Genomic DNA, 127,246 nt, shown 5'->3' on the forward strand with positions numbered 1-127,246 from the left:
CAATAGGAGTGTATAATGTGGAATAAAACAATTGGTGCTTTGGGTTATATATTGGAATTTTTTTCTCGTGTATAAGGGCTCATGGGTGTATGTAAGGGAAAAGTACAGATTTTGTAAGGGCATGGGGAACTAAAGGTTGACATGTATGATTATAAGAAACAACGTAAACACTTGCATGTTAGCTTGCTAGCTGGAGCATTCATACAGCAGAGTGAAAATGACGCCACCTACTGGCTACAGTGAATGATCCACTCCAGCTTGCCAGGGACTGAGTCTGGATGCCGTGTGCGTAAGAGCTGAGATAGTGGCTCCTGCCCGCCAGTTTCTGAATTTCCACAGCTCCTCCAGATGTAGTTATAATCCCACTGCAACATTCAGAGGGTCGTTTTCAAGATACAACAGTTAACCTGCTTTTACGATAACCTTAAGCTGTTAATTGAGTGTTTCAGAATCACACAATATATCGAGGATATTACATGGTTATGCAAGGATACAAAGTTTATTTTCGAGTGGTGAACATATTTACAAGTCAGCAAAGCGAATAAGTGAAAATATTTTTCTTTTCTTTATCTTCTCTTTATTGAAGCTTTTTCATCATGGTACAAAAATGCGCACACAAAAACAAAAGAACAAACAAACATCAAAGGACATCATATACATCACTGTACCAAACTAAATAATCATATATCTGTATTGAAATAATTTATGAAGGACTGCCAAGTTGAGTAAAAAACATTTAGATTTCCCCTTCAATGAATATTTAATTTTCCCCAATTTTAAATGTCCCAAAATATCTTTCATTAAGGCCAAGTTGGGGGGGGGGGGGGGGGGGGGTGTTCTGCTTCCAACATCATAAAATCAGTCTCCGTGCCATTAAAGTCACAAAACGGATCATTCTATCCTGCACATCCAACAGTTGTGCAGCAACCGGCCTCACACCAAATAGAGCCGAAACTGGGTCTGCCTTGATCTGTTTTTTTTTTTTTTTAATTTTGGAAAGGGTTTGAAAAATAGCGTTCCAATATGTTATAATGTACGGACAGTTCCAAAACACATGTGCTAGTGAGGCCGGTCCCAGTGTGCACCTGTCACAGGAAGGATCAACAGAGGGAAACATCTTTGACATGTGAAAATATTTTTCAACATGAGAAGATAAACTTCATATCTCTGAGCCACTGCATAATGTTTTTTATATAATATGGACACATCCACCAAAAAAAAAAAACACCACGCAAGTTAATCAAAAGAATTTTAATTTTGAGTCGGGGTTCACAATGGGGTGAACTGCTTTAATATGTTTAAATAAATTGGTAGTGTTACCACAGTAGCGGGCGGCACAGTGGTGCAGTGGTTAGCGCTGTCGCCTCACAGCAAGAAGGTCTGGGTTCGAGCCCCGTGGCCGGCGAGGGCCTTTCTGTGCGGAGTTTGCATGTTCTCCCCGTGTCCGCGTGGGTTTCCTCCGGGTGCTCCGGTTTCCCCCACAGTCCAAAGACATGCAGGTTAGGTTAACTGGTGACTCTAAATTGACCGTAGGTGTGAATGCGAGTGTGAATGGTTGTCTGTGTCTATGTGTCAGCCCTGTGATGACCTGGCGACTTGTCCAGGGTGTACCCCGCCTTTCGCCCGTAGTCAGCTGGGATAGGATCCAGCTTGCCTGCGACCCTGTAGAACAGGATAAAGCGGCTAGAGATGATGAGATGAGATCTCACTCAGATCTGCAATGTATTTTGTATGAAAAATGCAAGTTTTTCAACACGAGAAGATAAACTTCACATCTTCAAGCCAACGTGTGATTTTCTTTTTATTATACAGACACATTCACAAACAAAAAGTACCAAATTTATCAAAACAATTCATCAATTTCCTCATGAGTGACATATAGAGAATTCTGCCACGGTTTTGGTTCTCCATGTCCCGGATGTAGCACGTATGAAAAATACAAGTGATGTATTTCCCAATAAAACACTCGTGTCCATATTTTTTTTATATAATCTTGTATGCACAAGATTTTAAATAAATAAATAAATAAATAAATAAATACCACCTTTCAAGATTGAAGTTGAAAGGCTCCGTAGCACGCATTTATCCTAATAAAGCAGTTCCCACCAGTCCTCCGTAAGTGTTATCATGTGCACCACATGCAGCATTAAATACGTGTCTATATAAAATAAGGGAATAAAAGATTTTTATGTGTACATATTGTTATACGTTCATATTGTTAACATTACTGACAGGCTTAATGGACATGAATAAAATTGGTGATGTGTATGTGGATGATATTCAGCAGCGCCTGCAGGATTAAATTTCATATGAGACACAAGAACCAACCGGCAGCTTGTAGGCTCCCTTTAATGTCTCGGTTCCATGAGAGGGTTTTTTTTTTCCACGTTACTGACAACACCACCATAAAACACTGATTAATTTAGCGCATGTATTTCAAAGACCAACCAACAAGCAGCCAGCTAAATAATAAGCTACACTATACTGTATTATAATTTACTGTATTGAATATAAGCCCAGAGAAACAAAAATCGGCAAAGCAAACAACCATGGATCTCCCTCCCCTCCATCTTTAATCAAGAGTGTGGTCTTTCAATATGACAGCAGTATAGTATTTATTAATTTCACATTCAGACTTTGGAATGTTTTCCCTCAAAACCTGCCCCCTCTCTCTAAAATAGCCCCTGCTCACACTCAGACTGCTTTTGTGCACTCATGAATCTTCTGCTCATGGATTTCTGCGCTCCCTCGGATTTTGGTGAGACGATCCTGTCGAAATTCACCAACCAGTAGAATGCAAGGTATGACATTGACCAGTGAAATCGTCAATGCCTCCTTGGGTGCATTTGTTTTTACTTACAGGTGGGTTACTGTTTCATGCAAAGACATAATCTGCTGTTGTCACAATTTTATTTTCAAGATAGACTGTTAAAAAAATGAACAAAATCTTTAAAAAAATAAATAAATGCACGAATAGAATCGAACTTCAGTAATTAAGTGTGTTGCTTTAGTGAGGTGTGGTATAAATATGTGGCCATATTTGCCACATAGCCTTATGCAGGTATGTACTGGATGTGTGAGAAATGTATATAAACCAACAGAAATGGAAACCAAACCAATACCTACAGTGGAGTTTCATATGTGGCCATTTATCAGATTTATAGGCCCATGTGATAGCTGTAGGTTGGAGTGTTGGCGTGAGGTATTTAGTGCAGGATCACCTCAGTGTCAGTTAGTGATGGCTCAGTATTTTCCAACCATTTCTAAAAAGGTTTCATTTTATTTATTTTAAATTAGCTACACTGATATCAGCGTACCTGTGCAGGGCTGCACCGCAGACACTGGAGATGGAGGCGTAAATCCCGGAGCCGAACACTGACAGTTTCCACACTGTGCAGTTTGCGGGACACAGCAGCAGCGCGCGTGCACCTGGGGTGTCCACCACGTCTGCCGCACGCGTGCCACACCCTATGGGCACCGCAACTAAAGCACAAAAACAAAACACGAATCCATTCAGATTATATTAAAAACACACAATTTATAATATACAGAATTAGGGCATGACAGTTTTTTGTAATATTTATATTACACCATTCTAGTACTTAAATATTAATGATTATCTTTGATAATAAGTAGTGATTATATCATTCATTCCAAACCAAAACTAAAAAGCATGTGTACATATATATAGAAGGAAATAGTAAAGACAGATCACCTAAATCAGCTCCAAAGCTGATGGGCATCAGAGACAGAATGCCTGTGTCAAATAAATACATATGTCATACACAAATAACATGAATTAAATGCTTAAAATAATAAATAGTACATGCAAACAATAATATTTTTAAATACAAAAATAAACAAAGCATAAATTAAAACAGAAAATTAAGTTACATTAATAGATTGACATTTAATAAAACTGGTACAAATAATAATAATAATAATAATAATAATAATAAATTAATACCTAGCCTACCTAAGACATGAAGAAATGCAAACCGAACTGACGTAGTTACTGAAGGCATCTGCAGAGACACAGCAGGAGATTTGTCACACTACAGTAATCACACAGCTCAGTGGATCAGATCAAATTAATTTAACAGGTCTTAAAGAAATATTCCACAAAGCTATTTATAGTTAGTCTGTAATATTTGTAATGACCCTGGGATTAGATATTACAGGAAAATCTTAATTCCCCAAACACATCCATCACTACTGGCTCATTTAGCAAATGATAGCAGTGCATCCTTCACTTAATCCGCCACTAGATACAGAGAAGGAATTAACACATACTGTGACATAAAATATTCAGTATTAAAATGGATGGAATAGACAAACCTTAGGTTAGAAGTAAAGCCAGTTCACAGGTGTTGTATAGGATGATGTTTCTTTGGGTTTCCAGTCTCAGAAGCTTTAGTAAGATTAAAAAAATTTAAATCCTTAGTAGATGATATTCCCGCAGTGTCTGAAATGCGAGGGTCTCTTAAGTCCCTTAAATAATCTCCCTGAAAGCTTTGGTGATTTTATGGTGATGTCACAAGAGGCGGACCATCCAGCTCCAGTGTAAAGTTCAACATACAATATCCTGGGCCTTTTTAGGTTTTGGACTTTCATACACGTGAATACAGCAGAGTTAAGACTGTGATCAGAGCAACCGTTGGAGTTTTCTAAAGAGAAATGAGGAAACAAAAAGGTGCTCATAGCATGAGAGTATTTCTTTTAAACAGTGTTTATTAAAGGATAAGTGTAGACACGTGTCCCTATTTGTCTTTCAATAAGTGCTTTATTTATTTGAATTAAAATTAAATTTTGGGAAAAAAGGTCTCTTGGGGTCTCAGGGGTTTTGTGTGTCTGGAAAGGAGCTGAATGTCTCTCTCTCTCTGTTTGAAATGTCCTGCTCAAAAATGCAATTCAACACCTCAAACCACGTCATAAAGTAATATCCAAATCAGCAGGCAATCTTTTACAAAGGGTTAACAGTGTTAATGACGTCCCCCTAAATTAAGGACCATGGAAGAGATTTTGAATGCAGAATTTGGAAGGAAGCCAGACCAGCTTTCAAGGCTGGTGGATCAAAGTTATACCTTGCCGACAGAGCAAAAACAAAGCTGATCGATCTCTAAAGCCAAATACAACTGTAAAATCTCTCTCTCATACATACACATGCACTTACAAAGCTGTGAAGAGATCCAATGTGTCAGACGTAGCTTTCTAATCTTTTTCCAACAATAAAAAGTTGTTTCTCTTAATTTTTTGGGGGGAAATTTTAAGCCTTTATTCATCACACGTACATTAGAGCACAGTGAAATTCTTTCCTTGTATTTAACCCATCTTGGGGTGCCTTGCTCAAGGGCACTTCAGTCATTCCTGCTGGTCCAGGGAATCAAACCAGCAACCTTTTGGTTCCAAAGCAGCTTCTCTAACCTTTAGGCCGTGGCTTCCCGCGTGGATTTTTTCATCTCAGTATTTTAGGTATAAATAAAGGACTAAATGAAAAGGATGTATAACAGATTTGCAGGTAAATATGAAAATAAACTTATTGTTGATACCTTTGTGCTATTCCTAAACTATTAGATAACAGGTAAAAATCTAGAAATCTATAAAGCCCTTTTGGGTTTGTCCCTCTGCAGGAACTCAAAGGTTTTATGTTGAACCTTACAGCAGAGTTTCCCTTTCAGAGAGGGTTTCTTTACGAAGTTCTCTTTGAGAATCCCTTTTTGTACAATAAATGATTAATTTTCTAAAATAAAAAAGGTTGTAGGCAACTCATGTAGTGTCAGACCGTTTTGTTCCTGGTTATTAAGTGGCAAAAATGCACTATTTGAAAAGGCAGTCCAGGCAATCTGATTAAATGATCTAGGCAGTCTGGGGAAATGATAGGCTGCTGTTTACCATGGCATCTCCAAACTCACTGGCATGTACTGATTAAATACAAAGGAAGTTTGTATAGGAACGTGGTGTGCGACACGGTGCTTATTCACAGAGATAGATGAAGACCTCTCAAAGAACGATACTTGATCCATTTGTTGTGGCATGAATAGAACAACTGCTTATTGTAATGACTGGGAACGCTCCCAATTTCCAAATTAATGAATATTTCATGGCACAGAAAGTCTGAGACTAAAAAGTGGCCCTCAACAACAAAATTATTGTGAAGGCTGGTCTACAGATTGCTCAGCCCTTCAGATTGTGTGTCATAGACTGTAATTATATTAGAATTCAGGTAAAATAATTCGTTACACATTTAAGCTTACCCGAAAGCCAGCAGTCTTACTGAGTGCTAACTGAACATGGGTTATATTCTTGCATGATGTGTAGTAGTCCTGGAAAGGAAATAGTTATATTTTGGAACTTTAAGTGTTTCAGTTGTCATTAATGGTCAGTCAGTAGCATTAGCTAAAAACAAGAAATCATCTAACTATATTTAAAATCACATTTTAATTTGGTTACATGCAATAACTATCAAAAGGTTAAGAAACAGCTAATGTCAAGCAGAGTGTAATTCCAGCCAATTTGTTTTTTAGCGCTCACTAAAGCGGGTGACATTATATGGAGAAACTCTCTTGAAGTTGAAGCCTGCGAGCAGATGAGAGTGAGTTTAAACCGATACACGACATATCTGTTCCTTCATGGGGAAAAGAAGAAACACACTGTCACGTGTTACACAATGTGAGTCTTTGTGGGAGAGCCACTGCGTTCTACAAAGGAATTCATGAACTACCACTTTATTCCATATAAATGCTATTAGCTGTCTAATACGTCAGTGGATGTCTAATTTAGGCAACCATCTTCACCTACGCAAATATTAGCTCTGGCTAATGTAATATACACTGGAGCCTAGGTTTGTCTGCAAGGATTTTCTCAAAATAAAATCATTTATTCCACAGTGCTACTGAATTCTCAAATCTGCACGGTCAGAAGGCATTGATGAATTTTCTATAATAGCACAAGTATGGACAGTAAGTCAGGCTGCAAGACAAATCAAAGGTTTATATTAAGGCACTTGTGGTAAAACGTTATTTCTATTGTGACAACTTGCACATGGAGTTGTGTGGTGGATGCTCCAGATAAACAAATTTAAAAATATGTACGGGGCTTCCACGTGGCACAACAGAAAAGCATTCACTGTTCTAAGATCACAAGATTGAACGGATGTCATTCATGGCTGGGAGCCAAGGGAGTAAAATTAGCCGTACACTCAGGGTAGGAGGTATGGTATGCTCTCTTCCGTCACTCACAGCGACTAACCAATCACAGGCATCTGTGAGTTCATGCATGCAGAATATGACAGATAGTGTTTTACACTGCCCTGTAATGCTGCATGAGCAGCAGTTTGAAAAGATACAAAGGTTGGCTTCACATGTGTCAGAGGAAGCATGTACTAGCTGATAGAGGCCACATGATAGAGTCGGCTAGCAGGTGGGAATGAGCAAGATCAAATTGGCTGGGGGGGGGGGGGGGGGGGTATGGATTGGGGTTTGGAACACAGCTTTGTTTCAGAATCCCTCGCAGAATAGTGGAGTATAACAGCAAGAGAGAAACAGCTCCATATCGATGCCCATGGTTTCAGAATGGAATGTTCAACAAGCACATATGGGTGAAATGGTCGTGTCCATAAACTTTTGGCCATACAGTATACGGTGTGTGTATATACTAAAAAAAAAAACCCCAGCTCTGGAAAAAAAAAAAAAAAAAAAGAGACCACTTCAAATTTTTCTTAAAATCAGCATCTCTATGTATGTCAGACATTTCATTCCAATGTCTCTGCTGGAATTCCAAAACAAGCACACCTCATTTTACTTAATGAGGCAAAAACAGTGCCAGTAGTACCTTAAATTGAATTGGAATAAAACAAATATTTATTTATCATGCCAAAAGAGTTGAAAGAAAAGTTTTGAGTGAGAAAACGCAGCGTTCAGTTCTGGGTTTACTGACAGAGGGATATAGTGAGCGTCAGGTTGCTTCCATCCTCAAAATTTCAAAAGATGGCACATCATAAGAACAAGGTCAAGCAGCAGACATTAGGAACAATAAAGGTACAGACTGGCAGAGGACAAAAATGACTCTCTACTGACCAGGATGATCGTTAACTCCTTCGAGTGTCACTCAACAACCGTAGGATGACATCAAGGTAACCTACAAAAAGAATGGCAAATGACAGCTGGGGTTAAGTACACGGCAAGGACAGGTTGGAAGCAGTATCCTCTGGGCAGGGTTGAAGTCATGCAAAACTAGGAAAAAGCCCTTCATCAATGAGAAGCAAAGAAGAGCCAGGCTGAGGTTTGCTAAAAGCCTTAAGGACTGGACTGTAGAGGACTGGAGTAAGGTCATCTTCTCTGATGAGTCCAATTTTCAGCTTTTTCCCCATCACCTGGTTGTCTAATGGTTAGATGGAGACCTGGAGAGGCTAACAAGCCACAGTGTCTTGCACCCAAGTTGGTGGAAGATCAGTGATGATCTGGGGATGCTTCAGCAAGGCTGGAATGGGGCAGACTTTTGTTTGTGAAGGACACATGAATCAAGCCATGTACAAGGTTATCCTGGAAGAAAACTTGCTTCCTTCTGCTTTGACAATGTTCCCTAACTTTGAGGACTGGGTTTTCCAGCAGAACAATGCTCCATGCCATACAGCCAGGTCAATCAAGGTGTAGATAGTAGAGCACAAGATCAAGACTCTGTCATGGCCAGCCCAATCTCCAGACCTGAACCTCATTGAAAACCTCTGCAATGTGATCAAGTGGTAGATGGATGGTCACAAGCCATCAAACAAAGCTGAACTAACTGAATTTTTGCACCAGGAGTGGCACAAGGTCACCCAAGAGCAACATGAAAGACTTCTGGAAAACATACCAAGACACATGAAAGCTGTGATTAAATGTCGGGTTATTCCACCAAATATTGATTTCTGAACTCATCCCAAGTTCAAACATTAGTACTGTGTTGTTTAAAATTGAATATGATCTTGATTTCTATGCATTATTCAAGGTCTGAAAACACTTCATCTTTTTTGTTATTTTGACCAGTTGTCATTTTCTGCAATTAAATACTCTGAGTGACAATATTTTTATGTGGAATTTGAGAGAAATGTTGTCAGTAGTTTATGGAATAAAACAAAAATGTTCATGTTCCTCAAACACATACCTATAAATAGTAAAACCAGAGACACTGATCATTTTGCAGTGGTCTTAATTTTTTCTAGAGATGTATGTACAGTGGTGTTTGAAAGTTTGTGGACCCTTTAGAATTTTCTATTTTTCTGCATAAATATGACCTAAAATATCATCAGATTTTCACACAAGTCCTAAAAGTAGGTAAAGAGAACCCAGTTAAACAAATGAGACAAAATTATTATACTTGGTCATTTATTTATTGAGGAAAATTATCCAATATTACATATCTGTGAGTAGCAAAAGTATGTGAACCTCTAGGATTAGCAGTTAATTTGAAGGTGAAATTAGTGTCAGGTGTTTTCAATCAATGGGATGACAATCAGGTGTGAGTGGGCACCCTGTTTTATTTAAAGAACAGGGATCTATCAAAGTCTGATCTTCACAACACATTTGTGGAAGTGTATCATGGCATGAACAAAAGAGATTCCTGAGGACCTCAGAAAAAGCGTTGTTGATTGTCATCAAGCTGTAAAAGGTTACAAAACCATCTCTAAAGAGTTTGGACTCCACCAATCCACAGTCAGACAGACTGTGTATAAATGGAGGAAATTCAAGACCATCGTTACCCTCCCCAGGAGTGGTCGACCAACAAAGATCACTCCAAGAGCAAGACCTGTAATAGTTGGCGAGGTCACAAAGGACCCCGGGGTAACTTCTAAGCAACTGAAGGCCTCTCTCATATTGGCTAATGTTAAATGTTCATGAGTCCACCATCAGGAGAACACTGAACAACAGTGGTGTGCATGGCAGGGTTGCAAGGAGAAAGCCACTGCTCCCCAAAAAGAACATTGCTGCTCATCTCCAGTTTGCTAAAGATCACATGGACAAGCCAGAAGGCTATTGGAAAAATGTTTTTTGGACAGATGAGACCAAAATAGAAATTTTTGGTTTAAATGAGAAGCGTTATGTTTGGAGAAAGGAAAACACTGGATTCCAGCATAAGAACCTTATCCCATCTGTGAAATATCGTGGTGGTAGTATCATGGTTTGGGGCTGTTTTGCTGCATCTGGGCCAGGACAGCTTGCCATCATTGATGGAACAATGAATTCTGAATTATACCAGCAAATTCTAAAGGAAAATGTCAGGACATCTGTCCATGAACTGAATCTCATGAGAAGGTGGGTCATGCAGCAAGACATCGACCCTAAGCACACAAGTCGTTCTACCAAAGAATGGTTAAAGAAGAATAATGTTTTGGAATGGCCAAGTCAAAGTCCTGACCTTAATCCAATCAAAATGTTGTGGAAGGACCTGAAGCGAGCAGTTCATGTGAGGAAACCCGCCAACATCCCAGAGTTGAAGCTGTTCTGTACAGAGGAATGGGCTAAAATTCCTCCAAGCCGGTGTGCAGGACTGATCAACAATTACCGGAAACGTTTAGTTGCAGTTATTGCTGCACAAGGGGGTCACACCAGATACTGAAAGCAAGTTCACATACTTTTGCCACTTACCGTTCATGTGTATTATTACAGTAATATCGGATCATTTTCCTCAATAAATACATGACCAAGTATTATATTTTTGTCTCATTTGTTGAACTGGGTTCTCTTTATCTACTTTTAGGACTTGTGTGAAAATCTGATTATGTTTTAGGTCATATTTATGCAGAAATATAAAAATTCTAAACATTCACAAACTTTCAAGCACCACTGTATATGGCCAAAAGTATGTGTATGTACAGTGCCAGTCAATAGTTAGGACACAATTCTATGGTTATTCTTTCTTTCTTTTTTATTAATTAAGACACACGTCGTGCCTTAAAGTAATCATGAATGTCATTTCTCTTTACTTGAGTAGTTCTTGACATAATATCGATTGTCACAGTGTCCTGGTCACCAGAAGCTACCACAGTGCAGACTGATACTGACCTTGCCCTCTTGTGCAGCAAAGTGTATCTACAGCCACACAAGCTTCACCACTCCAAGTCTAAGGGTCACCCTAGCATTACCACTGCACAGATGTCGCTTCCCCTCAAGGTCGATGAGTATGTGTCCACTCTGGACCAGGCACTCCAGGATCTGCCAAAACACAAATGCCACAGCCAAATGGAATGCCATGAAGGATGCCATCTACAGCACAGCTTTGTCCACATTTGGCAAAAAGGAATGGCCCAGCCAGGATGTGTTCAATGCTTACCTTCCAAGGAAGGAACCAGGCCAAATGGGAAGCCTTCTTGGCCTACGAGAGACACCCAAGCAAAAGCACTTTCACAGCACCACACTACGTCTTGCTAGACAGTGCACCAATGAATATAGGCAGCAACTGTGTGACGAAATACAGCGCATTGCTGATACTGGCAACATTCGTGACATGTGCAGTGGCATAAAGAAGACCCTGGGGCAAACCATGAAAGGAATCACTCCACTCAAATTTCTCATGGGGGAGGTGGTTACCAACCGTGAGAAACAGATGGCCAGATAGGTAGAGCACGACTCTGAACTGTACTCTCGGGAAACACTGGTCTCTGATGGTGCCCTCATCAACAACTATGGTGCCCGTAATAGAGGAACTGGACAAGTTACCATCTGTGGAAAAGCTCAGCAATGCCACTGATGCCCTCCCAACAGAAAGAAGCTCCAGGCAGTGACAACATACCACCTGAAGCCATCAAGCACAGAAAACCTGCCTTGCTTCAGCTGCTGCATGAGCTACTTTGCCTCTGCTGGGAGGAAAGTGGAGCCCCCCATGACATGCACAATGCCACCATCATGACACACTATAAGAACAAGGGAGATTGCAGTGACTAACAACTGTGGAAGGATCTCCCTCCTGAGCATTGTTGGCAAGGTGTTCACCTGCATCCTCCTCAACAGGCTGCAGCTGTGTGCAGACTGCATCTACCCAGAGTCCCAGTGCAGCTTCAGGGCAGGCAGGTCAATGACAGACATGATCTCCCACTGCCAGCTCTAGGAGAAGAGCAAGATGAACATCATGTAGAGCAAGGTCAGCTGCTCTACATGACGTTCATCGACATCACCAAGGCCTTCGATCTGGTCAGCAGGAAGGAACTATTCAAACTTCTCAGAAGGATCGGTTGTCCCCCAAAGCTTCACAGCATAGTGATCTCGTTCCATGCTGATATGAAGGGAACAGTCCTTTATGACAGATCCTCTTCCAGCTCCCTTTCCATCAACAGCGGAGTCAAGCAAAGCTGCGTCTTCGCGCTGACCCTCTTCGGAGTCTTTTTTCCCTCCTCCTGTCATATACCTTCGATTTGTCCACTGGCGGTGTCTATCTGCACACCAGATCTGATGGGAAGTTGCTCAACCTAGCACAACTATGTTCAAAGTCCAAGATCAGGATGGTGCTCATCAGAGAGATGCTTTTTGCCGATTATGCAGCCCTCATAGCCCACACCGAGGATGCCCTCCAACAACTAGGCGATCGCTTCACCATCGATTGCAAACAGTTTGGCCTCACTATAAGCCTGAAGATGATGAAGGTCAGTGCAAAAGATACTCCCCCCTTCATCACCATTAACAATGTCACCTGGGAAGGTGTGGACAACTTTACTTACCTGAGGTCAAGCATCAGCAACACCTTCATGCTCGAAGCTGAACTTGACCGGTGGCTCAGGAAGGCAAACACCATCATGGCCAGACTAACAGAGTATGAGGGAGAACAAAGCTCTGACAGAACATACCAAGATCTGAGTATATCAGTCCTGTGTTCTCAGCCCCTTACTCTATGGCAGTGAAGCCTGGACCACCTACATGAGGCAAGAATGTTGGCTCACTTCATTCCACACGTGTTGCCTTAATCACATCCTTGGAATCAGCTGGCAAGATCGCATCCCACACAGTGACATGCTGCAGCACGCCAAGATCCTCAGCATGTACTTCCTGCTGAGCCAATGCTGCTTATGATGGCTGGGACACGTTCGACGCATGGAGGATGGGAGGATGCCAAAAAATGTCCTGTATGGGCAGCTAGCCCAGGGTACCAGAAGAGTTGGCCACCCTTCACTCAGATTTAAGGACACCTGCAAGAGAGACATGAAGGCCTGCAACATCTTAGATAGCTGGGAAACACAGGCCATGAATCATTCTGCCTGGCATCAAACTGATGCAGACATGAGAAGAGGTCATCTCACAGTGGAGAAGAGAGACCAGAAGAAGCGTGGTGCAGCAACCCAGGCCTCTCATTTCATCTGCACTGACTGCAACAGGAACTGTCATTTACGCATTGGCCTGCAGAGCCACAGCAGAATATGCCACAACCCATCCAACAGATTACACCCATCAAGCATGGTCTCCTGAGACGGAGATGCCAATGAATGATAGATTACTACAGTTGTGGATTAGGGCTATTTACTGTATTTTTATTATTTACTCTTTATTGTTTGATCTCAAATGCATTAAGGCGGCAAGAAATTGCACTAATTAACTTTTGATAAGGCACACCTGTTAATTGAAAAGCATTCTAGGTGACTACCTCATGAAGCTGGTTAAGATACTGCCAATAGTGTACAAAGCGTCATCAAGGTAAATGGTGGCTACTTTGATGAATCTAAAATATGAAACATATAATTTTTTTTATACACTTTCTTGTTTATCACATAATTCCATATATGTTGTTTAATAGTTTTGATGTCTTCAGTATTGTTCTACAACATAGAAAATGGTCAAAATACAGAAAATCCTATGAATGAGTAGGCATGTCCAAACTTTTGACTGATACTGTATGACCATTACACCCATGTGTTTGTTGAACATCCCATTCCAGAGTTGCATCACCCCTTACTATGCTCTTGTGCCTCTGGAGATTTGTGCTCATTCAGCTACAAGAGTTAAGTTAGTGAAGTTGGGCACTGATGTCGGGCAAAGAGGTCTGGGGTGCAGCTCTTTTTCCAATTCATCCCAAAGGTGTTCAATAGATTTGAGGTTAGGGCTCTGTGCAGGGCACTCAAGTTCTTCCACACCAACTTTGGCAAACCTCTGCTTAGACCTCACTTTGTGCACAGGGGTTTTGTCATGCTGGAATAGATCTGGGGCCCTTTCGTTCCATTAAAGTAAAATGTTAATGCTAATTGATAAGTTAATACATCAGATGCACATCAAAAATGTCTTTAAGTTCGCAGTGATAATTGATATTTGGTAATCTTCTTGCTTCATGGCATCTGGAGCAGAATAGACAGCTGTCCTGGTTACACATACCTTCTAAGTGCTAACTGTCTGGCAGCCATCTGTTTAATAAGCTCAAATTATTCCACATTAATTATAAATGATCGTGTAGATAATGTAACTAGCACATTTCTTTTCAGATTATAGATAACCTGCGCCCACCTGCTATTCAGGGCTGTGAAAATCTGTGTACAATTTGGTTTCCTGGATCACTGAATAGACTCTCTATAATCTCTAAATTGTCATTTCTGTGATGAAAGTACAAAAGATAATATGATCACTTAATGTGAATATCATCTGGTCAACACCACACTGTGTAGGAGTTGATTTATATGCAGTTGTGTGGTCAGTTGGAAAAAAGTTCATAGTCTTCAAGAGTTGCCGTTTTTCTTCAGAACTGGCCATGAAAGGGGCACTCTCATGACTTGTTCTTCTTGTTCTCCTCTTGGGCTCAGTCATTGGCATCTTCATTATACCCTTTTCTGGTATCATCTCCATAAAGTAGTCCAGATGAAGCTGCACATCTTCAGGTAGCACTATGAGTGGCATTTGTGGGGAAGTGCTTGGAGCTGCACTGGGCTTCAAGCAGCAAAACAGAGCCTGGAGATCCTTCCGGAACTTGAAGCTTGTGCCAATATAAATGAAAGGATTGTGGAAACTTGTTGACTTAGCAAAGAGGCTAGCCAGAATACCATTGACTGGGTGTACTTGGTAGCCCCAGGCAGACCACAAGATGATGACTATATGGGGATGAGGCCAACAGGAAGGCTGTCACAAAAGGAGTGATACCTACAGGAGGACATTGGTGCCCATGAAAGAGTGCAAAATATGACAAATAATGGCATGAGATAATGAACTTATTTGAGAATCCAGTTCAGCCTGAAATAATCTTACCTGTGCTATGCTGCAGTCAATCATCCTCTGGGGGTCTTTTGGCTATGGTTGAATGTGACATACGCATGATCTCTGTGAACATTATCAGCACAAAGTAGTTAAAGAAGAAAATGCTGATGATGTAAAGTTTGAACGGCACAGAAATTGTGCTTTGGTTCCAGTTAGTTTCACATTTTCCACATCTGTGGACTGCATATGGACATATTAAGCTAATTGCAGGACTTCATTTGTCTATGACTATAAATTTGTATTTGTACATTTAAATATCTATTTTTTATGATGATAAATACAAGAAATTTGATAGTAGTTATTAGATGCTTAAGGTCAAACCATACCTTTCTAACTGCCCCAGTTCAGGAGAAGTACGCCAGCCCAGAACAAGGAGGAAAAAAAAAACAAAAAAACAAAAAACCCAGACTGCAGCTATGACAAAGCCAAGCTTATGCTTGCTGATGTGATGAGCTGAAAAACCAAACCCTTGTGTCAGCATTTTTCTTTGTAGTCTATGCTGATTTATCTGCCATTTGTACAGCCAAATAAGATATTATCTTCTAACATAAGAACAAAAAACATATCCACCAATTTATCATAGAGTTAGTGCATGCAATGATTTTCAAGTTGAGATCATCATTAATGGTTAGACTGTTAATTAAAGGAAAAGGGAAATTTTGTCATGTCTGTGATCTAAAATAGTAGGTTTAACCATGAAGATCAGGCAGGAATAAATAAGTGCTATCAGAAGCAGGGCAAGTTATGAAGGGAAAGAGAGTAGAACAGTGTGGTGCACCCATGCAATGGGTTTGGCAAACTAAAAAGACAAGGCTATAGCCTTATTGCCCTGAGCACCTGGACTAAAGGGTTGGAACTCTGGGCTTGGCAGAGCTGGGGCATACCATACTGAGGCTGACATACTTTGATGATACTGATGAGGCCAAATAACAGGATCAAGAATCCATCCACCTTGCACCACAAAGTTATAGACAGGCAGTAATTGCTCTAATTATAATTGTCTCATCGCCCTCATCCAAGTCTCCCGAGAAGCAAGCCAACAAGATTGCACGATAACTGTGGACATGCCCGTTTCTTGGAACAAGTTCAAAAGATACAGCTGCTCTCCACCCTCTTGCTTTGTAGTGCCACATTTCAGTAAGTGAAACACAAAATACTACAGAATTATGACATTCAAGTAAAAATACTGCTAGCTAACGGTACCTTTTTAAGCAGAGGTCATTCATCACAAATATAAGTTTCAATTTAGCTACAATTTGGTGATTTCTGCTTGTGATGACAATTGCTTTCTTTTTTTGTACAGCCTAATTAATAATCAAGCAAATGTTTGAAAGCCCTGCCTTTGAATTTGTAGGTCCTATAGCGTCTTCAATATTTGTAGTTTTCTAATTTCAGTGATTACTACAGTACAATATAGTATTCCACAAAATGTATGAAACTGTGGTTCTATGAACACCGAATAACGAGCATAGGCAGTGTTTTGATACCCACTTGTGCGCATGTGTACAACAATTCACAGGTGAATGTATGATATAGTATTTGATATATAACACCACCACTGACTGTCATCTGTCTTTGAAACCTTCCTGCCAAATTCCAATCAGTTCAGTGCTGTTTCTGGTGGTTATCTGTTGTTTATAGAACTACAGTTAGTTACAGTATATATGTACAAATTTTCACCCCTGATAACTGTCAGGGGGGGTAACCATACGAGATGCCTGGATAATCTGTGCTACAAAGTAATGACGAACCAACTCACCTTAGGATATGACTGTGTTTGAATAGGACCGCTACACTCAAGGCACTGAGATGAGAGAGATGTTTCACATTTACATATACATTTACAGCATTAATGGAGACCACCTATTTTAGGTGAACAAGTAATGAAACAGATAGTTACTTCAATTTACTTTTAAGACTAACACTCAAAATTTGGTTGCAAATCCCGTGCTTATCCCATGCATATCCCACAATTACTGTATCAAGCCTGAAACCCACTGACATCATCAAACTGGCATTCTTCTTTTGTGATGCTTTTCCTGCAACCTTCTTTCAGTTGCTATTTGTTTTTGGGGATTCTCTATTCAGTCTCCTTTTCTGGAGGTGAAACACATGCTCAATGGGGTTAACATCTGGTGATTGACTTGGCCAGTCTAAATCCTTCCACTTTTCCCCCCTGAAGAAGTCCTTTATTGTTACGCAGCGTGTTTTGTGTCGTTGTCTTGGTGCATGATGAAGTTCCTCCCAATTAGATGGGGTGCATTTCTCTGTAAATTGGCAGACAGAATGTTTATGTAGGTTTCTGAATTCATTCTGCTGCGACTATCATGAGTTACGTCATCAATAAAGATTAGTGAGCCTGTTTCAGAAGCAGCCATACAAGCCCAAGCCATGACACCTCCACTGTGCTTGACCAATGAGCTTGTATGTTTTGGATCATGTGCAGATTCTCTCTCTCTCTCTCTCCACATTTTAGCCTTTCCATTACTTTGGTAGAGGTTAATCTTGGTTCCAGAACCTTTGTGGCTCATCTCTATGTTTTTTCTGTACGAATTCCAGTTTGGCTTTCTGATTCTTACTGTTAAGTGCATCTTGTGGTATGGCCACTATATTTCTGTTATCAAAGTCTTCTTCGAAGTGTGCATTATATCTTCACCCCTGCCCTGTGGAGGATGTTGGTGATGTCACTGACTTGTTTTTGGGTCTTTCTTCACAGTTCTCACAATGTTTCTGTCATGAACTGCTGTCAGCCAGCGTGTTTGATATCTGCTTGTTAGTACACCAGTAGTTTCCTTCTTTTTCAGTTCATTCCAAGTTGTTATATGGATTATGCTCAATGCTTGTGCAATGGCTCTGATCGATTTTCCCTCTTTTCTCAGCTTCAAAATGGCTTGCTTTTCTCCCAAAGACAGCTCTCTGGTCTTCATTTTGGTTTATCTTTTTAAGATCAAGTGCAGCCCTTACAGGTGAAATCCATGGCTCCAACCAAGAGTAGACATTCAAAGCTGTTAATTGTTTAAATAATTAAGCTAACATGACACACCTGGTCAACAAGAAACACTTGTCAGTCACATGTTCCAATATTTACAAATCACTTGAAAAATGGGTGAGCTCAAACAAAGGGTGCCAAGTTCTAAATTGCTTAAGACATCTAGATGATCTCAGGAAATGAAAGCTGAAAGTCTGATCCATTCATCTTTTGGGCTCAAATCCAAATGTCTTCAGTATATAGAGGAACGCTCTCTGTTGAACCATTTGGCACTACTTGGCGGAGACCTGATCTAGTGTATCTAGGCTTATCTAGTGTAGATTTTAAAAGAAACATATGACTGCATACATATATGTACGTATATAATCAAGAAAATATGGTACACATGCACAAAATCCTGTATTATATTGAGGAACATTATATTATCCACTGTGCTCTATGAAAAATATAGTGGTACATCAAGTTATAGCAATTGTTACAAACAGACTCTTGTTTACAGAAAGGTCACAGCTGTCTTACACCGGGTGATCTCCTGCTTACCTTACATGTCTGCAGTGTTTGCATCAGATAGCCTTCATTCTTGAACATAATAAATTTAAAGAATTCCATGAGAGTACTCAAATACAATAAATGCAATTCTAGCATCAGATATGTTAAGTATTAAGAAATTCCGAGGTTCCAGAGACTTCCACTGTTTGATTCAAAGTAATATCACAATTCCAGTTCCAATCCAAGACAGTGAGCCTCTTAATGAGATGAAAAATAATCCACCAGTTTTCCTAAAACAGCTTCCCAAGAAAGTTTAGGTCTACTGCTATTTCGAGATTTTCAAAATCAATCTTCTAAATTGCTACATTTTTTCAGTGCATGGCTGTATACATTTGTACAAATAATGTGCCAGTAAGAATCTACATCATTAGTGGTCTGCATTAATACCAAACACCAGTCACTATCCCATCTCCACCTAAACAAGGTATACTCTAACATTTGAGAAATGATGAGAATCCATTATATTATATATATATATATATATATATATATATATATATATATATATATATACACACACACACATATAGCGGGGCAAAAAAGTATTTAGTCAGTCACCAATTGTGCAAGTTCTCCCACTTAAAATGATGAGAGAGACCTGTAATTTTCAGCATAGGTACACTTCAACTATGAGAGACAAAATGAGAAAAAAAAATTCAGAAAATCACAGTTCTTGTGATCATTTTGACCCCACGGGGTGAGATCTTGCGTGGAGCCCCAGATCGAGGGAGATTATCAGTGGTCTTGTATGTCTTCCATTTTCTAATAATTGCTCCCACAGTTGATTTCTTCACACCAAGCTGCTTACCTATTGCAGATTCAGTCCTCCCAGCCTGGTGCAGATCTACAATTTTGTTTCTGGTGTCCTTTGACAGCTCTTTGGTCTTGGCCATAGTGGAGTTTGGAGTGTGACTGTTTGAGGTTGTGGACAGGTGTCTTTTATACTGATAACGAGTTCAAACAGGTGCCATTAATACAGGTAACGAGTGGAGGACAGAGGAGCCTCTTAAAGAAGTTGTTACAGGTCTGTGAGAGCCAGAAATCTTGCTTGTTTGTAGGTGACCAAATACTTATTTTACCGAGGAATTTACCAATTAATTCATTAAAAATCCTACAATGTGATTTCCTGGATTCTTTCCCCCCATTCTGTCTCTCATAGTTGAAGTGTACCTATGATGAAAATTACAGGCCTCTCTCATCTTTTTAAGTGGGAGAACTTGCACAATTGGTGGCTGACTAAATACTTTTTTGCCCCACTGTGTGTGTGTATATATATATAAATAAATAAACAGTGGTGAGGGCAGAAACTGAAACTGCTAAATTGGACCCATCTCAGGTTTAAGTCTCTACAGTACCCACGTGAGTCACCACACCAGACAGATGGTCTTTAATTGATAAGTTACAGATGCCAGAGTCTGAGCATTCAGACTTCATCTGTCCTTATGCACTAATTTCCGACCCCTAACAAGGACCGTGTCTGGGATACTTCCAGTCACTGGCAGGAATTCATTTAAAGCATTTATCGCTGCTCACGGACTTCAGTCTTTCGACTGTTAGCTACTAAGAATGTTCCCATGACGCTAACAGGTCCGAAGCTAGCTAGCTGTATCGGTGCCATTAACCTCAAATCTGCTTCAGCTGTTGTATGTTTATCAGATTCAAAGCACATGAGATTCGCATGAAAGGCAATGTCAGGAAGTCTATTTTGTAAGAGATTCAAACTTTATTGACAGTTGTATTATTAATTTCATTAAATAACCATATGGTAAACATTATAAAGTATATGGAACATTAGCAATTGAGTTGTTAGAAGGACAATGGTGTATAAATGGAAAGGAATTGACAGCAGATCTGAAAGCAGGAAAAACAGGATTCCCAACGTTAGACCTACTTCTGCCCCAGTTGAGAGAGCTGTGGAGAAAAGGTGTATATAAGGTGTTGAAGTAAATAAATAAATACAGTAAACACATATGTGAAATGTGTAAGTGTGCAATAAGCTGTATATTGTTCTAAACATATTGCAGACACAAGGTAAGGAGTTATATCATCTGATAGCGCCAGGTATAAAGGACTACCTGTTCCACTCCTAGCTGCACCCTGGCTTGATCAGTCTGGAGCCCAAAGTGCTCCATAAAGGAAAAGAGACATAACATACGGTGCAATCCACAATTATTAGCACCCTTTATAAAGATTAGTAAAGAGGGTTAGAAAAAAAAATCCACTTTTTGGTGAAGTAGCTTCATCTCATACTGAAGAAAAAAAAATCCAACCTTTAATTGAAATTAATTTATACAGAGAAAAACAAAACAAAACAAAATGTGTCATTATTATTGGCACCTCTGGAAATTACAGTGATGCAACTGAAGCATATTTCCTATTTAAATTGTACATTTTTGAGTTGATTGGAGTGTGTAGGAACTTTTGAGCTATAATCCCTGAATTCCTGATTAACTGGGGTACAAATATGAGGTGACACAGAGGCCAAATTCTCTTAGACATCTATCAACATGGAAGAGATAAGAGAACACACAAACCAAATGAGGGAGAAGTGTATTAACCTTCATAAGGTCAGGAAACGGTTATTTAAATAAATAAATAAATAAATAAATAAATAAAAGCCGCTTGTCTGAAAATGTCCATTTCGACTGTTAGGGCAACAATAAAAAGTGGACACCAAGTGGAACTGTTATAAACTTGCCTGGAAGAGGACCCAAGCTTATTTTGCCTCCTGTATAATGAGGAGGATGGTAAGAGAGCACAAAATTATATATTTTTTTTATATTATACACACACACACTAATATATATAAATATATTTAAAAAAATCACCCCAAGTTGATGAATTACAATAAAAAGTAAAATCTTGTCACGAAGTCTTCAAAACCACCATCACACACCACCTCCATGCCAACAGATTATTTGGAAGGTATGACAGAAAAAAAAAGCCTTTTCTGTCAGTTAACCACAAACGCAAGCACCTGAAGTTTGCAAAACGCTACGACAACTTTGACTGGAACCGTGTTCTGTGGTCTGATGTAACAAAAATGGAGCTTTTTAGCAATAAACAATCAAGGTGGGTTTGGTGTAAAAAGAACGATGGCTATAATGAAAAGAGCCCGATCCCAACTGTAAAATATGGTAGAAGTTCTGTGATGTTTTGAGGGTGTTTTTCCTCCAAAAGTTGTTAGGATACATGGCATCATAGACCTCCATGAAATACCAGGACATTTTAAATCAAAATCTGGCTGCCTCTGCCAGGAAACTAAAACTGGGTCGTCATTGGATCTTCCAGTAGGACAATTATCAGAAGCATATGTCCAAATCAACACAAAAATGGTTCACTGACTACAGAATTAAACTTCTGCCATGACCATCTCAGTCCCCTGGCCTGCACCCCATTGAAAACCTGTGGGGTGAGCTGAAGAGGAGAGCGCACAAGAAAGGGCCAAGGACCCTGGATGATCTGGCGAGATTGTGTAAAGAGGATTGGTCTCCGATGCCCTGCTCTGCATCTCCAACTTTATAAAATGTTATAGGAGAGACTCCGTGCTCTTTCACTGGCAAAGGGAGGTTGTACAAAGTATTAAATGCAGGGGTGCCAATAACTGTCACGTTTGTGTGTGGATTTGTTTTTCAGTGTGAGACGAAGCTATTTCACCAAAATGTGGATTTTTTTCCTAACCCTTTTTACTAATCTTTACAGGGGGTGTCAATAATTGTGGAGGGTGCTGTAACGGTCTCTTAAACAAATGGTTAAACATAGTACCTCTGTTGCAGTGTGTCACTCTGGAGAGACCCTATAACGGAGTTGTTTTCTTTCACAAAAAAGTTTCCAAGAAGAATAATTTAAAAACCTTGAACTATTAACCATCCAAAAAGCTGTCAGAAGTGGGATTGAATTTACTTGTGGGAGAAATGGCATGTTTACCACGGGACCAAAATGAGCACAAACAGTTGAAAATATGTACTGAAGAAATAGCACGTGTTTGTTTGGGAATCAGAAAGCCTTACAGTGCACTTCATTATGCTAATTGTTACTTTTCATTCGCAGTTGTACTCAGATATACAGCAGTTATACACTTGACTACAACGGACGTCTGCATATTTTCTGTGTTCATGATTAATACGCTCACCGGCCACTTTAATAGGAACTTGTTCTTGATTCTAAGATTCCTGTTCTTGGCTGGCAGGAGTGGAACCCAAATATGGTCTTCTGCTGTTGCATGCTGAGATGCTTTTCTGCTCACCACGGTTGTAAAGAGTGATTATATAAGTTACTATATCCTCCCTGGCTGCTTGAACCAATTTGGCCATTTTTCTCTGACCTCTCTTATCAACAAGGTGTTTCCACCCGCAGAACTGTCACTCACTCAGTGTTTTTCGCACCATTCTGTGTAAACTCTAGAGACTGTTGTGTGTGAAAACCCCAGGAGATCAGGTGAAAGTCACACATCACAATGTTTCACATTCTGATGTTTGAAGTGAACATTAACTGAAGCTCTTGGTTTGTATCTGCATGATTTTATGCATTGTGCTGTTGTCAAAGGATCGGCTGATTCAGTGTTTCCCACACATTGACGAGACTATGGCGGCCCGCCATAGTCTAATTTGGGCCGCCATAGTCTCAGTCCGCGCCCGCCCGCACGCGCACACGGCGACACTGACGCACCCGGCCTGACATTGCGTGCGTTGCCTATCTGAGACAGTGTGAGGAGACAACTCTGATAAGCTACATCCTGTCTGCATCTACATGTTAAGGTAAGTTTATACAACTTTATGGAGCCTTTGACATGATTGAGAAGGTGACATTTAGGCTACGCTATTGTGCTTTATAGGCGTATGGAGCGCGCATTGATGGATGACGTTAAGTGTATTGTTTCAGTAAAATTACTTTGTCCATTTCGTACTGGCAAACCTACCTTTTCTGTAAGGCAACAGTAGGCTATTTTGAGGCAATATTAGTTAGCCCTACATAGTTATCTAATTCGTCAAATTAACTTTATCATCCTACCAGGATCAGGTCGTTTCCAAATTCACCGGCGAAGTGCTTCCCGCTTGACATTGTATGTGCGCAGTCTATCCAAGTGATGGAGACGTGAAGTGATAAACTAATCTAGGTCTGCATGTACATGTGAAAAGGGAAAAGTAGTCTATTCTAACAGAGAGCGAACTTCGATGCCACTTTTGAGAATTAGTGCTAGTAGCCTTAACGCGATTTGTTACTGGTGAGACAGAAGACGTTAAATTATTTTTAGGTTTTTACCTGAGAATGAGATCAATGTCATTCAGGAGTATCAGTCCTTCAGACAGCATATCCACAAAGGACAATTCAAGGTAGTAGAATTATACTGCACTGTGTTGTGACCTTCTGTATTGGTGTTATGTCTGATTTATTCTTCAAACACACACCTTATTTAATTTAAATACAGTTAACTGACCTCTCTCATTTCTTTACCTCTTAGGACAAGAGCCAGGCTGACATACTAAGGCCAAGTTTACATTAGACCGTATCGGTCTCGTTTTCTTCGCGGATGCACTGTCCGTTTACATTAAAACGCCGGGAAACGGGAATCCGCAAGGGTCCACGTATTCAATCCAGATCGTGTCTGGTCCGGTGCTGTGTAAACATTGAGAATACGTGGATACGCTGTGCTGAGCTCTAGCTGGCGTCGTCACTGGACAACGTCACTGTGACATCCACCTTCCTGATTCGCTGGCGTTGGTCATGTGACGCGACTGCTGAAAAACAGCGCGGACTTCCGCCTTGTATCACCTTTCATTAAAGAGTATAAAAGTATGAAAATACTGCAAATACTGATGCAAATACTGCCCATTGTGTAGTTATGATTGTCTTTAGGCTTGCCATCCTTCCACTTGCAAGTGGTAAGTGACACGCATGCCCGACATGCACTGGGATCACACACACACACAGCGGCTCAGTCCCGAATCACTGCTCGTGCGCTATACTCGCGCACTCTGTGAGCTGCGCAGGGCCGGAGTGCGCACCCTCCAGAGGGCACTCGCTGTTCAGGGCGGAGTGATTTGGAGCACAGGATGCCTGCGGAGCCGAACGTATCCGTGTATTGGTGTTGCTGTGTGCACGCGAATCGTGTATTGGCGTTGCTGTGTGCACACTAATCGTTTTAAAAACGTTAATCTGATGATCCGCTGATACGGTCTAATGTAAACCCCACCTAACACTCCTAGCAAGTGAGTGCGATGAATGGGGGCAGATATACCCATTACTCAGCCACTTAGCAGCGATTGCCCTTGTTGTGCCGGTGTCGAGCATGAATTGTGAAAGAGACTTTTCCACAATGAACAGGGTAAGGACATCTGCAGGCAAACCAGTGATGTGAATTTCAAGTTACATTTACCCATTGTTTTTATGCTCAAATCCCACCCAAGTTCAATCTCACTTTCACTTAATTAAATATTTCAGAGTGAGCTCTACAATCACATGACTCATTGTAGTAACAAGTTGTTTGCCATTTTAGGTCAAAACAGACCTTCGTAACAGACTGCAAGGAGAGCACCTGGCCGCCTGCTTGAGGATTTCCATTAACGGGCCACAACCAGAAGATATAAATTATGAAAGGGCACTCGAACTCTTTTTCTCAAAGCCAAGAAAAATCAAATGCACAAGTGCAGGGTGTTAGCCTGGGCCCGCCCATCCTAAGTGTGACACAACACAGGGGCCTGTTGCGAACTTAGTCTGGCAAGGCAAGCTATCTCCAACTCTTCCAAGCTCCCGAAAAATCGGGAGCCAATCAACTTTGAGCATCTCCAACAGCCCTGGGTAGAGGCGTGTTCAAGGCAGTGACGTAGTAGAACTGCGACTGGAAGCCATAGATTGTTTACAGAATCTATGCCGGAAGCGCTTCATTCACTAGAAACATTACGAACATGGGGCAGCGGCAAGCCTTTGACACAGCAGTAGATGCTGTATTGAAAGCATTCAACGGGAAGTTCTCATTGAAAACGGAGCAAAGAGCAGCCCTGGAGGTATTTATTCTCCTCCTTCTTCTTCCTGTTACTCAAGCAGTTTCCGTCGCGTCACATACGTCAGAGGAAAGAGTGATGTGATTGGTTTAAGCTTCGTCACAGCCTTTTCTGGCTTCGACCAGTAGCAAACTGAGGCGTTTCAGGGAGGCGGGTCAACCACGCGCTTTGGGAAACGGTTGGGCTCAATATCTTTGCCAGACCAATGCTCGCAGAGCTTTGAAGTTGCGTTAGCCAGACTAGCAGGGTGTGGTCTTTGTAAATAGGGCAGGCATTTGTCAGGGTCACTTTTGACATACAGCAGAGCTAGAAGTCCTTGTTTTGTAGGACTTTTTGTAGGAGTTCAGGGTGTGAAGTATTGTAGGATTTTTGCTTTGGTTTGGTTGCTATCTGTAATATGTTCTTCTTGTAGGACTGCCCTCTGTAGCAACATGCTAAAATAAAATACAAGGTGCATAACCAATACCAACGAATTTGTTCTTTGTTAGTCTTAGGCTACATCCACACGACAACGGCAACGAGATTTTTTTTTTAGAGGGTAAAAAAAATATCGCGTCCACATGGGCAACGGATCAGTAAAATATCAGGTCCATATGGCAACGCAACGCTTGCTGAAAACGATGGAATACACATGCCACACCTCTACGTGCGCTGTAAGACGGTCCCATCGAAGACACCAGAACAATAGAAGAAGTAGTAGGACGCATGCGCATGTAACGGGTTTATTTTTTTCCACTTGCCATTGTGTGTAGTGGTGGGGAAATTCTACGCTGGCCCTTTAAGAGCGCAGGTAGTTATGGGAACAAGGCGCTGGCCTCTTTCAGTTCGTTTTGGAAACGTAAGCGCCAATGCCACTGGACGTTTGCAGCCCGTCCTCAGCAGTGTATTTGTGTCTCATTTCTTCAGAATAAAAAGACTGGTGAACAACACAACGCAACGTCTGTTACACGCATAAACCCCTTCTACCCGGCGTGAAGCACTCACAGGAACAAACACACAACAACAAGAAGATGGCTGCGACTACGCGAGGAAATCGTGCCTTCTGTGTGTACAAATTAGTTTTATTAGTGTGCATAGTTTTATATAACTTAATTTTCTTATTGTGTGAACATTTTGAAAAGCATTTTTATATAATTTATATAACTTTTTATATTGTGTGTGAACATTTTGAAAAGCAGTCTTATCCAATAAAAAAAAAAGAAATTCAAGAAATGGTTCAGTTACTTGTTTATTTAAAAGAAAAGCTGTATACAAAAGTGAATGCAATGCAGTGGTTCATACAAAACAGTCTGTTGAAGGGTCTTCTGACCCTTTTCCCCTCTGCCTCCATTATAGTCAGGTAACTGTTGCTTTGTGTGGAAGGCTGTACTTTCTGTTCATCAAAGCAGGTGTAAATTGTCTGTCTGGCAGGTCAGTCAGGTTAAAGTGTAAACGATTTCAATTTCTGTTGTTACGAATGATGCGCGCGAGAGTGCTGCTTGTTCTAGTCATGTAGTTGTGACGTCATCGTAAACAAATCCGTTCTACTCATCCAGACGACTTCGCAACGGCTCCGTTGCCAGATTTTTTCATTCTGGAACCCGTTCTCAAAAGATTTTGTTTTGGGGCACCCAAAACGCCAGTGCCGTGTGGACGCCAGGCCGAAACGATAAAAATTTTTTATCAGATTCACCTGAATCCGTTGCCGTGTGGACAGGGCCTTAGTTTAGTAGTATTAGTAGGCTAAAACAACCCCCGCGCACCCCTGCAATTCAACTGGACACGCCCCCCCCATGGGCTGCCCCCATAGTCTCCAAAATTTCTGGTGGAAAACACTGCTGATTAGATAACGGCATAAAACAGCAGGTGGATGGGTGTTCCTAATAAAGTGGCTGGTGAGTGTATATTGTTATGAATGCAGTGCAGGGATCTTGTACTCGCAGAATGGATTAATACCTGTTTCAAGAACTGAGCTGCACTGAACAGCTCACTGCAGCCATACATCACCTTTTTCCCCTGCTTGGCCTGCAGAGAAAAAAAAACAAGCAAACAAACAAAAATCATCACTGTCCCATCAATACTACATAAGCCACGTTTCTCTTGAAGTTCATTTACAATTAAAATTACATACCCTTGTGTAGTCGACAAGATTTTGATATTCTATGAAGTTACCCCCACCAACGACAAAAACAATGGCCTGTAAAGAAAAGGCAAGCTGAAGATTTTAGATGAATGAAATGTTTAGTAATAAAAAAAAAAAAAGACATAATATTCCCTGTGTGACAAATTTCAAGAAGCATTAGTTTGTAACTCTGAGTGATCACAATTTTTCAGGCTTATTCACTGGTGACTGAGCACACAGGCCTAACTGGAACTCAAGACAGAAAGCAGAGAACTTATCTGTGCTGAGGCAGTACAGACAACACTCCATCACATTACAGAGGCTTGTGCCAAAATCACCCAGTGTCAACATCTTTAAAGATGGATTATACTCAATGTCCACTTTCACAGAAAAATCTCTACACATGCTCATTTAGGCGGATCTCTCGTCTGCCAATCATGTGGCAGCAGCACAATGCATAAAATCATGCAGATGCAGGTTAAGAGCTTTAGTTGATGTTCACATCAAACACCAGAATGGGCAAAATAGGTGATCTTTGTTACTTTAATCGTGGCATGGTTGTTGGTGCTAGATGGACTAGTTTGAGTATTTCAGACACTAGAAATTTCACATACAACAGTCTAGAGTTTACACCAGTCTGGTCTGAGCTGATAGGAAGTTTATAGTAACTTAAATAAGCATTTTTTACAACTGGTTGCAGAAAAGCATCTCCGAACACACAAATCAAACCTTGTGGTCCAAGCCTGTCAGCCAAGAACAAGAATGTGAAGCTATGATGGGCACAGACTCATTGAAACTGGACAGGTGAAGACTGGAAAAAGACCAGGTGATTTGTTTTCCAATCTTCAAATGTCCAGTTTGGGTGAGCCTGTGTCCATGATAACCTCAGATTCCTGTTCTTGGCTGACAGGAGTGGGGCCCAAGTCAAGTCAAGTCAAGTCTATTTGTATAGCGCTTTTAACAATAAACAGTGTCGCAAAGCAGCTTTACAGAATTTGAATGACTTAAAATATGAGCTAATTTTCCCCCTGAATCCATCCCCAATGAGCGAGCCTGTGGTGACGGTGGCAAGGAAAAACTCCCTCAGACGACATGAGGAAGAAACCTCGAGAGGAACCAGACTCAAAAAGGAACCCATCCCCATCCGGGCAACAACATGACTATAACATTAACACTCCTAACATAAAGTCTGTTATAACCCCCCCACTGATGGAAGCCCGAGCGCAAAACCGTTCACGACAACCGTAGTCCCAAAGTCAGCAAGTCAACTGCAGTCCTAAAATCAGCAAGTCAACTGCAGTCCCCAGCCACAAAGCACCACTATAAGAGTCCAGAGCGTCCTCCAGGCACGACCCCCAACTGTCCACATGGGGCCGCCCTCCACAGGAGCGATGCGATGAGACTCCAACCAGACACAGGGCACCAGGATGGATCAGGCAGATCCAAGGAGCAGAAGAGGTCAGCAGATGTGCCCACTGTGGTCTTCTGCTGTTGTAGCTCATTCATCTCAAGGTTCAATGTATTGTGCATGCTGAGATGCTTTTCTGCTCACCACAGTTGTAAAGAGTGATTATATAGTTACTATATACTTCCTGGCAGTTTGAACCAATCTGGCCATTTTCCTCTGACCTCTCTTATCAACAAGACATTTCCACCCACAGAACTGTCGCTCCCTCAGTGTTTTTTGTTTTCCACACCATTCTGTGTAAACTCTAGAGACTGTTGTGTGTGAAAACCCCAGTAGATCAGCAGCTTCTGAAATACTCAAACCAGTCCATCTGGCACCAACAACCATGCCATGGTCAAAGACACAGAAATCCCACTCCCCCCCCCCCCCCATTCTGATGTTTGATGTGAACATTTAATGGAGTTCGTGACCTGTGTTTGTATGATTTTATGTATTGTGTAGCTGCCACATGATAAATGCTAACTGCATAAATGAGCAGGTGATCCTATTAAAGTGGACGGTGAGTGTATGTAACATTTTGAACAATATGATTCTTGATATCCATTCTGAATAACTGTTCTCTGAAAATGGCCTTTCATAAATGTTTAAAATAAAAAAAAATATTACCTTATAGTAACAGTTATTGTAATTCTACACAGAATATTTATAAAGCACCAACAAAAGGTCAAATGTACCTCTTGAAATGGGTTCTTGTTTCTTGGAATGGAACTAGAAGGATTAAATAACAGGCAGAGTTGATGACTCAGCATGACACCATTTTAATTTGTTGAGATAATGAGCAATAAAATAAAAACGATATATTGTTGATTCTCCAAATGTATTGATGAAGTTACAGAACTAACAATACATGTGGATCCCTTGTCCCCCCCATGACCTGATTTGACATGTGTCTTATATGTGGATAACAAAGGCAAATTGTTGCCATGATTGAATAAATCTACAAGCATGAAGTTTATACAGATATTTCGTTACCAAGTCAGTTCAGAAAAGCACTCCCAGGACACAGGGAATTACCTTTCACTGCCACGCAGCATTTTGGGGTCAAAGTATCTGTAGTCATCAGTTTCCTACAAGATCACAACAAACACATTATGGACACATACATTAGTTTAAACCATCAGGCCAAATCAGTTTAAAAATCACTGCTTTAGGTTTTCCAGCAGCCATACGTCAATCATTAATGAATTTTAAAAAACTCTAAGTAAAAGTTAGACGTCACCGTCCCATTTTGTCTGCAAAATATGAGTGAACTGTCTCAGGAGATGGGACGATGATTTTGCTCCCCCTCACTCATCCTCCCTATCGGCTGAGGCCAAGCCTGTCTCCTCTCCCACAGGGCCTCAGTCAGCATGACCTAGCAGATTCCCCGCTCCCGCACATACTTCACCACAAAAAAGGAATACTTCGCCATCAACTCACTGAAAGAGGAGCACTATGGTTGCTTCCAAATGGATAAATGCTCCAGATTTTTGTGCTATCGGTTTACTCCTTTGTCAGTTGATGGTTAACTCTAATACAAAGTGGGGAACACTATCCATAGAGCATAGTGCTATTGTTTTTTTGAATGGTCTAGGTTGAGTACATGTGTCTCTGTGACGTTCATCTAAACAGTGGACAAAAGCATTAGGATTTGAACAGTTCACTCCCTTTGTTTTTTCCTGCAACAAAAGATGCATTGTACTGGGCTCTGTAACTCCAGTAGCTAAGAAAACAAGATTAACTGTGAGAGCCCCGCTCTCGCTTATATCAGAATGCAAGCAATCAAAGGAATAGGACACTTATTATGAATGTTGACTTCAACAAATAATTAACCCTGAAACCAGTAAAGGTGGGGTTTACATTAGACCGTATCAGCGGATCATCAGATTAACGTTTTTAAAAACGATTAGCGTGCACACAGCAACGCCAATACACGATTCGCGTGCACACAGCAACACCAATACACGGATACGCTAATCACATGACTAATTCGTCATGCAAGTTGAAATGTGTCAGTGCGGCTCATCGCTTCCTCCTCAGCGGCTGCGCTCCAAATCACTCCGCCCTGAACAGCGAGTGCCCTCTGGAGGGTGCGCACTCCAGCCCTGCGCAGCTCACAGAGCGCGCGAGTGTAGTGCACGAGCAGTGATTCGGGACTGAGCCGCTGTGCGCAAGTCACTTACCACTTGCAAGTGGAAGGATGGCAAGCCTAAAGACCATCATAACTACAAAATGGGCAGTATTTGCATCAGTATTTGCAGTATTTTCATACTTTTATACTCTTTAATGAAAGGTGATACAAGGCGGAAGTCCGCGCTGTTTTTCAGCAGTCACGTCACATGACCAACGCCAGTGAATCAGGAAGGTGGATGTCACAGTGACGTTGTCCAATGACGACGCCAGCTAGAGCTCAGCACAGCGTATCCGCGTATCTCAATGTTTACACAGCACCGGATCAGACACGATCTGGATTGAATACGCGGACCCTGGCGGATTCCCGTTTCCCGGCGTTTCCAGGCGTTTTAATGTAAACGGACAGTGCATCCGCGAAGAAAACGAGACAGATACGGTCTAATGTAAACTTGGCCAAAGAGCAGTGTTCTCCCCAGGGATTTCAAATAGCATCCTGGTAAACTGCCATTTTGAAATAGCATTTTGCTTCTTGAAATAGTGTCAAAATCCACCCTATATGTTTCGTAAATACATTCAGTCGGTAAACAGGAAATCGATGTACGACAGACCTGAAAACAGTACACACAGCATAGAACCCCAGGCTGAAGCTCGGTACCAAATATCAAGCAGTTGTGATTTGTAGTTGCTGAGAAAAATGTTACAAAAATTTTCTAAATCCACACTGTGTTTCGTAAATACATTAAGTCGGTAAACAGGAAGTCTATGTGTGACAGACCTGAAAATGGTATAGAACCCCAAGCTGAAGTTTAGTACCAAGTGGCTAGGATTTGTGGCTGCTGAGAAAAAGGGTGTTTCAGACAGACGGAGATACGGATGGACAGACAGAGGTAAACCAGTATTCCCCACCCCCTTCGGAGCGGGGGTATAATTATAATATTCTTATGTCTGATTCAAGTGTGTGGTCAGGATCTGAGAGTGGTACAGCATAAGCATTTCTACTCTGTAAATAGATCACAATCTGTCCATTGCAGCTTTCTGAAAGAGGACCAACAGAGGAAAGCTGAGGATTATTTAGACCAAAATAGATTTTTTTTGGGTCACCGAGAGAGCTAGACGCAAGTTAGTGGTATATTTTTATAGATGACAATCGTGATAAGTGAAAAGACACACAAGGGGATTTAGTCCTAGTATCAGAATTATAACATTACAAAGGTGCTACCATCAAAATTGTTCTGAAAGGGTCACTCTGGAAGCCGATTAACGTGGCTTATGACTAATATGACTTATCTGAATGGAGTTCCTAGAAGTCTTATTACTGGAAGGGTGTCGAACATTTGCCACATCATATCCTCTGTACACAATTCCACATTTATAAAAGATTAGCATTAATCACACCCCAGGCAGTTAGAGACACAACCTCAGCAGTTAGAGACATTTTCAAAGGCAGACTTTTCCTTTAAAACAGTCCAACAATAACTTAAAATGAAGCAATGTGCTAGATGGGAATTTCTCTACCAATAAAAAGCTCATGTGATCCAAATGCTTCTGATTTAAGGAATCATAGTAACAATATGAAAAAGCAAAGCCTTCTCACCCTACTGTTTGATCTGAATTACTTGTGGGTTGACAGTGTTCATTAGTTGGCTTTTAGTACTCAATGGTATTTACTAAATGACAAAAAATAGATATGGTGCTTTGGGGTGTGGTGGTGGCCTGGGAAAACCCTTCACTTTGTGTAATTTTGACATTTTGTAGCGTAAACTATAAAGCTCTGAAAACTCGCTACTGCACATTCACAATGACGGTGTGAATTTACAGCATTTTAAAATGCAATGCTAAACTTTTTCTTAAAATGTTTGATGCACAGGGACTGCAGAGAATCCAGAGTGGTCAAGTAGAGTGAAATAAACAGAGCATGCATAATGAAGCAGCTGTCACTGTTTGCATGTATTCTTCAGAGGATCTAATGGTACATTATAAAATTCTTGAGCTCTACAAATCTTAAACCTGTAAACCTTCCCCCGACCATCCCCCCCTTCCCTCTCTCTGCAGGTGATCCCTAATTGAGACAGTGCATTAACAGAACAGAACAGATCAGATTGCTTGGAATGGACTCTTTCTGTGCCCAAAGAGCCTCACCATAGCTTGTGCAGGGCAGATTTAGGCTACATCCATACGACAACGGCAACGAGATTTTTTTTTTTAGCGGGTAAAAAAAAATAAAAAAAATAAATAAATATCGCGTCCACATGGGCAACGGATCAGTAAAATATCAGGTCCATATGGCAACGCAACGCTTGCTGAAAACGATGCAATACACATGCCACACCTCTACGTGCGCTGTAAGACGGTCCCATCGGAGACACCAGAACAATAGAAGAAGTAGGACGCATGCGCATAAACCCCTTCTTCTACCCGGCGTGAATGAGTGAGTGCTGCTTGTTCTAGTCATGTGGTTGTGACGTCATCGTAAACAAATCCGTTCTACTCATCCAGACGACTTCGCAATGGTGCCATTGCCAGATTTTTCCACTCTGGAAACCGTTCTCAAAAAATATCGTTTTGGGGCACCCAAAACGCCGGTGCCGTGTGGACGCCAGGCTGAAATGATAAAATATTTTATCGGATTCACCTGAATCCGTTGCCGTGTGGACAGGGCCTTAATGTCTCCAAGTACAAGCTCTAATGCAAATTGGGCAATCAGCTTCACTAATCCTGAAATGCTGCATGTAGGCTTTTTTATTTTTTGGTAATTCTTAAAATGCCAAGATCTACTTAACTTTTATTGGATAAGGGATTCCCATTTATTTACAGTTGTGGTCACAAGTTTACATACACGGACACGAAGGTCATGGCATCATTGGACTTTCAATGATTTTTTGAAATATTCTTTTTCTGTGGCAGAATGATTGTATAACATTAATTTGGAAAAAAAAAGTAAATAAATTTGGCGCACAAGTTCATTTATTTTGGATTTTCTGAAATCAATACAGGGTCAAAAATATACATACGCCACACCCAACAGTTGATTAAAATGTTCCTTAGCAAGTTTCACCCTGACTAGACGCTTCTGGTAGCCATCAACAAGCTTCTGGCAGAATTCTAGTGAGATACAGTATTTGACCACTCTTCTTGGCAGAATTGGTACAGATCCAACATATTTCTGAGTTTCTTGGCACAGACCTGACTTTTAAGCCTAGTCCATGTATTTTCAATAAGGTTGGGGTCTGGACTTGTTTTAAGCTTACTGTTAGCTTGCTTTATCCATTCCAAAACCAGCTTTGATGTGTGTTTGGGTCATTGTCCTGTTGGAACACCCAATTGTGTCCATCTGGCTGATGGTTTGAGGTCATGCTGAAGAATTCTGAGGTTCTTCATTATTCCATCCACTTTGGGCAAAGCAACAGTTCTACTGGCAGCAAAACAGCACCAGAACATGATACCACCACCATGCTTCACAGTTGGTACAGTTATCCTCTGTACCTCTAGTCATTGTGTCCAAACAACTCAATCATTGTCTCATCTGACCATAAAACTTTCATCCAGAAGGCTTTTTATTCTTTGTCAATGTGGTCAGCTGCAAACTTTAGTCAAGCGTGAAGGTGCCGATTTTGGAGCAGGAACTTCTTTCTTGGACAACAGCCTCTCAGTCCATGGTGATGTAAAACTTACTTGACAGTAGACAGTGGTCCAGCAGCTTCCAGTTCATGGCAAGCCTGTGCCTTGATGGTTCCTAGGTTGTTCCTGACCATCCGAACCAATTTCCTCTCAGCTGAGGATGACAGTTTGGGTCTTCTTCTAGCAAAGTGGCTACACCTCCCAAACCTTGTACTTACACACAGTTATTTTAACTAATGATCTTGGAACCCACAGTTGTTTAGTAATGGCTCCAAGAGCCATTCTTGAGTTGTGTAAATCTATGGACCTCTTTCTGAGATCTGCACTGAGCTCCTTGGATTTTCCCCATTGTACTGTGTGTTGGTCAATCCAATGAGTGCTGTCAAACTAATCCTTTTATGTTGGCACAAAGAAACTACCAGCTGTAGTCAATCATGATCACCAACAAGAAGTTAAGAGGCCATGGCAAGTTAAGAAACTCTGGACCTTTCAGCACTACTGAATTACTCTCTGTAGATGTCTAAGTATTTAACCCTGTATGTAGAATTTTGACCCTGTGTTGAATTTAGAAAACCCCAAATAATTTAAAACACGTACACCAATTTCTTATTTTTTTCTGTTAAAGATGTATGCTGTACAAGCATTCTGCCACAGAAAAAGAACAGGTCAAAGAATCACTGAAAGCCCAATATTGCCATGACATTCATGTCCATGATGACATTCATGTTTGTGTATGTAAACGTCTGACCACAACTATATGTTTAAGATTTTTTTTTATGTAAAGTATGTGATTACATACATATTCACCCCTGTTGATATGAAATTCAATGTTTATGGAAGGCCCTAGAGTTTGTTAGAGAACATACAAAGAGCATCATGAACACAATAAAGCTTCATAATAATCCACATAGCCTGGATATACCACAAATCCGGGTTTTGAGATGCAAGAAGAAAGACATTACTTTTTGCTGTTCATGCAAAATCAGGGGTGGTGTAACACTCAGAGGAATGCACCATTCGCCTACCTCTGCATGTATGAGCTTACAGAAGTCCATGATTGATGGCAGTGTCTCTGTAATGGAAAGGGGCGAGAGTATGCCACCCCTCCCTGAAAACACAGCCCAATTTTGCTCTGTTGAACTCCCAGCTATGGCTGGCTGTGGCATCATCAGGATTCGAACTTGCAATTTTGGATAATAAGGCAAACGCCATTCTGTTGCGCCACTCAAGGAGACCATAAAGACATTACTAAGATGTAAACCAAGATTCTCTGAACTTTTTGCTTTCGGCATAAAGTGCTACCTTTGACAGAAATCTATCACTACTCATCACCCTTAGAACAACATCCCTACAGCGAAGCATGGTGGTAACAGCAGCCGTTTTTGGAAATGCTTTTCAACACCATGGAGTAGGAGCCTGGTCAGGGCAAGATGTATTGAGCAAAATGGATGCCAATCCTAGAAGAAAACCTGTTCCTGTCTGAAAAGACTTGAGAATGGGATAAAGGACAAAGGACTCTGAACATACTGCCAACCCTACACTGGAGTGGCTCAAAACCAAGAACCTAAATGTGCTAGAATGGCCCAGTTAAAGCCTAGACCTCAGTCTGAATGAGAATCTTTGGTAAAACTACCAAAAATTGCTGTTTACCAACAGTCCAATTTGACAAAGTCTGAGCAATGTCTGCCAAGAAAAAAAATGGCAAAATTATCAGGGTCAGGGTGTGCAAAGCAGAAAGTGACACAGCTCAGCTGTACCTGCAGGGTGGTGAAAATGTATGCATACTGTTCCTTCCCTTTTTTGTTTATTTTTTTTCCATAATTTTTTGGCACCTTAAATTGTTAGACATAGTGTACATCAAATGGTAGAAATCTCATTCATTTCAGCTCTAGGTTGTACCACATAACGTGGTAAAAGTTAGCCATTTTGCAGTTGCCGTCTGGACCGAGTTTGATCAGTTTCGTCCCAAGTAAAAATTTGGACCCATAAAGATGGGAAAAAACAGGGCCCAGGTTAAAATAAATAAATAAAAATCCAGAGGCTTCCCTTTAATGGGAGGCGTACTTATGCAAGGCCCTGCAAATTTATGTACAGCCATAAAGAGGCAGTCTGTCAGATGAAAAATTTATTAGCATAGTCAAATTAGGTACAAGTTGCAACACATTAAAAGCAATATCTCATATATGGATAGAAATAACTCACCGGATTTGACTTCATGTCCATCAGACTGTCCAAGATTCGAGTAACTGGCAAATTCTATATAAAAATATATAAACATGTAAAAAAAAGAAAGAAAAATATTAATATTCAACCATTAATTAAAGAATAGACTAATTTAAATCAAAGTTCAGCTGAAATAAATTAACTTTAAAATGTAAAAACGTTTAGAAGGGCTGTGCTGATATACCAGTATAGTGTGTTTTGGGAATCTGAATAATGGTATATTGTTACATTGGTCTTCAGTCTTCCATATCTTGTTGAATAACAGTCAATTTTACTACCTTCATGCCAAACATGTTCCATTTGTTTCTCAATTCGACGACAACCCCCCCCCCAAAAAAAAAAAAAAAAAAACAACAACAACAACCAAACAACCAAAAAAAACCCCCATCATGCATTGGAACAGTAGGTAGCGTTAACCCTTCATAGCTCAATGTCCCCAGTTTGACCCTGAGGTTACAGTATATGAATTGCTGCATTGGCCTGGCATACCATCCAGGGTGTATTTCTGCCTCATGCCCAGTGTTCCTCAAATATGCTCTGGATCCACCATGACCCTGACTATGATTAATTCACTGTCAGTAATGGATTTATCAGTGAAAAACTGATGAATAAACTCGAACCCCAAGTTCTATTGGCTTGGTTTAGCTCAATTCACATTTTGGATGGGATGCCAACTAAGTACCTGGGCAAATGGCCAGTGGAAAAAGTACAGTTCTCTTTCAAGCATTTGTTTTGATATCTCACTCTGGGTGTATGCCGCTTTGTGTAGTCCCCAGAAGCACTTATTTCAATATGTCAACTCTAGTTGGCTGACAGCCCATGTCTTTGGGGAGGAGACGGAGACCCATCTCCATACTTAATGACTGACACACCATCACCACGTCATTAAAGTATTCTTGCTTTAATCAGAACACTCTAACCTTGATACAACTGCAGTAGATATTTAGCTAAACAATCCACAGTTCAAGCTAACAAATTGACCTCTGGGCACTAACCTACCTTGTTTGTTTGTTTTTTTCCAGTTACAGTGGAATTTTTTTCACTATCACAGACATGAATCCATCCCACACCAAAGAGATGGAGATCCCTCCCCCTCGAGTGTACTCATGAAGAAACAAATTCTCAGGCATGGGCACTCATACTAGATGCTCTTCTGGTCTCTCTGTGTAGTCCTCAGAAAATTTTATTCCAATACACCAACTCTAGTTTGCCAATAGCCAATACACTGGGGAGGAGACCCTTCTCCCCCATACTTAAGGGCCAACGCATGTCATTCAAATTTTCTTGCTTTAATCAGAATGCTGTATCTTGATACGGCTGCCCTGGATATTTGGCTAAAACACTCCACAATTCGAACCAACAACTCAAACTCCAAGCATTAGCGTATCTCAGCTCCCCCCCTGCTATGGCAGATTTATTTTCCACTATGTCTATGTTCACATCACCAGGCTGAAGCATGGTCAGTGCCAGGGAGGGGCTTTGGGGGTGTTGCAGCTACCCCTAGGATAGCCAGAGCATTCCCTTAACACCCTCACATAAATGTATGTGGTTTATTTAGGATTGTTAATTTTTTAATCTGTAAATGCTATAATTTATAATTTGAATAATAAATAAATGCAACCAATTATTTTTCAACTAAAAATCAAAGCCAACACCAGTGATCTGATTCATCCAATGGACGAAGCACGCACTGAACTTTTGACTTTACTTTCACGTCCTGTTAGCCAGAGCACAATTTACATAACAGTAAAGCATTAGCGATGATATATTGGATCGTTTTTTTACTTCATAAATACCCACGTACAGAGACTCAATCAATAGACACATGGTTTTGTAATGAAGATGTCTAATGGTAAGTGCATGATTTTTCCCCTCTGTTGCCAATTATAAATTTAATGCATTTTGCAGTTCAGGCACAAATACTGACTATAGTCATCTGTGCGTGATGTTCATTTATAGATCATTAAGCCTACGGAACATACTGTTGATTAATTAATTGAGGTGTTGGAAACTGGCAGTATGAGTTTGTGATCTCAGAATCTGAGCCGGAAATGTGCACAAACCTGTATTCTGTTGCTTGAGTTCAAGCCCTGGCCGTGAGATAATCGTGTGAAATTTTACATCCAGAGGTGTGCCGATGTAGGTTGGCTTGTGAACCATAGATCTATAACCTGTGAGCTGAATATCTTGCCTTAACACAGAATGGCGTTGTACCAGTCACAAAGCAGGTACTGTGTATGTGCTGTGAATGTGTTGGTGTTGCTGCAATAGAAAATAGAAGGGCACTCAGAGAGTGCAGACCTCCGCCAAAGCCAGATGCTGCAACGTTAGCAAAGTGAAACTAAATTTGTTGACCTGCCCTGCGAGTCAGATCCACTCCAAAATTTACATGCTACACCCATGCTACACCTTCCCACCAAGTTTCATGAAAATTGGGCCAGTGAGTTTTGAAAAATCTTGCTGACAAACAAACAAACAAACAAACAAACAAACAAACAAACAAACAAACAAACAAACAAACAAACAAACAAACAAACAAACAAACAAACAAACAAACAAACAAACAAACAAACAAACAAACAAACAAACAAACAAACAAACAAACAAACAAACCATCCATCCATCCATCCATCCATCCATCCTTGGTGGAGGTAATTAAACTGTGGCAACTGGCACATTAATGGGAAACCCTAATTGTCAGAGCACCTTCACTGAAAAGTCAAGCAACCCCATAACACCAGCAAAAAATAAATAAATAAATAAATAAATAAATATCTGGCACTACCCTTGGGCTGAAATGACTAATCTGATTGTTTTGCCTTCATGTGACACAAATCTGATGTTTTCAGGGCTGGCATGAATGAGAATGGTCAGATCGGAATTCATGTGGCTTTTTGCCAATATACATGCATTAAGCACTGCCTTCATCAGCCAGTACCAGCAATGTGGCAAAACAACAAAGGAAGAGAGATACAATAACTGCGAAAAAGAGCAAAAGCTAGACATCTGGCTTTTTCTTGCCTTCTCAACCTGATAATGTACAGCTGACGAACTGTGTGCTGTTCAACGGAAAATGTGTTGGCATACTAGCTACAAGCGCATTGGTTTTGTCGATTTTAATAAAGTCATCTCACAAATATGACATTTTTTTGTTGTTGGTGATGCAGATGACTTGTGTGCATGCATGCTGTTTTGGAGGACACTTGCATTCACATTACAGTTAGATACAGGTCACTTGTAATTAGGAATGTGAACCGTTATGATGGGCAAATCGGATCTGAGCAAAAAAATTGGAATTAAACAATAAGGCTTGTAATGTGAATGTAGTCTGTGGCAGACATGAATCCCACACCAAAGAGACAGAGATGCCTCCCCTTTGAGCGTGCCCATACAGGAACAAGATCTCAGGCACAGACAGACACTCATAGCAGATGCTCTCGTGTCTCAGTCTGTGATATACCCAAGCTGCATTAGCCTCACCAGACTTTTACATGCTTTGTGCTTATTTCTCCCTGTACAACCTCCGATGCAGACTAGCATGCCAAATTAGCTTACCAGACTAAAACCCATTGCTGGGGCCAAGGCCGGTCATCCGGCGATTGCTGCAGAGGTTGTAGAGCCCAACCACTGCAAGCTGGGGAAGATGAGCTTCCAAGATGGAGCCAAGCATGGCTGCCATGCCACAAGCTCTCAAACAACCTAGCGGTATTTTGTCAATATTTGTATCATTTTTTAAAACCTTTTTATGAGCAATGTACTGTACTAAGCATCATCATGTATAACCAAGAAAGTTTATTTAAACAAATTACATTAAAAAAAAAAAGCGTGAGGTATCCCTACATGGAGATGCCACTGCAGGAGTGGAAGGAGAGCCAGCATTTTAGTTCGGCTAAGAAGCTGAGCTAGCTGCCCTCCACTCCCCAGCATTCATCTACCAAAAACGTACAGTCCCTAGACAACAAACACACTGAGCTGACAGTGCGGATTCTCTTCCAAAGAGAAACAAGATATTGCAATTTAACCTGTCTAACAGAAACCTCATAATGGAGGACATACCAGACAGAGCCATTGAGCTGGAAGGCTCTGTTAAGAGCAAAGAAAGGGAACTGCGCATAATGATCATCATGGCCTGGTATGATCACCAGAACACTCAAGATGATCTGGAACACGTCATGCTTAAAGGAGAACTGAAGGCAAATTTATCATCAAAATTCTATTTCTCTCATTTTATTAAATATAGGAACGCATTTTTGATAGCTGTTTTGTCACTGCTATAGCAAGTTATGGGTGTTTGAAATATGCTATGTAATATATCAGTGCATATGCCAAAGCAATGGCTGTAAACAAGATTCGTTGAGACCTGTGCGAGACATTGTAGGATGGAAGTAAAATGTACAGCGGAAATCAAAGCGACCGACATCTACCCTCTTTCGAATGCTGTTTGAGTTTTGTTTGTTTTGATAGCAATCAGGAAAGTTTTGAAAAAAGTAGGCAGTAATCGTCATTTAAACTTGTTTTTGTGCAATATTTCGTTTGGAAAACAGTTTTCAAAATGGCGGCACTGACACCTGGCTGACACTTCACGTTTCGAAGTCTCACACAAGTCTCGTGAAGATCGCGCGGTTAAGCGACGCCTGCCGTGGACCAAACGAACTAAATTCAACATGGCTAAAAACCGAATAGGCCGATAAGTATAATATTTAATTGCAATTCGTTGCCAATACGAGTCACGATATAAGGTTACTAAAACCAAAAACATAATTGAATAACACGTTCACTAAGAAATAAAGCAAGTATAAAAATGACTTCAGTTCCCCTTTAAGTGCTGGCCACTCTGGCTACTGAGGTAGTTTGGAGCAGCTATTATACTGACTGTTTACATCCCACCACAACCAGACACTGATGTGGTGCTTAAAAGATACTGTACAATGACATTGATGAACAGGAAACTGCAAACCCAAAGGCTGCCCTTATAGTTGTGGAGTACTTTAAAAGAGAAAATTTAGTCACAAATACTACCAACACATCTCAAACAACACACCAGGAGACTGGATGCTTGATCAATCCATCCAGTCTCCTTTCAGAATTCATACAAAGCCTTCCACTGACCCCCCTTTGGCAAATCAGATCACCAATCCATTTTGCTCTACCATACCTACAGGCAGAGGCTGAACCAGGATGCACCAGGCATGAAGAGTGTACTGAGCTTTCAGGCCAATCAGATTCCATACTCAAGACTGGTTCGATCACATGGACTGGGAAATTCTGCATCAGACATCAACGAGTACACGTTCTCCGTCACAGGATTTGTCAGGAAGTGTCTAAAGGACATTATTCCTACTTGGATAGTCTGGTTATACAGTACCAGTCAAAAGTTTGGACACACCCACTCATTCATAGGTCTTTCTGTACTTTGACTACTTTCTACATTGTAGAACAATATTGAAGACATCAAAACTATGAAATAACATATGGAACATATATGGAATTATGTGGTAAACAAAAAATGTTAAAAAATGTTTCATATTTTAGATTCTTCAAAGTAGCCACCGTTTACCTTGACGACACTTTGCACACTATTGGCATTATCTTAACCAGCTTCATGAGGCAGTCACCTGGAACGCTTTTCAATTAACAGGTGTGGCTTGTCAAAAATTAATTAATGCAAATTCTTTCCTTCTTAATGCATTTGAGATGAAACAGTAAATAGTAAATAAAACAGTAAATAGCCCTATTCCACAACTGTAGTCATCCATATTATATCAAGAACTACTCAACTAAGTAAAGAGGAATGACATCCATCATTACTTTCAGACAAAATGTCTTTTAATTAATAAAAATAAAGAACAAACATTGTATTAGGTGTCCACACTTATTTATATTTATATTTATATATATATATATATATATATATATATATATATATATATACACACACACACACACATTATATATATAAAAAACACACACACACACACACACAGGTAGTCGCCGACTTACGACCTATGCAACTTACAACCGATCGACTTTACGACCGTCTGGTTATGACTGGCAAGTGTTTCCCAGCTGAGCTCGCTGAGCGTATGACAGTTTCCGCCCCAGCTCCCGGCAGCGCCTCTCGCCGCATACAACAGTTTCCGCCCCAGCTCCAGACACACGAGCAGTCTCTCGCGCTCCCTCGCGCACTCCGTCATACAGTTTCCGCCCCAGCTCCTGGTTTATGAAACGAGCAAATGCTCCGGCCAGCCCGAGCGCTGCAACAGTTGATGATGACGTAGACGACCCACAGCCAAGCACCGGTGATGCCAGCGGTCACCAAGTTTTGTATTTTGCTATGTTTTACATTTGTATTTTGGTACGTTTCAAACTAAAATGTTTTCTATTTTTCACACCTGTATTTCGTATTTTTTGTTTTGCACATATTAAACGAATTGTACTGTACGCAGTGTAGTATGCAGTGTTTGACTTAAACCAAATAATGAGCCAAGGTAATGAAATAAGAAAATGTTGATAAAATAAGACTTTAAGATGATTACAATATCATTACACATCACAATATATTTACGTTCATTTAACATAGGCCGACTTACGACCAGATCAGTTTACGACCGGTCAGTCGTAACCAAACGCAGTCGTAAGTCAACGACTACCTGTATATGTATGTATGTATGTATGTATGTATGTATGTATGTATGTGTGTATACACACACACACACAGTGTTTTCCCCAGAAAAAAAATTAAAACCCTAAATTCTAGCATGATAATACACAGACAATTGAACTCCAATGGCGCGAAAGCGAGCACCCAAGGCGCGAAGCAAAACTAGGGGGGTCCGGGGGCATGCCCCTCTGGAAAATTTTTTGAAAACAGATGCTCTCAGGTGCATTTTCAGGGTCTCTGAGAGGTTTTAGATACATGAGTATAGGATAGATTTTACCAGTGTTTCAATGATTTCTGACCTACAACCCCAATTTCAAAAAAAGTTGGGACAAAGTAAAAACTGTAAATAAAAACGGAATGCAATGATGTGGAAGTTTCAAAATTCCATATTTTATTCAGAATAGAACATACATGTAGATGACATATCAAATGTTTAAACTGAGAAAATGTATCATTTAAAGAGAAAAATTAGGTGATTTTAAATTTCATGACAACACCACATCTCAAAAAAGTTGGGACAAGGCCATGTTTACCACTGTGAGACATCCCCTTTTCTCTTTACAACAGACTGTAAACGTCTGGGGACTGAGGAGACAAGTTGCCCAAGTTTAGGGATAGGAATGTTAACCCATTCTTGTCTAATGTCCTCCTCTTTAGTCCGAATGACACGGCGTCCCTGATTTCCATAAAGAACTTCAAATTTTGATTCATCTGACCACAGAACAGTTTTCCACTTTGCCACAGTCCATTTTAAATGAGCCTTGGCCCAGAGAAGACGTCTGCACTTCTGGATCATGTTTAGATACGGCTTCTTCTTTGAACTATAGACTTTTAGCTGGCAACGGCGGATGGCACGGTGAATTGTGTTCACAGATAATGTTCTCTGGAAATATTCCTGAGCCCATTTTGTGATTTCCAATACAGAAGCATGCCTGTATGTGATGCAGTGGTGTCTAAGGGCCTGAAGATCACGGGCACCCAGTATGGTTTTCCGGCCTTGACCCTTACGCACAGAGATTCTTCCAGATTCTCTGAATCTTTTGATGATATTATGCACTGTAGATGATATGTTCAAACTCTTTGCAATTTTACACTGTCGAACTCCTTTCTGATATTGCTCCACTATTTGTCGGCGCAGAATTAGGGGGATTGGTGATCCTCTTCCCATCTTTACTTCTGAGAGCCGCTGCCGCTCCAAGATGCTCTTTTTATACCCAGTCATGTTAATGACCTATTGCCAGTTGACCTAATGAGTTGTAATTTGGTCCTCCAGCTGTTCCTTTTTTGTACCTTTAACTTTTCCAGCCTCTTATTGCCCCTGTCCCAACTTTTTTGAGATGTGTTGCTGTCATGAAATTTCAAATGAGCCAATATTTGGCATGAAATTTCAAAATGTCTCACTTTCGACATCTGATATGTTGTCTATGTTCTATTGTGAATACAATGTCAGTTTTTGAGATTTGTAAATTATTGCATTCCGTTTTTATTTACAATTTGTACTTTGTCCCAACTTTTTTGGAATCGGAGTTGTAAATAGTATTAATGTATACACATTTGAAATTTCACCTTAAAGTTCAACATGCAAGTTAAACTGTTTTGTTATAGATTACTGAGGTACGTGATAGATTGAAAATCTACAGGGATCCCTTAATTATCTATGATCAAGTAGTGTTGTAACAAAAATGTGCATGAAAATATGAACAGCGGTTTGCTCCATCTTATGCAATCCAAATGAAGAGAATCGATCATCATGACCTCCTGTTGATCACAAAGGGATCTGAACCTACGAACTGCCACCTTAAAATAAGTTACTGTATTACTATAACTGTAATGATTTAGAATGTTTCTGATGCAATTACCATAATACATGTATAACTAAGATACACTGATGAGAAAAGTAAGGCAACTGCATATTATAAAGTTTAAATTTTGGCAGTTTATTAAATGGACTAGATTAAGATTAAAACATATTTAAAGGAAAAGAAAACTTAATTCATACATGCAAGTTTGCAGAAAGATTATGTACTTGTAAACACATTCATGAAGAGAATTTGCTAATAAGTGTCAAATGTAGCATAATTTCGAATAATAATAATGATAAGCATATTTGGCAGTGTGATGTCACTGTGAGTCTTTAACAAAATAATAACCCGGAGCCTTCTTTTGTTAAATGGATCCCAGTGACATCACACTGCCAAAAATGCTTATGATTATTATTTGAAATTTTGTTACATTTGACATATTCAGACAACTTCACTTCGTGAGCGAGTGTTTATAAGTACATAATCTTTCTGCAAACCCAAACTAATGAATTAAGTTTTCTATTCCTTTAAAGCAGATTCATTCTTCTTGGACACAGGAAGGACGTATCCTGTCAGTCAGCTCGACTACAGCACAGAGGAGAGAGATGGTGAGAAGGAAGATCATAGGCCTGATCAATTCTGGTGCTGAGAGAATGCTGGTGTAGACACTGTAGTGCCAGTTGTTTATCGTCGTGGCGGTGGACAGAGTAGTTGTGCTTTTTGAGCCAGTCGCTGTGATCAAAATTGACGACGTTTTCGTTGTCGTGACAGTTGTCTGGTTTTGTGCGCCATCACTCACGTGGGTTTGTTGATGTTTAGTCAACCAATCTTTGATCGAAGCTGAATGATAATAGACTCGGTCAAACTTTTGTGATTAAAATCAGTCGGCTTTGTCCATCTGGTGGGGGACAACATCGCCAGCCAATGAGATCGCTTATAATGAATCGGAAAATTCCGGGATGTCTGACGTTTTCTTTCGATAATTTTATTGGACAGTTTGAACACGTGATCTTGACATAGCCAACAGATTACATTTTGTTTACATCATACCACACGGACATATTACTTTGACAGAATCAACACACATTGGGAAAAAAGGCCGCTTGTTTAACACAAATATCAATCAATATGTAAATGGATCTGCTATTTGCTCTCCTATGTATCTAGTTACTTGTGAGTAGGAAATTTAACGTATCGGTATAACTCTAAGCGTATCGGATTTTAACTAAAGCGACTAAGCGTATCAGGCCCGATACGCTAAAACGCTTTGGGGAAAACATGGATGGATGGATGGATGGATGGATGGACGGACAGACAGACAGGAGTTCCCAAGCCAACAGACATGGTTAACTTGTCAGTTTCCATGCATGACATGCACAAGCTCTTTAGACAAGTCAACAATCTTAAAGCAACCAAGTCCGAGGACATCCCTGGCCGTGTGTTTTGAGCATGCTGATTAGTCAGTGTGTTCACAGCCAACTTCGATGTGGCTCTTACTCAAAGAACTTCAACAATTCCACCAGTGTGCCTCCTCCAAAACGTACAAGGCAACATGTCTTCATGACTGGTGACCTGTAGTACTCACCTCAATCATCAGCAAGTGCTTTGAGAAACCTGATGTGCACCATGCTGCCTACCACCTTAGACCCTCTGCAATTTGCCTACCATCATAACAGATCAACAGATGACACAATCGCCACTGCATTACACATAAAAAAAAAAAGAACACCTATATGAGAATGCTCACACCTCAGCATTCAATCCCATAATGTCCTCTAGATTGATGACAAATGGATCTTCAGTTTTCTGACAAGTTTTCTACATGGTGTGGATAGGTTCCAAACACTTCCTCACACTAACTCTCAATACAGGTGCCCCTCAAGAACGCGTGCTAAGCCGTCCCCTCTACTCACTGTACACCTGTATGACTGTAGGGCCATGAGGAACTAAAACATCATCGTCAAATCCACAGGCAACACAGTTATAGGCCTAACCTCCAACAGCAATGAGGAAGTCTACAGAAAAGAGGTCAGAAACCTTTTGTGAACCAGAAACCACTGTGGTGCCAGGAAAACAACCTCTCCCTGAACATGAATAAAGCATATTAACTCTCTTCTCTCTCTCTCCCACACACAAAAAAATATGGAGCTTCTGTAGAGAGGGTCAATAGCTAAAAAATTCCTCTGTGATCACATCACTGAGGACCTTACCTGGACAGAGCTCACTAGAGCTGTTGTCAAGAAAGATCCCATAAGCATCTGCTAAGTACAGACCTTTCACGTCATGATAAGAGCGATAAGAGTAGTAGCTCCCAAGGACAACCAATACAGTTCCTACTCTAGGTATTTTCTAATTCCAAAACAGGGAGTGGGCTTAAGGTTGATTCTAGATCTGCATGTTCTGAACAATGCCAATACAATACTGCAAGTGGTCCCATGTCAGTGTTAGGTCCTGGTGTTTTTGTCATTTCTACAGACCCTCCTTGAGGCATTTTCCACCATCAAGGTGTATTTGGGCACACTCTCTGCTTGCCATGTGGGTTTCGGTGATTAGATGATGGGCCAACACCTCCTAATATCCTACTTTATGAAGAGAGCACTTCATCTCCATTCTATATCCATACCGCTCGTTCCCTCATGGGAACGTTGGTTTTGGACACCCCGTCATGCTGTCCTTTTGAACCACTCTGGGAGGTGGATCTCAATATACTGTTATGAAAAATATTGCTGCAAATTGGGCCTTGTCACATACTTTTGTCAGACTATGTAACTGCGTCAACCACGTGTCACACTGTGTGATGTGCAGGTGTAGCCAAATGATGCAGCACGTAGGTCATGCTCTGGAACACAGATCAGGGGCTTGGGTGCTTCAAAATGTGGCAGTGGGGCTTCAGAATGAAAGCATCTCCAAGGGAGTTGTTGTGAAAAGATGGACCTCGTCCCATTCAGAAAGGCTATACTAAGCCTGTGAAACACTCAGACAAATGCTATCCATGGCGCTGTGGTGTGCTATGATAACTGCCATAGATACCTTTAGTCTACAGTATATTGGGCTACCTAGCAGTCCCTGAGGTTAGTATTTTGTGATCCAGCCTAGGAGTTGAGTATCATTTACAGAACATCTTCAACCAATGGGCATACAAGACCTGTGGGCTAGGGGCCCTTGCATTCCAGAGTATTTCCTAGACAACTCTGTTGCAGTACTCAACTGGCGATTCAGTCCGAGGAGTGAGACCCACAGGCACAAATGACCTGGCTGGGATCCTAAACTTATTGTGGCAGGAGACAACTAGGGGTTTTTGCACTACCAGCAAAACCACTAGTAACTAGCTAACTGTTAAGAGCCCACCACTGTAAATTCACACAGTCCATCAGTGATTTGATGTCCATTTGCTCTAATTTTCAGCGCACTTCAGTGACATATCCATAACATTTCATCAGTCAGCGTGTTCCAGACTCAGTTTATTGTTATCCATTTTTTTCTCCCCAAAACGTGTTTGATAGACTGAGCATACAGTGCCCAATCAAAGCAGAAATTACACAGAGACAGATGACACAGCCACAAGTTTAGCACAAACTTTGTTTACCAGATTTGCTTAGGTGGAGACATCCACCTTTTGGTGAAGTCGCTTCACCTCAGACTGAAAAAAATGAGACAAATCAAACCTTTAATTGAAAAAATGTATTCAGGGGAAAAACAAATCCCTCATCAAGAAAATTATTTCCAACAAAAACACGTGCCACTATCATTGGAACCCATGGAAATTACAGTGAAACAATATAACTGAAGCATGTTTCCCTTTTTATTGTAAATTTTTTAGCTGATTGGAGCGTGTAGGAACTTTCAAGCTGTAATCCATGACTTTTTGATTAACTGAAGTACAAATATGAGGTGAGACAAAGACCAAATTCCCTTAGACATCCATCAACATGAGAAAGATAAGAGAACACAAACCAAATGAGGGAAAAGTGTGTTATTTTGTACCGTTACCTTTTATTGTTCTTCAAAGAACAGATTAATCACGTGAGATCAAATAAAAGCTAAATTATTGCATAACTTAGGCATTAAGTCCCTTAATACAAACTGGTTCTACCTTCTTTTCATCCGGTCTTCCTCTGCAAAATGCATCTTGGCCCTGAGGAGACGTTGTCACCTTTAAAGTTCATTGATGCCGGCTGGGTACAGAATGTGTTTTTTTTTGTTTTGTTTTCCCCTCGTCAGTGTTGAGGTTTTGGAAGACTTATTTTTGATCTCCCCACGCTCTGTAAATTCATATGTATACAAGTCTCTTCACTAACAATCATAATATTAATGTCAAAAAACCATAATGTGTTTTTGTTGAAAATGACTATTTCTTGATGAGGGATTTGTTTTTCTCTGAAAAATATATTTTAATTAAAGGTTGGATGTGTCTCATTTTTCAGTGTGAGATGAAGCTACTTCAACAAAAGGTGGATTTTTTTTCTAACCCTTTTTAACTAATCTTTACAAGAGGTGCCAATAACTGTGGCATGCGCTGCATATTCATATAAAAATCTGTGATTTGTTAATTCACATGAACCTTTATTTAACTGACAAAAGTACAAAGAAAAGATTTTCAATAGTTTTACTGACCAACTTAATTGTATTTTCTAAATAGAAACAAAGTTAGAATTTGATGCCTGCAACACACTCAAAAAAAAGTTGGGAAAGAGGCAAAATAAGACAAAGGTTTATAGGATAGTCAAGTAGCACCATTTTGGAAGATTCCACAATGAACAGGTTAACTGGTAACATGATTGGGTATAAAAGGAGCAGCACCAAAGACTCAGACTTTACAAGCAAAGAATTTTGTGCCAAAATTCGTGAGAGAATTGTTCGTCAATTCAAAAAGAACATTTCACAATGCAAGATTTTAGGTCTTTCAAAATATACAGTACATAATATTGTGAAAAGATTCAAGGAATTCTGAGACATCTCAGTGCGTAAAGGGCAAGGTTGGAAACCACTGTTAAATATGCGTGACCTTCGAGCCCTCAGGCAGCACTGCCTGAGAAACCATCATACTAATGTGACAAATATAGCCATGAAGAAGCCATTCATCAACTCTATGCAGAAATACTGAAGAGTTCTTTGAGCCTGAACTCATCTCAGATGGAAACGTATGCCGTGGTCAGATGAGTCCACATTTCAGCTTGTTTTTGGGAAAACCAGACATCGAGTCCTCAGTGCCAAAGGTGAACACAACCATCCAGTTTGTTATCAAAGAAAGGTGCAAAAGCCAGCAACTGTGATGGTATGGGGGTGCATCAGTGCCCACAGCATGGACGAGTTGCATATGTGTGAAGGTACCATTGATGTGGAGGTGTACATTGGGATTTTAGAGAGACGTATTCATCAAGGCAACATCTCTTCCCTGGAAGTCCATGCTTATTTGAGCTGGACAATGCCAGGCCTCATTCTGCACGGGCTACAACAGTGTGGCTTCATAGACACAGAGTGTATGTGCTTGACTGGCCTGCTGCCAGTCCAGATTGGTCTCCTATTGAGAATGTATGGTGTATCATGAAGAGGAGAATCAGACAACAGCGACTACAGACTGTTGAGCAGCTGAAGTCTTGTATCAAGCAAGAATAGACAATTGCAAAACTGCAACAATCCCATACGATTAGAAAAAGCTACTAAAAGTAAAGGTGATGTCATACAATGGTAATAATGCCTCTGTCCCAACTTTTTTATTTTGAGTGTGTTGCAGGCATCAAATTCTGACTTTGTTTATATTTACAAAACACAATTAAATTGGTCAGTAAAACCACAGAAAATCTTTTCTTTGTACTTTTGTCAGTTAAGTAAAGGTTAACGTGAATTAACAAAAATCACAAATTTTAGTTTTTATTGCATTTTGGAAAATATCCCAATTTTTCTGGAAATGGGGTTAATATGTGTAATTATATCATAAAATAAAACAAGTGTTTTACTGGGAAATATACCATTCGTATTTTTCATACGTGGTACATCCAGGACACACAGATCCAAAACTGCGACATAAATCTCTGTATATAAATCACTCCCAAGGAAACTGATGAATGGTTTTGAGAAATTTGGGTAATTTTTGTTTGTGAATGTGTCTTTATCATAAAATGAACATCACACGTTGGCTTGAAGATATGAAGTTTATCTTCTCGTGTCGAAAAACTAATTTTTCATACGAAACACATTGTGGATCTGAGTGACATATATTTAAATAATATTGGCTGGCTTTGAGTGGTATATCAGATATACTCCATTCAGCTAGAATGATTTTGAACAAGTCGAAGATGAGAACTTGCCAATATTGAATGCTGATTCTGATCGAATGTAATTCAACGTTCTGTCAATCCAATGTACAAAGTCAACGTTCTAACAATAAAAATGGTACAAGTCCAAAAAACCTGAACAACCACCCAACTTATATACAGGGTGACTGTTCAAGTTCAAAGCTACTTTTGGTAGTAGTTAATTGTTACATTGCAGTTGTTCAAAACAAAAGAATTTGCTGAGTGAAGTCCTCTTGTAAAAGTCTTTGTCACTTTTCCTCACCTCCAAGTAGAACTTTATATTTCTGCTACTGCTCTCTTTTCCAGTTTTTTGATATCTGTTGGTATGTATTTCTCTTGTAAATATGCATGAAGAATATCCAGTGAAGTTTTGGTAGCCTTTCGGGTGTTCAGTGCATCTTTCTCTTTAAATCTTCTGCTTTTAATGAAGCAAACCTCGCGGCCATGTTTGTGTACAAATTGTCAGTCACTCGCTAGTGCGGAAGTTTTACATCTCTGACATGTCTCTTTTCCAGTTTTTCGATGTCTGTTGGCATGTTTTTCTCTTGTAAATATACGTGAAGAATATATAATGATGTTTTGGTAGCCTTTTGAATGTTCAGCGTGTCTTTAGTTTCAGTTTATTTATTTCGTGCTTAAACCGAGCACTGAATTAACGCCGTCTTCTCTCTTTCCCGGCTGACAAAGAAATGATTGTGTGCATGCGCAGCAGAAAAGTTTTGTCATTGGATCTTCGCATGAGAGCCAAAGTGTGACATCATGTTGTTTTGACAATGTGCAATATAATAACAATATTGCACACTCATTCTCCACTGGGGAGAGTGGCGTAATACACAGAGGATAAGCGATATGATAATATTGCATGCCATCAATAAACCCACTAGAAAGGAATAGTATACATGATTTTATTCCATGGAAAAAGTGGCCCGTATGTATAATAATTCCTGATATTTCACTTTGATGAGGTCACATCCAGTGTTTTCCGGCTGACTAGACGCATGTTGACAAAACGGTAGATTAGTTCAAAATTAAATTTCGTTTGATAAACTTGCTTTTTTTTTGGTGTGGATGTGTCTATAAAGAATATTACACAGTAGCGCAAAGATATGAAGTTTATCTTCTTGTATTGAAAATATTTTCACTCATTCGCGAATAAATTACACATGCACACCCTATTAATGTGGCTCCCCAGCTGCCTTAAAGTGTGCACGTGCATGACTTTGCCCTGATATTGCTATTACGCCATCAATGAGACATGATATAATACATTGCCAAGTGTATAGTATGCAAAAGAGAGGTTAAAACTCATAACTTCAAACCTTTGTCAGTATTATGACACATTATTCATCAGAATTAGATTAGGAGCCCTTAGTAGAAACAAAGCTACCCAATGCCAATTCACATCTGTCTAAGACTCGAAATCTATTTGAGAAAGTGCATATTTAAAAGATTGCCCCCTTGACAACAATCATAACAGTGTACTTATACTCACATGTTGTTTCAAGACCAGATTCTTCACACCTTCCATAACAAATTGTGAGCCAGTGTTCATGACTCTGGAAAAAAGGCTGAAAAATAGCAAACAGGTCACTTTAAATCTTGGCATCAACAAAATGACTTTTTTTTTTTTTTTAAATAATTTGATATCGCTTCATACCCCATTGGTTTCACACCACTGTTACCATAACTGGCTGGTGCAGCAGCCATCTTTGTGAAAGCTCTGGAAAATGGATGATACAAGTTGCAATACTACTATTCTTATATTATTCTTGTCGAATTTCCTGCAATTATTGTGAAATTGTGACATATATGTGTTTGCTGACACTGCCAAGAACTCACTTCCACTGCTTTATGTAGTTCAAGGGGGAGAGATCACAGCCAGCATCAGTCAAAGCCTTTTTATATTGTTCAATATCACCCTGCAAGGAACAAACTGTCTGAGACTCAAAGAATATTTTTTCAACATTTTTATTCAGGAAAAAAAAAATTCCACATCTGAAAGGCTATTGACAAAGTAATTATGGATTTTAAACCGATCCCTAGTCATTAGGGTCCTGTCAGCACCCTGCTGTATGAAGGATGAGGACAAACTCCCAACCCTCTTAGAAACACTTTAGTTTACACCACATCAACAAGGAAGTCATTTTGATTTCATCAACATCATTACTAACACAGGAGGCAAACAAAAAATGGCAGAGTTTGAGCAAAGTTGTAGCCAAAAACAATGAGCTTCAGAGAGACCCAGATGAAAGGAAGGATACCAGAAGATGTGGGACAAGATTTCCTGCTCAACTTCGGCTGTTTGTCCTATAAACACAACATCCCCTTTTGAAGAGGACATTCTAAAGTAGGCCGCATTGATCAACATGATAGTCAGAGACAGCAGGAGTCTCTGTCCATAGCCCTGGTCAGAATACTTCCTAAGCTCAAGGGGTAATCTGTGGTCACTGTTGTGGAGGCATAGACTGGACACTGTCCAGTTTGGGGTCATCCATATCCCAGCTCTGAGCTTCTTCCACTACCTCTGAATATTGGGGGGAACTCACACTATCATACTTCTGTCCTGTTAAGACCCTGCCATGAGTAGAACAATCCTACATTATTGGCTACAAGAGTAATAAAACTTGGCTAGGACATCAAAGGGTGTCAGTGTTCCTCAAACCTGCACCAAAGAACAACAAGGCTTTTGAGGAGGATCTGAAAATAGACTTTATGAACACACAAATGGTATTGCATGGAGCACACATACTGTGTTTGGCTTGGTTCTATGCTGCACATAGGCATCCATGCATCTACCGCTAATTACAATAAATCTTTTACCGAAAGTGCACACCAGGCGAGCCTACCACAAACCATCTGTATAAAACACTCGGTTGCAATGGGCCCACACAATCTAGGGAGACTGGAAGAGAAGTATGTAATTTTACCTCAGATGGAGGCTGCTGGGAGGTGATATAGTAGATCAGGAAAAGTCTCATCTTATCCTCTGGTGTTCCAGCTACCAACAAAAATTTAAAATCCATCATTAAAGGTTTCCTGTCCAGTAATAATTCACAAGATTAATTTGAAGAGCTGAATGGACTAAGAGACAAGCAAGTTTGTTCCCAAAACAGCCAATAAAAACTTTAAAAATGCAGAACAATGGAACTCTGTATAGTTTAAAAACTTGGCACACTTTGCGTAATTATTTTTATGGTTATGCCAATGAAGATACTTGTGTACATATCAGAAACCGATGAATTTACAAAACCTGGGGAGATCAAAAATAAGCCTTCAAAAAAAAAAAAGCCTCAAAAACCTCAACACTGGCGAGAGAAAAAACACATTCTGTACTCAGCTAGCATCAATGAACTTTAAAGCTGACCACTTCTCCTCAGGGACAAGATACATTTTCAGAGGAAGACCAGATGAAAAAGAGGGTAGGACCAGTTCCTGTTAAGGGACTTGATGCCCAAGTTACGCAATAATTCTTATTTGACCTCATGTGATTTATCTGTTCTTTGAAGAACAGTACAAAATCTATAGGCAGTTATATTTTACAAGGAAAACACAGCAGAAATGTGAAGATTAGTAAGTAGGAGAGGCCTATTGCTGAATGTCACAGAAGCTCACCATCAGGGTCACTGATGATGTCCAGCAGGGATTTATCCAGAGTGGACTTGCTCATCAGCTTCTCCTCATACTCAAAGTATACATCCAGCTTGCGAGACTACAAACAGAATGCAAAGTCAGGGGACAATAAACAATGATCCATGAATGCAACCATATACATACAGTGGTGCTTGAAAGTTTGTGAACCCTTTAGAATTTTCTATATTTCTGCATAAATATGACCTAAAACATCATCAGATTTTCACACAAGTCCTAAAAATAGATAAAGAGAACCCAGTTAAACAAATGAAACAAAAAATATTATACTTGGTCATTTATCTATTGAGGAAAATGATCCAATATTACATATCTGTGAGTGGCAAAAGTATGTGAACCTCCAGGATTAGCAGTTAATTTGAAGGTGAAATTAGAGTCAGGTGTTTTCAATCAGTTGGGATGACAATTGGGTGTGAGTGGGCACCCTGTTTTATTTAAAGAACAGGGATCGATCAAAGTCTGATCTTCACAACACATGTTTGTGGAAGTGTATCATGGCACGAAGAAAGGAGATTTCTGAGGACCTCAGAAAAAGCGTTGTTGATGCTCATCAGGCTGGAAAAGGTTACAAAACCATCTCTAAAGAGTTTGGACTTCACCAATCCACAGTCAGACAGATTGTGTACAAATGGAGGAAATTCAAGACCATTGTTACCCTCCCCAGGAGTGGTCAACCAACAACGATCACTCCAAGAGTAAGGCGTGTAATAGTTGGCGAGGTCACAAAGGACCCCAGGGTAACTTCTAAGCAACTGAAGGCCTTTCTCACATTGGCTAATGTTAATGTTCATGAGTCCACCATCAGGAGAACACTGAACAACAATGGTCTGCATGGCAGGGCTGCAAGGAGAAAGCCACTGCTCTCCAAAAAGAACATTGCTGCTCGTCTGCAGTTTGCTGAAGATCATGTGGACAAGCCAAAAGGCTACTGGAAAACTGTTCTGTGGATGGATGAGACCAAAATAGAATTTTGGTTTAAATAAGAAGCGTTTTGTTTGGAGAAAGGAAAACACTGCATTCCAGCATAAGAACCTTATCCCATCTGTGAAACATGGTGGTGGTATCATGGTTTGGGCCTGTTTTGCTGCATCTGGGCCAGGACGGCTTGCCATCATTGATGGAACAATGAATTCTGAATTATACCAGCGAGTTCTAAAGGAAAATGTCAGGACATCTGTCCATGAACTGAATCTCAAGAGAAGGTGGTTCATACAGCAAGACAATGACCCTAAGGACACAAGTCATTCTACCAAAGAATGGTTAAAGAAGAATAAAGTTAATGTTTTGGAATGGCCAAGTCAAAGTTCTGACCTTAATCCAATCAAAATGTTGTGGAAGGAAACTGAAGCGAGCAGTTTATGTGAGGAAACCCACCAACATCCCAGAGTTGAAGCTGTTTTGCACAGAGGAATGGGCTAAAATTCCTCCAAGCTGGTGTGCAGGACTGATCAACAGTTACAGGAAACATTTATTTGCAGTTATTGCTGCACAAGGGGGTCACACCAGATACTGAAAGCAAATGTTCACATACTTTTGCCACTCACATATATGTAATATTGGATCATTTTCATCACTAAATAAATGACCAAGTATAATATTTTTTTATCTCATTTGTTTAACTGGGTTCTCTTTATCTACTTTTAGGACTTGTGTGAAAATCTGATGATATTTTAGGTCATATTTACGCAGAAATATAGAAAATTCTAAAGGGTTCACAAACTTTCAAGCACCACTGTATACATCAGTACTGTGCAAAAGTCTTGTGCACATGTAAAGAAATGCTGTAGACCAAAAATGGCTTAAAAATAATGAAAGGAAATGTTTAAACATTTTAAAAAATATATACTATAAACAGCAGTAAGCCATAATAAATGAAACAAAGTCAATATTTGGTGCGAGATGATCCTTTGCTTTAAAAAAAGAAAAAAGTCTCCAGCTCGACACTGGATTCTCATAATGGAGAATGCTGGGCATTTACACAGTTGGTGACCTTTATTTGAATGGAACTTTTGCCTCTTTTGCTCAGTTGCAAGAGACATATAAACTGCCTAGGAGTAATTTTTTCAGGTTTCTTCAGATCAGAAACCATGTCTGTACCCACTTACCCTCCTCTGAAAGTGCCTTACCCTCAGCTTTAGACAGGTGTCTTCAGAACAGGTTCTGACAGAAAGGTGTCGCGTTTCTATGACTTATTACACTGAGTTACTCCCCTTTCCACGACAGTAAATCAAAACTGCATGGGAAAATGAACTGGGGACAGAGATCCCTAATGGGACCTGGGAAGAGAGTCTTAAAAAGGTTAATGCTTGCTCTATCAACTCGAGACAGTCACTACGTTTACATGCACATAGAGAGAATCAAATTTCTGCCGTTGCTCGACTGAAATCGAAGTTCAAAATGCCATGTATACACCTTAATTCGGCTGAAATTGAACCGAACTTGATTTCTCGGAATCGAGCTACACGACCTAGTTTATGCGATTTCTGCCGAGCTACTTTGTGCATGTATACCCTATCGAGCTAGTTGTCGAGCTACTTCCGGAAGTGACAAGTGATGAGACCACAAGCGGGAAACATAACAGCCTCGGTCGGCATGACAACAGTAGTAGCGAGCAGCAGAAGAGGTCAGGAGGAACAAACGAAGAAGAGAAAATGGCGATGTAGAGCTCTCTGAAGTGTGGGTGGAGCACAGAGGACGGCAGGACAAAGCTTCTGGTACTATGGTACTAATAGGCTTTTTATTGTCAGACTTTTCAGTTTAACAGCCTACTTTTATTCTTGAGAGAGACACACACACGCGCGCGCTGTGTTCTAGTCCCGGGATGAGCTGTCCCCTCTGCTCTCCCTCCTTAAATAGGGCGCGGTTACTGGGAAGACACACAAACACAGGTTAATTACCGTCAGGTGAAGTGATTCTGCCACTCACCTTCCCTGGCTCCGCCCTCCTGTCACAGACCAGCGCTTGACCACGCCCCCACTGCCACAGGCAAGCAGAAACGTGCACTTCTGGAGCAATGAGGAGACAGACTTCATGCTCATTCAGCTTAAGGAGTTGAATATATTAAAATTCATGGACGGGAGAAAAACGCGCAATGGAGAACACGGAACTGATAACTTTGTTTACACTCTTGAATAGCTCTTCTTCATGACGACAACCGGAAGTGTACCAACACGATGGGGCGTGTTGCGCCACCTGTGGCTCGGGTGCACAATGCACCTCACACAATAGCCCGATTTCATTGTGTGCATGTAGGATTGGATTTCTCTGGCACCCTGCTGGGACCTTCAGCTCGATTACCGACAGCAGCTCGATTTGGATGTGCATGTAAACGTAGTCACTGTCTCGTTCAGTTTCGTGTTATCCATAGACTTCACTACTCAAAATCAAAGCTCCACAAAATGTTCCCAGATATATCCTCACAATGTGATAAATGCAATAGAACAGGCAAACCTCCTCCACTGCTTTGCTCTCTGTCCTAGGATAGAGACATTCTGGACAAAAATTTTCAAAACACTCTCTGATGTTCTTACATTGAGCCTGACCCTGTCTTCATTGTCTTGGGAGCTTCAGACTCTACATCAGTATTGAGAAGAGCACAAAGGCAACTTCTTTCTTACGGCTTGATTACAGCCAAAAAACTGGATTTTGACATTCTGGAAGAAGAAGGAGTCTCCCAGTTTTAAGATGAGGCTCAAAGAAATGGTTGACACCCTCCACCTTGAAAAAAATAAGGTTTGCTATGAGGAACAGAGTTGCAATTTAACAAGATTTGGCTGCCATTCGTCTTAAAAATAAACCGTAGCTGACTTTCCTTGCACAAGTGATTGTCCGCCATCACTATTTTTTTTTTTTTTACCTTTTGTCCTTAGTTCTCCATCACAACATGTATCAACATATAATGTTCTGAGCAGAAGAGGGTGGGCAGGGAGGGAGGGTATATGCACTTTTGTTTATTTAGGTGGGATACATTTGTTGTATTCCTTTTTCTTTCTTCATAATGAAAATGTAGACTGTTTTTCCTGTCCTACATTATGTAATCTACCTCTAATAAAAGATACTTGACAAAAAACAAAAACAAAACCGTAGTCTCAGGTACAATGAGTGCAGTTCTATAAGGAAATGAGCTGTAGGTTTTACTGAGCATCTTACAGAACCAGCCGCAGTTCTTCTGGACGCTTTGACTGTCGCACTCGCTTCTTCATTTTGCACCAAAACCCAGCAGCCTTCATTATGTTTTCTTTTGTAATCTGAAAAGTGCTCTCTTATGGAATATGCTGCTCAGATACAAACTTTTTTTGTCCTGTAACATTTAGTTTTGTGTGGGAAAATGAACGTTTGGAACTCTAAAATATGTTTTTGTGTTGACACGATAATGAAGTAGTCATAAAATAGAAATCTATAACGAAGTTTGTATGAAAAAAAATAGGGTGCCTAAAACTTTTGCACAGTAACATGTAGAGAGAGAGAGAGAGAGAGAGAGAGAGAGAGAGAGAGAGAGAGAGAGAACCAAGGAGGGAATAATATTCTCTCTTGTACAATACTCACCTTAATGTGGTCCAAAACTGCTGTAGCAACATTGGTGTGGAGGTCAATCAGTCTCTTTTTTTCTAAAAGCTCAGGAAGAGAACTTTTTGGGGACAGAATTATTTTGTTACTCATGATGACATATTTGAGGCCACATAGTAGGACTGTCGGTCACATGTATTGTACAGGATATCTTACCCAACAGAACGAGGTAAAAGTTATACTCATTTGGCATGAACTTATACTTTTATTGAATAGAGTAAATCAAGTTTCTTCTGAGTGCCACACTTCACACTGTCTCACCTGACGGCTGAGGTAAGTTTGGCAGTGTTATCCGACAACATGCTAATGGCTCCCTCGTCTTCCCCTTCTAAGCCCTTTCGAGAAAACCAAAACGTCAGCAGTGTAACAGTCTATACGCAGAAACAATCCATGTAGAAACTGGAGTGACTGTGTAAGAAGCAAACTCTTTGTACCTACCATGATGCTCTTGAGACGCTTAACCTCATCCTCCTGGGCTCTGTATGTATCCAACTCCTCCTGCACTGATTCGGCAACCTCAGGGAATGGGCTGAAACAATGAACATGGCAAAAGATTCAGTTCAGCACATAAAGCCAAGCTTTGGCCTAGAATATTTAAGTAATACTTCGGGGGGGGGGGGAAGGGAACTTAATTAAACAACAGATTTTGAGTAAAAGCTTTAAAAACAAAACATTAAAATAATAATTTGGGACCTCTCTCTTTAAATTTTCCTTACAGCTCATATAGCAATGATTACTTATAGATCACTGCCTTCCCCATCTACAGAAGGCTTTCCTCTCTTCGTTTGGAGTACATGTAAGTCCACTGTTATCGCATATAATGGCAAGATCCAAGATTTGAGAGCATTAGTTCCTCACCTTCCTTTGTGCTTCTGCCAAAACTTGTCTGCAGCAGTGAGGTCGTAGCTCTTTTTGTTCTTTTTTTTGGGCCGTGCCCCTGCTGGGCTAACTTCTGATCCCACAGATTCCTCCAAACTGACCCTGTTCAGATGAAAGTCCTGATACACACAAACACACATGTTACACAGCGCTATATAATCGTGCATGTTATATATAAAAGATGCTGTCAAAGGGCATGTAGACACTAGAAGAAAAAAAATGCTGTTTTTTTTCTGGTCACACATCTTATGTAGTCATATCAATTAAAGGTCAGATAAACATTACCATGTGTTTGATATCTTTTTTTTTTTTTAAAGATTTTTTTTGGGGCTTTTTCACCTTTATTGGATAGGACAGTGTAGAGACAGGAAATGAGCAGGAGAGAGAGATGGGGAGGGATCGGGAAATGACCTCGGGTCGGAATCGAACCCGAGTCCCCGGATTTATGGTGTGGCACCTTATCCACCTGAGCCACGACACCCCCCCCGTGTTTGATATCTGATGGCATGTGCTTGACAGTCTTTTACATGATTCCCCCCCAAGATAATATATAAGGGCGTAACACCTACATCATAACTTTAACAACTCTGTCCAGACCTGGAGACATACCCCATTAAGACAGAATTGTTTTTCAAGGGATTCTGAAAAAATGAAGTATTTATGTTCTTTGGCACACACCAACAGTTTGGTGCTTATATTCCACACTCGAAGAAAGCTTTTTTTTTTGGTCATACAAATGATAACTGCAAATGGCATTAGCTTCATCTTTCCATGTGACTTGGAAGTAAATGAATTTTCCATTTTGGGGGAAAAGAAATAGATAGAGAACTTGGCAGCAGTGTCTGAACAAACCAATGGTATTAGCCTATTGACGGATACTGTTTCTTTGACATCTGCTTACCAAGACATCATGAATGAGAGCTTGGTAGGTCCATGTGTGATGGAGTGGAGTGGCAAGATCCAGGTTGCGGTCAGCAAGCACAAATAACGGCCTCTGGAAACTACAAGAAGTGAGGTGCAGACAGGGAAGAAGAGGAGCAGAAATAGAGTGGAAAAAAAAAAAGACAATGAAAAAAATAGCAAATGATTAATCTATCCTCTTCTGGGCTTTTCAGCCCAGCAGTGAAAGCAATCTCTTCTGGATCTTTCCCTGAGCTTCTTATGGTTGGGAGCTGGGTACTCGGAGGATTGCACTGTTATTTCTCTGTAATTTCACGGTATATTGAAAATCCAATGGAGTATTTGTGGGTTAAGAAAATAAGCTAGCTGGATTTCTGGAAAGTCTTTGGGGATTATCCCCTAGATATTAAATTCTTAAGTAATTGAATGAAATAATGTCGTCATATGCCTTTTGTGCAGGTGTGTGTGTGTGTGTGTGTGTGTGTGTGTGTGTGTGTGTGTCTCTCACCTAAACTGGCCTGTGCCCATGGTATCACCAGTAAACAGGCTGTTACGAGCGTCTCGCAAATTCTCTCTCAGTTTCTTGTCAAGTTTCTGCAAAAACAATACAGACAGTAGTGGTTAAATTAGTTTATAAATCTACAGCCACTGCATACAGACAGCATTTAATAGCCAAAATAAATTTAAGCTGAAAACTCAAAGTGAGCCTTGATTCAGGGGCAAAGAGAAGACAAAGATTCCTCAGACCGGCTTTCATGGCTTGAAAGGTGAGACAAGCAGCTTACCACAGCTACCATTTCAGCTGCGTTTCCTCTAGGACATCTGATTATTGGAACAGCACCTAGTGAAACAGGAAATCCCAATCACTTGCCAAAAGGAGGGCACATTAGACTTTGCGCACATTTTCCAAGGCACACAAGAATGTTCCAGGGGCTGATTTACTTTTGCATTTCAAATATAGAGATAGTGAAAATCACTTCAAAAGTAAACTAAACTGATTTCTGCTTTCCCTAATTTAACTAGGACACCATCTTTAACAAAAATTATTAGGTACAATAAAAGTTGACTTCATAATAATAAACATTTAGTTAGCACAATAAAACAATCAGAGAAATACGTTACAGACACTTTTCATACCTTTCACTAGAAAAAGACATTTTATTACTGAGTAGAAACGGTGCAAGCTAGTCGTTATTAATAACATTTTTACCTAATTTCCTCCCTGCTACTTTTTCAGTTAGACTCCCACCCACTGAGGACTGCGAATTTTTTTTTTTTGGACCCAAAAACAAAACTGCATAACTGTACTAGGTTATATAATAATAATAATAATAATAATAATAATAACAACAACAACAACAACAACAACAATAATAAACCCCATATTAATTTAAGGGTTAAATATTAGTGCTGTTAATATAGGACTATGTGCACAACTGTCATTGCAATCTATAAAGTACGACTTACCAAGAGTGACAAAGAAGCAGAAGAGACTGTCAACAATGGTGTCCATAATAGCCTCCATATCGGTGTCCATAATATCCGGTTTGTTGATTGCTGAAAGAAGAGCAGTAGTTCTGTCAGCCACTAGAACAACACTGCATCATTTGCTTAAAAGGTGAAAAGTGGAGGTTGAATTCTTCAATCTGAAAAGTATTCTTGAAAGATAATTAATGCTCTGCATTACACAGCTCTGAAAGTAGTGCCAGTTGCAAGGAATATTACAGGTTTATTTTAATATGCTCTTTCTAATACATATTATATCCACATTCACTGGATATGAGCAATTGTGTGTTCTGATCGGCAACTCTACTACTAGGATATCAACTCATACCACGAGTACAGAAAAACAAAATTGTGGAGCGTTTTGCTGAACCAGCTGAGGACGAAATAAAAACTCTACTTTAACCCCCCCCCCAAAAAAAAGCAACAAAATATGGAATTAAAGTATTTGATAGTAAGAACATATCTTTTTTTTTTTTCAATTTTTCAAGAATTATTATAGCATTTTTTTTTTGCACACCCTCCAAAGAATCTCCACCTTAACGTGGTGAAGGGGTTTGGGTGTCCCGGTGATCGTGAGAGCTGTGTTGTCAGGGGCATTAGCCCCTGGTAGGATCTCCCAAGGCAAACTTGTTCCGGGGAGGGGCCAGACTAAGAGTGATTCAAGACCCCGATGAAATGGCAAAGGAGGAGCTGCAGCACCTCGCCTGGGAGCGGGAATCCAGGGCCTCCTCCCAGAGCCAGACCTGGGAGGGGAGCTTGATGGTGAGCATCTGGTGGCTGGGCCTTGGCCCATGGGGCCTGGCTAGGCACAGCCCGAAGAAATTACATGGGGCTGCAGCCATGTGGGCTCGACAGGCACTGGGGTTGGGTGCATTGTGAGCCGGGTGGCAGGCAAACGCAGGATCCTTGGTGTGCTTATCCTTGGCAGCACAAACTAGTTTTTGGGACATGGAACATCACCTCTATGGCAGGGAAGGAATCAGAGCTGTTCCAGGAGGTGGAGTGGTACCAACTAGATTTAGTTGGGCTCGCCTCCATGCAGAGCACCAGTTCTGGAACCAAACTCCTGGAGAGGGGGTGGACCCTCTCCTTTTCCGGTGTTGCCCAGGGTGAGAGGCACTGGGCAGGTGTGGGGATACTCATGAGCCCCCGGCTGAGCGCCACTGTGTTTGAGTTCTCCCTGGAAAATGAGAGGGTCACCTCTATGCAACTGCAAGTTGCTGAGAGGAAAACTGTGACTGTTATATGTGCTTATGCACCAAGCAGCAGTGCAGAGTATTCGGCCTTCTTGGAATCGCTGAGTGGTATTCTGGAAGGGGTGCTGACTGGGGACTCCATAGTTCTCCTGGGGGACTTCAACGCTCATGTGGGCAATGATGGAGAAACCTGGAGGGGGGTGATTGGGAGGAATGGCCTGCCTGATCTAAACCCGAGCGGTGTTTTGTTGTTGGACTTCTGTGCTCATTGTGGACGGACCATAACAAAATACCATGTTCGAGTATAAGGTGGTTCATAAGTGTACCTGGCACCAGAACACCTTAGGTCAAAGATCGACTTTGGGGTCGTATCTTCAGATCTGCAGCCATATGTCTTGGACACTTGGGTGAAGAGAGGAGCAGAGCTGTCAACTGATCACCACCTGATGGTGAGCTGGATCAGATGGCAGGGGAAGCTGTCAGACAGACCTGGCAAACCCAAGCGTGTACTGAAGGTGAACTGGGAACGTCTGGCAGAGTCCTCTGTTCATGAGGTCTTTAATTTCCACCTCCGGAAGAGCTTTTTGTGCATCCCAGGGGAGGTTACGGACATGGAATCTGAATAGACCATGTTCAAAGGCTCCATTGTAGAGGCGGCTGTTAGGAGCTGTGGCCGAAAGGTCATCGGTGCCTGTCATGGAAGTAACCTAAGAACCCACTTGTGGACACTGGCAGTGAAGGAAGCGGTCAAGCTGAAGAAAAAGGCCTTTTGGGCTTGATTGGCCCAGGGGTTCCTTGAGGTAGCAGGCAGGTACCGGGAGGCCAGAAGGGCTGCAGCTTCGGCAGTTGCTGAAGCAAAAACCTGGGTGTGGGAGGAGTTTGGGGAGGTCATGGAGAAGGACTTTCAGTTGGCCTCAAGGAAGTTCTGACAAACTGTTCGGTGACTCAGGAAAGGTAAGCAGGGCTTGCCTCAGGTTGCGTGCAGCCAGGGAGGAGAACTGATGACCCGAACTGGGGATATTGTCAGGGGATGGAAGGAGCACTTTGAGGAACACCTGAACCCGTCCTACACATCCTCCATGGAGGAGGTGGAGTCTGAGGACTCGGGGGAAGCCTCACCCATCTCTTGGAGTACAGCCACTGCTCCTTCATGTCAAAAGGAGTCAGCTGAAGTGGTTCAGGCATCTGATTAGGATGCCTCCCGGCCACCTTCCTTTGGAGGTTTTCTGGACACGTCCAACTGGGAGGAGACCTCGGGGTAGACCCAGAACACACTGGAGAGATTATATATCTTCTCTGGTCTGGGAGTGTCTTGGGATCCCCCAGGAGGAACTGGAAAACGTTGCTGGGGAGAGGGAGGCCTAGAATACCCTGCTTAGCCTGCTGCCACTGCGACCCAACTTCGGATAAGCAGAAGAAAATGGATGGATGGATAGATGTCATTTTTCACAAATTGCTACTGTCATTTTGCCGGTTTGTTTACATTCATCATCTTTAAACATTAAAATTAGTTGAATTTTTTTTTGACTGGTTCAAAAGCTCAAAGAAGTGTGAAAATTACAAAACTGAAATATATTAATAGAATTAAATAAACGTCTGAAGCTATTCTATACCTCAGCACGACAGCAAGACGGTACTTTCTCCAAAACAAACAAACAAACAAACAAACAAACAAACAAACAAAAAAAAAAAAACACCCCACAACTCGTATCATGAAAGCAGCCATTCTACAAACTCTGGAATTTATAACCACATTTATTAAGAAGTGATTTAAAAAAGGTGTCAATAATTTCTCTTTAACAGTCCTCAAAGATTTACTGATGCAACTGCCGTAGTCAGATATGACTCGGACGAGTCTTTAATCCACTGACTTCTTGATTATGTTGAAAAAGCATCCCACAGCTTATCCTTTGAAGACAACTGAAATCTGACGGCATAGTCACTTTATCAGACAGCCATTTTTGATGCTCACTTTTATCACATATTCTTCTGTCTTTTTGTACTTGCCTTCAATGGAGGTCAAATATCTGGCTTTATACATTTTGCAAAGTGGGAGTATCCTGCACCTTGTTGATCTTAAAACATTGCTGGCACCAGTCTTGAAAATGATCCCTTTGCTATTGGCTAAAGGCCTTATCATCTGTATTCACTCAAGGGAGTGTTTATGAAACTACTTTCAAAATGAAAGTTCTCACCTTTTGCTAACCACATTTGAATCTCCTACATATTTTATAGTATGATGATTTCTGGCAATCATCAGCTGCAAGTGTTGACTGTAGGATTGCCGCCATCTCTTCTGCAGTTTAATATTTTTTCATCCCATAATAACAGCGTAAACAACGTTATACAACTTTCTTAATACCATAGCCGAGAACAATTGTGGAAAAAGTGCAAATATGGCAGCAGTATGTGTATGCTCAATAATCAATTAAATTCTCACACACCACAGATAACGGCTGCCAAAATTCCTTACAAAATAAGAGTCCTTAAATTGAATGTATCAGTAGGGTTCTCCAGAAAATCTGAAGTAGCCGGCTTAAAAAAAAAAAAAGCGGGTGGTTCCGGAATTTGCAGTGGTGAAGCCGCCATGGCACACCAGAAATGTGCTAATGTTAGGGGGTCTGGGGGCATGCTCCCCCAGAAAATTTTGAAATTTACATGCCTTCTGGTGCACTCTCAGCTAATAAAATACATGACAAATATGTATGAAATTTCCCTCCAGATGTATATGTGCTTGGCTTTTGCAGTTATCCTCTGTAGTATGCTGCTACATGTAACATAACTACATATGCTACGGCATGGTTGTGTGGTCTGGCTCAGCCAATCAGATCGCAAAAAATCGATCAAACATAGCGTCACTTCCAGTCATGCTAGACCCGAATCGAAGACAATTTTGTGGTGAAATAATTGGATTTGCAGCAAATTATGAGCAGCAGAGACGATATAAATTGCTTGAACATCGAAAGGCAATTTTTTTATTTTTTCTGGGATCGAGTAGCCAGCATAGACCGCCTGTGTAGGCGGAGAAAACCACCAGTCGCTGGCGCTTGTGGACATCTCTGATCAGGAAAGAAAACTAGATGGAGACTGTGACTAAAGTTACAGTAATTTGCGCAAGCTGTTACAAAGCAGGACATCTAGTCACTGTACCTGTCAGGGATAGGTGGAGACGTATGAACGTGCAGAAGATATTTATTAAGAAAAGTGCAAATCAGGCAAACAGGCCAAATCAGAAATGATAAATAAGCAGTAGGTCGGGCAAGGCACAAACAGAATATAGTAGGCACAGACAAAGGTGGAATCAAAGGACTAGGAACAGGAATGAGGAATTCGGAAATCAGGAAACAACGCATGGCTCAGTAATGTATCTAAACAATTCAATACTTCACAACCTGAGTTAATCTTTGGCATCTTCATATATGCGCGCTGATTGCGCCTTAATCCAGTACTGGTGTGTCTCATTAGCGGGCACGCACACGTGAATCAGTTCGCAGTGCGTGCCATCCAGAGTGCGCGCGAGATTCAGCGAACGTGCGCGGGTGTGACAGTACCCTATAGTAGGGGTTCTCAACCTTTTCTACTTTGAGGCCCACCTATTCATACTTGCAACGAGTCGAGGCCCATTAAAAAAGATCAATTATTTTGGCTCATCTATTCTATTAGAATCTAATAATATATTGTAAAGTGTATTAATGGGATGCAACATCACTCCCTGTTACAAACGGGAGCCCAAGAATTAAATAAATGCAATAAAACAAACTGTGTTTAATTGTAGGTATTGTATTTAAAACTGTATGGATGTGCCAGAAGCCAACATAAAACCATGCATGCAGGGCATTCTCAGTCAAAAGGGATTAATGATCCAAAAGTGGAGTCTGGTCCATTAACACAAGAACTTATTGCCATGTTTGTGTACAACAAACAAGAAAGTTATGAAAATCAAGAAGTACACTCAAAAGAAGTGGATATAGAAACCACTCACTGGGATAGATCCGTACAGGCTAACAAAGATTTTTCCTACGAGTTGGAAAATTATCCATCCGTTGCATTCCCTGACATCTCAAATTACCTGGTGGTGCAAATTATAAAACCTTCTTGCACAACAGTGCAACACACAGAGTAAAGATATTGCTTTAAACATGTCTGAATCAACCCACATCAGAACACAAGAAAGCCACAACCCCAACTGTTTAAACAGTGGTTTAATACGTCTAAATACTGGCTTTCTCTGTTCTCTTACTGCAGATCAGAAAGGGAAGAGAAAAACGGAAACCTAGAAAGCATTAGTCGGTCTATGATTTTGACTCAGTGACCAGCTGTATCTAGATGCTGTGCATCAACAACACATACCTACATGATATTATAGCTAAGCATTTAAACCTCGCACAGCAATAAGAATAACCCAGAGATGTCCACAAGCACCGGTGAGGTTTTTTCCACCTACACAGATGGTCTATGCTGGCTAATCGATCCCAGGGGGGGAGCCTTTCAATGTTCAAGCGATTTATTTAGTCTCCGCTGCCCATAATTTGCTACAAATCCACTTATTTCACCATAAAATTGTCTTCAATTCGGGTCTAGTATGACTGGAAGCGACACCATATTTGTTGATCGATTCTTGCGCTCTGATTGGCCGAGCCAGGCCATATGACCACGCCATAGCAGACGGTAAAGACAGAGTTGGTGCTTGTTGCAGACGACTTCACTTGGTTTTCACAAAATGCCACCAGAGAAGAAACTAAAACCTTCCATGGGAAAAATAAACAAAGTCCATGTTTTCTGCAGGTTTGTACATTTCATCTCATTATCTGTAGCCGCTTTATCCTGTTCTACAGGGTCGCAGGCAAGCTGGAGCCTATCCCAGCTGACTACGGGCGAAAGGCGGGGTACACCCTGGACAAGTCGCCAGGTCATCACAGGGCTGACACATAGACACAGACAACCATTCACACTCACATTCACACCTACGGTCAATTTAGAGTCACCAGTTAACCTAACCTGCATGTCTTTGGACTGTGGGGGAAACCGGAGCACCCAGAGGAAACCCACACGGACACGGGGAGAACATGCAAACTCCGCACAGAAAGGCCCTCGTCGGCCACGGGGCTCGAACCCGGACCTTCTTGCTGTGAGGCGACAGCGCTAACCACTACACCACCATGCCGCCCAGGCTTGTACATATAAATCATAATTCATTTGATTGTGAGAGATTGCCCCCAGACCCCCCTAGCATTAGCATGCAAATTCCAGAGCTGCCTACTACTTTTTTTTTTTTAAGCTGGCTACTTCAGATTTTCTGGAGAACCCTGATAACTGCTTAAAACTCCCCGATGACTAAATGAAGATTCATTTTGGAAAAGCACAAATATAGGTTACAAAATATAGAAAACTAAATAAACTAACAGTAATACTCTGAACATTTGAAAAATATTCCGTTATCCAGACTGAATAATTTAATACTTGCACTGCTAAGACCGAGTGATGTCATTTCGTGGTATCTACATTTGAAAATGGAAAATGCGACTGTAAATATTCGTGCATCATTCCGCATTAATCCAAGACCGTTTGAAGAGTGAAGGCGTCGTGTGGAATTTACTGTGAGCACTTGCAAAGTCTTCTACTAACCTTCTCCTTGAGGTCATGCCATACAAAGGCACATGTAATTTAAAAAATCTCCTGATTACGCAGGAACGGACAATGAGCACATATATTCCTTGCATACAGCTCACCATGATAGGAGATCTGTTCTTTATTTTGATTGCAGAGGACAAACATGTCATCTTCTAGTGTTATGAAGTTCAAATACTGATCAAACACCTACAGAAACAGATAAAACAATAGTACTGTTAGCGAGCTTCACGTACAGTGCTGTGCAAAAGTCTTAGGCACCCTACTGTTTTTCATACAAACTTTGTTACAGATTTCTATTTTATGATTTCTACATGATCGAGTCAGTACAAAAACAGTTTAGAGTCCAAATGCTTGTTTTCCAATACAAAATTAAATGTTACAGAAAAAAAAAAAAGTTTGGATCTGAGCAGCATATTACGTAAGAGAGCATTTTTAGATTAAAAAAAAGAAAGCATAATGAAGGCTGCTGGGTTTTGGTGCAAAATGAAGAAGCGAGTGTGGCAGTCCAGAAGAACTGCTCCTGGTTCTGTAAGATGCTCAGTAAACATCAAACTGCACTCATTGTACCGGAGACTACTGTTTTTGTTTTGTTTGTTTTTTTAAAGCAAAGGGTCATCTCACCAAATACTGACTTTGTTTCATTTATTATGGCATACTGCTGTTTACAGTATTTTTTTATGTTAACATTTCATTCCATTATTTTTAAGCCATTTTTTTTGTTGTTGTTGACAGCATTTCTTTACATCTGCCTAATGCCACACTCACAACCTGCCGCAAGTGTTTTGGACACGCACGGGTCGCAGGGTTTGGTAGCAGTAGTGCCAGCTGCAAGGTTTATATTTAAGCACTCATTGTAATGCTTCTATACTAACAGCTAATTCACAGGAATGACTCTACATAATCTAAGCCTTATAAACAAATTAACATGTTAAAGCAATAGTTCGGGATTTTTGACATGAATCTGTATAGCATCCCCGTCAACAGTGTCGTGCAAATACAGTCAGTGCGTTTACATGCACATAGAGAGAATCGAATTTCTGCCGTTGCTCGACTGAAATCGAAGTTCAAAATGCCATGTATGCACCTTAATTCGGCTGAAATTGAACCGAACTTGATTTCTCGGAATCGAGCTACACGACCTAGATTATGCGATTTCTGCCGAGCTACTTAGTGCATGTAAACCCTATCGAGCTACGTATTCGAGCTACTTACTTCAGCACTGCCCCTTCCGGAAGTGACGAGTGACGAGACCACAAGGGAAACACAACAGCCTCGGTCGGCATGACAACGAATCATGACAACGGCATGAATCTTTTCTTTTTGTGGCATTGTTTGCACTGTTAAAATTTAGCTCACTTACTGTATCACCAAATACATCTGTACAGCTGTTGCATAGCTGTGAATTGTGTACATAAACAAGTCACTGTATTTGTGTGTGTGTATATATGTCCAACATCTGAAGAATGTCAATAAAAGCAAAACAATTGAACTTTTTGTGTGTTTATTAAGACATAAGTTAAATTGTAAGCAAAAAAAAAAATATTTTTTTGTAAGCAAAAAATGGACTTTAGAAAAATATTATTGTGCAAAATAGGTTGTCTTACAAAACAGTGGTCTGCGCCGGACAGTTTGTAGCCATACAGTCTGTTAGAGCAAGCCTAACAGCTTGAACACGGAACTACCAGTGTTGCCAGATTGGGGGTTTTAAGTGCATTTTAGCGGATTTGAACATGTTTTGGGCTGGAATACGTCAGCAGTATCTGGCAACAATATAGCTCTTCTTCATGACGACAACCGGAAGTGTACCAACACGATGGGGCATGTAGCGCCACGTGTGGCTCGGGTGCACAATGCACCTTGCACAATAGCCCGATTTCACTTGTGCATGTAGGATTGGATTTCTCTGGCACCCCTGCTGGGACCCTTTGCTCGATTACCGACAGCAGCTCGATTTGGACGTGCATGTAAACGTACTGACTGACTTACCCCCGACAGCATCCTGCAAGTCCAGTTCTTGTCTAGTTTTGGTCCAGATGAAAGTAGTCCGGCAAGTTTGTTGGGGTCACGAAAGTAAAACGTTTTTCTTCTCAAAACAGTATGTGTTCAAAAGAGTGATATATTTGCATCACAAAACCGTTGCCAAATAAAAAGTCAGACCTCGCAATTATTTGGCGCTATATTTTGTCTCCCTCGGTATCACTGCGCGCTGTCATGTTGACATCTGTGCAGGAATCAACACCTTTCCCATTGTTTGGCAGTGATTAGGAGTTCAGATCAGCGGCGCTAACAAGCTGCGGCTCCAGCTTCACCTTCTTCCACTTCTCTGTCCACCCTTTCTCTCTCTGCCCGTTCTAACTCCATCTGGCGAATTTCTTCATCTGTATATTCGGGTTCATAAAGATATCCCTTTGGCTGTGAGATGAAGTCAATGTTTTCAACGTCGCTGTCGTAGTCAGACATGTTGTCGCTAACTTTGCTAGCAGTAAACAATGAATGAAACAGCCGTGGCTGTCACCTGGCGGCAGCGCGCAGTGATAAGAAGGGAGAGAAAATAGTGGCAAGCGATTTCGAGGTCTGACTTTTTATTTGGCAACGGTTTTGTGATGCAAATATATCACTCTTTTGAACACATACTGTTTTGAGATGAAAAATGTTTTACTTTCGTGACCCCAACAAACTTGCCGGACTACTTTCGTCTGGAACAAAACTGGACAAGAACTGGACTCACAGGATGCTGTCAGGGGTAAGTCAGTGTGTTTGCACGACACTATTGATGGGGATGCCATACAGATTCATGTCAAAAATCCCGAACTATCCCTTTAAAACTTGTTACTTTATAAATAAATAAAACCAGTTAATAATTGACATGGTGAAGCTCGGAGACATGTATAACATTTATGGACAGAGTCACTTGTGTCAGCGCTCTAAAACAGAGGTAAAGCTGTTTCTTTAAGTTTTCCACTCTTGGCTTCAGGACAGAGGACATTTCGTTTTGCAGTTTATTGTTAAAGTGTATGTAAACGCCTTAGTGTAATGCTTTAAAATGAATACATCTCATTAGTAACGACCAAAATGAATTAATAAAGCAGGAGGAAAAATAATATTACTTATTTTATCAAGCACAAAACTATTGTTAAATTGTGGCTTCCAGATCCCGGAAAAAGGCAGCCTTGCCCCAGGGCTAATCTCACAGGACGTCGCATGTGGAACCCCGGTTATCTGGGTCATTTCCGTTCATCTGACTCCGTGCTTGTTTACTCGCTGAAATTGGATATTGTTGTTGGAATTTTATAAAAATAATGATGGGAAAGCGCCAAGTTGTGTTTGGATGTTCAAATCCATATACAACAGTACATTCGCGAATTTCTGAGAAATGACACTAATCTAAAGCGACAGTGGGTGAGGTTTGTGCAAATGAAGCAGGCAGACTTCCTGTCACCTACTAATAATAAACCTGATTCATCACCACCAGAACAACCACATGGGAATTACTGGAGCAAAAAGAAACCCATTTATTTAATAAATGACATTTGATGTGACATTTGGACAGTTCGCCGATCCCCCATTATCTCTCTCTCTCACACAGACACACACACACACTGCATCAGATGCAGGATTATGCACAGCATCCGATCTTATACAGTATCTGATGCACTTTAACAGGAAGAAAAATGCGTGTGCGCAATCATCATCATTAATTATTAACTGAAACGTGTTAAACGTTCTCAGATTGCAATATTGCAAGACTCGATTTGTTTTTAGTTTTGTTCAGGAAAACATGATGAAAGGTAACCACCACGTTCTGTACATCTCCCTCTCTATCTCTCTCTCCATCTCGCGTGTGATACAGAGGAACACTGTCATGAACTGAGTGAACTGGCAGTTTCTCATCTTGAGGGCTCGAAAAGATAACCATTTACTCTGGAATATCCTTGATAATCATCTGCCCCTTCATCCGACATATAAGAATCCCAATCGCTATCAGAATTCTCTCCAAAACCTGATTCCATATCGAGACTGCTCTAACCACTGCTGCGCACATGAAGGAAATTGATACCTGGATTGTTACACATGTGACGTCACAAATCCCTTCGGGATCTTCCGGATCGGTCTCGACAGATTCCCTGAAAATCGGCTGATCTTATTGATTTTCCATCAATTTTTGGCCTTTTGGATCAGTTATGGTTCGAAAACACATTGGTCAATCAACATAATGATTGTTGCTTTGTACAAGGAAAAAAAGTGCGGTTTAGGGACATTACATTCACTTTAATATGACAAGACAGATGCTTGTCTGATTAACTTTAAGGGGGGGGAGGGGAAGGCTGGTGACGGAATGAATGTTTATAGCTGCTATAACATGGATTTATAACGCAGAGGCACCTCATATTGCTGTGGTTGTTACTATAAGTCAGGGGGGTCTTCGATCTCATCTAAAAAGGGCCAATGAGCCTGCAGGCTTTCATTCCAACCAGGCAGGGGCCACACCTGATTTCACTTGTTTAAATCAGTTCATCTTAGTCTCCAGTCAACTATAAAGTGTGCCTCCAACTTGGCTGTAATGAAAGCCTGCAGTCGCACCATGCTTTGTGGGTAAGATTGAAGACGCCTGGTCCAACCCCAATTCCAAAAAAGTTGGAACACTGTAAAACACAAGTAAAAACAGAATGTGATGAATTGCAAATCATGGAAACCCTATATTTAATTGAAAATGGTACAAAGACAACAAAGTTCTGAACTGAAAAAAAAAAAATATATATATATATATATATATATATATATATATATATACACACACACACATATATATATATATATATATATATATATATATATATATATATATATATATATACACACACACACACACACATATATATATATATATATATATACATATATATATATATATATATATATATATATATATATATATATATATATACACACACACATTATATATATATATATATATATATATATATATATATATATATATATATATATATATATACACACACACATATATATACCAGTGGTGGCTGGTAGTCTTTCAAACAGGGGAGGCTGGTCGGTTTCAATATTTCCAGATTTTAAAAGAAAAAACATCAATTTTGCCCATACTCTTGCCTCTGATCTGGCTGATTGTTGGCAGCGTCACAAACTGAAATAACAGGTTCTTTTGGCCCATTAGCCTACTGTCCAATATACATGATGGTGGTGTTGGGGGGGGGGGGAGGGGTATATTTTAATATTTTATATTTTAAAATTGTGGCATGTTGTTTAAAAATTGATCATTATTGAAAGCAGCTCTTTGTCAGGAACCTCAGCAGTAACAGCAGAGTGTTCTGGAATAGGCACAAGCACTGACCTTGGGGAGCCAAACATAGAGCTGGGTGCCACACATTTCATTCAATGACACTTTCCCTATATTTTACTTATTTTGACTGAGAAATGTTTTATTGACAATTTTGATAACCCTTCACTTTTAATCCAGGTCTGTAGTGTGAAATGTTCTCGGCTGTGTTTTTGTTTAAAAATGTTTTCCAAATTGTAGCTGTGTTTAATTCATATCCAGAAAAATATATATTCCGATATAATATACTCAGCATAAACATTTTAAATAGATTCTATATTTTTGGTCCATCCATGACATATTACTAAAGTAGCCTATTTACTGTTGTTGATGTGGGTCACTTGCTGTTAGCCAATTCACTTTCTCGTACCAGGAGAGCTGAAAGGAACGAGTATTATTCCCTACCTTTTTCACCAAGTCAATTTGAGGCGTTGGTCTACCCTGCTCTTTAATTTTAATTTTTTCCTTGAAAGGAAGACTGGCAAATGGCTTCACCAAAATTAAATCAGCAATGCTTGGCCTCTGTGCGCAGCTTTCTGGCTAGCTGACTAGCCCCCTCAAGTTCAAGTTCAGTCACTCAAATAAACGAAATTTCTGGAACTAAGATAGCAAACTTGACAACACTATATTTACACTTTATTTACAATGAAAATATATACAAACTAAAAAAGCTGGTAGAAACCGTATGTAATGAATGAAATCGAAATGTAAGCTGATCTCTTACAATACACCACACCACTAGCGAATCCGCATGGGACCGAACTGAAATTCACCGCTGCCTGTCTATTAGTTGAAACGAACTGTCAATCAAAGAAAATATCCGGCCACTTTCACCAATCACCAGTCTCCTCGCGGAAACTGCCATGTCCCTCCCATGTGAGGCTGGGAGTCCATAGGCGGGCATTTTCGCAGTATTTGTCCAATAACCGTCTTGCATTTTGAGATTGAAAAGCGCAGAGCTCCCAAATGCCATTGAAGTCCACTGAGGCTAGGAGTCCGTGAGACTCCATGGGCGAGCGTTTTCGCAGTATTTGTCCAATAATTGTCTTGCATTTTGAGATTGAAAAGCACATAGCTCCCAAATGCCACTGAAGTCCACTGAGGCTGGGCTGCATCGCGCTGTCACGAGGAGGAAAAACTCACGCACACATTAAAGTTATAAGGGAATGATTTCGCACTGTAGTTGGGTTGAGCACATATATTTCTATGATTCTGGATCTGAAATAGCAATGTTATAAGGTCGGCTATAACATAAGCCTAGCGCAATTCATCCTACACGATGTTCGTCATTTTTAGAGGAGGCTGAGCCTCCCTCGTTGTCTTAGAGCAATCGCCCGTGATATATATGTATATTATATATATATATATATATATATATATATTGTGGCAGCGGGGGCGTGGTCAAGCACCGGTCTGTGACAGGAGGGCGGAGTTGGGGAAGGTAAGTGGCAGAATCGCTTCACCTGAGTGTCATTAACCTGTGTTTTGTGTGTTCTCCCCAGTAAACCGCCCTATTTAAGGAGGGAGAGCGAGAGCAGAGGGAGAGCCGGACGAGACGCTGTCTGTGTGTGTGTGTGTGTGTCTCTCGCGCTATTGTGAAACAGTATTGTAACCCTGAAAAGTGTGGCAATAAAGCCGTTAGACAAACCTGATCTCTGTCCTGCCGTCCTCTGTGCTCCACCCACACGCGATTCTCGCTACAGTGGTGCCGAAACCCGGGATCGTGGAGCACCTGTCCTGCAGCCCCATGGAATCCTCCCCGTTCGCGGACTTGGTCCACGCCCTCGCCACGGCTCAGCAGAGCCAGCACCAGGCGCTCGTCACACTCCGGAAGGAGCAGGAGCGCCGCTTCGAAGCCCTGGTGCTGGCTCAACAGGAAGACCGTGAGGCGTTCCGGCGCCTCCTCGCGTCGGCGGGGTCCACCAGCGCCCCGGCCGCGGGCCCATCTCCCATCACCTTGACTAAGATGGGCCCGCAGGACGACCCCGAGGCGTTCATCGCGTTATTCGAACAGGTCGCCGAAGCCTCGGGGTGGCCGATGGAACAACGCGCGGCGCGCCTCCTCCCCCTCCTGACGGGAGAGGCGCAGTTAGCCGCACTACAGCTCCCCGCCGACCACCGGCTGGCCTACGCCGACCTTCGCCGGGCTGTCCTCCAGCGCGTGGGGCGCACGCCGGAGCAGCAGCGCCAGCGCTTCCGCGCGCTGCGAATGGAGGAAGTCGGCAGCCCGTTCGCGTTCGGCCAGCAGCTCCGGGACGCCTGCTGGCGGTGGCTGAGGGCCGAAGATCGCGACGCCGAGGGGATCATCGACCGGGTGGCGCTGGAGCAGTTCATCGCCCGCCTACCCGCCGGAACCGTGGAGTGGGTCCAGTGCCACCGCCCGGCGTCGCTGGATCAGGCCGTAGGACTGGCGGAGGATCATCTGGCGGCTGTCCCGGCGGCAGGACAACGGATGTCTTCTTCTCTCTCCTCCTCTCTCTCTCTTCCCCCTCCTCCCGTGTCCCGTCCTCGCCCCATTCCCCCACCACGGAGGCGGGGGCCGGCCCCACCCCAGCCGGCCCGCCGCACCCGTGGTGCCCTCCCGTTTCTCCCTTCTGTGTCTGTCTCTCCCCCCCCTCAGGTGAGTGACCCTCAATCCACAGCTGCAGAGGGGAGGCCCGGGCCGGTTTGCTGGCGCTGCGGGGAACCGGGCCACCTGCAGCAACAGTGTGCCGCGATGGAGGTGGGGGCGGTGGTGCGGATCCCCGACGCGCCAGAGGCTGCCCTCGATCAGGCCGGAGCATATCGCATACCGGTAAGTGTACAAGGGGCGACCTATCAGGCGTTGGTGGATTCGGGTTGCAACCAGACCTCGATCCGCCAAAGCCTGGTGCAAGACGAGGCATTGGGGGGAGCACAAGGGGTGAAGGTGTTGTGTGTGCACGGGGATGTTCACTGCTACCCGTTGGTGTCGGTCCACATACATTTCAGAGGGGACAAATCTATAGTGAAGGCGGCGGTTAATCCTCGCCTTACCCACTCTTTAATCTTGGGGACTGATTGGCCGGGATTCCGGGGGTTGATGGCACACCTAGTAAAGAGTGGGTCCTGCCGGTTAGCCGGGGGGGGTCCCGGTGTCGTTTGGCTGGAGCTGCGGTCGCAGGGCCGTCTACGTCATCTCCGCGACAGAGTGAGGGGCCCCCGGCTCCTCCTCTTTCTATTGGGGAATCCCTCGCGGATTTCCCACTGGAACAATCGCGAGACGAAACTCTGCGACACGCGTTTGACCAAGTGAGAGTAATCGATGGTCAAACGCTCCAGCCGAATGCCACCCCAACCTTCCCCTATTTTTCCATTTTAAAAGATAGGTTATACTGAGTGACGCAGGACACTCAGACGAAGGAGCGTGTCACCCAGTTGTTAATTCCAAAGAGCCGTCGGGAATTGGTATTCCAGGCGGCTCACTTTAATCCCATGGCGGGACACCTCGGGCAGGATAAAACACTCGCCCGGATAATGGCCCGATTCTATTGGCCGGGGATTCGAGGCGACGTCCGTAAGTGGTGTACGGCGTGCCGCGAATGCCAGTTAGTAAATCCCGCGGCCATTCCAAAAGCGCCCTTGCGCCCCCTACCATTAATCGAGACCCCGTTTGAACGAATTGGGATGGATCTCGTCGGGCCATTAGATCGGTCAACACGAGGGTACCGCTTTATATTGGTTCTGGTGGACTATGCAACGCGATACCCGGAAGCGGTGCCTCTTCGCAATATCTCCGCACGTAGTATTGCAGAGGCCCTCTTCCACGTCATCTCCCGGGTCGGAATCCCGAAAGAGATTCTGACTGATCAAGGCACCTCATTTATGTCACGAACACTGGCCGAACTGTATGGGCTACTGGGTATTAAGCCGATCCGCACCAGCGTGTATCACCCACAAACGGACGGTTTAGTCGAACGGTTCAACCGCACCCTCAAGAATATTATCAAAAAATTCGTAAGTGAGGACGCACGTAACTGGGATAAGTGGCTCGAACCCTTGTTGTTTGCAGTGCGAGAGGTCCCCCAAGCCTCCACGGGGTTCTCCCCATTTGAATTACTGTATGGGCGTAAGCCGCGCGGCATCTTAGATGTACTGCGGGAAAATTGGGAGGAGGGACCTTCGCAGAGCAAAAATGAAATTCAATACGTTATGGATCTGCGCGCAAAACTCCACACGCTCACCCACTTAACTCAGGAGAATTTGCGGCAGGCCCAGGAACGGCAAACCCGCCTGTACAACAAGGGCACGCGCCTTAGAGAATTCACTCCGGGAGATAAGGTACTCGTCCTGTTGCCCACGTCGAGCTCCAAATTAATCGCCAAGTGGCAAGGGCCCTTCGAGGTCACACAGCGAGTCGGGGACGTCGACTATGAGGTTAGGCGAACGGACAGGGAGGGGGCGCTACAGATCTACCACCTCAATCTGCTGAAGCTCTGGAATGAGGAGGTCCCCGTGGCGTTGGTGTCGGTAGTTCCGGAGAAGGCGGAGCTGGGGCCGGAGATCCAAAAAGGGTCATTGGCATCTCGCACCTCTCCGGTCCCCTGTGGAGACCACCTCTCCCCGACCCAACTCACGGAGGTCGCCCAGTTGCAGGCCGAGTTTTCGGATGTGTTCTCGCCCCGGCCCGGACGCACCAACCTCATAGAACACCACATAGAGACGCCCCCGGGGGTGGTAGTGCGTAGCCGTCCTTATAGATTACCCGAACACAAAAAAAAAGGTGGTTCGGGAAGAACTTCAGGCCATGCTCGAAATGGGCATCGTCGAGGAGTCCCACAGTGACTGGAGCAGCCCGGTGGTCTTGGTTCCCAAGGCCGACGGCTCGGTCCGGTTCTGTGTGGACTATAGAAAAGTCAATGCGGTGTCTAAATTCGACGCGTACCCAATGCCTTGTATTGATGAGCTGCTTGATCGACTAGGCACGGCTCGCTTTTACTCGACACTGGATTTGACGAAGGGATATTGGCAGATCCCCTTGACTCCATTATCCCGGGAAAAAACGGCCTTTTCCACACCGTTCGGCTTACACCAGTTCGTCACACTTCCGTTTGGGCTGTTTGGGGCGCCCGCTACGTTTCAGCGGCTGATGGACCGGATCCTCCGGCCCCACGCCACCTATGCGGCCGCTTACTTAGACGACATAATCATTTATAGTAATGACTGGCAGCGGCACCTGCAACACCTGAGGGCCGTCCTTAGGTCGCTGAGGCGGGCGGGGCTCACTGCCAACCCGAAGAAGTGTGCGATTGGGCGGGTGGAAGTACGGTATCTGGGCTTCCACTTGGGTAACGGGCAGGTGCGTCCCCAAATTAATAAGACAGCAGCGATTGCGGCCTGCCCGAGACCCAAGACCAAAAAGGGGGTGAGACAGTTCCTGGGGCTGGCTATTATCGTAGGTTCATACCTAATTATTCGGACGTCACCAGCCCGCTGACTGACCTCACTAAAAAGGGGGCGCCAGATCCGGTCCAGTGGACGGAGCAGTGCCAGCGGGCTTTCTCTGAGGTAAAGGCTGCACTGTGTGGGGGGCCACTTTTGCACTCCCCTGACTTCTCTCTCCCCTTTTTGTTGCAGACGGATGCGTCGGACAGAGGGCTGGGGGCCGTTTTGTCCCAGCAGGTGGGGGGAGAGGACCGCCCAGTGTTGTACATCAGCCGGAAGCTGTCAGTGCGTGAGGGGCGCTACAGCACTATCGAGAAGGAGTGCCTGGCCATCAAGTGGGCGGTCCTCGCCCTCCGTTACTACCTGCTGGGGCGCTCTTTCACCCTCTGTTCGGACCACGCGCCCCTCCAGTGGCTCCACCGCATGAAGGATGCCAACGCGCGGATCACCCGTTGGTATCTGGCACTCCAACCTTTCAACTTCAAGGTGGTCCACAGGCCGGGGGCGCAGATGGTCGTGGCGGACTTCCTCTCCCATCAAGGGGGGGGGGGGGGGGGGAGTCGGCTGCGGGCCGGACGGGCGCCCGGCCTGAGTCGGGCGGTGGGGGTATGTGGCAGCGGGGGCGTGGTCAAGCACCGGTCTGTGACAGGAGGGCGGAGTTGGGGAAGGTAAGTGGCAGAATCGCTTCACCTGAGTGTCATTAACCTGTGTTTTGTGTGTTCTCCCCAGTAAACCGCCCTATTTAAGGAGGGAGAGCGAGAGCAGAGGGAGAGCCGGACGAGACGCTGTCTGTGTGTGTGTGTGTCTCTCGCGCTATTGTGAAACAGTATTGTAACCCTGAAAAGTGTGGCAATAAAGCCGTTAGACAAACCTGATCTCTGTCCTGCCGTCCTCTGTGCTCCACCCACACGCGATTCTCGCTATATATATATATATATATATATATATATATAAATAATATACACACATACACACACATACATACACACATGCTCACTTTGAATTTAGTGGCTTTAACATGTTTCAAAATAGTCGGGACAGGGGCAACAAAAGACTGCGCAAGTTGTATAATGTCAAAAAAAAACTAATTTGGTTAATTGGCAACAGGTCAGTAACATGATTAGGTATAAAAAGAGCATCCTAGAGAGGCGGAGTCTCTCAGAAGTAAAGATGGGGAGGGGTTCACTGCTCTGTGAAAGACTGCGTGGGCAAACAGTGCAACAATTTAAGAATAACGTTCCTCAATGTAAAATTGCAAAGAATTTGGGGATCATGTTATCTACGGTACATAATATCATTAAAAGATTCAGAGAATCTGGAGAGATCTCTGTATGCAGAAGACAAGGCTGAAAACTGACATTGGATGCCTGTGATCTTCAGGCCCTCAGGAGACGCTGCACTAAAAGCAGACACGTGTCTGTAGTGGAAATCACTGTATGGGCTCAGGAACACTTCAGAAAACCATTGTCTGTGAAAACAGTTCATTACTGCATCCACAAATGCAAGTTACAACCATATGTTAACAATATCCAGAAACACCGCCACCTTCTCTGGGCCTGTGATCATCTATGATGGACTGAAGCAAAGTGGAAAATTGTCCTGGGTTATGATGAATCAAAATTAGAAATTCTTTTTGGATATTATCAGTGCACAGTTCAACAGCCAGCATCTGTGATGGTACGGAGGTGCATGAGTGCACATGACATGGGTAGCTTGTACATCTGGGAAGGCATCATTAATGCTGAATGATATATACACTCTTCAGAGCAATATGCTGCCATCCAGACAAAATCTTTTTCAGGGAAGGCCTTCCTTCTTTCAGCAACACAATACCAAACCGCATTCGGCACATATCAAAATGGCATGGCTCCGTACTAAAAGAGTCCAGGTGCTAAACTGGCCTGCCTGCAGTCCAGACCTGTCTCCCATTTAAAACATTTGCCGCTTTATGAAGGAGACCCTGAACTTTTGAGCAACTGAAATTGTATATCAGGCAAGAATGGGACAACATTTCTCTTTCAAAACTGGTCTCCTCGGCTCCCAAAATGTTTACAGTGTGTTGTTAAAAGCAGAGGTGATGCAACGCAGTAGTCAACATGCCCCTGTGCCAACTTTTTTGAAACATGTTGCTGGCATCAATTTCAAAATAAGCATATATTTAAAAAAAACAACAACAAAATCTCAATTTCAACATTTGATATGTTGTTTTTGTACCATTTTCAATGAAATGTAGGTTTTCCATGATTTGCAAATCATCGCATTCTGTTTTTATTTATGTTTTGCACAGCGTCCCAACTTTTCTGGAACTGAGGCTATATTAAGCTAAGTTAAGATTCTTTATTGCAAAATTCTTTTTGGCTACGTTCACACTGCAGGCTGAAGTGACTCAAATCCGATCTTTTCGCCCATATGTGACCTGTACCTGATCTTTTATTGACAATATGAACGACACAGATCCGATTTTTTCAAATCCGACCCAGGCCGTTTGGATATGTGGTCCTAATTCCGATTCCTATCCGCTCTTTTCATATGCGACTTCAGTCTGAACCGCCAGGTCGCATTCATCCGACTTACACGTCATCAACAAGCCACAAACGTCACTATTCTGCGCTGAAGTAGGCGGCGGGTCTCTCAAAAAAAGTTACAACAACATGGCGCATAATCACGGGCGCAGATAGAGGGTGGGACTCGTCCCACCCAGATTTAAATTCACCTCGTTCGGTCCCCCCCCCACTTATAGGGAGGAAAAAATGTCTATGCTGTCTTTCTTTGCATAAGGCAAACCTCACGGAAAAATCAAAAGACTAATTACCATTCGGTTTATTGAGGTGCACAGCAGTGTATACATAGTTGCAACAATTCACATAAAACAAAACAAAGACTGATATTCGGTTAGTTGATCTGCGCAGACTGCACAGGTTGCGAGCTCAAGCTTGGTTGCTATGGTAACCCACAACAAGTTTGACAGGCATATCGGGGTTGGGGTTGGTTTGCTGGCAGCTTTGTCCCCCCCAGTTTTTTGTCCCCCCCCCCCAAGTTCAAAAAACGTATCTGCGCCCCTGCGCATGACATCAATGCGAGGGACGCTTCGGGCTGTGAAGGTTCTGAATCTTCTCAATGGAAGGACGCAGAGGTTAGGGAGCTGATTTCCATTTGGGGGGATACAGCTATTCAAGCTAGATTGGATGGGTCATACCGCAACCGGGCGGTTTTACTTCCGTAAACACTGGCCATGCTCACTGTGTGTGACGTCGTCGTATCCTGCAATGCGCATGCGGAACACTTTTAAGTCGCTTTTCGTTCATACTGAGGATCACATACAAGTCGCATATATTTGTTAATGTGAACGACCTCACAAAAAAATCGGATTTCACAAAAAAATCGGAATTGAGCATTAAGCCTTGCAGTGTGAACGTAGCGTTAGATGCACCACTTTGTAACAGTCACCAAATTGAAACTTCCACAGTGGTGATTCAACTGGGTCATCAATTTACAATTACAGGAAATAAACAAAAATTGCCAAATCAGGTGTTGTAAAGTTAAAGTGGTAGAGTTAAAGTGAAGTAACGCTGTTAGCTGGCAGCAGTCATACAGCACTGTACAAGTCTTAGGCACATGCAAAGAAATGTTATAAAGCTTTTATAAACAAATATAATCATTTACACATTTTTTAAAAATACTGTAAAGAGCAGTAAACAAAGCAAACATCAATATTTGGTGCGATATCAGTTGTCTCAGGCACAGTTTGGGCAGCTTTAGAAGGAAAATGGCTGGTAAGTTTTACTGAGCATCTTGGAGAATCTGCTCCAGTTCTTCTAACTTTCGCACTTGCTTTTTTGCGAGCAAAACTCAGCAGCTTTCATTATGGTTTTTTTGGTCTGAAAAATGGTATGTAATATGTTATTAGGGGAGACCTGTCTGGTGAATTTTTTTTTTTTTTATTAGAGTTACACTTAATATCTTAAAGATAATATACACATGGCTCTAAAAAAAATTAAACAATTTGCATAGAAAAAATTAAAAATCATACAATAATAAAAATAATGAATTAAAGGACCTAAACTAATTTAATTGATGATAATGAGCACGCAAAGGACCTCAATGACTTGCTTTGTTTAACATGGGTGGGGAGAGAGTTCCATGCCCTAGAAGCACTAAAAACAAATGTCTTTTCCCCAAACCCACAGCGCACACGAGGAAGCATAAGATCAGTTTCAGAGTATCGAGTGTTTTTGCAGTGAATATTTCTAAAAGGAATAAGTTTCTCTTTGATATACAAGGGTGCAAATCCATTAAAGGTGGAGTACGAGATTTTTTTCAGGAGTATTTTTTACCATATTGCTTGAAAAGCTCCTCACACCCATGTTGCAAGCAGTACAATAGAAGGTTTGACCCAAAAACGAAATATTTTAATCCAGCCTACAGTGTAAAATAAAGGAAAAACGCCATCTAATCCTATCGAGGTACCACCTCAAAATGATTGGATACTGACACGTCAATCAGACTGAAGCCCGCGACCCCAAACCCCCCACCCCACCCCCCAACCCTCACCGCCCCATCCCTGCACGTATTGAGGTTTTTCACCTGACGTCACAGGGTCACGTGACGCCCTTTTGAAGGTCAAGCTAGCTAATGTCAACAACATAGTAGCTGGTATGTTACTGTAGCAATATTTATGTTCAGTCATTTGGATGACTGTTAAAACCTTTCAGTCTCAAGTTTTTCCTTTACTGGATTTACTAGTTTACTGTAATTATGATCCGGCAGCTATTTACACCGGATCCAGTGTAAATAGCTGCCGGAGCTCGCTCCGGCTTGCTCCCCCTCAAATTAAGCAGCGTGCTCCGGCTTGCTCCCGGAGTGCTCCGGCCGAGGTTCCGGAGTGTGCTCCGGCTTGCTCCCCCTCAAATTAAGCAGCGCGCTGCTTAATTTGAGGGGGAGCAAGCCGGAGCGCGCTCCGGCAGCTATCTACACTGGATCCGGTGTAAATAGCTGCCGGATCATAATTACAGTAAACTAGTAAATACAGTAAAGGAAAAACTTGAGACTGAAAGGTTTTAACAGTCATCCAAATGACTGAACGTAAACATTGCTACAGTAACATACCAGCTATGATGTTGTTGACATTAGCTCGTGCTAACAGCTAGCTGCTAGTACACTGCTACAACACAGACACCGACCCTAATAATACAGTTCTTGGTCATTGCCTGGTAACAGCAAATTTATAACGGGCCATGTCTCAACAGACTAAGAAGTTATTTCAATGACATTTAATAACATTTTGTTTATCCTGAGGACCGAAAGTAAATGAAAATGTGAACAAACCTTAGCTGTAATAAGGTGGCGACCACCGGCTCCAGGGACGACCCGCTGATGTAGGCATGTTACCCAGCCTGACACAAAATATTTGTAGGCATCCAAACTCTTATACGCTTTCAGATCAATACCTGTGTATGGCGATGGGTTTTTAACGACATAGGTATACAGATCATGTGGGCCGAAGTCAGGTAAAGACGAGGGCTTCGTGTACTTCCGTACGTCAGTGAACAATCCTGGTGGAAGCAGGTAAACGTCGTTCTCTAAGCCTGCTAACCTCAATTTTTGCAAATACCTCTCCCTCTGCTCGCCCTGTAAATGCCCTACGTCGCTGGATAGTGAAGGTGTTTTCTGCATCTCGCTCCTTTTTCTTTTATGTTTTTCGTTTGCCGCCTTCCTCGCATTCAAACTGATTCGAGCCGTGACGTCCAAAATGGCAGCATCACATGACTTGGTCACGTGGGTGAAAAACCTCAATAGTATGCGCAGGGACCACTCCAGCCATTTCAAAGCAACGGATACACAATGTAGGTTTTGCTAAGTTAGCATGATTTGCAAAGTTAGCTGACACGGATTGTTATACTAACGCGTATAGTCGTATTACGTCCTTGATGGTAGTTTTCCATGGTATTTATTTCATGCATACAAACGATTTGTTAGCTTAGCTGTATGTGGCACAAACGATAACTCTTATTGTTTTCTTAGTTATGAAGGCATGGCACAAGCCAGTTCGACACCAATGAAGCATGGGCTTTTGAAACCACCTCTTCCTCCCGTATCCACTATTCGTTCGGATTCACTCTCAGGCTCTGACCCGTAAGTACCATTATGTTCACATAAACATGGTTTTGGCAACATGCTTTGGAGGCGCGGGTAGGGAGGGGGGTGGAGATGCGGGGGGTGGGAGCATGGCGAGGGTTTCTTTTCAAAATATGGCTTGCGGGAAACGTTATTCCAAAATATCGTACTCCACCTTTAAGTGCTTTAAACACCATCATGCACTTTTGTCTCTTAACTTGAGTGGTGACGGTATCTATCTTAAGTGTATCAAACAAAGGTTGGGAATGCTCAAACTTTCCTATGTCCATAATAATTCTTGCTGCTCTTTTTGTATCCTAATCATGGTATCCGCATGCGTCTTAGACATCTCTCCCCAAACAATGGAACCAAAGTCCATGACTGGTTGAATTAATGCGTCGAAAAATGTCTTCCGCGCACTCATAAAAAGGAATTTCTTTGTTCGTATTAAAAGCCCGAGTCGTTTGTCCAGTTTCTTAGTTAGTAGGGCTGTAATGATATGCATATCGAAATTGAAATCGCGATACGCAGAGCCATGATCCGTATCGCGATACAAGAAGACAGAATCGCGGTACACCCTTTCAAACTTCTCCTCAGCCCAAAAACAGAGGCGCTTCCAAACTTCAATTTATGAATACTTTACTTTTTATTTAAATTACATTTTAAACTTACTTAAATTACTTTTATTTTTTTATATCTATTAGTAAGTCGTTTTTTCGCCGACCTGCGACAATCTTCTGCGAGTCACGCAACGTCCACACTCGCCACTGGCAGAGCATTCATTTCTTTTAAGCGGTCGCCATTCTGGTTGCGACGCGGGGAGCGAATCTGTAAACAAGCAGCTCATTGGCTGGCTAGGTGTGCCACAAGCCAATCACAATCACTTGACCGGAAAGGCATGCAGTGTTGCCAGATTGGGCAGCTTTAGGTGCTTTCTGGCTGGTTTTGAACATATTTTGGGGTGAAAAACGTTAGCAATATCTGGCAACACTGCTTGGGCGGAAGCCTTCTGCGGCAGTTACATTTTGACACGCGAGCAATGTTTCACCATAAAAATTCCGTAATTTCCATCTGTTTTCCGCGATCACAGAAAATCATTGGCCCTATGAGAGTGAGACAGTGAGAGAGCCACCCCCCCCCCCAAAAAAAAATCTTAACAGATCTACACGATTTGGAAAAATGACTTTTTCAGAACCAAAAAAAACAGAGCTTCCGGCTCAACAGTATTATTTTGAGAAATAAAACAATATTTGGATATACATTTGTTCATTTTTGCATACATATTACTCATTCTCTGCAGTGGTCTGAATTATTTGTTATTAAATAGTTAATGTAAGTAAGTAAGTAAATGTTAATAAGTCAAATTTACTACTTTAAAAAAAACATTTAAAAAAAATCGTGGGCGTATCGAATCGTGGGTCAAAAATCGCGATACGAATCGAATCGTGAGTTGGGTGTATCGTTACAGCCCTATTAGTTAGATAGTCAATATGACTGTTCCAGGATAGTGTTTCATCAATACAAAGACCCAGTAACTTAGCTGTTGATACATTTTCGATTCTTTCGCCAGCTAAATTGATTTCAAGTTTGATGCTATTCTTCATTAGTTCTTGCAATTTGGGGTTACTGCAGACAACCACTGATTTGGTTTTTCTACAATCCAGGTTATTTCTTTTCTAACATACAAACATTTCTCTCTTACATTTACTGTTTGTTGGAAGAGTAATGTTTGGAAATCTAGAATATTTTTGTACTGACTCAATAATGCAGAAGTCATAAAATAAACATTTACAACAACATTTGGACGAAAAAGCATGCCTTAGACCTTCACAACACACTGTAAGTACTGGACAGACACCAGAGTGTTAGCGCTATGTTATTATTATTCTACGCAACTTGTGTTTGACTTACTTTGGTCACTTGAGCCACAGCATTTGCTGCAAGAGCTGCACTTGCTATGTCTTCCAGTTTGCTTCTGGAGATTGCAGAGATAAAGTTCAGGTAGTATGATTCATAGAGTTGGTTCCGCAGGTCCTGTAAATTTCAGTGGAATTGAAATGAAATCAGTAGGTGGCTTTGCTTCTTATACATTCAAATATAGCAAGCACAGGTTTCAAGAACGTGACAAGCCTTGTTGTGTGCTAAAGATTGAGGTTCTGAAGTTTGGCTTCCACAATGCAGCAGTTTAAACTTAATACTGTAACCATAAGGTGAAATAAAGTTTTACTTGGCATATTCTGTCTATGTTCTCCTCTGTGGGCATCACAAAGTAGACAGCAGGAACATCTGGAATAGGATCTCTGTCTGAGTGTAATAACCTGAAAATCAAAATAAGAAAGACATTCAGAACTATATAGGTGCCATTAAAATGTGCAGTTTGTGGAGAAGCATCAGTAGAAATTTTATAGGTGTTTGAGCTTCTTACAGGTGTAGAGTGATTCCCATGTCTCTCAATTCTGTCACAGAGAGAAGGGGAGAGATGATATCTTGACCAAAGCGATCATAAACAAGTACCTAAACAGATAAACAAGCAACAGAAAACAGTTAACGCCTGTAATTTTCCATAAGTAACACAGATTATATAGCATCTAATGTGAAGAACTGAGATCCATTACCTTCCATACTGGCTCAACTGCTGTGTTTTTTAGAGGCGGTGCATTAAAGTTGAGCATTCGCTTTAAGGCAGCTAAGGAAAGATCAACGCCATTGTTAGTGATTAAATCAAATTCACAGTAACAATTATTAGAAACTAAACCACCTATTGAAGGACTTCTAGTTATTCAATATTACAAAAGGAAATTCCCCGATCATTCTAAAAAGATAACATCAGAACCAGTTTAGTTTTCTTAACCATTCATTCATTCATCCTGAATAACCACTTTATCCTGGTCAGGGTCACACTGGATCCTAAGCCTATACTGGGAACACTGGGCAGCCCATTTACAAAATACAGAGGAGTCACGGAATACCGATTCACAGAAAATAAAAATAAAATATTAGTACAAAGCACAGATCTTTTATTTACGGACGTGATATTTTTCGTCAAATGTAAATAGTTAAACATGGTTCTAACTAGATGAAAAAACATCAGCGTAGTGGCACCAGTCATAACGGCCGGGGATTCGGGGGCCACTTTAGGCTCTTGAAAGCTCACGGGTTCTACATGCTCACAGATGTATTCTAGTGCATTTCCTGACACTTGCAGGCCTCCTTGAAAGTCACTCTTTTTTGCCAATGAGATTGTTTTTGCCAAAAGTTGCTGTGATTGAAGATTTATTATAATTAATATTAAACTATATTGGTGACACATTTATGGAATAAGAATAAAATAACCAGTTGATGTTCACCAAGTTTCAACTTTATTTTCAGCTTCAGCCATTCAATTATAATCCATGACTATCCAGATCTAATTCGGGGGACCAGCACGTGTTATGTGCATGGCACGTAAGCGCCTCTTAACATGGATGGCACTTTACTGCGAACACAGCATAAGGAAGGAGGTAAACCGGACGAGCATGATCAGTGACAATCTCTACACGGAACTACAGGGGCAGTTATGCACTGGGCGCTTACAGGATGGGGAGTGGAGTACGTCCGAATGTAGAACATTTGCATGGCGGCGCGCCATCGCCCCCGGGTGGGGAAAACAAGAGGAAATTAAACAAAAGACCACATTTTCCAGATTGGCAAGTCGTTTAATTAGGCATATTAGGTGAAAATTTAAATTCAATCCAAATTGCTTGAAACTGCTCTCATTGAACTCAGAAATGAACGCTAAACAACTCACTTTTACAGAATTAAAATATGTTTATCCGTTCTTGAGATATTACAAAGATTGAAGAAACAGCTTAATTTTTAGAAAACTGCTGTAATATTATGTATTAGGATAGCATGGCCCAAAATGGGCCTCATTAACGAATGAGATCGAGTGTTTTCTCTTAACAACTTTTCTATTTTTCAAGATATGTACATGGAAATTGGCAGGCACATAGACTGTTATATACTGAATACAAAATTTTTAAAAAATCAGTAAAAAATAAATTATGCAAAGTAGTATTTAATTAGCACTAATTAGGTAAAATGTTAAATCGGTACACTCAAAGTAATAGATTATTTCTAATACCCTCTCTGTGCTCTGCAGCCTTGGTTCCAAGGTTGTCATAGCCGGGGGCGATAGTGGGGATAAGCTCCCACTATCTATAAAGTGTTTCCATATGCCGTGCATCTCAAATAGCCTCTGACAACTAAGTCCAGCTCCTGGCCTGCTAGTGTGGCTTACTTTCTAAGTCCGGTGGAACTGCTTCTACTGACAGGTTAAGGGGTGAAGGTGGGTCACTGGCACCTCCAAACCAGTTGCTTCGGGTTGATGGAGCTCGTTAGCCTGGGAAGGAAGTTCATCTAGGGGAAGGAAAACCCTGATTCCAAACCTTGCAGCATTACCATTCACGAGAAAGGCTTTGGGAGTCAACCCTGAGGACAAATCCGGAGTGGCGCCCCAAGGCGGTTTGATGGTGCACAGCGCCACTTTCCAGTAACTCCTGCAGCTGCGCTGGTACCAAATTGTATCGGTCTAACCTTTCCTTTGGATCCTACCAGCAATGCCAGGATGGGGATCTTGAGGCCTGGGCAGCCCAAGGTCTCCATATATCCCGCCCAGGCCTGTAGCGGACACTCCAGCGTTGTTGCTAGACATCGGCACAACACGGGAAGTGCCAGTTACCGGTTAAAAGTTCCATCCGATTGGCGTAGGAAAGGAGCGCCTGGGGTCACTTCTGACGGTGGGAGAGATCATCGTATCTCATTGGACAGCTACTGAGCGCTACACCACCGTGTCATGAGGCGAATGGATGCCGAGCTCTGCAGCTCTTTGTATTTCTGTGAAGGGCCTACTAATGTTTATATGAAAGAATATAAATTCTCTCATCTCATTATCTCTAGCCGCTTTATCCTGTTCTACAGGGTCGCAGGCAAGCTGGAGCCTATCCCAGCTGACTACGGGTGAAAGGCGGGGTACACCCTGGACAAGTCACCAGGTCATCACAGGGCTGACACATAGACACAGACAACCATTCACACTCACGGTCAATTTAGAGTCACCAGTTAACCTAACCTGCATGTCTTTGGACTGTGGGGGAAACCGGAGCACCCGGAGGAAACCCACGCGGACACGGGGAGAACATGCAAACTCCGCACAGAAAGGCCCTCGCCGGCCACGGGGCTCGAACCCAGGACCTTCTTGCTGTGAGGCGACAGCGCTAACCACTACACCACCGTGCCGTCCATGTATTCTAAGGTACATCATTAACCTTACTTTCATGTTATAAGTTAAACAGATGTTATATTAAACTTTGTCTTGTCAACATTTTGGAAATGGTTTGTGTTCATTGAGATATTGTTTAAAATGTTACTTTTCAAAAGGGGTGTACTCATTTACGCTCAGCACTGTGTGTGTGTGAAAAAGGTATTTAATTTTGAAAGGAGGATTATATTATGTTTATATGTCGCAGTTATCAGGGTGGACTTTCCTAAAAGCACACCTCACAGTACTCCCTAAAGTGAATGACGCATGAAATGGAATGACAGCTAGTGATTTGAACAATAAATGGTCCCTTGTCATTCAGATTCTTATAAATGGAATAACGATTGAAATGTAGGTGGAATGACATGCTTTCAGCTCATGAAATGGAATGACACTGTTTCTAAGTGGAATGACATACTTTAAGCTAATGTTATCAGTGATATCACCTTTTACAAATGGAATGACAGTGTTTTTAGGTGGAATGACATACTTTGAGGCAATGTTATCAGTGATATCACCTATAACCTAACCCTAACCCTAGAAACAATGTCATTCCATTTGTTAATTTGATATGACTGATAACATTGCCTCAAAGTATGTCATTCCACCTAGAAACCTTATCATTCCATTTGTAAAAGGTGAGATCACTGACAACATTAGCTCAAAGTCAGTCAATACATATAGAAACCCTGTCATTCCATTTGTAAAAGCTGATATCCCACCAAGCACCCACTTATCTTATCCTAGGGAGGTCTAAAACTAAAGATTTCAATCGTTATTCCATTTGTAAGAATCTGAATGACAAGGGACCATTTATTGTTCAAATTTACTACCTGTCATTCGTCATTCCATTTCATGCGTCATTCACTTTAGGGAGTCCTCTCCTCACACGTCTTCACAGAGATTCAAAACACTGTTTCCCGGAAATGCTTCGTGTTCTCTCTCACCACATATCCTGCTCTTTACAGTCCAGCCTTCTTCTTCTTCACTCCTAATACCGGAGTCAGAGTGTTATTTAAACGCCATGATATTTCGTTAAATGTGTAAAATTACGAGCAAAACACCGAGGCTCAGATGTTTTGATTAGCCAGCTCGCCAAACCTGTAACGCTGATGTGAAGTCACTTCATCCATGATGCTAGTTTACCACTATGTATGTTTTAGGAATATATATTAAAAAACCAGTGACATACTCGGTCAAAGATAAATATTTTAAAGACATTTCACAAATCGTCGGCTTCTATAAATGCAAGTCGGTTATTAGCTTGGACACTTAACCAGAATGCTAGCTGCTAGGTAGCTGAAATTACAACATGTTTTATTTATTAACTGCTATGGCTATAAGGCCACAGAGGTCCGTTTTAAATGTAAAGGCATTCGGATAAATATAATAAACGCTCTACTCGTTCTAAAATGATTCCCCAAGAAATGAACAGACCTGTCTGTTTTTCCCGGATGGAGGCCGCCATCTTTACTATTGACAGGTTGGCGGGTGACGTGGCAACTAGACCCGCAAAAACAGCGCCATCTAACGGCCGAGAGGCTCCGAGCCACACAAACAACACTCAAACCTCAGAGATGGATCATCAGCCTCATCTCATCTCGTCTCTCATTATCTCTAGCTGCTTTATCCTGTTCTACAGGGTCGCAGGCAAGCTGGAGCCTATCCCAGCTGACTACGGGCGAAAGGCGGGGTACACCCTGGACAAGTCGTCAGGTCATCACAGGGCTGACACATAGACACAGACAACCATTCACACTCACATTCACACCTACGGTCAATTTAGAGCCACCAGTTAACCTAACCTGCATGTCTTTGGACTGTGGGGGAAACCGGAGCACCCGGAGGAAACCCATGCGGACACGGGGAGAACATGCAAACTCCACACAGAAAGGCCCTCGCCGGCCACGGGGCTCGAACCCAGGACCTTCTTGCTGTGAGGCGACAGCGCTAACCACTACACCACCGCGCCGCCCCCAATTCATCCTGATAAAAAGATTTATCCTATCCACATTCACTGGATATAAGCAATCGGCGCGCTCTGATTGGCTACTTTACTACTAGGCTATCAGCTCATATTGCTGGGTTTCACGTGACGTCATATCCGCCTCATTAGTTATTCAAAACTTTAGCTGGTGGTCTACCAAAGCTCAGTTGACAAAGCGTTTGCACGGAGAAGGTGCACTGCTTGCATGAAAAATGCCTTACGCTTGCGTTGTTTTAGGCTGTTCAAATTGTGAAACTGATAAAAGGGTTCCCCGTGAACTAATAAAAAAGGGTGAACGAACACAGGATTTCACAAAAAGACGTCGAGAAAGGTGGCTTTTGAACCTCTTACTGAAATCGAAAGGAGCCGAGTCGAAGTATGCTCGAGTTTTCAGTGATCACTTCGTGAAAGGTTTGTATATCCATCTCAGCTATGGCCTGAGTGTTTTCCAAGTCTTGCTATGTGTCGTTATTTTACGGTACTTTTTTTTAGTCACAAAGCGCTAAAGTCCCCAGCTGTTTCTTTGTTTACTCATCATCCCTCACAAAGTCCATATGCATGAAAGTCACGACAAAATTCTTACCCAGCCATACAGTTACAATGCGCCGTGATCACGTCTCTGTCTTGTTTAACTAAGATCCAGGTCTTTAAAGGGGTTTCTGATGATCTTTGTGAATGATTTACCTGAGAGATAAGAGCCAACACAAGTGAGAATCAAGCGAACTGTTGTTTGTTTACACTTCAACTTGCAGCGCTTTGTTGTAAAGATGTGAACGAAAAGCTTAAAAAAAAGAAACATACACGGGCAAAAACAATACAGGATTCATTCGGCAGCGACTTGATACCGAGGTCTTTTACCCAGCCACATACACAAAAGTTGTAAGCCTCCATACTCTTCCATGCTTTCATCTGTTTTGCGGTGTAGAAAGATGTCTGCAACACCATATAGTTCGAGATGTCAGGGAACTTGACTGAAGGGTAGTTTTTGAGATCATATGACAAATCCTTCTTTCCCAGACTGTAGGGGTCTATTCCATTGCACATAGCAATCTTCTAAATATATCTAAAGCAAGCAGTGGCTTCTAGATTATGAACATACTCTGATAAGTTATTGCTAGTTGTTTGCACTACAGCAGCCGTTTAGACCACCAGCTATTTCACTTCCGGTAAAACTGCTAAGAAAAATCATGTGACTGAAACCCAGTAATACCATGAGTAGGGAAAAACAAAATGGCAGAGCGTGTTGCTCAACCAACCAGGACAAAATAAAAACTGTACTCAAAAACAACCCCCCCCCCAAAAAAAAATACAAACCCCTCCCCCAAAAACAACAAAATATGGAATAAAAGTATTTGATGGTAAGAATTATTTTTATCACATTTTTCACAAATTGCTGCTGTCATTTCACTGGTTTGTTTACATTCTAAGCAGAAATTTTATCGGAAGTTTGGTATAAAGTTTTTATTTATTGAACTTGCAAAAAATGAAAAATAAAAATGCTCTGTTTCTCAAAATCCAGTGAATATTTAATTGATCATTCATTCATTCATTCATTCATTTATTCATTCATTCACTGGGGGTCAGAGTGACAACAGGCTGAGAAGGTAAGCCCATATTTCTCTATCCCTGACTACAGATTTCCAGGTCCTGGAAGGCCGAGGATACCAGCTAAATCTGACTGGCACCCTATGCAACAAATCGAAGTCATCATCAAGTGTTGATCAGCTGACTCTGTCATTCTCTTTACCTGAGTGTCCAGAACTTTGACTTTCCCAGGTTCTTGCCCAGATTTCTAATAAAATTTCACGATGAGCTGAGAAAACTTGGATGCCCCTGACACAAGGTGATGCAAACTTGGGTGGCCAGCTAGCCAATGAAGCTAGACAGCAACTGATACAAAATATCTTATTACCAGTACCAATGTTTGAGTGTTAACACAGCCAAACATGAAGCAAGTGCAACAACTCAACACACAGCAAGGCAGCTAACGTAATATTACTTACTAGTTCAACAGAATGAAGGCCAGCTCGGTGTCTGTCTTGCAGCCATTTATCTGTCTCAGCTTTCACCAAAGAGTAAAAGCCAGTTAAAGACTTACTCTTGTCTGGTCTCTTACTCGGTCACACTCTCTTTTTCTCTTTCTGGCTTCCTCCAACAGTGTCTACTTTGGTCTCTTCATCTCGACTGCCATGATGTCTGTACTGAGAATACAGTTAGGTCCATATACAGTGGTGCTTGAAAGTCTGTGAACCCTTTAGAATTTTCTATATTTCTGCATAAATATGACCTAAAACATCATCAGATTTTCACACAAGTCCTAAATGTAGATAAAGAGAACCCAGTTAAACAAATGAGACAAAAATATTATACTTGGTCATTTATTTATTGAGGAAAATGATCCAATATTACATATATGTGAGTGGCAAAAGTATGTGAACCTTTGCTTTCAGTATCTGGTGTGACCCCCTTGTGCAGCAATAACTGCAACTAAACGTTTGCGGTAACTGTTGATCAGTCCTGCACACCGGCTTGGAGGAATTTTAGCCCATTCCTCCGTACAGAACAGCTTCAACTCTGGGATGTTGTGTGATTAGGGTGGTTGTCTTGCTGCATGACCCACCGTCTCTTGAGATTCATTTCATGGACAGATGTCCTGACATTTTCCTTTAGAATTTGCTGGTATAATTCAGAATTCATTGTTCCATCAATGATGGCAAGCCGTCCTGGCCCAGATGCAGCAAAACAGGCCCCAACCATGATACTACCACCACCATATTTCACAGATGGGATAAGGTTCTTATGTTGGAATGTAGCGTTTTCCTTTCTCCAAACATAACGCTTCTCATTTAAACCAAAAAGTTCTATTTTGGTCTCATCCGTCCACAAAACATTTTTCCAATAGCTTTCTGGCTTGTCCAAATGATCTTTAGCAAACTGCAGACGAGCAGCAATGTTCTTTTTGGAGAGCAGTGGCTTTCTCCTTGCAACCCTGCCATGCACACCATTGTTGTTCAGTGTTCTCCTGATGGTGGACTCATGAACATTAACATTAGCCAATGTGAGAGAGGCCTTCAGTTGCTTAGAAGTTACCCTGGGGTCCTTTGTGACCTTGCCAACTATTACACGTCTTGCTCTTGGAGTGATATTTGTTGGTCTACCACTCCTGGGGAGGATAACAATGGTCTTCAATTTCCTCCATTTGTACACAATCTGTCTGACTGTGGATTGGCGGAGTCCAAATTCTTTAGAGATGGTTTTGTAACCTTTTCCAGCCTGATGAGCATCAACAACGCTTTTTTCTGAGTTCCTCAGAAATCTCCTTTGTTCGTGCCATGATACACTTCCACAAACATGTGTTGTGAAGATCAGACTTTGACAGATCCCTGTTCTTTAAATAAAACAGGGCGCCCACTCACATCTGATTGTCATCCCATTGACTGAAAACATCTGACTCTAATTTCACCTTCAAATTAACTGCTAATCCTAAAGGTTCACATACTTTTGCCACTCACAGATATGTAATATTGGATCATTTTCCTCAATAAATAAATGACCAGGTATAATATTTTTGTCTCATTTGTTTAAGTGGGCTCTCTTTATCTACTTTTCGGACTTGTGTGAAAATCTGATGATGTTTTAGGTCATATTTATGCAGAAATATAGAAAATTCTAACGGGTTCACAAACTTTCAAGCACCACTGTATATTTGGACACTGACACAAATTTTGTTTTTTTACCTGTTTACTGAAACATATTCAAGTTATAGTTATATAATGGACATGGACATAAAGTCCAGACTTTCAGCTTTCATTTGAGGGTATCCACATTAAAATTGGATGAAGGGTTTAGGAGTTTCAGCTCCTTAACATGTGCCACCCTGTTTTTAAAGGGACCGAAAGTAATTGGACAATTGACTCAAAGGCTATTTCATGGGCAGGTGTGGGCAATTCCTTCGTTATGTCATTCTCAATTAAGCAGATAAAAGGCCTGGAGTTGATTTGAGGTGTGGTGCTTGCATTTGGAAGATTTTGCTGTGAAGAAAACATGCGGTCAAAGGAGCTCTCCATGCAGGTGAAACAAGCCATCCTTAAGCTGCGAAAACAGAAAAAACCCATCCGAGATATTGCTACAATATTAGGAGTGGCAAAATCTACAGTTTGGTACATAAGAAAGCACTGGTGAACTCATCAATGCAAAAAGACCTGGACGCTCACAGAAGACAACAGTAGTGGATGATTGCAGAATAATTTCCATGGTGAAGAGAAACCCCTTCACAACAGCCAACCAAGTGAACAACACTCTCCAGGAGGTAGATGTATCAATATCCAAATCTACCATAAAGAGAAGACTGCATGAAAGTAAATACAGAGGGTTCACTGCACGGTGCAAGCCACTCATAAGCCTCAAGAATAAAAAGGCTAGATTGGACTTTGCTAAAAAACATCTAAAAAAGCCAGCACAGTTCTGGAAGAACATTCTTTGGACAGATGAAACCAAGATCAACCTCTACCAGAATGATGGAAAGAAAAAAGTATGGTGAAGGCGTGGTACAGCTCATGATCCAAAGCATACCACATCATCTGTAAAACGCAGCGGAGGCAGTGTGATGGCTTGGGCATGCCTGGCTGCCAGTGGCACTGGGTCACTAGTGTTTATTGATGATGTGACACAGGACAGAAGCAGCCGGATGAATTCTGAGGTATTCAGAGACATACTGTGTGCTCAAATCCAGCCAAACTGATTGGTTGGCATTTCATAATACAGATGGACAATGACCCAAAACATAAAGCCAAAGCAACCCAGGAGTTTATTAAAGCAAAGAAGTGGAATATTCTTGAATGGCCAAGTCAGTCACCTGATCTCAACCCAATTGAGCATGCATTTCACTTGTTAAAGACTAAACTTCAGACAGAAAGGCCCACAAACAAACAGCAACTGAAAACCGCTGCAGTAAAGGCCTGGCAGAGCATTAAAAAGGAGGAAACCCAGCGTCTGGTGATGACCATGAGTTCAAGACTTCGGGCAGTCATTGCCAACAAAGGGTTTTCAACCAAGTATTAGAAATGAACATTTTATTTACAATTATTTAATTTGTCCAATTACTTTTGAGCCCCTGAAATGAAGGGATTGTGTTTAAAAAAATGCTTTAGTTCCTCACATTTTTATGCAATCATTTTGTTCAACCCACTGAATTAAAGCTGAAAGTCTGAACTTCAACTGCATCTGAATTGTTTTGTTCACAATTCATTGTGGTAATGTACAGAACCAAAATTAGAAAAATGTTGCCTCTGTCCAAATATTTATGGACCTAACTGTATGTATTTAGCTTCTTCTTATAGGCTTATAAGATATATAGGCGGCTTCTTATACAACCCCGATTCCAAAAAAGTTGGGACAAAGTACAAATTGTAAATAAAAACGGAATGCAATGATGTGGAAGTTTCAAAATTCCATATTTTATTCAGAATAGAACATAGATGACATATCAAATGTTTAAACTGAGAAAATGTATCATTTAAAGAGAAAAATTAGGTGATTTTAAATTTCATGACAACAACACATCTCAAAAAAGTTGGAACAAGACCATGTTTACCACTGTGAGACATCCCCTTTTCTCTTTACAACAGTCTGTAAACGTCTGGGGACTGAGGAGACAAGTTGCTCAAGTTTAGGGATAGGAATGTTAACCCATTCTTGTCTAATGTAGGATTCTAGTTGCTCAACTGTCTTAGGTCTTTTTTGTCGTATCTTCCGTTTTATGATGCGCCAAATGTTTTCTATGGGTGAAAGATCTGGACTGCAGGCTGGCCAGTTCAGTACCCGGACCCTTCTTCTACGCAGCCATGATGCTGTAATTGATGCAGTATGTGGTTTGGCATTGTCATGTTGGAAAATGCAAGGTCTTCCCTCAAAGAGACGTCGTCTGGATGGGAGCATATGTCGCTCTAGGACCTGGATATACCTTTCAGCATTGATGGTGTCTTTCCAGATGTGTAAGCTGCCCATGCCACACGCACTAATGCAACCCCATACCATCAGAGATGCAGGCTTCTGAACTGAGCGCTGTTAACAACTTGGGTCATCCTTCTCCTCTTTAGTCCGAATGACATGGTGTCCCTGATTTCCATAAAGAACTTCAAATTTTGATTCGTCTGACCACAGAACAGTTTTCCACTTTGCCACAGTCCATTTTAAATGAGCCTTGGCCCAGAGAAGACGTCTGCGCTTCTGGATCATGTTTAGATACGGATTCTTCTTTGAACTACAGACTTTTAGCTGGCAATGGCGGATAGCACGGTGAATTGTGTTCACAGATAATGTTCTCTGGAAATATTCCTGAGCCCATTTTGTGATTTCCAATACAGAAGCATGCCTGTATGTGATGCAGTGCCGTCTAAGGGCCCGAAGATCACGGGCACCCAGTATGGTTTTCCGGCCTTGACCCTTATGCACAGAGATTCTTCCAGATTCTCTGAATCTTTTGATGATATTATGCACTGTAGATGATGATATGTTCAAACTCTTTGCAATTTTACACTGTCGAACTCCTTTCTGATATTGCTCCACTATTTGTTGGCACAGAATTAGGGGGATTGGTGATCCTCTTCCCATCTTTACTTCTGAGAGCCGCTGCCACTCCAAGATGCTCTTTTTATACACAGTCATGTTAATGACCTATTGCCAATTGACCTAATGAGTTGCAATTTGGTCCTCCAGCTGTTCCTTTTTTGTACCTTTAACTTTTCCAGCCTCTTATTGCCCCTGTCCCAACTTTTTTGAGATGTGTTGCTGTCATGAAATTTCAAATGAGCCAATATTTGGCATGAAATTTCAAAATGTCTCACTTTTGACATTTTATATGTTGTCTATGTTCTATTGTGAATACAATATCAGTTTTTGAGATTTGTAAATTATTGCATTCCGTTTTTATTTACAATTTGTACTTTGTCCCAACTTTTTTGGAATCAGGGTTGTAGACGTCCCAATTTTGGAAGCTGCCTGTCATGCCATAATGCATTACACAGTTCTCATGGTGCCATAAAGCATTATACAGTTCTGATGAGAAGCCTCATGGATGCCCTGCCAGAGGTCCATAGTGCTATAACTGGCGAACTGGGCATGGGCTCAGAATGGAAGACAAGCCATTCTCTCTATTACAAGTCAAGACCATCTCATCTCATTATCTGTAGCCGCTTTATCCTGTTCTACAGGGTCGCAGGCGAGCTGGAGCCTATCCCAGCTGACTACGGGCGAAAGGCGGGGTACACCCTGGACAAGTCGCCAGGTCATCACAGGGCTGACACATAGACACAGACAACCATTCACACTTACATTCACACCTACGGTCAATTTAGAGTCACCAGTTAACCTAACCTGCATGTCTTTGGACTGTGGGGGAAACCGGAGCACCCGGAGGAAACCCACGCGGACACGGGGAGAACATGCAAACTCCGCACAGAAAGGCCCTCGCCGGCCACGGGGCTCGAACCCGGACCTTCTTGCTGTGAGGCGACAGTGCTAACCACTACACCACTGTGTCGCCAAGTCAAGACCATCAAAATGATTTTGAAGCTGATATTTTAAGGTAAAACTCTTACTTAATGTTGCTTTGACAATGGACATTGTCACAAAGCAGCTATACAGAAAAATAAATATAGGATATACATGTCTCATCTCATTATCTCTAGCCACTTTATCCTGTTCTACAGGGTCGCAGGCAAGCTGGAGCCTATCCCAGCTGACTATGGGCGAAAGGCAGGGTACCCCCTGGACAAGTCGCCAGGTCATCACAGGGCTGACACATAGACACAGACAACCATTCACACTCACATTCACACCTACGGTCAATTTAGAGTCACCAGTTAACCTACCCTGCATGTCTTTGGACTGTGGGGGAAACCGGAGCACCCGGAGAACATGCAAACTCCACATAGAAAGGCCCTCGCCGGCCACAGGGCTCGAACCCGGACCTTCTTGCTGTGAGGCGACAGCGCTAACCACTACACCACCGTGCTGCCCAGATATCTCATCTCATCTCATCTCATCTCATTATCTCTAGCCGCTTTATCCTTCTACAGGGTCGCAGGCAAGCTGGAGCCTATCCCAGCTGACTACGGGCGAAAGGCGGGGTACACCCTGGACAAGTCGCCAGGTCATCACAGGGCTGACACATAGACACAGACAACCATTCACACTCACATTCACACCTACGGTCAATTTAGAGTCACCAGTTAACCTAACCTGCATGTCTTTGGACTGTGGGGGAAACCCACGCGGACACGGGGAGAACATGCAAACTCCACACAGAAAGGCCCTCGCCGGCCCCGGGGCTCGAACCCAGGACCTTCTTGCTGTGAGGCGACAGCGCTAACCACTACACCACCGTGCTGCCCAGATATACATGTTCAATTTCTAAATTTACCCATAATGAGTAAGCAAGAGGTGATGGTAGCAAGGAAAAACTCCCTAAAATGATACAAAGCCCTGCCATGAACCACCACCTTATTGTGGTGGAGGGGTTTGATTGCCCAAGTGATCCTATGAGCTATGTTGTTGAAGGGGAAATAGGGTCTCTCATGGCAAATTGGATATCGTCGAGCTCACCTCAACACAAAGTACGGGTTCTGGAACCAATCTCCTGGAGAGGGGCTGGACTCTATTCCACTCTGGAATTGCCCTGGGTGGGCACGTGTGGGTTTAATTATAGCCCTCCTGTTTGGAGCTTAAACATTGTAGTTTTCCTGAGGAAATGAAAGGGTTTCAGATCAGGGAAACTATCTGACAGTGTTCAAACAACACTGACTGTTATTTGAACTTTTGTGCTGAACATCAGTTCACAGTATCTGGCCTTCTTGGAGTCCTTGGGTGGGGTGCTGGAATGCACTGTCTGGGCTGTCAACTGATCACCACCTGTTGCTTTATGTAATGCTTTGTATAATGCTTTCTATAAAGAAACAACCAGATTTTAGATGAAATCTGCAAATTTACAAAGGATTTCAGAATGGCCCTGGGGATCTGTAACTAATAATTAGTAAAAAAAAAAAATTAGTGGGTAGACTTTTTTACGCATATATACAGCCAGAAGTTTACATACACTCATCATGGACATGAATGTTACAGCAATATTGGGCTTTCAATTATTTCTTTGAACTATTCTTTTTCTGTGGCAGAATGCTTGAACAACATACATCTTTAATTTAAAAAAAAAACAAGAATTTGGTACACAAGTTTTAATTTATTTTGGGTTTTCTGGCATCAACACAAGGTCAAAAATGTACATACAGCACACCTAATATTTGGTAAAATTTCCCAAGTTTCACCTTGACCAGACCCTTTTGGTAGTTAACAACAAGCTTCTGGCAGAATTCTGATTGGGTGTTTAACCATTCTTCTTGGCAGAACTATCCATCCATCTATTATCTGTAGCTGCTTTTCCTATACAGGGTCGCAGGCAAGCTGGAGCGTATCCCAGCTGACTATGGGTACACCCTAGACAAGTCACCAGGTCATCGCAGGGCTGACACATAGAGACAAACAACCATTCACACTCACACCAATGGTCAATTTAGAGCCATCAATTAGCCTAACCTGCATGTCTTTGGACTGTGGGGGAAACCGGAGCAACTGGAGGAAACCCATGCAGACATGGGGAGAACATGCAAACTCCACACAGAAAGGCCTTCATCTGTCACTGGGCTCGAACCCATGACCTTCTTGCTGTGACAGTGCTAACCACTACACCACCGTGCCACCCCTTGGCAGAACGAGCAGACTTCAATTACATTTGTTGGTTTCCTAGCATGAACCCAACTATTAAGAACAGTCTACCTATTTTTGATATAGAGTTGAGGTCAGAACTTTGGGAAGGTCATTCTAAAAGCTTAACATTAGCTTGCTTTATCCATTCCACAACCAGCTTTGATGTGTCTGGCAGCGGGGGCGTGGTCAAGCATCGGTCTGTGACCGGAGGGCGGAGTCAGGGAAGGTAAGTGGCAGAATCACTGCACCTGATGTTAATTAATGTGTTTGTGTGTCTTCCCCAGTGACGGCACCCTATTTAAGGAGAGAGAGTGAGAGCAGAGGGAGCTCTCTCCCCAACCAGACGACTGATGTGTGTGCGTGTGTCTGAGTGTCTGGGAGAGTGTGACACTGAAAAGTGTGACAATAAAAAAGAGTTTTGTGAACTCAGTTCTGGCCTGCCGTCCTTCTGTGCTCCACCCACCCATACAAACTGTCACAGTGGTGCTGAAACCCGGGAAGAGCACAGAAGAGAACAGCCCCATGGAGTCTTCCCCCTTCGCAGTCCTGATCCACGCCCTCACCACGGCCCAACAGAGCCAGCACCAGGCGCTGCTCGCCCTCCAAAAGGAGCAAGAACAACGGTTTGAGGCCCTGGTGCTGGCACAACAGGAAGATCGTCGGGCGTTCCAGCACCTCCTCGCGTCAGCGGGGTCCACCAACTCCACCGCCACGGGCCCCTCCCCCTCACGAAGATGGGCCTGCAGGACGACCCCGAAGCCTTCCTCACGCTCTTTGAGCAGGTAGCAGAGACCTCAGGGTGGCCGGTGGAACAGCACGTGGCGCGCCTCCTCCCCCTGCTAATGGGAGAGATGCAGCTGGCTGCGCTACAGCTCCCCGCCGACCGCCAGCTGGCCTACGCGGACCTTCGCCGGGCCGTCCTCCAGCGGGTGGGGCGCACCCCCGAGCAACAATGTCAGCGCTTCCGCACTTTGCGCTTGGAGGAAGTCGGCCGGCCGTTTGCGTTTGGCCAGCAACTCCGGGACGCCTGCTGGCAGTGGTTGAGGGCCGACAACTGCGACGCCGAGGGACTCATCGACCAGGTGGTACTGGAGCAGTTCATCGTGCGTTTACCAGCAGGAACCGCAGAGTGGGTCCAGTGCCACCACCCGGCGTCACTGGATCAGGCAATCGAGCTGGCGGAGGACCGTTTGGCGGCTGAACCGATGGCAGGACAGCAGACAACCTCTTCTCTCTTCTCCTCTCTCTCTCTCTCTCTCTCTCCCCCTCCTCCTGTGTTTCCTCCTCGCCCCATTCCCCCACCGCGGAGGCGGGGGCCGGCGCCACCCCAGCCAGCCCGCCGCACCCGCGGTGCCCTCCCGTTTCTCCCTTCTGTGTCTGTCTCTCCCCCCCCTCAGGTGAGTGAGCCCCAGAGCACTAGTGCAGAGAGGAAGCCCAGGCCGGTTTGCTGTCGCTGCGGGAAGCCGGGCCACCTCCAACAGCAGTGCTCGGTAATGGAGGTGGGCACGGTGGTTCGGATCCCCAATGTGCCAGGAGCCGCCCTCGATCGGGCCGGAGTGTATCGCATACCGGTGAGTGTCCAAGGGGATACATATCAGGTGTTGGTGGATCCTGGTTGTAATCAGACCTCAATCCACCAAAGCCTGGTGCAAGACGAGGCATTGGGGGGAGCCCAATTGGTGAAGGTGTTGTGTGTGCACGGGGATGTTCACAACTACCCTCTAGTATCGGTCCACATTCTTTTTCGAGGGGAAAAATTTATAGTGAAGGCGGTGGTTAATCCTCGCCTTACCCACTCGATAATTTTGGGGACTGATTGGCCGGGATTTCGGGATTTAATGACACACTTAGTGAAGAGTGGGTCCTCCCATAGTTTAACAGGGGGAGGTCCCGGTGTCGCGTTGGCGGGAGCAGCTGTCACAGAGCCGTCTATGTCATCTCCGCATCAGAGTGAGGAGCCGCTGGCTCCTCCTCTCTCTATTGGGGAATCCCTCATGGATTTTCCATTAGAGCAGTCGCGAGACGAGACTCTACGGCATGCGTTTGACCAAGTGAGAGTAATCAATGGTCAAACGCTCCAGCCAAACGCCACCCTGTCCTTCCCCTACTTCGCGATTATGAAGGATAGGTTATACCGAGTGATGCAGGACACTCAGACTAAAGAGCGAGTCACGCAGCTTTTGATTCCGAAGAGCCGCTGGGAATTGATATTCCAGGCGGCTCACTTTAATTCCATGGCTGGACACTTAGGGCAGGATAAAACACTAGCCCGAATAATGGCCTGGTTCTATTGGCTAGGGATTCGCGGCGATGTCCGTAAGTGGTGTACAGCGTGCCGCGAATGCCAGTTAGTAAATCCAGCGGCCATTCCAAAAGCGCCTTTGCGCCCTCTCCCATTAATCAAGACCCCATTCGAAAGAATTGGGATGGATCTCATCGGGCCATTAGATCAGTCAACACGAGGGTACCACTTTATATTAGTTCTGGTGGACTATGCAACGCGATACCCGGAAGCAGTGCCTCTTCGCAATATCTCAGCACGCAGTATTGCGGAGGCACTCTTCCGCGTTATCTCCCGAGTTGGAATCCCGAAAGAGATTCTGACTGACCAAGGCACCTCGTTTATGTCACGTACACTGAACGAACTGTATGGGTTGTTGGGTATTAAGCCGATCCGCACCAGCGTGTATCACCCACAAATGGACGGTTTAGTTGAACAGTTCAATCGCACCCTCAAGAATATAATTAAAAAATTCATAAGTGAGGACGCACATAATTGGGATAAATGGCTCGAACCCTTGCTATTTGCAGTGCGAGAGGTCCCCCAAGCCTCCACGGGGTTCTCCCTGTTTGAATTGTTATATGGGCGTAAGCCGCGTGGCATTCTAGATATGCTGCGGGAAAATTGGGAGGAGGGACCTTCACAAAGTAAAAATGAAATCCAATACATTATTGACTTGCGTGCATGTTTTGCGCACTGTCATTTTGGTGGAGGGTAGAAAACGTCAACACATGGGTGATCACAAGTAATGTTGCTCAGCTGATTAGGTGGGTGGGGACACTCACCTGGTTTGGTGTTTTGGCTTGCCGTTGGCTGGTAATATTCCGTGAAATGTGTTGATAAACGGGAGCGAGCACGCACAGAGACAAAATCCAATTGCATGCTGGAAGAGCGACGCACATCACCGGTAAGGTGCTGGGTTTAATATTCTCTCGCTGGTTTGTTGTTAACTGCTTGATCGTCAGCTGCTGTTTTTCAACTGGTCAGAAGTTAATGACTTTGTCACTATGGTCGCTTGGCTAGTGCGTTGTTTTAATCCTCCGATTAATGCTTAAGTTTACTTGTCTGAGATGACGGGACAAACTTTTGAATGGAAGCGCTATTGCACTTTGCTTCCTGATTCGCGTTGCATTCTGGGGGCTGTAGTCGTAGTTATTTCCAGTAGTGCATGATGGGAGATGTGGTTCACTTACTCGGCTTTGTAAATGGGTTCTTGTCTCTGCTACTTTGAACGTGATAATTGTAGTAATGGCTCTGGTGTTGTGTATGTAACGAAATGGATTAAGTGTAATGTCTGTTGTTTGTTATACAAATTAGCTGTTGTGCATTCTAATGTTGATGTTTATGGATCTTGTTGGTAATGCTTTAAAGATTAATTATTTATACAAGCTGCAGATATTTATACAGTAATTTGCTGATGCTTTAAGGATGCATTTGTGTGTATTTATATGGATTGCTCATTTATATTACAATGACTTTCTATTTGTTATTTATATAATTATGGCATCTAATGCATAGCACAACTTCGGTGTTTTCCACAGGTTTATAACCTGCTGCCGTGTCACAAGTAAAGAGAGAAAAATAAACAAAACATTTTGGACACTGAGTTATACCCAAGTCTCGCTCTTCTAGCGCCCTCTTCGGTGGGGACAAAACCACAGAAAACCGAACAGTGCAAAACTCCACACACTCATGCACCTAACTCAGGAGAATTTGCGGCAGGCCCAAGAACGACAAACCTGCCTGTACGACAAGGGTACGCGCCTTAGGGAGTTCACACCGGGAGATAAGGTACTCGTACTGTTGCCCACATTGAGCTCCAAATTGGTTGCCAAGTGGCAAGGACCCTTTGAGGTCACACGGCGAGTCGGGGACGTTGACTATGAGGTGAGGCGAACGGATAGGGGTGGGGAGCTACAGATTTACCACTTCAATCTGCTCAAACTCTGGAACGAGGAGGTCCCCATGGCATTGGTGTCGGTGGTTCCAGAGAAGGCGGAGCTGGGGCCGGAGGTTCAAAAGGGAACATTGGCATCACGTACCTCTCCGGTCCCCTGTGGAGACCACCTCTCCCCGACCCAACTCGCGGAGGTTGCCCAGTTGCAGACCGAGTTTTCTGACGTGTTCTTGCCCCTGCTCGGCCGCACCAACCTCATAGAGCACCACATTGAGACACCCCCGGGGGTGGTAGTGCGTAGCCGCCCTTACAGGTTACCCGAACACAAGAAAAAAGTGGTTTGGGAAGAACTCGAGGCCATGCTCGAAATGGGCATCGTTGAGGAGTCCCACAGTGACTGGAGCAGCCCGGTGGTCTTGGTACCCAAGGCCGATGGGTCGGTCCAGTTCTGTGTAGACTATAGAAAAGTCAACGCGGTGTCTAAATTCGACGCGTACCCAATGCCTCGTATTGATGAGTTGCTCGATCGACTAGGCATGGCTCGCTTTTACTTGACACTGGATTTAACAAAGGGTTACTGGCAGATCCCCTTGACTCCATTATCCCGGGAAAAAACGGCCTTTTCCACACCGTTCGGCTTACACCAATTTGTCACACTTCCTTTTGGGCTGTTTGGAGTGCCTGCTACGTTTCAGCGGCTGATGGATAGGGTCCTCCGCCCCCATGCCACCTATGCGGCCGCCTACCTCAACGACATTATTATCTATAGTAATGACTGGCCGAAGCACCTCGAACATCTGAGGGCCATCCTTAGGTCGCTGAGGCGAGCGGGTCTCACAGCCAACCCGAAGAAGTGTGCGATTGGGCGGGTGGAAGTACGGTATCTGGGCTTCCACTTGGGCAACGGGCAGGTGCATCCCCAAATTAACAAGACAGCAGCAATTGCGGCCTGCCCGAGGCCCAAGACCAAAAAGGGGGTGAGACAGTTCCTGGGGCTGGCTGGCTATTATCGTAGGTTTATACCTAATTATTCGGATGTCACCAGCCCGCTGACTGATCTGACTAAAAAGGGGGCACCAGATCCAGTCCAGTGGACGGAGCAATGCCAGCGGGCTTTTTCTGAGGTAAAGGCTGCACTGTGTGGGGGGCCACTTTTATACTCCCCTGACTTTTCTCTCCCCTTTATGTTACAGACAGATGCGTTGGACAGAGGGCTGGGGGCTGTTTTGTCCCAGAAGGTGGAGGGGGAGGATTGCCCAGTACTGTATATCAGTCGGAAGCTGTCGGTGCGTGAGGGGCGCTACAGCACCATTGAGAAAGAGTGCCTGGCGATCAAGTGGGCTGCCCTCCATTACTACCTGCTGGGATGCCCTTTCACCCTCTGTTTGGACCACGCGCCCCTCCAGTGGCTCCACCGCATGAAGGATGCCAACGTGCGGATCACCCGTTGGTATCTGGCACTCCAACCCTTTAACTTCAAGGTGATCCAAAGGCCGGGGGCGCAGATGGTCGTGGCAGACTTCCTCTCCCGTCAAGGGGGGGGGGGATTCGGCTGCAGGCCGGACAGCCGCCCGGCCTGAGTCGGGCGGTGGGGGTATGTGGCAGCGGGGGCATGGTCAAGCATCGGTCTGTGACCGGAGGGCAGAGTCAGGGAAGGTAAGTGGCAGAATCACTGCACCTGATGTTAATTAATGTGTTTGTGTGTCTTCCCCAGTGACGGCGCCCTATTTAAGGAGAGAGAGCGAGAGCAGAGGGAGCTCTCTTCCCAACCAGACGACTGATGTGTGTGCATGTGTCTGAGTGTCTGGGAGAGTGTGACGCTGAAAAGTGTGACAATAAAAAAGAGTTTTGTGAACTCAGTTCTGGCCTGCCGTCCTTCTGTGCTCCACCCACCCATACGAACTATCACAATGTGTTTAGGTTCATTGTCCTGCTGGAACAATCAATTGTGTCCAAAGTTCAATCATCTAGCTGATGGTTTGAGGTTATGATGAAGAATTCTGTGGTAGTCTTCCTTCTTCATTATTCCATCCACTTTGTTTAACCATGCTTAACAGCTGGTACAGTGTTCTTAGGGTTGAATGCTTCACATTTACTCCTTCAAACATACTTCTGGTCATCATGGTCAAGCAACTCATCCATCCATCATCTTCATGGGTGAGCTGGAACCAATCCCAGCTAACTTCAAGCAAGAGGCAGGGTACACCAATCTATTGCAGGGCTTACATAGAGATGAACAACCATTCACATTCATTGACATTCTCTGGGCAATTTAGAGTAGCCAGTTGATCTAATCAGCATGTCTTTGGACTATGGGAGAAAACCAGAATACCCAAAGAAAACCCACACAAGTAGAGGGAGAACATGCAAAATCCACACAGAAAGGCCCTAGTCAGCTGGGAGGTTCAAACTCAGAACCTTATTGCTGTGAGGCAACAGTGCTAACAACTGCACCACCTCACCATTCCCAAACAACTCAATCTTTGACTTATCTGACCATAAAGATTTCACCATAAGAATTTTTCTTTATCTGTGAGGTCAGCTGTAAACTTTAGTCAAGCTTGAAGGTATCAATTTTGAAGCAGGGCCTTCTTTCTTGGACAGCAGCCTCTCAGTGTCACAGTGCAGGCACTTACAGATGTATGCGCAGAAGAGTGACAAGGAGCAAACAGTGTCTGAGCCAAAACCTGAGACGAGAATCAGAGTCGTAGAACTAGCGAAGGTCAGGTGATCAGCAAACAGCATTAAGGGGGAAAGACAAAGAGCGAAAACGGAAAACAGAGACGCAAGAGTCAGTAGAATGAGAGTCAGTCAGAAAACAACAAGGCTTGGTATGAAATGATATAGGCAGAACGATACTTCACAATGGAGTGGTGTGAGAGAGAGGTTTATATAGGCAGGGGGACTAATTGGAATGATGAGTGACAGCTGAGTTCAATAATCGGGAGACAGAGGGCATTGTGAGTTCTGGGGAGTGTAGTCCACGATGTCCATGTTTGTAGTTTGGACAGTTTCAGCAGGTTTACTGACAGTCCATGGCAATGTAAAACTTGCTTCCAGTTCATGCCAGGCCTGTGCCTTGGTAGTTCCTGGTTTGTTCCTGACTATCTGAACAAATTTCCTCTCAGTTGAGGGTGAAAGTTTGGATATTTTTCCAGACCTTGGCAAAGTGGTTACACTTCCCCATAACTTGTACTTGTCAAACAAACCCTTCTATATTGGCACAGAGAAGCTACCAGCTGTAGTCAATAGTGATCATGAACAGGAGGTTAAGAGTATGTCTTACCAACTAGGTTTCTGGTAGAATTAGTTGATTATCTATTGTGTATGTTGATAAGTGTGTGAAGAGATTTTAAAATGTGAACAATTACAAATTGCTGCTCAAAGTTTGTGATCCTTTATCGTTTTTGTATTCAATGGAGGAAAACATCTGAGCATTTTGTTTTAAAATGGTGAACACCCACAGATATAATTTAGCCAACAATTCAGTCAGGAAAAGATCCAACCCTGGCCAGCCACCCAACAAGCATTGTACCTGACCCTCAGTTGTAGTCAGTGTTGTAGTACTTGAGACCGGTCTTGGTTTTGAGACCAGCTTCAAAACTACTTATTGAAGGGCTTGGTCTTGTCTCGGAAGGGACCACATTTTTACTCAGTCTTGGTCTCAGACATAGAGGACTTAGGATTTTATTTAAAGAACAGTCAAGACCACAACTGTGGAGATATCACTAAATTGCCGGATTTATTTGTTAACATCATGACTGTGATTGGATGTAAAAAATTCCTGCTTCAAATGCAATCAATAACATGACTCATTGCTAACTTGAAAATCTTCTTCCTGTCAACAGCTGTCACCCCTCCTCACCCCACATCAATATGAATGTACAGTACACACTGCACTCTAGTGCTGTACTGATTTGTTGATGTGCTGCCCTCTTCTGTTCATCCCCAGTGATACAGCCATGGACTTAAAGCTACATTCCCATACACATTACAAGCCTTATTTATGTTTATTTATTCATTTCAAATCTTCTGAATTAACACCAACAACAATGATACACAGCATTTTTAAGTGGGAGCACAATTCATCATCACACACGTGATTAGCTCTGGTGTTCAGCAGCAGCAGCTTGTCACCTGTTCTTCATCATCATCATCATCATCATCATCGCGCGCATGCGCACGCGCACGCACGCACACACACACACACACACACACACACACAGGGAGAGAGACAGACAGAGAGAAAAAGAGAGTGACAGACAGACAGAGAAAAAGGGAGAGACAGAAAGACAGAGATAGAGAAAGAGAGAGGGAGACAGCTGGGTGGGTTTCCTGAAAGCCTTTTAAGGCTAAGAGCATCTTTAACTGCCTCTTAAGAACCATCATTAAGCTAACGTTTCCCCCCCCCCCAAAACACCATCATAGCCAAAGTAATACTTTAGTTTGCTCTTAACTTACAAAGTATCTGGATTACTTTTTCACAGCAAAGAGCATCTCCTCACAGTTGAATAAACAGACTGAGCATGCGGCTCTAAGGGACTCTCACAATCAATGGATGGAAACAGGTGATGGGATAGATACCTCCTTTATATGCCAAATACCACTCAGCTGTATGCCAATTTATAATGGAGATTAAGCTCTTTACTGGGTAACAAAGAAATGAGCAGGCACAGGCAAAACTTTTTACTTAATTATTTAGCTTATTATTTACTCATTCTTTCATGTGAACTTTTGTTCATTTAATTAAAAACATGAAATAAAAAGTTATTGTCAAAATGTAAAATAGTTTCAATTATTAATTATCACACATGTATGTAATGCTTAATGACGATAGAATATATTAACACATTCTAAGCACTTTATATTTCATTGTGGGCAGCATGGTGGTGTAGTGGTTAGCGCTGTCGCCTCACAGCAAGAAGGTCCGGGTTCGAGCCCCGTGGCCGGTGAGGGCCTTTCTGTGTGGAGTTTGCATGTTGTCCGCGTGGGTTTCCTCTGGGTGCTCCGGTTTCCCCCAAAGACATGCAGGTTAGGTTAACTGGTGACTCTAAATTGACCGTAGGTGTGAATGTGTTTTTAATTCAATGAACAAAAGTTCACATGAAAGAATGAGTAAATAATAAGCTAAATAATTAAGTAAAAAGTTTTGCCTGTGCCTGCTCATTTCTTTGTGAATGGTTGTCTGTGTCTGTGTCAGCCCTGTGATGACCTGGCGACTTGTCCAGGGTGTACCCTGCCTTTCGCCCGTAGTCAGCTGGGATAGGCTCCAGCTTGCCTGCGACCCTGTAGAACAGGATAAAGCGGCTAGAGATAATGAAATGAGATGAGATATTTCATTGTTTTTTTTTTGTTAAAAACGAACAGCATGTGACCTCATTGACTGCATTTAGCAACTACTAATGCCTTTAGCAAGGATGCGCACTGCAAAGAAGCGCTTAGCAAAGTTGCTCTGAAGAGATCTCATGAGTGAGTTTGGGGAAACCACATACAGAGACAATGTTCGTTGTCTAATATTAATGTGTTATAACATCATTATTACACCTATTATTACACCACTTATTACATTATTATATAATACACTATTACATGCATTACATTGTTATTACACACATTACACAGTTAAACGCTGCTTATTACACATGTTATTACATTATTATTGCATGTGTTATAACATGTTACATCTGTTATTACATTGGTATTATGCGCTTATTATGCTTGTTATTACGTTGTTATAGCACTAGTTGTTGCATTGTTATTACACTGCTAATCAGGCTTGTTACTGCACAACTTATTACACATTATTATACCTGTTAAAACACATTACAGCATCTTTTATAAAAGTGTTATTGCACTGTTTTCACACCATTATTATACCTGTTATTTCATTGTTATTACACTGTTTTACATTGCTGAGAAATTAACTTGGTGAGCTAATAATTTATGATAAAATAATCTATACCATCAAATTAACTCATGCTTATTAACTCTGGTTAACTCTTACATTGCATATACTGTCAAATTAAATCAAAACAACATTTAATTAACAATGAATACCTTTTTATTTGCCATTTTACACTTTACCTGAGTGCATTAATTTGTCGAGTGTACCTACTCTAATTCTGTTTCATTCCCCTTTGCTGTATATTGTAGGGAAGACTGGAGAAAGCTGCAACACTTTTTGAATTTCTTTCGGTTACTCAGAGGACTAGACCAACCAAATGTTTATATATTAAACTTGCATCTGTTGGCTAAATTAAGATACCCTTATTTTGCTGAGTGTATGCTAATTGTTTCATTCCCCCTTATGTTTTATATTACTGTTTTAATAGCCTGACTGTACATTCTATATTTGATCATTTCTTTAAGTCCAGGTGTTGTGAGCATGTGAGTGTGTTTTAGTTATATTTATATTTTATACAAAGTACTACAGTGGTGCTTGAAAGTTTGTGAACCCTTTAGAATTTTCTATATTTCTGCATAAATATGACCTCAAACATCATCAGATTTTCACACAAGTCCTAAAAGTAGATAAAGAGAACCCAGTTAAACAAATGACAAAATATTATCCTTGGTCATTTATTTATTGAGGAAAATGATCCAATATTACATATCTGTGAGTGGCAAAAGTATGTGAACCTTTGCTTTCAGTATCTGGTGTGACCCCCTTGTGCAGCAATAACTGCAACTAAACATTTGCGGTAACTGTTGATCAGTCCTGCACACCGACTTGGAAGCATTTTAGCCCATTCCTCTGTACAGAACAGCTTCAACTCAGGGATGTTGTGGGTTTCCTCAAATGAACTGCTCGCTTCAGGTCCTTCCACAACATTTCGATTGGATTAAGGCCAGGACTTTGACTTGGCCATTCCAAAACATTAGCTTGATTCTTCTTTAACCATACTTTGGTAGAACAACTTGTGTGCTTAGGGTCGTTGTCTTGCTGCATGACCCACCTTCTCTTGAGATTCAGTTCATGGACAGATGTCTTGACATTTTCCTTTAGAATTGACTGGGATAATTCAGAATTCATTGTTCCATCAATGATGGCAAGCCATCCTGGCCCAGATGCAGCAAAACAGGCCCAAACCATGATACTACCACCACCATGTTTCACAGATGGGATAAAGTTCTTATGCTGGAATACAGTGTTTTCCTTTCTCCAAACATAACACTTCTCATTTAAACCAAAAAGTTCTATTTTGGGCTCATCCGTCCACAAAACATTTTTCCAATAGCCTTCTGGCTTGTCCACATGATACTTAGCAAACTGCAGATGAGCAGCAATGTTCTTTTTGGAGAGCAGTGACTTTCTTCTTGCAACCTTGCCATGCACACCATTGTTGTTCAGTATTCTCCTGATGGTGGACTCATGCACATAAACATTAGCCAATGTGAGAGAGGCCTTCAGTTGCTTAGAAGTTACCCTGGGGTCCTTTATGACCTCGCTGACTATTACATGCCTTGCGCTTGGACTGATCTTTGTTGGTCAACCACTTCTGGGGAGGGTAACAATGGTCTTGGATTTCCTCTATTTGTACACAATCTGTCTGACTGTGGATTGGTGGAATCCAAACTCTTTAGAGATGGTTTTGTAACCTTTTCCAGCCTGATGAGCATCAACAATGCTTTTTCTGAGGTCCTCAGAAATCTCCTTTGTTTGTGCCATGATACACTTCCACAAACATGTGTTGTGAAGATCAGACTTTGATAGATCCCTGTTCTTTAAATACAACCCCGATTCCAAAAAAGTTGGGACAAAGTACAAATTGTAAATAAAAACAGAATGCAATAATTTACAAATCTCAAAAACTGATATTGTATTCACAATAGAACATAGACAACATATAAAATGTCAAAAGTGAGACACTTTGAAATTTCATGCCAAATATTGGCTCATTTGAAATTTCATGACAGCAACACATCTCAAAAAAGTTGGGACAGGGGCAATAAGAGGCTGGAAAAGTTAAAGGTACAAAAAAGGAACAGCTGGAGGACCAAATTGCAACACATTAGGTCAATTGGCAATAGGTCATTAACATGACTAGGTATAAAAAGAGCATCTTGGAGTGGCAGCGGCTCTCAGAAGTAAAGATGGGAAGAGGATCACCAATTCCCCTAATTCTGCACTGACAAATAGTGGAGCAATATCAGAAAGGAGTTCGACAGTGTAAAATTGCAAAGAGTTTGAACATATCATCATCTACAGTGCATAATATCATCAAAAGATTCAGAGAATCTGGAAGAATCTCTGTACGTAAGGGTCAAGGCCGGAAAACCATACTGGGTGCCCGTGATCTTCGGGCCCTTAGACGGCACTGCATCACATACAGGCATGCGTCTGTATTGGAAATCACAAAATGGGCTCAGGAATATTTCCAGAGAACATTATCTGTGAACACAATTCACCGTGCCATCCACCGTTGCCAGCTAAAACTCTATAGTTCAAAGAACAAGCCGTATCTAAACACGATCCAGAAGCGCAGACGTCTTCTCTGGGCCAAGGCTCATTTAAAATGGACTGTGGCAAAGTGGAAAACTGTTCTGTGGTCAGACGAATCAAAATTTGAAGTTCTTTATGGAAATCAGGGATGCCGTGTCATTCGGACTAAAGAGGAGAAGGACGACCCAAGTTGTTATCAGCACTCAGTTCAGAAGCCTGCATCTCTGATGGTATGGGGTTGCATTAGTGCGTGTGGCATGGGCAGCTTACACATCTGGAAAGACACCATCAATGCTGAAAGGTATATCCAGGTTCTAGAGCAACATATGCTCCCATCCAGACGACGTCTCTTTCAGGGAAGACCTTGCATTTTCCAACATGACAATGCCAAACCACATACTGCATCAATTACAGCATCATGGCTGCGTAGAAGAAGGGTCTGGGTACTGAACTGGCCAGCCTGCAGTCCAGATCTTTCACCCATAGAAAACATTTGGCGCATCATAAAACGGAAGATACGACAAAAAAGACCTAAGACAGTTGAGCAACTAGAATCCTTCATTAGACAAGAATGGGTTAACATTCCTATCCCTAAACTTGAGCAACTTGTCTCCTCAGTCCCCAGACGTTTACAGACTGTTGTAAAGAGAAAAGGGGATGTCTCACAATGGTAAACATGGCCTTGTCCCAACTTTTTTGAGATGTGTTGTTGTCATGAAATTTAAAATCACCTAATTTTTCTCTTTAAATGATACATTTTCTCAGTTTAAACATTTGATATGTCATCTATGTTCTATTCTGAATAAAATATGGAATTTTGAAACTTCCACATCATTGCATTCCGTTTTTATTTACAATTTGTACTTTGTCCCAACTTTTTTGGAATCGGGGTTGTAAAACAGGGTGCCCACTCACACCTGATTTTCATCCCATTGATTGAAAACACCTGACTCTAATTTCACCTTCAAATTAACTGCTAATCCTAGAGGTTCACATACTTTTGTCACTCACAGATATGTAATATTGGATCATTTTCCTCAATAAATAAATGACCATGTATAATATTTTTGTCTCATTTGTTTAACTTGTCACAGTCCGGTCCAGTCCATCCATGCCTGAGTTTGTGGGACTTCCATGCCGGCTCCAGGCCGGATCTGGGACAGGAATTCAGTCCTGTCCTGCTGAAGGCCATTTTCCCTGAAGCGGCACTCCCACACCTGCTATCACTCCTCTCCCATCAGCCAGGGCCTTCTTAAGAACTGTTTGGAGCTACTCCAGTTGCCAGACTGTCTCTCGTAGACTTTCCTCGCCTCGCTACAACCCTTTGATATTGTGTCTTCTTGATTCCCCCTGCCTGAATTGTTCCTTGTTTTTTGTCTAGTTTTCTGTCCAGTTTTTTGCCCCTGTTTTACCTGCTTGTTCCTTTGGATAGTGTTTTTTGCTTCCTCTGCCTGGATTTCCCTTGTCCCTGTGTTCTTTGATTTTTGTTAAGATTTTTCTGTCCTGCTTTTGTCCCTGACCGTTGCCTACCTGCTCCTCTGTGTTTTCGACCTCCTGGCCCGTTTTTTGACCACTGATTTTTGCCTGAGCCCTATTGTACCTCTGCTCTCTACAACCCCGATTCCAAAAAAGTTGGGACAAAGTACAAATTGTAAATAAAAATGGAATGCAATGATGTGGAAGTTTCAAAATTCCATATTTTATTCAGAATAGAACATAGATGACATATCAAATGTTTAAACTGAGAAAATGTATCATTTAAAGAGAAAAATTAGGTGATTTTAAATTTCATGACAACAACACATCTCAAAAAAGTTGGGACAAGGCCATGTTTACCATTGTGAGACATCCCCTTTTCTCTTTACAACAGTCTGTAAACGTCTGGGGACTGAGGAGACAAGTTGCTCAAGTTTAGGGATAGGAATGTTAACCCATTCTTGTCTAATGTAGGATTCTAGTTGCTCAACTGTCTTAGGTCTTTTTTGTCATATCTTCCGTTTTATAATGCGCCAAATGTTTTCTATGGGTGAAAGATCTGGACTGCAGGCTGGCCAGTTCAGTACCCAGACCCTTCTTCTACGCAGCCATGATGCTGTAATTGATGCAGTATGTGGTTTGGCATTGTCATGTTGGAAAATGCAAGGTCTTCCCTGAAAGAGACGTCATCTGGATGGGAGCATATGTTGCTCTAGAACCTGGATATACCTTTCAGTATTGATGGTGTCTTTCCAGATGTGTAAGCTGCCCATGCCACACGCACTAATGCAACCCCATACCATCAGAGATGCAGGCTTCTGAACTGAGTGCTGATAACAACTTGGGTCGTCCTTCTCCTCTTTAGTCCGAATGACACGGCGTCCCTGATTTCCATAAAGAACTTCAAATTTTGATTCGTCTGACCACAGAACAGTTTTCCACTTTGCCACAGTCCATTTTAAATGAGCCTTGGCCCAGAGAAGACGTCTGCGCTTCTGGATCATGTTTAGATACGGCTTGTTCTTTGAACTATAGAGTTTTAGCTGGCGACGGCAGATGGCACGGTGAATTGTGTTCACAGATAATGTTCTCTGGAAATATTCCTGAGCCTATTTTGTGATTTCCAATACAGAAGCATGCCTGTATGTGATGCAGTGCCGTCTAAGGGCCCGAAGATCACGGGTACCCAGTATGGTTTTCCGGCCTTGACCCTTACGCACAGAGATTCTTCCAGATTCTCTGAATCTTTTGATGATATTATGCTCTGTAGATGATGATATGTTCAAACTCTTTGCAATTTTACACTGTCGAACTCCTTTCTGATATTGCTCCACTATTTGTCGGCACAGAATTAGGGGGATTGGTGATCCTCTTCCCATCTTTACTTCTGAGAGCCGCTGCCACTCCAAGATGCTCTTTTTATACCCAGTCATGTTAATGACCTATTGCCAATTGACCTAATGAGTTGCAATTTGATCCTCCAGCTGTTCCTTTTTTGTACCTTTAACTTTTCCAGCCTCTTATTGCCCCTGTCCCAACTTTTTTGAGATGTGTTGCTATCATGAAATTTCAAATGAGCCAATATTTGGCATGAAATTTCAAAATGTCTCACTTTCGACATTTGATATGTTGTCTATGTCCTATTGTGAATACAATATCAGTTTTTGAGATTTGTAAATTATTGCATTCTGTTTTTATTTACAATTTGTACTTTGTCCCAACTTTTTTGGAATCGGGGTTGTACTTCATTAAAGAAGCTTTTCTCTATACACTGCCTGCCTTGAGTCTGCTCTTGGGTCCTCACTTCACCTCAGCTTGCCATTTCTGACAGCACAGTCTGGCCAACATGGACCCAGCAGACTTCGCCCAGCTAAGAGCAGTGGTGCAGAGACAGGGAGCTCTCCTTGGGACCCACCAACAGGACATCCAACAGGTGAATTCAAACCTTGTCGCCATCTCTGACACTCTCAATCTTCTTGCCACTCAGCTACAACAGCTTCAAGTAACGTCTGCTTCTACACAACCCCCTCCACCTACCGCTCCTCCAGCTCCTGCTTCAGCCCTCTTTAGAGAGCCACGACTTCCCACCCCACAGCCATACGATGGAGAACCAGGTACTTGCAGATCATTTTTATCTCAATGCTCACTAACCCTTGAGCTTCAACCACTGGCCTTCCCTACAGAGCGTTCCCGAGTGGCCTACACCATCACTCTCCTCACTGGCAAAGCTAGGGAGTGGGGAACAGCTAGGTGGGATGTCAATGCACCATGCTACGCCAGCTTCAAGGATTTCACAGAGGAGATGAGGCGAACCTTCGATCGCTCCCTGTCTGGCAGAGAGGCAGCAAGAGAAATCATGGGGCTTCGGCGGGGTCCCCAGTCCACTTTTGACTATGCGATTGAGTTTCGCACTTTGGCGGCATCTTGTGGCTGGAATGAGAGTGCCTTGTTTGACGCATTTTTGAACGGGCTGTCAGACTCCATCAAGGATGAGCTGATCTCCCCGGTCTCATGGACCTCGCCAGTCGTATTGACTCCCGGATCAGACAGCGGGTGAAAGAGAGAACTCAGATGAGTCTTGCTCCCCCTCAGCCCCTCATTCCTTCTGCTGAGCCAATGCAGGTAGCCCGAGCCCACATCTCACCTGAGGAACGACAGCACTGTCGGGATATGAGGGCATGTTTTTATTGCTGACAGCTGGGGCACTTCTGCCAATCTTGCCCACTAAAAGGAAGAGCCCACCAGTGAGTTTAGGGGCCCTGGTGGTCAATGTCCAGAATCAGCCCCCTACCGGTCGACCGCTACTCCCAGTGGTCATTATCCATGGCAACCAGCCCCATGACCTCCAGGCAGTCATTGATTCAGGGGCTGACAGAAACCTGATCTGCTCGACCACCGCCAAGTGCCTGAGGATTCCACTATTGGCTCTGAACCCATCCCTCACTGTCCTGACCCTTAACAGTACTGGTCTGACCGCTATCACCCATAAAACAGCCCCAATCACCTTAAGAATTTCTGGTAACCATTCTGAATCCATGCAGTTTTTTGTCATGAGTAATCCCCATGTGCCCATAGTTCTTGGTCTGCCCTGGCTAACTCTACATAACCCCCATGTCAACTGGACTAACAACACCATTTTAGGATGGAGTCAGTTCTGTTTATCGTAATGCCTGAGATCTGCCCTCCTTCATGCCAGGCTGCTCCAGCCCACCATTGGTGAATATCCTGGCCTCTCTAACGTGCCTCCCGAGTATAATGACTTAAAACCTGTGTTCAGCAAGTCTCAAGCTGTTTCCCTTCCTCCCCATAGGCCCAATGACTGTGGAATTGACCTTCTCCCTGGGACTGCACCACCTAAGGGGCGGCTTTACTCTTTCCTTCTGAAAGGCAAGCCATAGATAAATACATCACAGAGTCCTTAGCAGCTGGAATTATTCGTCCCTCCTCTTCTCCTGCAGAGGCAGGATTCTTTTTTGTGGAGAAGAAGGACAAATCCTTGTGCCCTTGCATTGATTACCCGGGGCTAAATGACATCACCATCAAGAACCGTTACCCCTTACCTCCCATGTCTACGGCATTTGAGTTACTCCAGGGAGCCCAGATTTTCACCAAACTAGACCTGCGTAATGCTTACCACCTCATGAGGATCAGGGAAGGGGACGAATGGAAGACGGCGTTCAACACCCCCATGGGCCACTATGAATATCTCGTGGTTCCGTTCGGCCTGACTAACGCTCCCGCGGTTGTCCAGGCCCTCGTTCATGATGTCCTGAGTGACTACCTTAACCTTTTTGTTTTTGTTTATCTAGATGATATATTGATTTTTTTCACACTCCCTTGATGAACACCACATCCACGTCAGGCAGGTCCTTCAACAACTCCTGGAAATTAAACTCTTTGTTAAGGCTGAGAAATGTGAGTTCCATAGAAGTTCTGTTTCCTTTCTGGGTTTCATTATCTCCCCGCACAGATTCAGATGGACCCCCTGAAACTCAAGGCAGTTGCTGACTGGCCCACCCCATCCTCTCAGTGAGAACTCCAGCGGTTTCTTGGGTTTGCGAACTTCTACAGGCGATTTATCAGGAACTTTAGTACGGTGGCTGGGCTCCTCACAGTTCTAACTTCCACTAAGGTCCCTTTCAGCTGGGGGAAAGGGGCCGAGAAGGCATTATCCAAGCTCAAACAAAGGTTCATGTCAGCACCTATACTCACCATTCCAAATCTGTCCCGGCAGTTTGTGGTTGAGGTTGATGCTTCGGAGTCAGGGGTCGGGGCCATATTGTCCCAAAGATCAGCTAGTGACAACAAGCTTCATCCTTGCTCCTTCTTCTTTCATCGGCTTTCCCCCTCTGAGAGAAACTACGACGTTGGCAATAGGGAACTGTTGGTCATTAAACTGGCCTTGGAAGAATGGAGACATTGGTTGGAGGGGTCATACCTTCCCTTCATCGTATGGACAGATCACAAGAACCTTGAATACCCCAGGACTGCCAAGCGCCTCAATTCTCGTCAGGCCCGATGGTCTCTCTTCTTTTCTCGCTTCAAGTTAGATTAGATTAGATTAGATAGAACTTTATTGATCCCTTTGGGAGGGTTCCCTCAGGGAAATTAAAATTCCAGCAGCATCATTACAGGATAAACAGAGAATAGAAAATAGAGAAAACTTCTAGATAAATTAAGTATTTACATATTCAAATATAAAAAAGAATAAGATATGAGGAGAAAAACAAGTCCAGCAGGAGAGGTATTGCACATGTATATTGCACATGTATATTGCACATTGTCCAGTACACTCTCAAAAGAGATGTGTTAAAAACAACACATATTTAACACATCAGCGTGTTTATATAAGGACAACACAGTTTGTGTTAATAAATGTGTTGAACTATTTAACACACTAGTGTGTTAAAACAACACAGTTTGTGTTTTATTTATTTATTTAAATAAATAAATAAATAAATAAAACACAAACTGTGTTGTTTTAACACACTAGTGTGTTAAATAGTTCAACACAGTTACTGTGTTATAGAGTTCAACACATTTATGTTAGGACTAGGACTGTTTTGGCCTCTAGAGGCCGCTGTTATTTCCTTTTCATGTCGTGTTTATTTTGGCCTCTAGAGGCCGCCACTGTTCCTGTGTTTTGTGTTTGTGTTAATTGCCTAATTATCTTCACCTGTGTCCTTAATTAGTTTGTCTATTTATACCCCTGAGTTCAGTCCTCTTGTCACGGAGTCTTTGTGCTGTTATGTTTATCTCCAGTTTCCTTTGTACTGTGTTTTTTGATCTTCTTAGCTTTTGAATTTTTGCACTTTGCTTTTCTTTTGGATTATACTCTTTGGTTTTTTTTTGTCTTTTGTTTTGCCCTGTATATAGTGTATATAGTTTAAATAAACCTTTTGATTCTTTTTCTACTTCCGCCTCACGCCTCTGCATTTGAGTCATCCCCCTGGTGGCCTAGTGGGGGTTTGCTGGATTATCACACCAACGAACCAGGTTCGAATCCCAGCAAAACCCTAACAGAAAGACTCCGTCATGACCGACTCAGCAGAGGCTGCTTCAACTGTCTACCCGGCCAACCTTCAGGGAATTATGGCAGCTTTGACACGCTTCGGAGCGACCATGGACGCTCATGGACGTACGCTCACCAGCCAACGTGAGGCCCTCGCTCGCCACGAGGAACTGCTTCAGCAAATTGGGAAAACCCTGGCACAGCTGACATCTCTGCCTGCATCTCCTGCTCCTGATCCAGCTCCCACTCCTGCTCCAGTGCCTCCTGCAATGCTGCCTTCTTCACCTCGCGAACCCAGCCTTCCTGCACCACAGAGGTATGACGGCAAGCACAGTGAGTGCCGAGAGTTCCTTACCCAGTGTCAACTCACCTTTGAGCTTCAGCCTACCACCTACACTACGGATCGCCGCAAGATTGCCTTTGTGATCACCTTATTAGCTGGTAAGGCGCGAGCCTGGGCTACTGCTATCTGGCAAAGACAGGGACCTGAGTGCTTTGATTTCCAGCTGTTTTCTGAAGAGATGCTTCGGGTCTTCGATCAGGCAGACATCAGTACCGACGCAGCCCGAAAGCTCATGTCCATCCGGCAAGGAGGAAGCGTCGCAGATTACGCCATCTCATTCCGAACACTCGCAGCAGTAAGTGGATGGAACGAGACTGCCCTGGTGTCAGCCTTCCACCATGGTCTGTCTGACCCCATCAAGGACGGTCTGGCCTCTATTGGATGCCCAAGTGACCTCGAAACCCTCATCTCACATGCTATTCGTCTGGACAACAGGATGAGAGAACGCCACCAAGCCTTGAGCCCCCCCAGCCTCCCTACCTCTACCTGGAGACCGTCTACCTCCTTCAGTGACTGTCCAGAACCCATGCAAGTGGGTCGTACTCGCCTCTCCGTATCTGAGAGGGAGCGCAGAAGGAGGGACAAGTGCTGCATCTACTGTGGCAAGCCTGGTCACTTCCGAGCATCATGTCCCGAACTCTTGGGAAAAGGACCGCCCCGTCCAGCCGAGGGAGGGTTGTGACGGGGCCTACCCTCTCTCCCGGACTCCCTGGCCAAGGAATCTACATCCCGGTCTCCATCTCCTGGGGTGAGTCTGTCCACTCTTGTCAAGCTTTGATAGACTCAGGGGCGGCTGGGAACTTTATGGATATTCACTTCGCCCAAAGCATCAATATTCCGACTGCACCTCTTGAAGTCCCACTGTCTGTGTCTGCCCTCGATGGCCAAGCGTTAGGTGATGGAAGAGTCACCCAAGTTACTTCTCCAGTTTTCCTCCAGTCTCAAGGTCACAAGGAAGAAATATCCCTGCACCTGATTCCTTCACCTGAGTTCCCAGTTATTCTAGGCCTTCCTTGGCTTACTCGCCACAACCCTCGCATAGACTGGGTAACAAGCCAGGTTGTGGAATGGGGCCCTGCATGCCATGCCTCTTGTCTGCTCTCTAGCTCTCCTGTGTCTCCTGCCGAGCCCCCTGATCTCACCGAGTTATCTCAAGTTCCCACAGAGTACTGGGATCTCAAGGAGGTATTCAGCAAGAGCAGGGCCGCCGTTCTTCCTCCGCACCGGGCCTACGACTGTGCCATCGACTTGCTCCCTGGGACTACCCCTCCTCGTGGCAGACTGTTTTCACTCTCTCAGCCAGAACGCAAGGCCATGGAGGAATACCTCAAAGATGCCCTGGTCTCTGGGTTTATTCGACCCTCCACTTCACCTGCTGGAGCCGGCTTCTTCTTTGTCGGCAAGAAGGATGGGGGGCTCCGACCATGTATTGATTACAGGGGCCTGAATAAGATCACTGTGCGCAACCGATATCCCCTTCCGCTGATGTCCACAGCTTTCGACCTGCTCCAAGGCGCCACCGTCTTCACCAAGTTGGACCTACGGAACGCATACCACCTCATCCGTATCCGACAGGGAGACGAGTGGAAGACTGCCTTTAACACCCCGTCTGGGCACTACGAATACCAGGTGATGCCCTTCGGACTCACCAACGCACCAGCTGTTTTTCAGGCCCTAATCAACGACGTCTTAAGGGACATGATTAACCTATACGTTTTTGTCTACCTCGACGACATCCTTATCTTTTCCAAGACCGTGCAGGAGCACCGCCACCATGTCCGCCAGGTTCTCCAGAGGCTGCTACAGAACAATCTGTTCGCCAAGGCCCAGAAATGCGAATTTCATGTTCCCGAGGTCTCCTTTCTGGGATTTATTGTACGGACAGGCCAACTCCAAATGGACCCTGCCAAGACCCTGGCCGTCCGGGATTGGCCTACTCCCAAGTCCGTTAAGGAGGTTCAGCGGTTCTTAGGATTCGCTAACTTCTACCGCAAGTTCATCAGGAACTTCAGTTCTGTGGCAGCACCCATGTCAGACCTCACCAAAGGGACAGGTGGATCTTATGGCTGGTCTCCTCAGGCAGAAAAGGCGTTCAAAGACCTCAAGGACCGCTTCTGCACGGCACCCATTCTGGTTCTCCCGGACACCTCCCAACCATTCATCGTGGAGGTGGACGCCTCGGACAGTGGTGTTGGCGCGGTGCTCTCTCAACGTTCGGAAGGAAAGCTGCACCCCTGCGCTTACTTCTCCCACCGCCTGAGTCCTGCTGAGTCCCGGTACGATGTGGGGGATCGAGAACTGCTAGCGGTCAAACTGGCCCTTGAGGAGTGGAGGCACTGGCTGGAGGGAGCACAACATCCATTCCTGGTTTGGACTGACCACAAGAACCTGGAGTACCTCCAGCAAGCCAAGAGACTGAACCCTCGACAGGCTAGGTGGGCCCTGTTTTTCAGTCGATTTGACTTCACCCTCTCATACCGCCCCGGCTCCAAGAACACCAAACCTGACGCACTGTCCAGACTGTTCTCTGCCACTAACAGGGAGAATGAAGTCGGGCCTATTATCCCTGTGTCCCGGATTGTGGCCCCTGTCCGCTGGGGTATTGAGGAGGCTGTCCGACGAGCCCAACGCCAGGACCCCGGTCCTGGGACGGGGCCACCAGGCCTCTTGTATGTCCCACATCAAGCCCGGGCCAAGGTTCTCCAGTGGGGTCACTCTTCCCCTCTCACCGCCCACCCGGGAGCTCGGAGGACCCTGGACTTCCTGAAAAGACGCTTCTGGTGGCCTAACATGGAGCAGGAAGTAAGGTCATTTGTCCTGTCCTGTGAGGTTTGCACCAGAACCAAGAACCCATGACAGCGTCCCCAGGGTCTCCTGCATCCTCTGACCATTCCCCGGCGTCCCTGGTCCCACGTGGCAGTCGACTTTATCACGGGTCTCCCTGAGTCACAAGGTAACACGGTCATTTTGGTCTTAGTTGACAGATTCTCCAAGGCCTGCCGCTTCATACCACTGTGCAAACTCCCCTCTGCT

At 42.7% G+C, this 127,246-nt stretch overlaps 3 protein-coding genes across 4 annotated transcripts in view; all 3 read right to left on the reverse strand.

Annotated features, from left to right (window-relative positions):
- Positions 1–4,364, reverse strand: part of coch (coagulation factor C homolog, cochlin (Limulus polyphemus)) — a 13,586-nt gene extending 9,222 nt beyond the window's left edge. The window contains exons 1-5 of the mRNA XM_060933922.1: positions 4,339–4,364; positions 3,977–4,025; positions 3,716–3,757; positions 3,318–3,483; positions 232–365 (exon numbers count right to left, since the gene is read on the reverse strand). Coding sequence (XP_060789905.1) covers positions 232–365; positions 3,318–3,483; positions 3,716–3,757; positions 3,977–4,025 — 391 coding nt within the window. The 5' untranslated portion in view covers positions 4,339–4,364. The remainder of the gene's footprint in view (positions 1–231; positions 366–3,317; positions 3,484–3,715; positions 3,758–3,976; positions 4,026–4,338) is intronic.
- Positions 4,365–14,280: 9,916 nt separating this feature from the next.
- On the reverse strand, positions 14,281–19,195 carry opn6b (opsin 6, group member b). The gene is given in 7 exon segments (XM_060932800.1): positions 14,281–15,062; positions 15,232–15,370; positions 15,524–15,650; positions 16,082–16,148; positions 18,727–18,775; positions 18,777–18,965; positions 19,137–19,195. Coding segments are annotated over 7 exon segments (1,164 nt in total). The 3' UTR covers positions 14,281–14,528.
- A 1,243-nt stretch (positions 19,196–20,438) lies between these two features.
- Positions 20,439–93,999, reverse strand: scfd1 (sec1 family domain containing 1). Of its 2 annotated transcripts, none has more exons than XM_060933919.1 (25): positions 93,953–93,999; positions 89,832–89,902; positions 89,642–89,730; positions 89,444–89,534; positions 89,128–89,250; positions 70,442–70,529; positions 63,478–63,567; positions 62,796–62,851; positions 62,519–62,604; positions 62,012–62,111; positions 61,090–61,229; positions 60,670–60,760; positions 60,493–60,566; positions 60,211–60,292; positions 55,630–55,726; positions 54,945–55,015; positions 53,857–53,936; positions 53,675–53,737; positions 53,510–53,585; positions 37,238–37,291; positions 30,320–30,372; positions 29,980–30,013; positions 27,847–27,912; positions 27,672–27,740; positions 20,439–20,646 (listed from the first exon to the last, which is right to left on the reverse strand). In XM_060933919.1, exons 1-25 carry the CDS (start codon positions 93,981–93,983, stop codon positions 20,623–20,625), a joined length of 1,899 nt encoding a protein of 632 aa, XP_060789902.1. In that variant the 5' UTR covers positions 93,984–93,999; the 3' UTR covers positions 20,439–20,622. The 2 variants fall into 2 exon arrangements, with proteins under 2 accessions (XP_060789902.1, XP_060789904.1); XM_060933921.1 differs by lacking the exon at positions 93,953–93,999 and adding an exon at positions 93,463–93,506.
- Positions 94,000–127,246: the final 33,247 nt, after the last annotated feature.

Source organism: Neoarius graeffei, chromosome 11, assembly GCF_027579695.1.
Source record: "Neoarius graeffei isolate fNeoGra1 chromosome 11, fNeoGra1.pri, whole genome shotgun sequence".
Lineage (NCBI taxonomy): Eukaryota > Metazoa > Chordata > Actinopteri > Siluriformes > Ariidae > Neoarius > Neoarius graeffei.

Excerpts from the sequence above, each read along its gene's own strand:
- scfd1 (XM_060933919.1), bottom strand. The coding sequence starts at position 93,983 with ATGGCGGCCTCCATCCGGGAAAAACAGACAG. Across the intron at positions 89,535-89,641 it reads ATGGGAATCACTCTACACCT|GTTATTACACTCAGACAGAG; the intron begins GTAAGAAGCTCA and ends TTTGATTTTCAG. Across the intron at positions 55,727-60,210 it reads CAGTTTTGGACCACATTAAG|TCTCGCAAGCTGGATGTATA; the intron begins GTGAGTATTGTA and ends TTCTGTTTGTAG.